This window comes from Cucurbita pepo, chromosome 5 (assembly GCF_057944985.1).
Source record: "Cucurbita pepo subsp. pepo isolate OVF chromosome 5, ASM5794498v1, whole genome shotgun sequence".
NCBI classification, from domain to species: domain Eukaryota; kingdom Viridiplantae; phylum Streptophyta; class Magnoliopsida; order Cucurbitales; family Cucurbitaceae; genus Cucurbita; species Cucurbita pepo.
In genome coordinates this window covers 7,485,378-7,629,556 of record NC_141802.1, presented here as the reverse complement: position 1 = coordinate 7,629,556, position 144,179 = coordinate 7,485,378, and positions in this window count along the sequence as shown.

Below are 144,179 nucleotides of genomic sequence, written 5' to 3'. Positions count from 1 at the left end.
TGATGATATAGAATAGAATTTCAAAAAAAATAAGTGCATAAAACAGTAAAATAATGCTTAAAATCGAGAACCTAATTTTGGAACCCTAATCTCGGACGTTTGAAATTTGTGCTAAAAAAACCAAGTGACGGCCGACGTTTTTCGAAAGTTTTGTGGGGAATGATTAGCCTTGATGATTTAGAATAGAATTTCAAATAAAATAAGTGCATAAAACAGTAAAATAATGCTTAAAATCGAGAGCCTAATTCGGAAACCCTAATCTGGGACGTTTGAAATTCCTTCTAAAAAAACCGAGTCACGGCCGACGTTTTTCGAAACTTTTGTGGGAAATGTTTAGGCTTGATGATTTATAATAGAATTTCGAAGAAATGGAGTGCATAAAACAGTAAAATAGTGCTTAAAATCGAGACCCTAATTCGGAAAGCCTAATCTGGGACGTTTGAAGTACGTAAAAAAAAAAAAACCGTGTCACGGTCGACTTTTTTTTGGAAGTTTTTATGGGAATCATTAGGCCTGAAGATTTAGAATACAATTTCGAAAAAAAGGAGTGCATCAAATAGTAAGAGAGTGCTAAAATCGAACCCTAATTCGTAAATCGAAATCCGTTTGAAGGACGTGCTAAAAAAATCGAGTCACGGCCGACATTTTATTGAAACTTTTGAGGGGAATGATTAGTCTTGATTATTTAGAATAAAATGTCGAAGAAACAGAATGTAAAATACAGCAAAAGAGTGCTTAAAATCGAGACCCCAATTTAGAAACCCTAATCTGGGACGTTTGAAGGACGTGCTGAAAAAACTGAGTCACGACCGACGTTCTTTCGAAACTTTTGTAGGGAATGATTATGCTTGACGATTTAGAATAGAATTTTGAAGAAACGGAGTGCATAAAACAGTAAGAGAGTGCTTAAAATCGAACCCTAATCCGTAAACCCTAATCTGGGATGTTTTCGTACGTGCTAAAAAATCGAACCCTAATTTGTAAACCCTAATGTGGGAAGTTTCAAGTACGATCGAAATAAACTGAGTCACGATCGACATTTTTCGAAACTTTTGTGGGGAATGATTAGGCTTGATGATTTAGAATAGAATTTCAAAGAAAATAAGTGCATAAAACAGTAAAATAATGCTTAAAATCGAGAACCTAATTTGGAAACCCTAATCTCGGACGTTTGAAATTTGTGCTAAAAAAACAAAGTCACGGCCGACGTTTTTCGAAAGTTTTGTGGGGAATGATTAGGCTTGGTGATTTAGAATAGAATTTCAAAGAAAATAAGTGCATAAAACAGTAAAATAATGCTTAAAATCGAGACCCTAATTCGGAAACCCTAATCTAGGACGTTCGAAATTCGTGCTAAAAAAACCGAGTCACGGCCGACATTTTTCGAAACTTTTGTGGGAAATGATTAGGCTTGATGATTTATAATAGAATTTCGAAGAAACGGAGTGCATAAAACAGTAAAATAGTGCTTAAAATCGAGACCCTAATTCGGAAAGCCTAATCTGGGACGTTCGAACTACGTAAAAAAAAAAAACCGTGTCACAGTCGACTTTTTTTTAAAAGTTTCGATGGGAATCATTAGGCCTGAAGATTTAGAATACAATTTCGAAAAATCGGAGTGCATCAAATAGTAAGAGAGTGCTAAAATCGAACCCTAATTCGTAAACCCTAATCTGTGATGTTTTCGTACGTGCTAAAAAATCGAACCCTAATTTGTAAACCCTAATGTGGGAAGTTTCAAGTACGATCGAAATAAACCGAGTCACGATCGACATTTTTCGAAACTTTTGTGGGGAATGATTAGGCTTGATGATTTAGAATAGAATTTCAAAGAAAATAAGTGCATAAAACAGTAAAATAATGCTTAAAATCGAGAACATAATTTGGAAACCCTAATCTCGGACGTTTGAAATTTGTGCTAAAAAAACAAAGTCACGGCCGACGTTTTTCGAAAGTTTTGTGGGGAATGATTAGGCTTGATGATTTAGAATAGAATTTCAAAGAAAATAAGTGCATAAAACAGTAAAATAATGCTTAAAATCGAGACCCTAATTCGGAAACCCTAATCTGGGACGTTTGAAATTCGTGCTAAAAAAACCGAGTCACGTCCGACGTTTTTCGAAACTTTTGTGGGAAATGATTAGGCTTGATGATTTATAATAGAATTTCGAAGAAACGGAGTGCATAAAACAGTAAAATAGTGCTTAAAATCGAGACCCTAATTCGGAAAGCCTAATCTGGGACGTTCGAACTACGTAAAAAAAAAAACCGTGTCACAGTCGACTTTTTTTTTAAAGTTTCGATGGGAATCATTAGGCCTGAAGATTTAGAATACAATTTCGAAAAATCGGAGTGCATCAAATAGTAAGAGAGTGCTAAAATCGAACCCTAATTCGTAAACCCTAATCTGGGATGTTCTACGTACGTGCTAAAAAACGAACCCTAATTTGTAAACCCTAATGTGGGAAGTTTCAAGTACGATCGAAATAAACCGAATCACGATCGACATTTTTCGAAACTTTTGTGGGGAATGATTAGGCTTGATGATATAGAATAGAATTTCAAAAAAAATAAGTGCATAAAACAGTAAAATAATGCTTAAAATCGAGAACCTAATTTGGAAACCCTAATCTGGGACGTTTGGAATTTGTGCTAAAAAAACCAAGTCACGGCCGATGTTTTTCGAAAGTTTTGTAGGGAATGATTAGGCTTGATGATTTAGAATAGAATTTCAAAGAAAATAAGTGCATAAAACAGTAAAATAATAATTAAAATCGAGACCCTAATTCGGAAAGCCTAATTTGGGACGTTCGAACTACGTAAAAAAAAAAAACCGTGTCACAGCCGACTTTTTTTTTAAAGTTTCGATGGGAATCATTAGGCCTGAAGATTTAGAATACAATTTCGAAAAATCGGAGTGCATCAAATAGTAAGAGAGTGCTAAAATCGAACCCTAATTCGTAAACCCTAATCTGGGATGTTTTCGTACGTGCTAAAAAATCGAACCCTAATTTGTAAACCCTAATGTGGGAAGTTTCAAGTACGATCAAAATAAACCGAGTCACGATCGACATTTTTCGAAACTTTTGTGGGGAATATTAGGCTTGATGATATACAATAGAATTTCAAAAAAAAATAAGTGCATAAAACAGTAAAATAATGCTTAAAATCGAGAACCTAATTTGGAAACCCTAATCTGGGACGTTTGGAATTTGTGCTAAAAAAACCAAGTCACGGCCGACGTTTTTCGAAAGTTTTGTAGGGAATGATTAGGCTGGATGATTTAGAATAGAATTTCAAAGAAAATAAGTGCATAAAACAGTAAAATAATGCTTAAAATCGAGACCCTAATTCGGAAACCCTAATCTAGGACGTTCGAAATTCGTGCTAAAAAAACCGAGTCACGGCCGACATTTTTCGAAACTTTTGTGGGAAATGATTAGGCTTGATGATTTATAATAGAATTTCGAAGAAACGGAGGGCATAAAACAGTAAAATAGTGCTTAAAATCGAGACCCTAATTCGGAAAGCCTAATCTGGGACATTCGAACTACGTAAAAAAAAAAACCGTGTCACAGTCGACTTTTTTTTGAAAGTTTCGATGGGAATCATGAGGCCTGAAGATTTAGAATACAATTTCGAAAAATCGGAGTGCATCAAATAGTAAGAGAGTGCTAAAATCGAACCCTAATTCGTAAACCCTAATCTGGGATGTTCTACGTACGTGCTAAAAAACGAACCCTAATTTGTAAACCCTAATGTGGGAAGTTTCAAGTACGATCGAAATAAACCGAGTCACGATCGACATTTTTCGAAACTTTTGTGGGGAATGATTAGGCTTGATGATATAGAATAGAATTTCAAAAAAAATAAGTGCATAAAACAGTAAAATAATGCTTAAAATCGAGAACCTAATTTTGGAACCCTAATCTCGGACGTTTGAAATTTGTGCTAAAAAAACCAAGTGACGGCCGACGTTTTTCGAAAGTTTTGTGGGGAATGATTAGCCTTGATGATTTAGAATAGAATTTCAAAGAAAATAAGTGCATAAAACAGTAAAATAATGCTTAAAATCGAGAGCCTAATTCGGAAACCCTAATCTGGGACGTTTGAAATTCGTTCTAAAAAAACCGAGTCACGGCCGACGTTTTTCGAAACTTTTGTGGGAAATGTTTAGGCTTGATGATTTATAATAGAATTTCGAAGAAACGGAGTGCATAAAACAGTAAAATAGTGCTTAAAATCGAGACCCTAATTCGGAAAGCCTAATCTGGGACGTTCGAACTACGTAAAAAAAAAAACCGTGTCACAGTCGACTTTTTTTTTAAAGTTTCGATGGGAATCATTAGGCCTGAAGATTTAGAATACAATTTCGAAAAATCGGAGTGCATCAAATAGTAAGAGAGTGCTAAAATCGAACCCTAATTCGTAAACCCTAATCTGTGATGTTTTCGTACGTGCTAAAAAATCGAACCCTAATTTGTAAACCCTAATGTGGGAAGTTTCAAGTACGATCGAAATAAACCGAGTCACGATCGACATTTTTCGAAACTTTTGTGGGGAATGATTAGGCTTGATGATATAGAATAGAATTTCAAAAAAAATAAGTGCATAAAACAGTAAAATAATGCTTAAAATCGAGAACCTAATTTTGGAACCCTAATCTCGGACGTTTGAAATTTGTGCTAAAAAAACCAAGTGACGGCCGACGTTTTTCGAAAGTTTTGTGGGGAATGATTAGCCTTGATGATTTAGAATAGAATTTCAAAGAAAATAAGTGCATAAAACAGTAAAATAATGCTTAAAATCGAGAGCCTAATTCGGAAACCCTAATCTGGGACGTTTGAAATTCGTTCTAAAAAAACCGAGTCACGGCCGACGTTTTTCGAAACTTTTGTGGGAAATGTTTAGGCTTGATGATTTATAATAGAATTTCGAAGAAACGGAGTGCATAAAACAGTAAAATAGTGCTTAAAATCGAGACCCTAATTCGGAAAGCCTAATCTGGGACGTTCGAACTACGTAAAAAAAAAAACCGTGTCACAGTCGACTTTTTTTTTAAAGTTTCGATGGGAATCATTAGGCCTGAAGATTTAGAATACAATTTCGAAAAATCGGAGTGCATCAAATAGTAAGAGAGTGCTAAAATCGAACCCTAATTCGTAAACCCTAATCTGTGATGTTTTCGTACGTGCTAAAAAATCGAACCCTAATTTGTAAACCCTAATGTGGGAAGTTTCAAGTACGATCGAAATAAACCGAGTCACGATCGACATTTTTCGAAACTTTTGTGGGGAATGATTAGGCTTGATGATTTAGAATAGAATTTCAAAGAAAATAAGTGCATAAAACAGTAAAATAATGCTTAAAATCGAGAACATAATTTGGAAACCCTAATCTCGGACGTTTGAAATTTGTGCTAAAAAAACAAAGTCACGGCCGACGTTTTTCGAAAGTTTTGTGGGGAATGATTAGGCTTGATGATTTAGAATAGAATTTCAAAGAAAATAAGTGCATAAAACAGTAAAATAATGCTTAAAATCGAGAACCTAATTTTGGAACCCTAATCTCGGACGTTTGAAATTTGTGCTAAAAAAACCAAGTGACGGCCGACGTTTTTCGAAAGTTTTGTGGGGAATGATTAGCCTTGATGATTTAGAATAGAATTTCAAAGAAAATAAGTGCATAAAACAGTAAAATAATGCTTAAAATCGAGAGCCTAATTCGGAAACCCTAATCTGGGACGTTTGAAATTCGTTCTAAAAAAACCGAGTCACGGCCGACGTTTTTCGAAACTTTTGTGGGAAATGTTTAGGCTTGATGATTTATAATAGAATTTCGAAGAAACGGAGTGCATAAAACAGTAAAATAGTGCTTAAAATCGAGACCCTAATTCGGAAAGCCTAATCTGGGACGTTCGAACTACGTAAAAAAAAAAACCGTGTCACAGTCGACTTTTTTTTTAAAGTTTCGATGGGAATCATTAGGCCTGAAGATTTAGAATACAATTTCAAAAAATCGGAGTGCATCAAATAGTAAGAGAGTGCTAAAATCGAACCCTAATTCGTAAACCCTAATCTGTGATGTTTTCGTACGTGCTAAAAAATCGAACCCTAATTTGTAAACCCTAATGTGGGAAGTTTCAAGTACGATCGAAATAAACCGAGTCACGATCGACATTTTTCGAAACTTTTGTGGGGAATGATTAGGCTTGATGATTTAGAATAGAATTTCAAAGAAAATAAGTGCATAAAACAGTAAAATAATGCTTAAAATCGAGAACATAATTTGGAAACCCTAATCTCGGACGTTTGAAATTTGTGCTAAAAAAACAAAGTCACGGCCGACGTTTTTCGAAAGTTTTGTGGGGAATGATTAGGCTTGATGATTTAGAATAGAATTTCAAAGAAAATAAGTGCATAAAACAGTAAAATAATGCTTAAAATCGAGACCCTAATTCGGAAACCCTAATCTGGGACGTTTGAAATTCGTGCTAAAAAAACCGAGTCACGTCCGACGTTTTTCGAAACTTTTGTGGGAAATGATTAGGCTTGATGATTTATAATAGAATTTCGAAGAAACGGAGTGCATAAAACAGTAAAATAGTGCTTAAAATCGAGACCCTAATTCGGAAAGCCTAATTTGGGACGTTCGAACTACGTAAAAAAAAAAACCGTGTCACAGCCGACTTTTTTTTTAAAGTTTCGATGGGAATCATTAGGCCTGAAGATTTAGAATACAATTTCGAAAAATCGGAGTGCATCAAATAGTAAGAGAGTGCTAAAATCGAACCCTAATTCGTAAACCCTAATCTGGGATGTTTTCGTACGTGCTAAAAAATCGAACCCTAATTTGTAAACCCTAATGTGGGAAGTTTCAAGTACGATCAAAATAAACCGAGTCACGATCGACATTTTTCGAAACTTTTGTGGGGAATGATTAGGCTTGATGATTTAGAATAGAATTTCAAAAAAAATAAGTGCATAAAACAGTAAAAGAATGCTTAAAATCGAGAACCTAATTTTGGAACCCTAATCTCGGACGTTTGAAATTTGTGCTAAAAAAACCAAGTCACGGCCGACGTTTTTCGAAAGTTTTGTGGGGAATGATTAGACTTGATGATTTATAATAGAATTTCAAAGAAAATAAGTGCATAAAACAGTAAAATAATGCTTAAAATCGAGAGCATAATTCGGAAACCCTAATCTGGGACGTTTGAAATTCGTTCTAAAAAAACCGAGTCACGGCCGACGTTTTTCGAAACTTTTGTGGGAAATGTTTAGGCTTGATGATTTATAATAGAATTTTGAAGAAATGGAGTGCATAAAACAGTAAAATAGTGCTTAAAATCGAGACCCTAATTCGGAAAGCCTAATCTGGGACGTTTGAAGTACGTAAAAAAAAAAAAACCGTGTCACGGTCGACTTTTTTTTGGAAGTTTTTATGGGAATCATTAGGCCTGAAGATTTAGAATACAATTTCGAAAAAAAGGAGTGCATCAAATAGTAAGAGAGTGCTAAAATCGAACCCTAATTCGTAAATCGAAATCTTTGACGTTTGAAGGACGTGCTAAAAAAATCGAGTCACGGCCGACATTTTATTGAAACTTTTGAGGGGAATGATTAGTCTTGATTATTTAGAATAAAATGTCGAAGAAATAGAATGTAAAATACAGCAAAAGAGTGCTTAAAATCGAGACCCCAATTTAGAAACCCTAATCTGGGACGTTTGAAGGACGTGCTGAAAAAACTGAGTCACGACCGACGTTCTTTCGAAACTTTTGTAGGGAATGATTATGCTTGACGATTTAGAATAGAATTTTGAAGAAACGGAGTGCATAAAACAGTAAGAGAGTGCTTAAAATCGAACCCTAATCCGTAAACCCTAATCTGGGATGTTTTCGTACGTGCTAAAAAATCGAACCCTATTTGTAAACCCTAATGTGGGAAGTTTCAAGTACGATCGAAATAAACTGAGTCACGATCGACATTTTTCGAAACTTTTGTGGGGAATGATTAGGCTTGATGATTTAGAATAGAATTTCAAAGAAAATAAGTGCATAAAACAGTAAAATAATGCTTAAAATCGAGAACCTAATTTGGAAACCATAATCTCGGACGTTTGAAATTTGTGCTAAAAAAACAAAGTCACGGCCGACGTTTTTCGAAAGTTTTGTGGGGAATGATTAGGCTTGGTGATTTAGAATAGAATTTCAAAGAAAATAAGTGCATAAAACAGTAAAATAATGCTTAAAATCGAGACCCTAATTCGGAAACCCTAATCTAGGACGTTCGAAATTCGTGCTAAAAAAACCGAGTCACGGCCGACATTTTTCGAAACTTTTGTGGGAAATGATTAGGCTTGATGATTTATAATAGAATTTCGAAGAAACGGAGTGCATAAAACAGTAAAATAGTGCTTAAAATCGAGACCCTAATTCGGAAAGCCTAATCTGGGACGTTCGAACTACGTAAAAAAAACAAACCGTGTCACAGTCGACTTTTTTTTAAAAGTTTCGATGGGAATCATTAGGCCTGAAGATTTAGAATACAATTTCGAAAAATCGGAGTGCATCAAATAGTAAGAGAGTGCTAAAATCGAACCCTAATTCGTAAACCCTAATCTGTGATGTTTTCGTACGTGCTAAAAACTCGAACCCTAATTTGTAAACCCTAATGTGGGAAGTTTAAAGTACGATCGAAATAAACCGAGTCACGATCGACATTTTTCGAAACTTTTGTGGGGAATGATTAGGCTTGATGATTTAGAATAGAATTTCAAAGAAAATAAGTGCATAAAACAGTAAATTAATGCTTAAAATCGAGAACATAATTTGGAAACCCTAATCTCGGACGTTTGAAATTTGTGCTAAAAAAACAAAGTCACGGCCGACGTCTTTCGAAAGTTTTGTGGGGAATGATTAGGCTTGATGATTTAGAATAGAATTTCAAAGAAAATAAGTGCATAAAACAGTAAAATAATGCTTAAAATCGAGACCCTAATTCGGAAACCCTAATCTAGGACGTTCGAAATTCGTGCTAAAAAAACCGAGTCACGGCCGACATTTTTCGAAACTTTTGTGGGAAATGATTAGACTTGATGATTTATAATAGAATTTCGAAGAAACGGAGTGCATAAAACAGTAAAATAGTGCTTAAAATCGAGACCCTAATTCGGAAAGCCTAATCTGGGACGTTCGAACTACGTAAAAAAAAAAACCGTGTACAGTCGACTTTTTTTTTAAAGTTTCGATGGGAATCATTAGGCCTGAAGATTTAGAATACAATTTCGAAATATCGGAGTGCATCAAATAGTAAGAGAGTGCTAAAATCGAACCCTAATTCGTAAACCCTAATCTGGGATGTTTTACGTACGTGCTAAAAAATCGAACCCTAATTTGTAAACCCTAATGTGGGAAGTTTCAAGTACGATCAAAATAAACCGAGTCACGATCGACATTTATCGAAACTTTTGTGGGGAATGATTAGGCTTGATGATTTAGAATAGAATTTCAAAGAAAATAAGTGCATAAACAAGTAAAATAATGCTTAAAATCGAGAACCTAGTTTGGAAACCCTAATCTGGGACGTTTGAAATTTGTGCTAAAAAAACCAAGTCACGGCCGACGTTTTTCGAAAGTTTTGTGGGGAATGATTAGGCTTGATGATTTAGAATAGAATTTCAAAGAAAATAAGTGCATAAAACAGTAAAATAATGCTTAAAATCGAGACCCTAATTCGGAAACCCTAATCTGGGACGTTTGAAATTCGTGCTAAAAAAACCGAGTCACGGCCGACATTTTTCGAAACTTTTGTGGGAAATGATTAGGCTTGATGATTTATAATAGAATTTCGAAGAAACGGAGTGCATAAAACAGTAAAATAGTGCTTAAAATCGAGACCCTAATTCGGAAAGCCTAATCTGGGACGTTCGAACTACGTAAAAAAAAAAACCGTGTCACAGTCGACTTTTTTTTTAAAGTTTCGATGGGAATCATTAGGCCTGAAGATTTAGAATACAATTTCGAAAAATCGGAGTGCATCAAATAGTAAGAGAGTGCTAAAATCGAACCCTAATTCGTAAACCCTAATCTGGGATGTTCTATGTACGTGCTAAAAAACGAACCCTAATTTGTAAACCCTAATGTGGGAAGTTTCAAGTACGATCGAAATAAACCGAATCACGATCGACATTTTTCGAAACTTTTGTGGGGAATGATTAGGCTTGATGATATAGAATAGAATTTCAAAAAAAATAAGTGCATAAAACAGTAAAATAATGCTTAAAATCGAGAACCTAATTTGGAAACCCTAATCTGGGACGTTTGGAATTTGTGCTAAAAAAACCAAGTCACGGCCGATGTTTTTCGAAAGTTTTGTAGGGAATGATTAGGCTTGATGATTTAGAATAGAATTTCAAAGAAAATAAGTGCATAAAACAGTAAAATAATGCTTAAAATCGAGACCCTAATTCGGAAAGCCTAATTTGGGACGTTCGAACTACGTAAAAAAAAAAACCGTGTCACAGCCGACTTTTTTTTTAAAGTTTCGATGGGAATCATTAGGCCTGAAGATTTAGAATACAATTTCGAAAAATCGGAGTGCATCAAATAGTAAGAGAGTGCTAAAATCGAACCCTAATTCGTAAACCCTAATCTGGGAAGTTTCAAGTACGATCAAAATAAACCGAGTCACGATCGACATTTTTCGAAACTTTTGTGGGGAATATTAGGCTTGATGATATAGAATAGAATTTCAAAAAAAATAAGTGCATAAAACAGTAAAATAATGCTTAAAATCGAGAACCTAATTTGGAAACCCTAATCTGGGACGTTTGGAATTTGTGCTAAAAAAACCAAGTCACGGCCGACGTTTTTCGAAAGTTTTGTAGGGAATGATTAGGCTGGATGATTTAGAATAGAATTTCAAAGAAAATAAGTGCATAAAACAGTAAAATAATGCTTAAAATCGAGACCCTAATTCGGAAACCCTAATCTAGGACGTTCGAAATTCGTGCTAAAAAAACCGAGTCACGGCCGACATTTTTCGAAACTTTTGTGGGAAATGATTAGGCTTGATGATTTATAATAGAATTTCGAAGAAACGGAGGGCATAACACAGTAAAATAGTGCTTAAAATCGAGACCCTAATTCGGAAAGCCTAATCTGGGACATTCGAACTACGTAAAAAAAAAAACCGTGTCACAGTCGACTTTTTTTTGAAAGTTTCGATGGGAATCATGAGGCCTGAAGATTTAGAATACAATTTCGAAAAATCGGAGTGCATCAAATAGTAAGAGAGTGCTAAAATCGAACCCTAATTCGTAAACCCTAATCTGGGATGTTCTACGTATGTGCTAAAAAATCGAACCCTAATTTGTAAACCCTAATGTGGGAAGTTTCAAGTACGATCAAAATAAACCGAGTCACGATCGACATTTTTCGAAACTTTTGTGGGGAATATTAGGCTTGATGATATAGAATAGAATTTCAAAAAAAATAAGTGCATAAAACAGTAAAATAATGCTTAAAATCGAGAACCTAATTTGGAAACCCTAATCTGGGACGTTTGGAATTTGTGCTAAAAAAACCAAGTCACGGCCGACGTTTTTCGAAAGTTTTGTAGGGAATGATTAGGCTGGATGATTTAGAATAGAATTTCAAAGAAAATAAGTGCATAAAACAGTAAAATAATGCTTAAAATCGAGACCCTAATTCGGAAACCCTAATCTAGGACGTTCGAAATTCGTGCTAAAAAAACCGAGTCACGGCCGACATTTTTCGAAACTTTTGTGGGAAATGATTAGGCTTGATGATTTATAATAGAATTTCGAAGAAACGGAGGGCATAAAACAGTAAAATAGTGCTTAAAATCGAGACCCTAATTCGGAAAGCCTAATCTGGGACATTCGAACTACGTAAAAAAAAAAACCGTGTCACAGTCGACTTTTTTTTGAAAGTTTCGATGGGAATCATGAGGCCTGAAGATTTAGAATACAATTTCGAAAAATCGGAGTGCATCAAATAGTAAGAGAGTGCTAAAATCGAACCCTAATTCGTAAACCCTAATCTGGGATGTTCTACGTACGTGCTAAAAAACGAACCCTAATTTGTAAACCCTAATGTGGGAAGTTTCAAGTACGATCGAAATAAACCGAGTCACGATCGAAATTTTTCGAAACTTTTGTGGGGAATGATTAGGCTTGATGATATAGAATAGAATTTCAAAAAAAATAAGTGCATAAAACAGTAAAATAATGCTTAAAATCGAGAACCTAATTTTGGAACCCTAATCTCGGACGTTTGAAATTTGTGCTAAAAAAACCAAGTGACGGCCGACGTTTTTCGAAAGTTTTGTGGGGAATGATTAGCCTTGATGATTTAGAATAGAATTTCAAATAAAATAAGTGCATAAAACAGTAAAATAATGCTTAAAATCGAGAGCCTAATTCGGAAACCCTAATCTGGGACGTTTGAAATTCCTTCTAAAAAAACCGAGTCACGGCCGACGTTTTTCGAAACTTTTGTGGGAAATGTTTAGGCTTGATGATTTATAATAGAATTTCGAAGAAATGGAGTGCATAAAACAGTAAAATAGTGCTTAAAATCGAGACCCTAATTCGGAAAGCCTAATCTGGGACGTTTGAAGTACGTAAAAAAAAAAAAACCGTGTCACGGTCGACTTTTTTTTGGAAGTTTTTATGGGAATCATTAGGCCTGAAGATTTAGAATACAATTTCGAAAAAAAGGAGTGCATCAAATAGTAAGAGAGTGCTAAAATCGAACCCTAATTCGTAAATCGAAATCCGTTTGAAGGACGTGCTAAAAAAATCGAGTCACGGCCGACATTTTATTGAAACTTTTGAGGGGAATGATTAGTCTTGATTATTTAGAATAAAATGTCGAAGAAACAGAATGTAAAATACAGCAAAAGAGTGCTTAAAATCGAGACCCCAATTTAGAAACCCTAATCTGGGACGTTTGAAGGACGTGCTGAAAAAACTGAGTCACGACCGACGTTCTTTCGAAACTTTTGTAGGGAATGATTATGCTTGACGATTTAGAATAGAATTTTGAAGAAACGGAGTGCATAAAACAGTAAGAGAGTGCTTAAAATCGAACCCTAATCCGTAAACCCTAATCTGGGATGTTTTCGTACGTGCTAAAAAATCGAACCCTAATTTGTAAACCCTAATGTGGGAAGTTTCAAGTACGATCGAAATAAACTGAGTCACGATCGACATTTTTCGAAACTTTTGTGGGGAATGATTAGGCTTGATGATTTAGAATAGAATTTCAAAGAAAATAAGTGCATAAAACAGTAAAATAATGCTTAAAATCGAGAACCTAATTTGGAAACCCTAATCTCGGACGTTTGAAATTTGTGCTAAAAAAACAAAGTCACGGCCGACGTTTTTCGAAAGTTTTGTGGGGAATGATTAGGCTTGGTGATTTAGAATAGAATTTCAAAGAAAATAAGTGCATAAAACAGTAAAATAATGCTTAAAATCGAGACCCTAATTCGGAAACCCTAATCTAGGACGTTCGAAATTCGTGCTAAAAAAACCGAGTCACGGCCGACATTTTTCGAAACTTTTGTGGGAAATGATTAGGCTTGATGATTTATAATAGAATTTCGAAGAAACGGAGTGCATAAAACAGTAAAATAGTGCTTAAAATCGAGACCCTAATTCGGAAAGCCTAATCTGGGACGTTCGAACTACGTAAAAAAAAAAAACCGTGTCACAGTCGACTTTTTTTTAAAAGTTTCGATGGGAATCATTAGGCCTGAAGATTTAGAATACAATTTCGAAAAATCGGAGTGCATCAAATAGTAAGAGAGTGCTAAAATCGAACCCTAATTCGTAAACCCTAATCTGTGATGTTTTCGTACGTGCTAAAAAATCGAACCCTAATTTGTAAACCCTAATGTGGGAAGTTTCAAGTACGATCGAAATAAACCGAGTCACGATCGACATTTTTCGAAACTTTTGTGGGGAATGATTAGGCTTGATGATTTAGAATAGAATTTCAAAGAAAATAAGTGCATAAAACAGTAAAATAATGCTTAAAATCGAGAACATAATTTGGAAACCCTAATCTCGGACGTTTGAAATTTGTGCTAAAAAAACAAAGTCACGGCCGACGTTTTTCGAAAGTTTTGTGGGGAATGATTAGGCTTGATGATTTAGAATAGAATTTCAAAGAAAATAAGTGCATAAAACAGTAAAATAATGCTTAAAATCGAGACCCTAATTCGGAAACCCTAATCTGGGACGTTTGAAATTCGTGCTAAAAAAACCGAGTCACGTCCGACGTTTTTCGAAACTTTTGTGGGAAATGATTAGGCTTGATGATTTATAATAGAATTTCGAAGAAACGGAGTGCATAAAACAGTAAAATAGTGCTTAAAATCGAGACCCTAATTCGGAAAGCCTAATCTGGGACGTTCGAACTACGTAAAAAAAAAAACCGTGTCACAGTCGACTTTTTTTTTAAAGTTTCGATGGGAATCATTAGGCCTGAAGATTTAGAATACAATTTCGAAAAATCGGAGTGCATCAAATAGTAAGAGAGTGCTAAAATCGAACCCTAATTCGTAAACCCTAATCTGGGATGTTCTACGTACGTGCTAAAAAACGAACCCTAATTTGTAAACCCTAATGTGGGAAGTTTCAAGTACGATCGAAATAAACCGAATCACGATCGACATTTTTCGAAACTTTTGTGGGGAATGATTAGGCTTGATGATATAGAATAGAATTTCAAAAAAAATAAGTGCATAAAACAGTAAAATAATGCTTAAAATCGAGAACCTAATTTGGAAACCCTAATCTGGGACGTTTGGAATTTGTGCTAAAAAAACCAAGTCACGGCCGATGTTTTTCGAAAGTTTTGTAGGGAATGATTAGGCTTGATGATTTAGAATAGAATTTCAAAGAAAATAAGTGCATAAAACAGTAAAATAATAATTAAAATCGAGACCCTAATTCGGAAAGCCTAATTTGGGACGTTCGAACTACGTAAAAAAAAAAAACCGTGTCACAGCCGACTTTTTTTTTAAAGTTTCGATGGGAATCATTAGGCCTGAAGATTTAGAATACAATTTCGAAAAATCGGAGTGCATCAAATAGTAAGAGAGTGCTAAAATCGAACCCTAATTCGTAAACCCTAATCTGGGATGTTTTCGTACGTGCTAAAAAATCGAACCCTAATTTGTAAACCCTAATGTGGGAAGTTTCAAGTACGATCAAAATAAACCGAGTCACGATCGACATTTTTCGAAACTTTTGTGGGGAATATTAGGCTTGATGATATACAATAGAATTTCAAAAAAAAATAAGTGCATAAAACAGTAAAATAATGCTTAAAATCGAGAACCTAATTTGGAAACCCTAATCTGGGACGTTTGGAATTTGTGCTAAAAAAACCAAGTCACGGCCGACGTTTTTCGAAAGTTTTGTAGGGAATGATTAGGCTGGATGATTTAGAATAGAATTTCAAAGAAAATAAGTGCATAAAACAGTAAAATAATGCTTAAAATCGAGACCCTAATTCGGAAACCCTAATCTAGGACGTTCGAAATTCGTGCTAAAAAAACCGAGTCACGGCCGACATTTTTCGAAACTTTTGTGGGAAATGATTAGGCTTGATGATTTATAATAGAATTTCGAAGAAACGGAGGGCATAAAACAGTAAAATAGTGCTTAAAATCGAGACCCTAATTCGGAAAGCCTAATCTGGGACATTCGAACTACGTAAAAAAAAAAACCGTGTCACAGTCGACTTTTTTTTGAAAGTTTCGATGGGAATCATGAGGCCTGAAGATTTAGAATACAATTTCGAAAAATCGGAGTGCATCAAATAGTAAGAGAGTGCTAAAATCGAACCCTAATTCGTAAACCCTAATCTGGGATGTTCTACGTACGTGCTAAAAAACGAACCCTAATTTGTAAACCCTAATGTGGGAAGTTTCAAGTACGATCGAAATAAACCGAGTCACGATCGACATTTTTCGAAACTTTTGTGGGGAATGATTAGGCTTGATGATATAGAATAGAATTTCAAAAAAAATAAGTGCATAAAACAGTAAAATAATGCTTAAAATCGAGAACCTAATTTTGGAACCCTAATCTCGGACGTTTGAAATTTGTGCTAAAAAAACCAAGTGACGGCCGACGTTTTTCGAAAGTTTTGTGGGGAATGATTAGGCTTGATGATTTAGAATAGAATTTCGAAGAAACGGAGTGCATAAAACAGTAAAATAGTGCTTAAAATCGAGACCCTAATTCGGAAAGCCTAATTTGGGACGTTCGAACTACGTAAAAAAAAAAACCGTGTACAGTCGACTTTTTTTTTAAAGTTTCGATGGGAATCATTAGGCCTGAAGATTTAGAATACAATTTCGAAAAATCGGAGTGCATCAAATAGTAAGAGAGTGCTAAAATCGAACCCTAATTCGTAAACCCTATTCTGTGATGTTTTCGTACGTGCTAAAAAATCGAACCCTAATTTGTAAACCCTAATGTGGGAAGTTTCAAGTACGATCGAAATAAACCGAGTCACGATCGACATTTTTCGAAACTTTTGTGGGGAATGATTAGGCTTGATGATTTAGAATAGAATTTCAAAGAAAATAAGTGCATAAAACAGTAAAATAATGCTTAAAATCGAGAACATAATTTGGAAACCCTAATCTCGGACGTTTGAAATTTGTGCTAAAAAAACAAAGTCACGGCCGACATTTTTCGAAACTTTTGTGGGAAATGATTAGGCTTGATGATTTATAATAGAATTTCGAAGAAACGGAGTGCATAAAACAGTAAAATAGTGCTTAAAATCGAGACCCTAATTCGGAAAGCCTAATCTGGGACGTTCGAACTACGTAAAAAAAAAAACCGTGTCACAGTCGACTTTTTTTTTAAAGTTTCGATGGGAATCATTAGGCCTGAAGATTTAGAATACAATTTCGAAAAATCGGAGTGCATCAAATAGTAAGAGAGTGCTAAAATCGAACCCTAATTCGTAAACCCTAATCTGTGATGTTTTCGTACGTGCTAAAAAATCGAACCCTAATTTGTAAACCCTAATGTGGGAAGTTTCAAGTACGATCGAAATAAACCGAGTCACGATCGACATTTTTCGAAACTTTTGTGGGGAATGATTAGGCTTGATGATTTAGAATAGAATTTCAAAGAAAATAAGTGCATAAAACAGTAAAATAATGCTTAAAATCGAGAACATAATTTGGAAACCCTAATCTCGGACGTTTGAAATTTGTGCTAAAAAAACAAAGTCACGGCCGACGTTTTTCGAAAGTTTTGTGGGGAATGATTAGGCTTGATGATTTAGAATAGAATTTCAAAGAAAATAAGTGCATAAAACAGTAAAATAATGCTTAAAATCGAGACCCTAATTCGGAAACCCTAATCTGGGACGTTTGAAATTCGTGCTAAAAAAACCGAGTCACGTCCGACGTTTTTCGAAACTTTTGTGGGAAATGATTAGGCTTGATGATTTATAATAGAATTTCGAAGAAACGGAGTGCATAAAACAGTAAAATAGTGCTTAAAATCGAGACCCTAATTCGGAAAGCCTAATTTGGGACGTTCGAACTACGTAAAAAAAAAAACCGTGTCACAGCCGACTTTTTTTTTAAAGTTTCGATGGGAATCATTAGGCCTGAAGATTTAGAATACAATTTCGAAAAATCGGAGTGCATCAAATAGTAAGAGAGTGCTAAAATCGAACCCTAATTCGTAAACCCTAATCTGGGATGTTTTCGTACGTGCTAAAAAATCGAACCCTAATTTGTAAACCCTAATGTGGGAAGTTTCAAGTACGATCAAAATAAACCGAGTCACGATCGACATTTTTCGAAACTTTTGTGGGGAATGATTAGGCTTGATGATTTAGAATAGAATTTCAAAAAAAATAAGTGCATAAAACAGTAAAAGAATGCTTAAAATCGAGAACCTAATTTTGGAACCCTAATCTCGGACGTTTGAAATTTGTGCTAAAAAAACCAAGTCACGGCCGACGTTTTTCGAAAGTTTTGTGGGGAATGATTAGACTTGATGATTTATAATAGAATTTCAAAGAAAATAAGTGCATAAAACAGTAAAATAATGCTTAAAATCGAGAGCATAATTCGGAAACCCTAATCTGGGACGTTTGAAATTCGTTCTAAAAAAACCGAGTCACGGCCGACGTTTTTCGAAACTTTTGTGGGAAATGTTTAGGCTTGATGATTTATAATAGAATTTTGAAGAAATGGAGTGCATAAAACAGTAAAATAGTGCTTAAAATCGAGACCCTAATTCGGAAAGCCTAATCTGGGACGTTTGAAGTACGTAAAAAAAAAAAAACCGTGTCACGGTCGACTTTTTTTTGGAAGTTTTTATGGGAATCATTAGGCCTGAAGATTTAGAATACAATTTCGAAAAAAAGGAGTGCATCAAATAGTAAGAGAGTGCTAAAATCGAACCCTAATTCGTAAATCGAAATCTTTGACGTTTGAAGGACGTGCTAAAAAAATCGAGTCACGGCCGACATTTTATTGAAACTTTTGAGGGGAATGATTAGTCTTGATTATTTAGAATAAAATGTCGAAGAAATAAAATGTAAAATACAGCAAAAGAGTGCTTAAAATCGAGACCCCAATTTAGAAACCCTAATCTGGGACGTTTGAAGGACGTGCTGAAAAAACTGAGTCACGACCGACGTTCTTTCGAAACTTTTGTAGGGAATGATTATGCTTGACGATTTAGAATAGAATTTTGAAGAAACGGAGTGCATAAAACAGTAAGAGAGTGCTTAAAATCGAACCCTAATCCGTAAACCCTAATCTGGGATGTTTTCGTACGTGCTAAAAAATCGAACCCTATTTGTAAACCCTAATGTGGGAAGTTTCAAGTACGATCGAAATAAACTGAGTCACGATCGACATTTTTCGAAACTTTTGTGGGGAATGATTAGGCTTGATGATTTAGAATAGAATTTCAAAGAAAATAAGTGCATAAAACAGTAAAATAATGCTTAAAATCGAGAACCTAATTTGGAAACCATAATCTCGGACGTTTGAAATTTGTGCTAAAAAAACAAAGTCACGGCCGACGTTTTTCGAAAGTTTTGTGGGGAATGATTAGGCTTGGTGATTTAGAATAGAATTTCAAAGAAAATAAGTGCATAAAACAGTAAAATAATGCTTAAAATCGAGACCCTAATTCGGAAACCCTAATCTAGGACGTTCGAAATTCGTGCTAAAAAAACCGAGTCACGGCCGACATTTTTCGAAACTTTTGTGGGAAATGATTAGGCTTGATGATTTATAATAGAATTTCGAAGAAACGGAGTGCATAAAACAGTAAAATAGTGCTTAAAATCGAGACCCTAATTCGGAAAGCCTAATCTGGGACGTTCGAACTACGTAAAAAAAACAAACCGTGTCACAGTCGACTTTTTTTTAAAAGTTTCGATGGGAATCATTAGGCCTGAAGATTTAGAATACAATTTCGAAAAATCGGAGTGCATCAAATAGTAAGAGAGTGCTAAAATCGAACCCTAATTCGTAAACCCTAATCTGTGATGTTTTCGTACGTGCTAAAAACTCGAACCCTAATTTGTAAACCCTAATGTGGGAAGTTTAAAGTACGATCGAAATAAACCGAGTCACGATCGACATTTTTCGAAACTTTTGTGGGGAATGATTAGGCTTGATGATTTAGAATAGAATTTCAAAGAAAATAAGTGCATAAAACAGTAAATTAATGCTTAAAATCGAGAACATAATTTGGAAACCCTAATCTCGGACGTTTGAAATTTGTGCTAAAAAAACAAAGTCACGGCCGACGTCTTTCGAAAGTTTTGTGGGGAATGATTAGGCTTGATGATTTAGAATAGAATTTCAAAGAAAATAAGTGCATAAAACAGTAAAATAATGCTTAAAATCGAGACCCTAATTCGGAAACCCTAATCTAAGACGTTCGAAATTCGTGCTAAAAAAACCGAGTCACGGCCGACATTTTTCGAAACTTTTGTGGGAAATGATTAGACTTGATGATTTATAATAGAATTTCGAAGAAACGGAGTGCATAAAACAGTAAAATAGTGCTTAAAATCGAGACCCTAATTCGGAAAGCCTAATCTGGGACGTTCGAACTACGTAAAAAAAAAAACCGTGTACAGTCGACTTTTTTTTTAAAGTTTCGATGGGAATCATTAGGCCTGAAGATTTAGAATACAATTTCGAAAAATCGGAGTGCATCAAATAGTAAGAGAGTGCTAAAATCGAACCCTAATTCGTAAACCCTAATCTGGGATGTTTTACGTACGTGCTAAAAAATCGAACCCTAATTTGTAAACCCTAATGTGGGAAGTTTCAAGTACGATCAAAATAAACCGAGTCACGATCGACATTTATCGAAACTTTTGTGGGGAATGATTAGGCTTGATGATTTAGAATAGAATTTCAAAGAAAATAAGTGCATAAACAAGTAAAATAATGCTTAAAATCGAGAACCTAGTTTGGAAACCCTAATCTGGGACGTTTGAAATTTGTGCTAAAAAAACCAAGTCACGGCCGACGTTTTTCGAAAGTTTTGTGGGGAATGATTAGGCTTGATGATTTAGAATAGAATTTCAAAGAAAATAAGTGCATAAAACAGTAAAATAATGCTTAAAATCGAGACCCTAATTCGGAAACCCTAATCTGCGACGTTTGAAATTCGTGCTAAAAAAACCAAGTCACGTCCGACGTTTTTCGAAACTTTTGTGGGAAATGATTAGGCTTGATGATTTATAATAGAATTTCGAAGAAACGGAGTGCATAAAACAGTAAAATAGTGCTTAAAATCGAGACCCTAATTCGGAAAGCCTAATTTGGGACGTTCGAACTACGTAAAAAAAAAACCGTGTCACAGCCGACTTTTTTTTTAAAGTTTCGATGGGAATCATTAGGCCTGAAGATTTAGAATACAATTTCGAAAAATCGGAGTGCATCAAATAGTAAGAGAGTGCTAAAATCGAACCCTAATTCGTAAACCCTAATCTGGGATGTTTTCGTACGTGCTAAAAAATCGAACCCTAATTTGTAAACCCTAATGTGGGAAGTTTCAAGTACGATCAAAATAAACCGAGTCACGATCGACATTTTTCGAAACTTTTGTGGGGAATTATTAGGCTTGATGATTTAGAATAGAATTTCAAAAAAAATAAGTGCATAAAACAGTAAAATAATGCTTAAAATCGAGAACCTAATTTTGGAACCCTAATCTCGGACGTTTGAAATTTGTGCTAAAAAAACCAAGTCACGGCCGACGTTTTTCGAAAGTTTTGTGGGGAATGATTAGACTTGATGATTTAGAATAGAATTTCAAAGAAAATTAGTGCATAAAACAGTAAAATAATGCTTAAAATCGAGAGCCTAATTCGGAAACCCTAATCTGGGACGTTTGAAATTCGTTCTAAAAAAACCGAGTCACGGCCGACGTTTTTCGAAACTTTTGTGGGAAATGTTTAGGCTTGATGATTTATAATAGAATTTCGAAGAAATGGAGTGCATAAAACAGTAAAATAGTGCTTAAAATCGAGACCCTAATTCGGAAAGCCTAATCTGGGACGTTTGAAGTACGTAAAAAAAAAAAACCGTATCACGGTCGACTTTTTTTTGAAAGTTTTGATGGGAATCATTAGGCCTGAAGATTTAGAATACAATTTCGAAAAAAAGGAGTGCATCAAATAGTAAGAGAGTGCTAAAATCGAACCCTAATTCGTAAATCGAAATCTTTAACGTTTGAAGGACGTGCTAAAAAAATCGAGTCACGGCCGACATTTTATTGAAACTTTTGAGGGGAATGATTAGTCTTGATTATTTAGAATAAAATGTCGAAGAAACAGAATGTAAAATACAGCAAAAGAGTGCTTAAAATCGAGACCCAAATTTAGAAACCCTAATCTGGGACGTTTGAAGGACGTGCTGAAAAAACTGAGTCACGACCGACGTTCTTTCGAAACTTTTGTAGGGAATGATTAGGCTTGACGATTTAGAATAGAATTTTGAAGAAACGGAGTGCATAAAACTGTAAGAGAGTGCTTAAAATCGAACCCTAATTCGTAAACCCTAATCTGGGATGTTTTACGTACGTGCTAAAAAATCGAACCCTAATTTGTAAACCCTAATGTGGGAAGTTTCAAGTACGATCGTAATAAACCGAGTCACAATCGACATTTTTGAAACTTTTGTGGGGAATGATTAGGCTTGATGATTTAGAATAGAATTTCAAAGAAAATAAGTGCATAAAATAGTAAAATAATGCTTAAAATCGAGAACCTAATTTTGGAACCCTAATCTCGGACGTTTGAAATTTGTGCTAAAAAAACAAAGTCACGGCCGACGTTTTTCGAAAGTTTTGTGGGGAATGATTAGGCTTGATGATTTAGAATAGAATTTCAAAGAAAATAAGTGCATAAAACAGTAAAATAATGCTTAAAATCGAGACCCTAATTCGGAAACCCTAATCTGCGACGTTTGAAATTCGTGCTAAAAAAACCGAGTCACGTCCGACGTTTTTCGAAACTTTTGTGGGAAATGATTAGGATTGATGATTTATAATAAAATTTCGAAGAAATGGAGTGCATGAAACAGTAAAATAGTGCTTAAAATCAAGACCCTAATTCGTAAAGCCTAATTTGGGACGTTCGAACTACGTAAAAAAAAAAAACCGTGTCACAGTCGACTTTTTTTTTTAAGTTTCAATGGGAATCATTAGGCCTGAAGATTTAGAATACAATTTCGAAAAATCGGAGTGCATCAAATAGTAAGAGAGTGCTAAAATCGAACCCTAATTTGTCAACCCTAACCTGGGATGTTTTCGTACGTGCTAAAAAATCGAACCCTAATTTGTAAACCCTAATGTGGGAAGTTTCAAGTACGATCGAAATAAACCGAGTCACGATCGACATTTTTCGAAAATTTTGTGGGGAATGATTAGGCTTGATGATTTAGAATAGAATTTCAAAAAAACTAAGTGCATAAAACAGTAAAATAATGCTTAAAATCGAGAACCTAATTTGGAAACCCTAATCTGGCACGTTTGAAATTTGTGCTAAAAAAACCAAGTCACGGCCGACGTTTTTCGAAAGTTTTGTGGGGAATGATTAGGCTTGATTATTTATAATAGAATTTCAAAGAAAATAAGTGCATAAAACAGTAAAATAATGCTTAAAATCGAGACCCTAATTCAGAAACCCTAATCTGGGACGTTTGAAATTCGTGCTAAAAAAACCGAATCACGTCCGACGTTTTTCGAAACTTTTGTGGGAAATGATTAGGCTTGATGATTTATAATAGAATTTCGAAGAAACGGAGTGCATAAAACAGTAAAATAGTGCTTAAAATCGAGACCCTTATTCGAAAAGCCTAATCTGGGACGTTCGAACTACGTAAAAAAAAAAACCGTGTCACAGTCGACTTTTTTTTTAAAGTTTCGATGGGAATCATTAGGCCTGTAGATTTAGAATACAATTTCAAAAAATCGGAGTGCATCAAATAGTAAGAGAGTGCTAAAATCGAACCCTAATTCGTAAACCAAAATCTTTGACGTTTGAAGGACGTGCTAAAAAAATCGAGTCACGGCCGACATTTTATTGAAACTTTTGAGGGGAATGATTAGGCTTGATTGTTTAGAATAAAATGTCGAAGAAACAGAATGTAAAATACAGTAAAAGAGTGCTTAAAATCGAGACCCCAATTTAGAAACCCTAATCTGGGACGTTTGAAGGACGTGCTGAAAAAACTTAGTCACGACCGACGTTCTTTCGAAACTTTTGTAGGGAATGATTAGGCTTGACGATTTAGAATAGAATTTTGAAGAAACGGAGTGCATAAAACAGTAAGAGAGTGCTTAAAATCGAACCCTAATTCGTAAACCCTAATCTGGGATGTTTTACGTACGTGCTAAAAAATCGAACCCTACTTTGTAAACCCTAATGTGGGAAGTTTCAAGTACGATCGAAATAAACCGAGTCACGATCGACATTTTTCGAAACTTTTGTGGGGAATGATTAGGCTTGATGATTTATAATAGAATTTCAATGAAAATAAGTGCATAAAACAGTAAAATAATGCTTAAAATCGAGAACCTAATTTGGAAACCCTAATCTGGGTCGTTTGAAATTTGGGCTAAAAAAACCAAGTCACGATCGACATTTTTCGAAACTTTTGTGGGGAATGATTAGGCTTGATGATTTAGAATAGAATTTCAAAGAAAATAAGTGCATAAAATAGTAAAATAATTCTTAAAATCGAGAACCTAATTTTGGAACCCTAATCTGGGACGTTTGAAATTCGTGCTAAAAAAACCGAGTCACGGCCGACGTTTTTCGAAACTTTTGTGGGAAATGATTAGGCTTGATGATTTATAATAGAATTTCGAAGAAACGGAGTGCATAAAACAGTAAAATAGTGCTTAAAATCGAGACCTTAATTCGGAAAGCCTAATCTGGGACGTTCGAACTACGTAAAAAAAAAAACCGTGTCACAGTCGACTTTTTTTTGAAAGTTTCGATGGGAATCATTAGGCCTGAAGATTTAGAATACAATTTCGAAAAATCGGAGTGCATCAAATAGTAAGAGAGTGCTAAAATCGAACCTTAATTCGTAAACCCTAATCTGGGATGTTTTACGGACGTGCTAAAAAATCGAACCCTAATTTGTAAACCCTAATGTGGGAAGTTTCAAGTACGATCGAAATAAACCGAGTCACGATCGACATTTTTTGAAACTTTTGTTGGGAATGATTAGGCTTGATGATTTAGAATAGAATTTCAAAGAAAATAAGTGCATAAAATAGTAAAATAATGCTTAAAATCGAGAACCTAATTTTGGAACCCTAATCTGGGACGTTTGAAATTTGTGCTAAAAAAACAAAGTCACGGCCGACGTTTTTCGAATGTTTTGTGGGGAATGATTAGGCTTGATGATTTATAATAGAATTTCAAAGAAAATAAGTGCATAAAACAGTAAAATAATGCTTAAAATCGAGAACCTAATTCGGAAACCCTAATCTGGGACGTTTGAAATTCGTGCTAAAAAAACCGAGTCACGGCCGACGTTTTTCGAAACTTTTGTGGTATATGATTAGGCTTGATGATTTATAATAGAATTTCGAAGAAACGGAGTGCATAAAACAGTAAAATAGTGCTTAAAATCGAGACCCTAATTCGGAAAGCCTAATCTGGGACGTTTGAAGTACGTAAAAAAAAAAAACCGTATCACGGTCGACTTTTTTTTGAAAGTTTCGAGGGGAATCATTAGGCCTGAAGATTTAGAATACAATTTCGAAAAAACGGAGTGCATCAAATAGTAAGAGAGTGCTAAAATCGAACCCTAATTCGTAAACCAAAATCTTTGACGTTTGTTGGACGTGCTAAAAAAATCGAGACACGGCCGACATTTTATTGAAACTTTTGAGGGGAATGATTAGGCTTGATTATTTAGAATAAAATGTCGAAGAAACAGAATGTAAAATACAGTAAAAGAGTGCTTAAAATCGAGACCCCAATTTAGAAACCCTAATCTGGGACGTTTGAAAGACGCGCTAAAAAATCGAACCCTAATTTGTAAACCCTAATGTGGGAAGTTTCAAGTACGATCGAAATAAACCGAGTCACGATCGACATTTTTTGAAACTTTTGTTGGGAATGATTAGGCTTGATGATTTAGAATAGAATTTCAAAGAAAATAAGTGGATAAAATAGTAAAATAATGCTTAAAATCGAGAACCTAATTTTGGAACCCTAATCTGGGACGTTTGAAATTTGTGCTAAAAAAACAAAGTCACGGCCGACGTTTTTCGAATGTTTTGTGGGGAATGATTAGGCTTGATGATTTATAATAGAATTTCAAAGAAAATAAGTGCATAAAACAGTAAAATAATGCTTAAAATCGTGAACCTAATTCGGAAACCCTAATCTGGGACGTTTGAAATTCGTGCTAAAAAAACCGAGTCACGGCCGACGTTTTTCGAAACTTTTGTGGTATATGATTAGGCTTGATGATTTATAATAGAATTTCGAAGAAACGGAGTGCATAAAACAGTAAAATAGTGCTTAAAATCGAGACCCTAATTCGGAAAGCCTAATCTGGGACGTTTGAAGTACGTAAAAAAAAAAAACCGTATCACGGTCGACTTTTTTTTGAAAGTTTCGAGGGGAATCATTAGCCCTGAAGATTTAGAATACAATTTCGAAAAAACGGAGTGCATCAAATAGTAAGAGAGTGCTAAAATCGAACCCTAATTTGTAAACCAAAATCTTTGACGTTTGTTGGACGTGCTAAAAAAATCGAGACACGGCCGACATTTTATTGAAACTTTTGAGGGGAATGATTAGGCTTGATTATTTAGAATAAAATGTCGAAGAAACAGAATGTAAAATACAGTAAAAGAGTGCTTAAAATCGAGACCCCAATTTAGAAACCCTAATCTGGGACGTTTGAAAGACGTGCTAAAAAATCGAACCCTAATTTGTAAACCCTAATGTGGGAAGTTTCAAGTACGATCGAAATAAACCGAGTCACGATCGACATTTTTTGAAACTTTTGTTGGGAATGATTAGGCTTGATGATTTAGAATAGAATTTCAAAGAAAATAAGTGCATAAAACAGTAAAATAATGCTTAAAATCGAGAACCTAATTCGGAAACCCTAAACTGGGACGTTTGAAATTCGTGCTAAAAAAACCGAGTCACGGCCGACGTTTTTCGAAACTTTTGTGGGAAATGATTAGGCTTGATGATTTATAATAGAATTTCGAAGAAACGGAGTGCATAAAACAGTAAAATAGTGCTTAAAATCGAGACCTTAATTCGGAAAGCCTAATCTGGGACGTTCGAACTACGTAAAAAAAAAAAACCGTGTCACAGTCGACTTTTTTTTGAAAGTTTCGATGGGAATCATTAGGCCTGAAGATTTAGAATACAATTTCGAAAAATCGGAGTGCATCAAATAGTAAGAGAGTGCTAAAATCGAACCTTAATTCGTAAACCCTAATCTGGGATGTTTTACGGACGTGCTAAAAAATCGAACCCTAATTTGTAAACCCTAATGTGGGAAGTTTCAAGTACGATCGAAATAAACCGAGTCACGATCGACATTTTTTGAAACTTTTGTTGGGAATGATTAGGCTTGATGATTTAGAATAGAATTTCAAAGAAAATAAGTGCATAAAATAGTAAAATAATGCTTAAAATCGAGAACCTAATTTTGGAACCCTAATCTGGGACGTTTGAAATTTGTGCTAAAAAAACAAAGTCACGGCCGACGTTTTTCGAATGTTTTGTGGGGAATGATTAGGCTTGATGATTTATAATAGAATTTCAAAGAAAATAAGTGCATAAAACAGTAAAATAATGCTTAAAATCGAGAACCTAATTCGGAAACCCTAATCTGGGACGTTTGAAATTCGTGCTAAAAAAACCGAGTCACGGCCGACGTTTTTCGAAACTTTTGTGGTATATGATTAGGCTTGATGATTTATAATAGAATTTCGAAGAAACGGAGTGCATAAAACAGTAAAATAGTGCTTAAAATCGAGACCCTAATTCGGAAAGCCTAATCTGGGACGTTTGAAGTACGTAAAAAAAAAAAACCGTATCACGGTCGACTTTTTTTTGAAAGTTTCGAGGGGAATCATTAGGCCTGAAGATTTAGAATACAATTTCGAAAAAACGGAGTGCATCAAATAGTAAGAGAGTGCTAAAATCGAACCCTAATTCGTAAACCAAAATCTTTGACGTTTGTTGGACGTGCTAAAAAAATCGAGACACGGCCGACATTTTATTGAAACTTTTGAGGGGAATGATTAGGCTTGATTATTTAGAATAAAATGTCGAAGAAACAGAATGTAAAATACAGTAAAAGAGTGCTTAAAATCGAGACCCCAATTTAGAAACCCTAATCTGGGACGTTTGAAAGACGCGCTAAAAAATCGAACCCTAATTTGTAAACCCTAATGTGGGAAGTTTCAAGTACGATCGAAATAAACCGAGTCACGATCGACATTTTTTGAAACTTTTGTTGGGAATGATTAGGCTTGATGATTTAGAATAGAATTTCAAAGAAAATAAGTGCATAAAATAGTAAAATAATGCTTAAAATCGAGAACTTAATTTTGGAACCCTAATCTGGGACGTTTGAAATTCGTGCTAAAAAAACCAAGTCACGGCCGACGTTTTTCGAAAGTTTTGTGGGGAATGATTAGGCTTGATGATTTATAATAGAATTTCAAAGAAAATAAGTGCATAAAACTGTAAAATAATGCTTAAAATCGAGAACCTAATTCGGAAACCCTAATCTGGGACGTTTGAAATTCGTGCTAAAAAAACCGAGTCACGGCCGACGTTTTTCGAAACTTTTGTGGTATATGATTAGGCTTGATGATTTATAATAGAATTTCGAAGAAACGGAGTGCATAAAACAGTAAAATAGTGCTTAAAATCGAGACCCTAATTCGGAAAGCCTAATCTGGGACGTTCGAACTACGTAAAAAAAAAAACCGTGTCACAGTCGACTTGTTTTTGAAAGTTTCGATGGGAATCATTAGGCCTGAAGATTTAGAATACAATTTCGAAAAATCGGAGTGCATCAAATAGTAAGAGAGTGCTAAAATCGAACCCTAATTCGTAAACCCTAATCTGGGATGTTTTACGGACGTGCTAAAAAATCGAACCCTAATTTGTAAACCCTAATGTGGGAAGTTTCAAGTACGATCGAAATAAACCGAGTCACGATCGACATTTTTTGAAACTTTTGTTGGGAATGATTAGGCTTGATGATTTAGAATAGAATTTCAAAGAAAATAAGTGCATAAAATAGTAAAATAATGCTTAAAATCGAGAACCTAATTTTGGAACCCTAATCTGGGACGTTTGAAATTTGTGCTAAAAAAACCAAGTCACGGCCGACGTTTTTCGAATGTTTTGTGGGGAATGATTAGGCTTGATGATTTAGAATAGAATTTCAAAGAAAATAAGTGCATAAAACAGTAAAATAACGCTTAAAATCGAGACCCTAATTCGGAAACCCTAATCTGGGACGTTTGAAATTCGTGCTAAAAAAACAGAGTCACGGCCGACGTTTTTCGAAAGTTTTGTGGGGAATGATTAGGCTTGATGATTTGGAATAGAATTTCAAAGAAAATAAGTGCATAAAACAGTAAAATAATGCTTAAAATCGAGACCCTAATTCGGAAAACCTAATCTGCGACGTTTGAAATTCGTGCTAAAAAAACCGAGTCACGTCCGACGTTTTTCGAAACTTTTGTGGGAAATGATTAGGATTGATGATTTATAATAAAATTTCGAAGAAATGGAGTGCATGAAACAGTAAAATAGTGCTTAAAATCAAGACCCTAATTCGTAAAGCCTAATTTGGGACGTTCGAACTACGTAAAAAAAAAAACCGTGTCACAGTCGACTTTTTTTTTAAAGTTTCAATGGGAATCATTAGGCCTGAAGATTTAGAATACAATTTCGAAAAATCGGAGTGCATCAAATAGTAAGAGAGTGCTAAAATCGAACCCTAATTCGTAAACCAAAATCTTTGACGTTTGTTGGACGTGCTAAAAAAATCGAGACACGGCCGACATTTTATTGAAACTTTTGAGGGGAATGATTAGGCTTGATTATTTAGAATAAAATGTCGAAGAAACAGAATGTAAAATACAGTAAAAGAGTGCTTAAAATCGAGACCCCAATTTAGAAACCCTAATCTGGGACGTTTGTAAGACGCGCTAAAAAATCGAACCCTAATTTGTAAACCCTAATGTGGGAAGTTTCAAGTACGATCGAAATAAACCGAGTCACGATCGACATTTTTTGAAACTTTTGTTGGGAATGATTAGGCTTGATGATTTAGAATAGAATTTCAAAGAAAATAAGTGCATAAAATAGTAAAATAATGCTTAAAATCGAGAACCTAATTTTGGAACCCTAATCTGGGACGTTTGAAATTCGTGCTAAAAAAACCGAGTCACGGCCGACGTTTTTCGAAACTTTTGTGGGAAATGATTAGGCTTGATGATTTATAATAGAATTTCGAAGAAACGGAGTGCATAAAACAGTAAAATAGTGCTTAAAATCGAGACCTTAATTCGGAAAGCCTAATCTGGGACATTCGAACTACGTAAAAAAAAAAACCGTCACAGTCGACTTTTTTTTTAAAGTTTCGATGGGAATCATTAGGCCTGAAGATTTAGAATACAATTTCGAAAAATCGGAGTGCATCAAATAGTAAGAGAGTGCTAAAATCGAACCTTAATTCGTAAACCCTAATCTGGGATGTTTTACGGACGTGCTAAAAAATCGAACCCTAATTTGTAAACCTTAATGTGGGAAGTTTCAAGTACGATCGAAATAAACCGAGTCACGATCGACATTTTTTGAAACTTTTGTTGGGAATGATTAGGCTTGATGATTTAGAATAGAATTTCAAAGAAAATAAGTGCATAAAATAGTAAAATAATGCTTAAAATCGAGAACCTAATTTTGGAACCCTAATCTGGGACGTTTGAAATTTGTGCTAAAAAAACAAAGTCACGGCCGACGTTTTTCGAATGTTTTGTGGGGAATGATTAGGCTTGATGATTTAAAATATAATTTCAAAGAAAATAAGTGCATAAAACAGTAAAATAATGCTTAAAATCGAGAACCTAATTCGGAAACCCTAATCTGGGACGTTTGAAATTCGTGCTAAAAAAACCGAGTCACGGCCGACGTTTTTCGAAACTTTTGTGGTATATGATTAGGCTTGATGATTTATAATAGAATTTCGAAGAAACGGAGTGCATAAAATAGGAAAATAGTGCTTAAAATCGAGACCTTAATTCGGAAAGCCTAATCTGGGACGTTTGAAGTACGTAAAAAAAAAAAACCGTATCACGGTCGACTTTTTTTTGAAAGTTTCGAGGGGAATCATTAGGCCTGAAGATTTAGAATACAATTTCGAAAAAACGGAGTGCATCAAATAGTAAGAGAGTGCTAAAATCGAACCCTAATTCGTAAACCAAAATCTTTGACGTTTGTTGGACGTGCTAAAAAAATTGAGACACGGCCGACATTTTATTGAAACTTTTGAGGGGAATGATTAGGCTTGATTATTTAGAATAAAATGTCGAAGAAACAGAATGTAAAATACAGTAAAAGAGTGCTTAAAATCGAGACCCCAATTTAGAAACCCTAATCTGGGACGTTTGAAAGACGCGCTAAAAAATCGAACCCTAATTTGTAAACCCTAATGTGGGAAGTTTCAAGTACGATCGAAATAAACCGAGTCACGATCGACATTTTTTGAAACTTTTGTTGGGAATGATTAGGCTTGATGATTTAGAATAGAATTTCAAAGAAAATAAGTGCATAAAATAGTAAAATAATGCTTAAAATCGAGAACCTAATTTTGGAACCCTAATCTGGGACGTTTGAAATTCGTGCTAAAAAAACCGAGTCACGGCCGACGTTTTTCGAAACTTTTGTGGGAAATGATTAGGCTTGATGATTTATAATAGAATTTCGAAGAAACGGAGTGCATAAAACAGTAAAATAGTGCTTAAAATCGAGACCTTAATTCGGAAAGCCTAATCTGGGACGTTCGAACTATGTAAAAAAAAACCGTGTCACAGTCGACTTTTTTTTGAAAGTTTCGATGGGAATCATTAGGCCTGAAGATTTAGAATACAATTTCGAAAAATCGGAGTGCATCAAATAGTAAGAGAGTGCTAAAATCGAACCTTAATTCGTAAACCCTAATCTGGGATGTTTTACGGACGTGCTAAAAAATCGAACCCTAATTTGTAAACCCTAATGTGGGAAGTTTCAAGTACGATCGAAATAAACCGAGTCACGATCGACATTTTTTGAAACTTTTGTTGGGAATGATTAGGCTTGATGATTTAGAATAGAATTTCAAAGAAAATAAGTGCATAAAATAGTAAAATAATGCTTAAAATCGAGAACCTAATTTTGGAACCCTAATCTGGGACGTTTGAAATTTGTGCTAAAAAAACAAAGTCACGGCCGACGTTTTTCGAATGTTTTGTGGGGAATGATTAGGCTTGATGATTTATAATAGAATTTCAAAGAAAATAAGTGCATAAAACAGTAAAATAATGCTTAAAATCGAGAACCTAATTCGGAAACCCTAATCTGGGACGTTTGAAATTCGTGCTAAAAAAACCGAGTCACGGCCGACGTTTTTCGAAACTTTTGTGGTATATGATTAGGCTTGATGATTTATAATAGAATTTCGAAGAAACGGAGTGCATAAAACAGTAAAATAGTGCTTAAAATCGAGACCCTAATTCGGAAAGCCTAATCTGGGACGTTTGAAGTACGTAAAAAAAAAAAACCGTATCACGGTCGACTTTTTTTTGAAAGTTTCGAGGGGAATCATTAGGCCTGAAGATTTAGAATACAATTTCGAAAAAACGGAGTGCATCAAATAGTAAGAGAGTGCTAAAATCGAACCCTAATTCGTAAACAAAAATCTTTGACGTTTGTTGGACGTGCTAAAAAAATCGAGACACGGCCGACATTTTATTGAAACTTTTGAGGGGAATGATTAGGCTTGATTATTTAGAATAAAATGTCGAAGAAACAGAATGTAAAATACAGTAAAAGAGTGCTTAAAATCGAGACCCCAATTTAGAAACCCTAATCTGGGACGTTTGAAAGACGCGCTAAAAAATCGAACCCTAATTTGTAAACCCTAATGTGGGAAGTTTCAAGTACGATCGAAATAAACCGAGTCACGATCGACATTTTTTGAAACTTTTGTTGGGAATGATTAGGCTTGATGATTTAGAATAGAATTTCAAAGAAAATAAGTGCATAAAATAGTAAAATAATGCTTAAAATCGAGAACCTAATTTTGGAACCCTAATCTGGGACGTTTGAAATTTGTGCTAAAAAAACAAAGTCACGGCCGACGTTTTTCGAATGTTTTGTGGGGAATGATTAGGCTTGATGATTTATAATAGAATTTCAAAGAAAATAAGTGCATAAAACAGTAAAATAATGCTTAAAATCGTGAACCTAATTCGGAAACCCTAATCTGGGACGTTTGAAATTCGTGCTAAAAAAACCGAGTCACGGCCGACGTTTTTCGAAACTTTTGTGGTATATGATTAGGCTTGATGATTTATAATAGAATTTCGAAGAAACGGAGTGCATAAAACAGTAAAATAGTGCTTAAAATCGAGACCCTAATTCGGAAAGCCTAATCTGGGACGTTTGAAGTACGTAAAAAAAAAAAACCGTATCACGGTCGACTTTTTTTTGAAAGTTTCGAGGGGAATCATTAGCCCTGAAGATTTAGAATACAATTTCGAAAAAACGGAGTGCATCAAATAGTAAGAGAGTGCTAAAATCGAACCCTAATTTGTAAACCAAAATCTTTGACGTTTGTTGGACGTGCTAAAAAAATCGAGACACGGCCGACATTTTATTGAAACTTTTGAGGGGAATGATTAGGCTTGATTATTTAGAATAAAATGTCGAAGAAACAGAATGTAAAATACAGTAAAAGAGTGCTTAAAATCGAGACCCCAATTTAGAAACCCTAATCTGGGACGTTTGAAAGACGTGCTAAAAAATCGAACCCTAATTTGTAAACCCTAATGTGGGAAGTTTCAAGTACGATCGAAATAAACCGAGTCACGATCGACATTTTTTGAAACTTTTGTTGGGAATGATTAGGCTTGATGATTTAGAATAGAATTTCAAAGAAAATAAGTGCATAAAACAGTAAAATAATGCTTAAAATCGAGAACCTAATTCGGAAACCCTAAACTGGGACGTTAGAAATTCGTGCTAAAAAAACCGAGTCACGGCCGACGTTTTTCGAAACTTTTGTGGGAAATGATTAGGCTTGATGATTTATAATAGAATTTCGAAGAAACGGAGTGCATAAAACAGTAAAATAGTGCTTAAAATCGAGACCTTAATTCGGAAAGCCTAATCTGGGACGTTCGAACTACGTAAAAAAAAAAACCGTGTCACAGTCGACTTTTTTTTGAAAGTTTCGATGGGAATCATTAGGCCTGAAGATTTAGAATACAATTTCGAAAAATCGGAGTGCATCAAATAGTAAGAGAGTGCTAAAATCGAACCTTAATTCGTAAACCCTAATCTGGGATGTTTTACGGACGTGCTAAAAAATCGAACCCTAATTTGTGAACCCTAATGTGGGAAGTTTCAAGTACGATCGAAATAAACCGAGTCACGATCGACATTTTTTGAAACTTTTGTTGGGAATGATTAGGCTTGATGATTTAGAATAGAATTTCAAAGAAAATAAGTGCATAAAATAGTAAAATAATGCTTAAAATCGAGAACCTAATTTTGGAACCCTAATCTGGGACGTTTGAAATTTGTGCTAAAAAAACAAAGTCACGGCCGACGTTTTTCGAATGTTTTGTGGGGAATGATTAGGCTTGATGATTTATAATAGAATTTCAAAGAAAATAAGTGCATAAAACAGTAAAATAATGCTTAAAATCGAGAACCTAATTCGGAAACCCTAATCTGGGACGTTTGAAATTCGTGCTAAAAAAACCGAGTCACGGCCGACGTTTTTCGAAACTTTTGTGGTATATGATTAGGCTTGATGATTTATAATAGAATTTCGAAGAAACGGAGTGCATAAAACAGTAAAATAGTGCTTAAAATCGAGACCCTAATTCGGAAAGCCTAATCTGGGACGTTTGAAGTACGTAAAAAAAAAAAAACCGTATCACGGTCGACTTTTTTTTGAAAGTTTCGAGGGGAATCATTAGGCCTGAAGATTTAGAATACAATTTCGAAAAAACGGAGTGCATCAAATAGTAAGAGAGTGCTAAAATCGAACCCTAATTCGTAAACAAAAATCTTTGACGTTTGTTGGACGTGCTAAAAAAATCGAGACACGGCCGACATTTTATTGAAACTTTTGAGGGGAATGATTAGGCTTGATTATTTAGAATAAAATGTCGAAGAAACAGAATGTAAAATACAGTAAAAGAGTGCTTAAAATCGAGACCCCAATTTAGAAACCCTAATCTGGGACGTTTGAAAGACGCGCTAAAAAATCGAACCCTAATTTGTAAACCCTAATGTGGGAAGTTTCAAGTACGATCGAAATAAACCGAGTCACGATCGACATTTTTTGAAACTTTTGTTGGGAATGATTAGGCTTGATGATTTAGAATAGAATTTCAAAGAAAATAAGTGCATAAAATAGTAAAATAATGCTTAAAATCGAGAACCTAATTTTGGAACCCTAATCTGGGACGTTTGAAATTTGTGCTAAAAAAACAAAGTCACGGCCGACGTTTTTCGAATGTTTTGTGGGGAATGATTAGGCTTGATGATTTATAATAGAATTTCAAAGAAAATAAGTGCATAAAACAGTAAAATAATGCTTAAAATCGTGAACCTAATTCGGAAACCCTAATCTGGGACGTTTGAAATTCGTGCTAAAAAAACCGAGTCACGGCCGACGTTTTTCGAAACTTTTGTGGTATATGATTAGGCTTGATGATTTATAATAGAATTTCGAAGAAACGGAGTGCATAAAACAGTAAAATAGTGCTTAAAATCGAGACCCTAATTCGGAAAGCCTAATCTGGGACGTTTGAAGTACGTAAAAAAAAAAACCGTATCACGGTCGACTTTTTTTTGAAAGTTTCGAGGGGAATCATTAGCCCTGAAGATTTAGAATACAATTTCGAAAAAACGGAGTGCATCAAATAGTAAGAGAGTGCTAAAATCGAACCCTAATTTGTAAACCAAAATCTTTGACGTTTGTTGGACGTGCTAAAAAAATCGAGACACGGCCGACATTTTATTGAAACTTTTGAGGGGAATGATTAGGCTTGATTATTTAGAATAAAATGTCGAAGAAACAGAATGTAAAATACAGTAAAAGAGTGCTTAAAATCGAGACCCCAATTTAGAAACCCTAATCTGGGACGTTTGAAAGACGTGCTAAAAAATCGAACCCTAATTTGTAAACCCTAATGTGGGAAGTTTCAAGTACGATCGAAATAAACCGAGTCACGATCGACATTTTTTGAAACTTTTGTTGGGAATGATTAGGCTTGATGATTTAGAATAGAATTTCAAAGAAAATAAGTGCATAAAACAGTAAAATAATGCTTAAAATCGAGAACCTAATTCGGAAACCCTAAACTGGGACGTTAGAAATTCGTGCTAAAAAAACCGAGTCACGGCCGACGTTTTTCGAAACTTTTGTGGGAAATGATTAGGCTTGATGATTTATAATAGAATTTCGAAGAAACGGAGTGCATAAAACAGTAAAATAGTGCTTAAAATCGAGACCTTAATTCGGAAAGCCTAATCTGGGACGTTCGAACTACGTAAAAAAAAAAACCGTGTCACAGTCGACTTTTTTTTGAAAGTTTCGATGGGAATCATTAGGCCTGAAGATTTAGAATACAATTTCGAAAAATCGGAGTGCATCAAATAGTAAGAGAGTGCTAAAATCGAACCTTAATTCGTAAACCCTAATCTGGGATGTTTTACGGACGTGCTAAAAAATCGAACCCTAATTTGTGAACCCTAATGTGGGAAGTTTCAAGTACGATCGAAATAAACCGAGTCACGATCGACATTTTTTGAAACTTTTGTTGGGAATGATTAGGCTTGATGATTTAGAATAGAATTTCAAAGAAAATAAGTGCATAAAATAGTAAAATAATGCTTAAAATCGAGAACCTAATTTTGGAACCCTAATCTGGGACGTTTGAAATTTGTGCTAAAAAAACAAAGTCACGGCCGACGTTTTTCGAATGTTTTGTGGGGAATGATTAGGCTTGATGATTTATAATAGAATTTCAAAGAAAATAAGTGCATAAAACAGTAAAATAATGCTTAAAATCGAGAACCTAATTCGGAAACCCTAATCTGGGACGTTTGAAATTCGTGCTAAAAAAACCGAGTCACGGCCGACGTTTTTCGAAACTTTTGTGGTATATGATTAGGCTTGATGATTTATAATAGAATTTCGAAGAAACGGAGTGCATAAAACAGTAAAATAGTGCTTAAAATCGAGACCCTAATTCGGAAAGCCTAATCTGGGACGTTTGAAGTACGTAAAAAAAAAAAAACCGTATCACGGTCGACTTTTTTTTGAAAGTTTCGAGGGGAATCATTAGGCCTGAAGATTTAGAATACAATTTCGAAAAAACGGAGTGCATCAAATAGTAAGAGAGTGCTAAAATCGAACCCTAATTCGTAAACCAAAATCTTTGACGTTTGTTGGACGTGCTAAAAAAATCGAGACACGGCCGACATTTTATTGAAACTTTTGAGGGGAATGATTAGGCTTGATTATTTAGAATAAAATGTCGAAGAAACAGAATGTAAAATACAGTAAAAGAGTGCTTAAAATCGAGACCCCAATTTAGAAACCCTAATCTGGGACGTTTGAAAGACGCGCTAAAAAATCGAACCCTAATTTGTAAACCCTAATGTGGGAAGTTTCAAGTACGATCGAAATAAACCGAGTCACGATCGACATTTTTTGAAACTTTTGTTGGGAATGATTAGGCTTGATGATTTAGAATAGAATTTCAAAGAAAATAAGTGCATAAAATAGTAAAATAATGCTTAAAATCGAGAACCTAATTTTGGAACCCTAATCTGGGACGTTTGAAATTTGTGCTAAAAAAACAAAGTCACGGCCGACGTTTTTCGAATGTTTTGTGGGGAATGATTAGGCTTGATGATTTATAATAGAATTTCAAAGAAAATAAGTGCATAAAACAGTAAAATAATGCTTAAAATCGTGAACCTAATTCGGAAACCCTAATCTGGGACGTTTGAAATTCGTGCTAAAAAAACCGAGTCACGGCCGACGTTTTTCGAAACTTTTGTGGTATATGATTAGGCTTGATGATTTATAATAGAATTTCGAAGAAACGGAGTGCATAAAACAGTAAAATAGTGCTTAAAATCGAGACCCTAATTCGGAAAGCCTAATCTGGGACGTTTGAAGTACGTAAAAAAAAAAAAACCGTATCACGGTCGACTTTTTTTTGAAAGTTTCGAGGGGAATCATTAGCCCTGAAGATTTAGAATACAATTTCGAAAAAACGGAGTGCATCAAATAGTAAGAGAGTGCTAAAATCGAACCCTAATTTGTAAACCAAAATCTTTGACGTTTGTTGGACGTGCTAAAAAAATCGAGACACGGCCGACATTTTATTGAAACTTTTGAGGGGAATGATTAGGCTTGATTATTTAGAATAAAATGTCGAAGAAACAGAATGTAAAATACAGTAAAAGAGTGCTTAAAATCGAGACCCCAATTTAGAAACCCTAATCTGGGACGTTTGAAAGACGTGCTAAAAAATCGAACCCTAATTTGTAAACCCTAATGTGGGAAGTTTCAAGTACGATCGAAATAAACCGAGTCACGATCGACATTTTTTGAAACTTTTGTTGGGAATGATTAGGCTTGATGATTTAGAATAGAATTTCAAAGAAAATAAGTGCATAAAACAGTAAAATAATGCTTAAAATCGAGAACCTAATTCGGAAACCCTAAACTGGGACGTTTGAAATTCGTGCTAAAAAAACCGAGTCACGGCCGACGTTTTTCGAAACTTTTGTGGGAAATGATTAGGCTTGATGATTTATAATAGAATTTCGAAGAAACGGAGTGCATAAAACAGTAAAATAGTGCTTAAAATCGAGACCTTAATTCGGAAAGCCTAATCTGGGACGTTCGAACTACGTAAAAAAAAAAACCGTGTCACAGTCGACTTTTTTTTGAATGTTTCGATGGGAATCATTAGGCCTGAAGATTTAGAATACAATTTCGAAAAATCGGAGTGCATCAAATAGTAAGAGAGTGCTAAAATCGAACCTTAATTCGTAAACCCTAATCTGGGATGTTTTACGGACGTGCTAAAAAATCGAACCCTAATTTGTAAACCCTAATGTGGGAAGTTTCAAGTACGATCGAAATAAACCGAGTCACGATCGACATTTTTTGAAACTTTTGTTGGGAATGATTAGGCTTGATGATTTAGAATAGAATTTCAAAGAAAATAAGTGCATAAAATAGTAAAATAATGCTTAAAATCGAGAACCTAATTTTGGAACCCTAATCTGGGACGTTTGAAATTTGTGCTAAAAAAACAAAGTCACGGCCGACGTTTTTCGAATGTTTTGTGGGGAATGATTAGGCTTGATGATTTATAATAGAATTTCAAAGAAAATAAGTGCATAAAACAGTAAAATAATGCTTAAAATCGAGAACCTAATTCGGAAACCCTAATCTGGGACGTTTGAAATTCGTGCTAAAAAAACCGAGTCACGGCCGACGTTTTTCGAAAATTTTGTGGTATATGATTAGGCTTGATGATTTATAATAGAATTTCGAAGAAACGGAGTGCATAAAACAGTAAAATAGTGCTTAAAATCGAGACCCTAATTCGGAAAGCCTAATCTGGGACGTTTGAAGTACGTAAAAAAAAAAAACCGTATCACGGTCGACTTTTTTTTGAAAGTTTCGAGGGGAATCATTAGGCCTGAAGATTTAGAATACAATTTCGAAAAAACGGAGTGCATCAAATAGTAAGAGAGTGCTAAAATCGAACCCTAATTCGTAAACCAAAATCTTTGACGTTTGTTGGACGTGCTAAAAAAATTGAGACACGGCCGACATTTTATTGAAACTTTTGAGGGGAATGATTAGGCTTGATTATTTAGAATAAAATGTCGAAGAAACAGAATGTAAAATACAGTAAAAGAGTGCTTAAAATCGAGACCCCAATTTAGAAACCCTAATCTGGGACGTTTGAAAGACGCGCTAAAAAATCGAACCCTAATTTGTAAACCATAATGTGGGAAGTTTCAAGTACGATCGAAATAAACCGAGTCACGATCGACATTTTTTGAAACTTTTGTTGGGAATGATTAGGCTTGATGATTTAGAATAGAATTTCAAAGAAAATAAGTGCATAAAATAGTAAAATAATGCTTAAAATCGAGAACCTAATTTTGGAACCCTAATCTGGGACGTTTGAAATTCGTGCTAAAAAAACCAAGTCACGGCCGACGTTTTTCGAAAGTTTTGTGGGGAATGATTAGGCTTGATGATTTATAATAGAATTTCAAAGAAAATAAGTGCATAAAACTGTAAAATAATGCTTAAAATCGTGAACCTAATTCGGAAACCCTAATCTGGGACGTTTGAAATTCGTGCTAAAAAAACCGAGTCACGGCCGACGTTTTTCGAAACTTTTGTGGTATATGATTAGGCTTGATGATTTATAATAGAATTTCGAAGAAACGGAGTGCATAAAACAGTAAAATAGTGCTTAAAATCGAGACCCTAATTCGGAAAGCCTAATCTGGGACGTTCGAACTACGTAAAAAAAAAAACCGTGTCACAGTCGACTTGTTTTTGAAAGTTTCGATGGGAATCATTAGGCCTGAAGATTTAGAATACAATTTCGAAAAATCGGAGTGCATCAAATAGTAAGAGAGTGCTAAAATCGAACCCTAATTCGTAAACCCTAATCTGGGATGTTTTACGGACGTGCTAAAAAATCGAACCCTAATTTGTAAACCCTAATGTGGGAAGTTTCAAGTACGATCGAAATAAACCGAGTCACGATCGACATTTTTTGAAACTTTTGTTGGGAATGATTAGGCTTGATGATTTAGAATAGAATTTCAAAGAAAATAAGTGCATAAAATAGTAAAATAATGCTTAAAATCGAGAACCTAATTTTGGAATCCTAATCTGGGACGTTTGAAATTTGTGCTAAAAAAACCAAGTCACGGCCGACGTTTTTCGAATGTTTTGTGGGGAATGATTAGGCTTGATGATTTAGAATAGAATTTCAAAGAAAATAAGTGCATAAAACAGTAAAATAACGCTTAAAATCGAGACCCTAATTCGGAAACCCTAATCTGGGACGTTTGAAATTCGTTCTAAAAAAACAGAGTCACGGCCGACGTTTTTCGAAAGTTTTGTGGGGAATGATTAGGCTTGATGATTTAGAATAGAATTTCAAAGAAAATAAGTGCATAAAACAGTAAAATAATGCTTAAAATCGAGACTCTAATTCGGAAACCCTAATCTGCGACGTTTGAAATTCGTGCTAAAAAAACCGAGTCACGTCCGACGTTTTTCGAAACTTTTGTGGGAAATGATTAGGATTGATGATTTATAATAAAATTTCGAAGAAATGGAGTGCATGAAACAGTAAAATAGTGCTTAAAATCAAGACCCTAATTCGTAAAGCCTAATTTGGGACGTTCGAACTACGTAAAAAAAAAAACCGTGTCACAGTCGACTTTTTTTTTAAAGTTTCAATGGGAATCATTAGGCCTGAAGATTTAGAATACAATTTCGAAAAATCGGAGTGCATCAAATAGTAAGAGAGTGCTAAAATCGAACCCTAATTCGTAAACCAAAATCTTTGACGTTTGTTGGACGTGCTAAAAAAATCGAGACACGGCCGACATTTTATTGAAACTTTTGAGGGGAATGATTAGGCTTGATTATTTAGAATAAAATGTCGAAGAAACAGAATGTAAAATACAGTAAAAGAGTGCTTAAAATCGAGACCCCAATTTAGAAACCCTAATCTGGGACGTTTGAAAGACGCGCTAAAAAATCGAACCCTAATTTGTAAACCCTAATGTGGGAAGTTTCAAGTACGATCGAAATAAACCGAGTCACGATCGACATTTTTTGAAACTTTTGTTGGGAATGATTAGGCTTGATGATTTAGAATAGAATTTCAAAGAAAATAAGTGCATAAAATAGTAAAATAATGCTTAAAATCGAGAACCTAATTTTGGAACCCTAATCTGGGACGTTTGAAATTCGTGCTAAAAAAACCGAGTCACGGCCGACGTTTTTCGAAACTTTTGTGGGAAATGATTAGGCTTGATGATTTATAATAGAATTTCGAAGAAACGGAGTGCATAAAACAGTAAAATAGTGCTTAAAATCGAGACCTTAATTCGGAAAGCCTAATCTGGGACATTCGAACTACGTAAAAAAAAAAACCGTCACAGTCGACTTTTTTTTGAAAGTTTCGATGGGAATCATTAGGCCTGAAGATTTAGAATACAATTTCGAAAAATCGGAGTGCATCAAATAGTAAGAGAGTGCTAAAATCGAACCTTAATTCGTAAACCCTAATCTGGGATGTTTTACGGACGTGCTAAAAAATCGAACCCTAATTTGTAAACCCTAATGTGGGAAGTTTCAAGTACGATCGAAATAAACCGAGTCACGATCGACATTTTTTGAAACTTTTGTTGGGAATGATTAGGCTTGATGATTTAGAATAGAATTTCAAAGAAAATAAGTGCATAAAATAGTAAAATAATGCTTAAAATCGAGAACCTAATTTTGGAACCCTAATCTGGGACGTTTGAAATTTGTGCTAAAAAAACAAAGTCACGGCCGACGTTTTTCGAATGTTTTGTGGGGAATGATTAGGCTTGATGATTTAAAATATAATTTCAAAGAAAATAAGTGCATAAAACAGTAAAATAATGCTTAAAATCGAGAACCTAATTCGGAAACCCTAATCTGGGACGTTTGAAATTCGTGCTAAAAAAACCGAGTCACGGCCGACGTTTTTCGAAACTTTTGTGGTATATGATTAGGCTTGATGATTTATAATAGAATTTCGAAGAAACGGAGTGCATAAAACAGTAAAATAGTGCTTAAAATCGAGACCTTAATTCGGAAAGCCTAATCTGGGACGTTTGAAGTACGTAAAAAAAAAAAACCGTATCACGGTCGACTTTTTTTTGAAAGTTTCGAGGGGAATCATTAGGCCTGAAGATTTAGAATACAATTTCGAAAAAACGGAGTGCATCAAATAGTAAGAGAGTGCTAAAATCGAACCCTAATTCGTAAACCAAAATCTTTGACGTTTGTTGGACGTGCTAAAAAAATTGAGACACGGCCGACATTTTATTGAAACTTTTGAGGGGAATGATTAGGCTTGATTATTTAGAATAAAATGTCGAAGAAACAGAATGTAAAATACAGTAAAAGAGTGCTTAAAATCGAGACCCCAATTTTTAGAAACCCTAATCTGGGACGTTTGAAAGACGCGCTAAAAAATCGAACCCTAATTTGTAAACCCTAATGTGGGAAGTTTCAAGTACGATCGAAATAAACCGAGTCACGATCGACATTTTTTGAAACTTTTGTTGGGAATGATTAGGCTTGATGATTTAGAATAGAATTTCAAAGAAAATAAGTGCATAAAATAGTAAAATAATGCTTAAAATCGAGAACCTAATTTTGGAACCCTAATCTGGGACGTTTGAAATTCGTGCTAAAAAAACCGAGTCACGGCCGACGTTTTTCGAAACTTTTGTGGGAAATGATTAGGCTTGATGATTTATAATAGAATTTCGAAGAAACGGAGTGCATAAAACAGTAAAATAGTGCTTAAAATCGAGACCTTAATTCGGAAAGCCTAATCTGGGACATTCGAACTACGTAAAAAAAAAAACCGTCACAGTCGACTTTTTTTTGAAAGTTTCGATGGGAATCATTAGGCCTGAAGATTTAGAATACAATTTCGAAAAATCGGAGTGCATCAAATAGTAAGAGAGTGCTAAAATCGAACCTTAATTCGTAAACCCTAATCTGGGATGTTTTACGGACGTGCTAAAAAATCGAACCCTAATTTGTAAACCCTAATGTGGGAAGTTTCAAGTACGATCGAAATAAACCGAGTCACGATCGACATTTTTTGAAACTTTTGTTGGGAATGATTAGGCTTGATGATTTAGAATAGAATTTCAAAGAAAATAAGTGCATAAAATAGTAAAATAATGCTTAAAATCGAGAACCTAATTTTGGAACCCTAATCTGGGACGTTTGAAATTTGTGCTAAAAAAACAAAGTCACGGCCGACGTTTTTCGAATGTTTTGTGGGGAATGATTAGGCTTGATGATTTAAAATATAATTTCAAAGAAAATAAGTGCATAAAACAGTAAAATAATGCTTAAAATCGAGAACCTAATTCGGAAACCCTAATCTGGGACGTTTGAAATTCGTGCTAAAAAAACCGAGTCACGGCCGACGTTTTTCGAAACTTTTGTGGTATATGATTAGGCTTGATGATTTATAATAGAATTTCGAAGAAACGGAGTGCATAAAACAGTAAAATAGTGCTTAAAATCGAGACCTTAATTCGGAAAGCCTAATCTGGGACGTTTGAAGTACGTAAAAAAAAAAAACCGTATCACGGTCGACTTTTTTTTGAAAGTTTCGAGGGGAATCATTAGGCCTGAAGATTTAGAATACAATTTCGAAAAAACGGAGTGCATCAAATAGTAAGAGAGTGCTAAAATCGAACCCTAATTCGTAAACCAAAATCTTTGACGTTTGTTGGACGTGCTAAAAAAATTGAGACACGGCCGACATTTTATTGAAACTTTTGAGGGGAATGATTAGGCTTGATTATTTAGAATAAAATGTCGAAGAAACAGAATGTAAAATACAGTAAAAGAGTGCTTAAAATCGAGACCCCAATTTTTAGAAACCCTAATCTGGGACGTTTGAAAGACGCGCTAAAAAATCGAACCCTAATTTGTAAACCCTAATGTGGGAAGTTTCAAGTACGATCGAAATAAACCGAGTCACGATCGACATTTTTTGAAACTTTTGTTGGGAATGATTAGGCTTGATGATTTAGAATAGAATTTCAAAGAAAATAAGTGCATAAAATAGTAAAATAATGCTTAAAATCGAGAACCTAATTTTGGAACCCTAATCTGGGACGTTTGAAATTCGTGCTAAAAAAACCGAGTCACGGCCGACGTTTTTCGAAACTTTTGTGGTATATGATTAGGCTTGATGATTTATAATAGAATTTCGAAGAAACGGAGTGCATAAAACAGTAAAATAGTGCTTAAAATCGAGACCTTAATTCGGAAAGCCTAATCTGGGACGTTCGAACTACGTAAAAAAAAAAACCGTGTCACAGTCGACTTTTTTTTGAAAGTTTCGATGGGAATCATTAGGCCTGAAGATTTAGAATACAATTTCGAAAAATCGGAGTGCATCAAATAGTAAGAGAGTGCTAAAATCGAACCTTAATTCGTAAACCCTAATCTGGGATGTTTTACGGACGTGCTAAAAAATCGAACCCTAATTTGTAAACCCTAATGTGGGAAGTTTCAAGTACGATCGAAATAAACCGAGTCACGATCGACATTTTTTGAAACTTTTGTTGGGAATGATTAGGCTTGATGATTTAGAATAGAATTTCAAAGAAAATAAGTGCATAAAATAGTAAAATAATGCTTAAAATCGAGAACCTAATTTTGGAACCCTAATCTGGGACGTTTGAAATTTGTGCTAAAAAAACAAAGTCACGGCCGACGTTTTTCGAATGTTTTGTGGGGAATGATTAGGCTTGATGATTTATAATAGAATTTCAAAGAAAATAAGTGCATAAAACAGTAAAATAATGCTTAAAATCGAGAACCTAATTCGAAAACCCTAATCTGGGACGTTTGAAATTCGTGCTAAAAAAACCGAGTCACGGCCGACGTTTTTCGAAACTTTTGTGGTATATGATTAGGCTTGATGATTTATAATAGAATTTCGAAGAAACGGAGTGCATAAAACAGTAAAATAGTGCTTAAAATCGAGACCCTAATTCGGAAAGCCTAATCTGGGACGTTTGAAGTACGTAAAAAAAAAAAACCGTATCACGGTCGACTTTTTTTTGAAAGTTTCGAGGGGAATCATTAGGCCTGAAGATTTAGAATACAATTTCGAAAAAACGGAGTGCATCAAATAGTAAGAGAGTGCTAAAATCGAACCCTAATTCGTAAACCAAAATCTTTGACGTTTGTTGGACGTGCTAAAAAAATCGAGACACGGCCGACATTTTATTGAAACTTTTGAGGGGAATGATTAGGCTTGATTATTTAGAATAAAATGTCGAAGAAACAGAATGTAAAATACAGTAAAAGAGTGCTTAAAATCGAGACCCCAATTTAGAAACCCTAATCTGGGACGTTTGAAAGACGCGCTAAAAAATCGAACCCTAATTTGTAAACCCTAATGTGGGAAGTTTCAAGTACGATCGAAATAAACCGAGTCACGATCGACATTTTTTGAAACTTTTGTTGGGAATGATTAGGCTTGATGATTTAGAATAGAATTTCAAAGAAAATAAGTGCATAAAATAGTAAAATAATGCTTAAAATCGAGAACCTAATTTTGGAACCCTAATCTGGGACGTTTGAAATTTGTGCTAAAAAAACAAAGTCACGGCCGACGTTTTTCGAATGTTTTGTGGGGAATGATTAGGCTTGATGATTTATAATAGAATTTCAAAGAAAATAAGTGCATAAAACAGTAAAATAATGCTTAAAATCGTGAACCTAATTCGGAAACCCTAATCTGGGACGTTTGAAATTCGTGCTAAAAAAACCGAGTCACGGCCGACGTTTTTCGAAACTTTTGTGGTATATGATTAGGCTTGATGATTTATAATAGAATTTCGAAGAAACGGAGTGCATAAAACAGTAAAATAGTGCTTAAAATCGAGACCCTAATTCGGAAAGCCTAATCTGGGACGTTTGAAGTACGTAAAAAAAAAAAACCGTATCACGGTCGACTTTTTTTTGAAAGTTTCGAGGGGAATCATTAGCCCTGAAGATTTAGAATACAATTTCGAAAAAACGGAGTGCATCAAATAGTAATAGAGTGCTAAAATCGAACCCTAATTCGTAAACCAAAATCTTTGACGTTTGTTGGACGTGCTAAAAAAATCGAGACACGGCCGACATTTTATTGAAACTTTTGAGGGGAATGATTAGGCTTGATTATTTAGAATAAAATGTCGAAGAAACAGAATGTAAAATACAGTAAAAGAGTGCTTAAAATCGTGACCCCAATTTAGAAACCCTAATCTGGGACGTTTGAAAGACGTGCTAAAAAATCGAACCCTAATTTGTAAACCCTAATGTGGGAAGTTTCAAGTACGATCCAAATAAACCGAGTCACGATCGACATTTTTTTAAACTTTTGTTGGGAATGATTAGGCTTGATGATTTAGAATAGAATTTCAAAGAAAATAAGTGCATAAAATAGTAAAATAATACTTAAAATCGAGAACCTAATTTTGGAACCCTAATCTGGGACGTTTGAAATTTGTGCTAAAAAAACCAAGTCACGGCCGACGTTTTTCGAATGTTTTGTGGGGAATGATTAGGCTTGATGATTTAGAATAGAATTTCAAAGAAAATAAGTGCATAAAACAGTAAAATAATGCTTAAAATCGAGAACCTAATTCGGAAACCCTAATCTGGGACGTTTGAAATTCGTGCTAAAAAAACCGAGTCACGGCCGACGTTTTTCGAAACTTTTGTGGTATATGATTAGGCTTGATGATTTATAATAGAATTTCGAAGAAACGGAGTGCATAAAACAGTAAAATAGTGCTTAAAATCGAGACCCTAATTCGGAAAGCGTAATCTGGGACGTTTGAAGTACGTAAAAAAAAAAAAAACCGTATCACGGTCGACTTTTTTTTGAAAGTTTCGAGGGGAATCATTAGCCCTGAAGATTTAGAATACAATTTCGAAAAAACGGAGTGCATCAAATAGTAAGAGAGTGCTAAAATCGAACCCTAATTTGTAAACCAAAATCTTTGACGTTTGTTGGACGTGCTAAAAAAATCGAGACACGGCCGACATTTTATTGAAACTTTTGAGGGGAATGATTAGGCTTGATTATTTAGAATAAAATGTCGAAGAAACAGAATGTAAAATACAGTAAAAGAGTGCTTAAAATCGAGACCCCAATTTAGAAACCCTAATCTGGGACGTTTGAAAGACGTGCTAAAAAATCGAACCCTAATTTGTAAACCCTAATGTGGGAAGTTTCAAGTACGATCGAAATAAACCGAGTCACGATCGACATTTTTTGAAACTTTTGTTGGGAATGATTAGGCTTGATGATTTAGAATAGAATTTCAAAGAAAATAAGTGCATAAAATAGTAAAATAATGCTTAAAATCGAGAACCTAATTTTGGAACCCTAATCTGGGACGTTTGAAATTTGTGCTAAAAAAACCAAGTCACGGCCGACGTTTTTCGAATGTTTTGTGGGGAATGATTAGGCTTGATGATTTATAATAGAATTTCAAAGAAAATAAGTGCATAAAACAGTAAAATAATGCTTAAAATCGAGAACCTAATTCGGAAACCCTAATCTGGGACGTTTGAAATTCGTGCTAAAAAAACCGAGTCACGGCCGACGTTTTTCGAAACTTTTGTGGTATATGATTAGGCTTGATGATTTATATTAGAATTTCGAAGAAACGGAGTGCATAAAACAGTAAAATAGTGCTTAAAATCGAGACCCTAATTCGGAAAGCCTAATCTGGGACGTTTGAAGTACGTAAAAAAAAAAAACCGTATCACGGTCGACTTTTTTTTGAAAGTTTCGAGGGGAATCATTAGGCCTGAAGATTTAGAATACAATTTCGAAAAAACGGAGTTTATCAAATAGTAAGAGAGTGCTAAAATCGAACCCTAATTCGTAAACCAAAATCTTTGACGTTTGTTGGACGTGCTAAAAAAATCGAGACACGGCCGACATTTTATTGAAACTTTTGAGGGGAATGATTAGGCTTGATTATTTAGAATAAAATGTCGAAGAAACAGAATGTAAAATACAGTAAAAGAGTGCTTAAAATCGAGACCCCAATTTAGAAACCCTAATCTGGGACGTTTGAAAGACGCGCTAAAAAATCGAACCCTAATTTGTAAACCCTAATGTGGGAAGTTTCAAGTACGATCGAAATAAACCGAGTCACGATCGACATTTTTTGAAACTTTTGTTGGGAATGATTAGGCTTGATGATTTAGAATAGAATTTCAAAGAAAATAAGTGCATAAAATAGTAAAATAATGCTTAAAATCGAGAACCTAATTTTGGAACCCTAATCTGGGACGTTTGAAATTTGTGCTAAAAAAACAAAGTCACGGCCGACGTTTTTCGAATGTTTTGTGGGGAATGATTAGGCTTGATGATTTATAATAGAATTTCAAAGAAAATAAGTGCATAAAACAGTAAAATAATGCTTAAAATCGTGAACCTAATTCGGAAACCCTAATCTGGGACGTTTGAAATTCGTGCTAAAAAAACCGAGTCACGGCCGACGTTTTTCGAAACTTTTGTGGTATATGATTAGGCTTGATGATTTATAATAGAATTTCGAAGAAACGGAGTGCATAAAACAGTAAAATAGTGCTTAAAATCGAGACCCTAATTCGGAAAGCCTAATCTGGGACGTTTGAAGTACGTAAAAAAAAAAAACCGTATCACGGTCGACTTTTTTTTGAAAGTTTCGAGGGGAATCATTAGCCCTGAAGATTTAGAATACAATTTCGAAAAAACGGAGTGCATCAAATAGTAAGAGAGTGCTAAAATCGAACCCTAATTTGTAAACCAAAATCTTTGACGTTTGTTGGACGTGCTAAAAAAATCGAGACACGGCCGACATTTTATTGAAACTTTTGAGGGGAATGATTAGGCTTGATTATTTAGAATAAAATGTCGAAGAAACAGAATGTAAAATACAGTAAAAGAGTGCTTAAAATCGTGACCCCAATTTAGAAACCCTAATCTGGGACGTTTGAAAGACGTGCTAAAAAATCGAACCCTAATTTGTAAACCCTAATGTGGGAAGTTTCAAGTACGATCGAAATAAACCGAGTCACGATCGACATTTTTTGAAACTTTTGTTGGGAATGATTAGGCTTGATGATTTAGAATAGAATTTCAAAGAAAATAAGTGCATAAAATAGTAAAATAATACTTCAAATCGAGAACCTAATTTTGGAACCCTAATCTGGGACGTTTGAAATTTGTGCTAAAAAAACCAAGTCACGGCCGACGTTTTTCGAATGTTTTGTGGGGAATGATTAGGCTTGATGATTTAGAATAGAATTTCAAAGAAAATAAGTGCATAAAACAGTAAAATAATGCTTAAAATCGAGAACCTAATTCGGAAACCCTAATCTGGGACGTTTGAAATTCGTGCTAAAAAAACCGAGTCACGGCCGACGTTTTTCGAAACTTTTGTGGTATATGATTAGGCTTGATGATTTATAATAGAATTTCGAAGAAACGGAGTGCATAAAACAGTAAAATAGTGCTTAAAATCGAGACCCTAATTCGGAAAGCCTAATCTGGGACGTTTGAAGTACGTAAAAAAAAAAAACCGTATCACGGTCGACTTTTTTTTGAAAGTTTCGAGGGGAATCATTAGCCCTGAAGATTTAGAATACAATTTCGAAAAAACGGAGTGCATCAAATAGTAAGAGAGTGCTAAAATCGAACCCTAATTTGTAAACCAAAATCTTTGACGTTTGTTGGACGTGCTAAAAAAATCGAGACACGGCCGACATTTTATTGAAACTTTTGAGGGGAATGATTAGGCTTGATTATTTAGAATAAAATGTCAAAGAAACAGAATGTAAAATACAGTAAAAGAGTGCTTAAAATCGAGACCCCAATTTAGAAACCCTAATCTGGGACGTTTGAAAGACGTGCTAAAAAATCGAACCCTAATTTGTAAACCCTAATGTGGGAAGTTTCAAGTACGATCGAAATAAACCGAGTCACGATCGACATTTTTTGAAACTTTTGTTGGGAATGATTAGGCTTGATGATTTAGAATAGAATTTCAAAGAAAATAAGTGCATAAAACAGTAAAATAATGCTTAAAATCGAGAACCTAATTCGGAAACCCTAAACTGGGACGTTTGAAATTCGTGCTAAAAAAACCGAGTCACGGCCGACGTTTTTCGAAACTTTTGTGGTATATGATTAGGCTTGATGATTTATAATAGAATTTCGAAGAAACGGAGTGCATAAAACAGTAAAATAGTGCTTAAAATCGAGACCCTAATTCGGAAAGCCTAATCTGGGACGTTTGAAGTACGTAAAAAGAAAAACCGTGTCACGGTCGACTTTTTTTTGAAAGTTTCGAGGGGAATCCTTAGGCGTGAAGATTTAGAATACAATTTCGAAAAAACGGAGTGCATCAAATAGTAAGAGAGTGCTAAAATCAAACCCTAATTCGTAAACCAAAATCTTTGACGTTTGAAGGACGTGCTAAAAAAATCGAGTCACGGCCGACATTTTATTGAAACTTTTGAGGGGAATGATTAGGCTTGATTATTTAGAATAAAATGTCGAAGAAACAGAATGTAAAATACAGTAAAAGAGTGCTTAAAATCGAGACCCCAATTTAGAAACCCTAATCTGGGACGTTTGAAAGACGTGCTGAAAAAACTGAGTCACGACCGACGTTCTTTCGAAACTTTTGTAGGGAATGATTAGGCTTGACGATTTAGAATAGAATTTTGAAGAAACGGAGTGCATAAAACAGTAAGAGAGTGCTTAAAATCGAACCCTAATTCGTAAACCCTAATCTGGGATGTTTTCGTACGTGCTAAAAAATCGAACCCTAATTTGTAAACCCTAATGTGGGAAGTTTCAAGCACGATCGAAATAAACCGAGTCACGATCGACATTTTTTGAAACTTTTGTGGGGAATGATTAGGCTTGATGATTTAGAATAAAATTTCAAGGAAAATAAGTGCATAAAACAGTAAAATAATGCTTAAAATCGAGAACCTAATTTGGAAACCCTAATCTTGGACGTTTGAAATTTGTGCTAAAAAAACCAAGTCACGGCCGACGTTTTTCGAAAGTTTTGTGGGGAATGATTAGGCTTGATGATTTAGAATAGAATTTGAAAGAAAATAAGTGCATAAAACAGTAAAATAATGCTTAAAATCGAGACCCTAATTCGGAAACCCTAATCTGGGACGTTTGAAATTCGTGCTAAAAAAACCGAGTCACGGCCGACGTTTTTCGAAACTTTTGTGGGAAATGATTAGGCTTGATGATTTATAATAGAATTTCGAAGAAACGGAGTGCATAAAACAGTAAAATAGTGCTTAAAATCGAGACCCTAATTCGGAATGCCTAATCTGGGACGTTTGAAGTACGTAAAAAGAAAAACCGTGTCACGGTCGACTTTTTTTTGAAAGTTTCGAGGGGAATCCTTAGGCGTGAAGATTTAGAATACAATTTCGAAAAAACGGAGTGCATCAAATAGTAAGAGAGTGCTAAAATCGAACCCTAATTCGTAAACCAAAATCTTTGACGTTTGAAGGACGTGCTAAAAAAATCGAGTCACGGCCGACATTTTATTGAAACTTTTGAGGGGAATGATTAGGCTTGATTATTTAGAATAAAATGTCGAAGAAACAGAATGTAAAATACAGTAAAAGAGTGCTTAAAATCGAGACCCCAATTTAGAAACCCTAATCTGGGACGTTTGAAAGACGTGCTGAAAAAACTGAGTCACGACCGACGTTCTTTCGAAACTTTTGTAGGGAATGATTAGGCTTGACGATTTAGAATAGAATTTTGAAGAAACGGAGTGCATAAAACAGTAAGAGAGTGCTTAAAATCGAACCCTAATTCGTAAACCCTAATCTGTGATGTTTTCGTACGTGCTAAAAAATCGAACCCTAATTTGTAAACCCTAATGTGGGAAGTTTCAAGTACGATCGAAATAAACCGAGTCACGATCGACATTTTTCGAAACTTTTGTGGGGAATGATTAGGCTTGATGATTTATAATAGAATTTCAATGAAAATAAGTGCATAAAACAGTAAAATAATGCTTAAAATCGAGAACCTAATTTGGAAACCCTAATCTGGGTCGTTTGAAATTTGGGCTAAAAAAACCAAGTCACGATCGACATTTTTTGAAACTTTTGTGGGGAATGATTAGGCTTGATGATTTAGAATAAAATTTCAAGGAAAATAAGTGCATAAAACAGTAAAATAATGCTTAAAATCGAGAACCTAATTTGGAAACCCTAATCTTGGACGTTTGAAATTTGTGCTAAAAAAACCAAGTCACGGCCGACGTTTTTCGAAAGTTTTGTGGGGAATGATTAGGCTTGATGATTTAGAATAGAATTTGAAAGAAAATAAGTGCATAAAACAGTAAAATAATGCTTAAAATCGAGACCCTAATTCGGAAACCCTAATCTGGGACGTTTGAAATTCGTGCTAAAAAAACCGAGTCACGGCCGACGTTTTTCGAAACTTTTGTGGGAAATGATTAGGCTTGATGATTTATAATAGAATTTCGAAGAAACGGAGTGCATAAAACAGTAAAATAGTGCTTAAAATCGAGACCCTAATTCGGAAAGCCTAATCTGGGACGTTTGAAGTACGTAAAAAGAAAAACCGTGTCACGGTCGACTTTTTTTTGAAAGTTTCGAGGGGAATGCTTAGGCGTGAAGATTTAGAATACAATTTCGAAAAAACGGAGTGCATCAAATAGTAAGAGAGTGCTAAAATCGAACCCTAATTCGTAAACCAAAATCTTTGACGTTTGAAGGACGTGCTAAAAAAATCGAGTCACGGCCGACATTTTATTGAAACTTTTGAGGGGAATGATTAGGCTTGATTATTTAGAATAAAATGTCGAAGAAACAGAATGTAAAATACAGTAAAAGAGTGCTTAAAATCGAGACCCCAATTTAGAAACCCTAATCTGGGACGTTTGAAAGACGTGCTGAAAAAACTGAGTCACGACCGACGTTCTTTCGAAACTTTTGTAGGGAATGATTAGGCTTGACGATTTAGAATAGAATTTTGAAGAAACGGAGTGCATAAAACAGTAAGAGAGTGCTTAAAATCGAACCCTAATTCGTAAACCCTAATCTGGGATGTTTTCGTACGTGCTAAAAAATCGAACCCTAATTTGTAAACCCCAATGTGGGAAGTTTCAAGCACGATCGAAATAAACCGAGTCACGATCGACATTTTTCGAAACTTTTGTGGGGAATGATTAGGCTTGATGATTTAGAATAAAATTTCAAGGAAAATAAGTGCATAAAACAGTAAAATAATGCTTAAAATCGAGAACCTAATTTGGAAACCCTAATCTTGGACGTTTGAAATTTGTGCTAAAAAAACCATCTTTAGTCACGGCCGACGTTTTTCGAAAGTTTTGTGGGGAATGATTAGGCTTGATGATTTAGAATAGAATTTGAAAGAAAATAAGTGCATAAAACAGTAAAATAATGCTTAAAATCGAGACCCTAATTCGGAAACCCTAATCTGGGACGTTTGAAATTCGTGCTAAAAAAACCGAGTCACGGCCGACGTTTTTCGAAACTTTTGTGGGAAATGATTAGGCTTGATGATTTATAATAGAATTTCGAAGAAACGGAGTGCATAAAACAGTAAAATAGTGCTTAAAATAGAGACCCTAATTCGGAAAGCCTAATCTGGGACGTTTGAAGTAAGTAAAAAGAAAAACCGTGTCACGGTCGACTTTTTTTTGAAAGTTTCGAGGGGAATGCTTAGGCGTGAAGATTTAGAATACAATTTCGAAAAAACGGAGTGCATCAAATAGTAAGAGAGTGCTAAAATCGAACCCTAATTCGTAAACCAAAATCTTTGACGTTTGAAGGACGTGCTAAAAAAATCGAGTCACGGCCGACATTTTATTGAAACTTTTGAGGGGAATGATTAGGCTTGATTATTTAGAATAAAATGTCGAAGAAACAGAATGTAAAATACAGTAAAAGAGTGCTTAAAATCGAGACCCCAATTTAGAAACCCTAATCTGGGACGTTTGAAAGACGTGCTGAAAAAACTGAGTCACGACCGACGTTCTTTCGAAACTTTTGTAGGGAATGATTAGGCTTGACGATTTAGAATAGAATTTTGAAGAAACGGAGTGCATAAAACAGTAAGAGAGTGCTTAAAATCGAACCCTAATTCGTAAACCCTAATCTGGGATGTTTTCGTACGTGCTAAAAAATCGAACCCTAATTTGTAAACCCCAATGTGGGAAGTTTCAAGCACGATCGAAATAAACCGAGTCACGATCGACATTTTTCGAAACTTTTGTGGGGAATGATTAGGCTTGATGATTTAGAATAAAATTTCAAGGAAAATAAGTGCATAAAACAGTAAAATAATGCTTAAAATCGAGAACCTAATTTGGAAACCCTAATCTTGGACGTTTGAAATTTGTGCTAAAAAAACCATCTTTAGTCACGGCCGACGTTTTTCGAAAGTTTTGTGGGGAATGATTAGGCTTGATGATTTAGAATAGAATTTGAAAGAAAATAAGTGCATACAACAGTAAAATAATGCTTAAAATCGAGACCCTAATTCGGAAACCCTAATCTGGGACGTTTGAAATTCGTGCTAAAAAAACCGAGTCACGGCCGACGTTTTTCGAAACTTTTGTGGGAAATGATTAGGCTTGATGATTTATAATAGAATTTCGAAGAAACGGAGTGCATAAAACAGTAAAATAGTGCTTAAAATCGAGACCCTAATTCGGAAAGCCTAATCTGGGACGTTTGAAGTAAGTAAAAAGAAAAACCGTGTCACGGTCGACTTTTTTTTGAAAGTTTCGAGGGGAATCCTTAGGCGTGAAGATTTAGAATACAATTTCGAAAAAACGGAGTGCATCAAATAGTAAGAGAGTGCTAAAATCGAACCCTAATTCGTAAACCAAAATCTTTGACGTTTGAAGGACGTGCTAAAAAAATCGAGTCACGGCCGACATTTTATTGAAACTTTTGAGGGGAATGATTAGGCTTGATTATTTAGAATAAAATGTCGAAGAAACAGAATGTAAAATACAGTAAAAGAGTGCTTAAAATCGAGACCCCAATTTAGAAACCCTAATCTGGGACGTTTGAAAGACGTGCTGAAAAAACTGAGTCACGACCGACGTTCTTTCGAAACTTTTGTAGGGAATGATTAGGCTTGACGATTTAGAATAGAATTTTGAAGAAACGGAGTGCATAAAACAGTAAGAGAGTGCTTAAAATCGAACCCTAATTCGTAAACCCTAATCTGGGATGTTTTCGTACGTGCTAAAAAATCGAACCCTAATTTGTAAACCCCAATGTGGGAAGTTTCAAGCACGATCGAAATAAACCGAGTCACGATCGACATTTTTCGAAACTTTTGTGGGGAATGATTAGGCTTGATGATTTAGAATAAAATTTCAAGGAAAATAAGTGCATAAAACAGTAAAATAATGCTTAAAATCGAGAACCTAATTTGGAAACCCTAATCTTGGACGTTTGAAATTTGTGCTAAAAAAACCATCTTTAGTCACGGCCGACGTTTTTCGAAAGTTTTGTGGGGAATGATTAGGCTTGATGATTTAGAATAGAATTTGAAAGAAAATAAGTGCATAAAACAGTAAAATAATGCTTAAAATCGAGACCCTAATTCGGAAACCCTAATCTGGGACGTTTGAAATTCGTGCTAAAAAAACCGAGTCACGGCCGACGTTTTTCGAAACTTTTGTGGGAAATGATTAGGCTTGATGATTTATAATAGAATTTCGAAGAAACGGAGTGCATAAAACAGTAAAATAGTGCTTAAAATCGAGACCCTAATTCGGAAAGCCTAATCTGGGACGTTTGAAGTAAGTAAAAAGAAAAACCGTGTCACGGTCGACTTTTTTTTGAAAGTTTCGAGGGGAATCCTTAGGCGTGAAGATTTAGAATACAATTTCGAAAAAACGGAGTGCATCAAATAGTAAGAGAGTGCTAAAATCGAACCCTAATTCGTAAACCAAAATCTTTGACGTTTGAAGGACGTGCTAAAAAAATCGAGTCACGGCCGACATTTTATTGAAACTTTTGAGGGGAATGATTAGGCTTGATTATTTAGAATAAAATGTCGAAGAAACAGAATGTAAAATACAGTAAAAGAGTGCTTAAAATCGAGACCCCAATTTAGAAACCCTAATCTGGGACGTTTGAAAGACGTGCTGAAAAAACTGAGTCACGACCGACGTTCTTTCGAAACTTTTGTAGGGAATGATTAGGCTTGACGATTTAGAATAGAATTTTGAAGAAACGGAGTGCATAAAACAGTAAGAGAGTGCTTAAAATCGAACCCTAATTCGTAAACCCTAATCTGGGATGTTTTCGTACGTGCTAAAAAATCGAACCCTAATTTGTAAACCCCAATGTGGGAAGTTTCAAGCACGATCGAAATAAACCGAGTCACGATCGACATTTTTCGAAACTTTTGTGGGGAATGATTAGGCTTGATGATTTAGAATAAAATTTCAAGGAAAATAAGTGCATAAAACAGTAAAATAATGCTTAAAATCGAGAACCTAATTTGGAAACCCTAATCTTGGACGTTTGAAATTTGTGCTAAAAAAACCATCTTTAGTCACGGCCGACGTTTTTCGAAAGTTTTGTGGGGAATGATTAGGCTTGATGATTTAGAATAGAATTTGAAAGAAAATAAGTGCATAAAACAGTAAAATAATGCTTAAAATCGAGACCCTAATTCGGAAACCCTAATCTGGGACGTTTGAAATTCGTGCTAAAAAAACCGAGTCACGGCCGACGTTTTTCGAAACTTTTGTGGGAAATGATTAGGCTTGATGATTTATAATAGAATTTCGAAGAAACGGAGTGCATAAAACAGTAAAATAGTGCTTAAAATCGAGACCCTAATTCGGAAAGCCTAATCTGGGACGTTTGAAGTACGTAAAAAGAAAAACCGTGTCACGAACGACTTTTTTTTGAAAGTTTCGAGGGGAATCCTTAGGCGTGAAGATTTACAATACAATTTCGAAAAAACGGAGTGCATAAAATAGTAAGAGAGTGCTAAAATCGAACCCTAATTCGTAAACCAAAATCTTTGACGTTTGAAGGACGTGCTAAAAAAATCGAGTCACGGCCGACATTTTATTGAAACTTTTGAGGGGAATGATTAGGCTTGATTATTTAGAATAAAATGTCGAAGAAACAGAATGTAAAATACAGTAAAAGAGTGCTTAAAATCGAGACCCCAATTTAGAAACCCTAATCTGGGACGTTTGAAAGACGTGCTGAAAAAACTGAGTCACGACCGACGTTCTTTCGAAACTTTTGTAGGGAATGATTAGGCTTGACGATTTAGAATAGAATTTTGAAGAAACGGAGTGCATAAAACAGTAAGAGAGTGCTTAAAATCGAACCCTAATTCGTAAACCCTAATCTGGGATGTTTTCGTACGTGCTAAAAAATCGAACCCTAATTTGTAAACCCCAATGTGGGAAGTTTCAAGCACGATCGAAATAAACCGAGTCACGATCGACATTTTTCGAAACTTTTGTGGGGAATGATTAGGCTTGATGATTTAGAATAAAATTTCAAGGAAAATAAGTGCATAAAACAGTAAAATAATGCTTAAAATCGAGAACCTAATTTGGAAACCCTAATCTTGGACGTTTGAAATTTGTGCTAAAAAAACCAAGTCACGGCCGACGTTTTTCGAAAGTTTTGTGGGGAATGATTAGGCTTGATGATTTAGAATAGAATTTGAAAGAAAATAAGTGCATAAAACAGTAAAATAATGCTTAAAATCGAGACCCTAATTCGGAAACCCTAATCTGGGACGTTTGAAATTCGTGCTAAAAAAACCGAGTCACGGCCGACGTTTTTCGAAACTTTTGTGGGAAATGATTAGGCTTGATGATTTATAATAGAATTTCGAAGAAACGGAGTGCATAAAACAGTAAAATAGTGCTTAAAATCGAGACCCTAATTCGGAAAGCCTAATCTGGGACGTTTGAAGTACGTAAAAAGAAAAACCGTGTCACGAACGACTTTTTTTTGAAAGTTTCGAGGGGAATCCTTAGGCGTGAAGATTTAGAATACAATTTCGAAAAAACGGAGTGCATAAAATAGTAAGAGAGTGCTAAAATCGAACCCTAATTCGTAAACCAAAATCTTTGACGTTTGAAGGACGTGCTAAAAAAATCGAGTCACGGCCGACATTTTATTGAAACTTTTGAGGGGAATGATTAGGCTTGATTATTTAGAATAAAATGTCGAAGAAACAGAATGTAAAATACAGTAAAAGAGTGCTTAAAATCGAGACCCCAATTTAGAAACCCTAATCTGGGACGTTTGAAAGACGTGCTGAAAAAACTGAGTCACGACCGACGTTCTTTCGAAACTTTTGTAGGGAATGATTAGGCTTGACGATTTAGAATAGAATTTTGAAGAAACGGAGTGCATAAAACAGTAAGAGAGTGCTTAAAATCGAACCCTAATTCGTAAACCCTAATCTGGGATGTTTTCGTACGTGCTAAAAAATCGAACCCTAATTTGTAAACCCCAATGTGGGAAGTTTCAAGCACGATCGAAATAAAACGAGTCACGATCGACATTTTTCGAAACTTTTGTGGGGAATGATTAGGCTTGATGATTTAGAATAAAATTTCAAGGAAAATAAGTGCATAAAACAGTAAAATAATGCTTAAAATCGAGAACCTAATTTGGAAACCCTAATCTTGGACGTTTGAAATTTGTGCTAAAAAAACCAAGTCACGGCCGACGTTTTTCGAAAGTTTTGTGGGGAATGATTAGGCTTGATGATTTAGAATAGAATTTGAAAGAAAATAAGTGCATAAAACAGTAAAATAATGCTTAAAATCGAGACCCTAATTCGGAAACCCTAATCTGGGACGTTTGAAATTCGTGCTAAAAAAACCGAGTCACGGCCGACGTTTTTCGAAACTTTTGTGGGAAATGATTAGGCTTGATGATTTATAATAGAATTTCGAAGAAACGGAGTGCATAAAACAGTAAAATAGTGCTTAAAATCGAGACCCTAATTCGGAAAGCCTAATCTGGGACGTTTGAAGTACGTAAAAAGAAAAACCGTGTCACGAACGACTTTTTTTTGAAAGTTTCGAGGGGAATCCTTAGGCGTGAAGATTTAGAATACAATTTCGAAAAAACGGAGTGCATAAAATAGTAAGAGAGTGCTAAAATCGAACCCTAATTCGTAAACCAAAATCTTTGACGTTTGAAGGACGTGCTAAAAAAATCGAGTCACGGCCGACATTTTATTGAAACTTTTGAGGGGAATGATTAGGCTTGATTATTTAGAATAAAATGTCGAAGAAACAGAATGTAAAATACAGTAAAAGAGTGCTTAAAATCGAGACCCCAATTTAGAAACCCTAATCTGGGACGTTTGAAAGACGTGCTGAAAAAACTGAGTCACGACCGACGTTCTTTCGAAACTTTTGTAGGGAATGATTAGGCTTGACGATTTAGAATAGAATTTTGAAGAAACGGAGTGCATAAAACAGTAAGAGAGTGCTTAAAATCGAACCCTAATTCGTAAACCCTAATCTGGGATGTTTTCGTACGTGCTAAAAAATCGAACCCTAATTTGTAAACCCCAATGTGGGAAGTTTCAAGCACGATCGAAATAAACCGAGTCACGATCGACATTTTTCGAAACTTTTGTGGGGAATGATTAGGCTTGATGATTTAGAATAAAATTTCAAGGAAAATAAGTGCATAAAACAGTAAAATAATGCTTAAAATTGAGAACCTAATTTGGAAACCCTAATCTTGGACGTTTGAAATTTGTGCTAAAAAAACCAAGTCACGGCCGACGTTTTTCGAAAGTTTTGTGGGGAATGATTAGGCTTGATGATTTAGAATAGAATTTGAAAGAAAATAAGTGCATAAAACAGTAAAATAATGCTTAAAATCGAGACCCTAATTCGGAAACCCTAATCTGGGACGTTTGAAATTCGTGCTAAAAAAACCGAGTCACGGCCGACGTTTTTCGAAACTTTTGTGGGAAATGATTAGGCTTGATGATTTATAATAGAATTTCGAAGAAACGGAGTGCATAAAACAGTAAAATAGTGCTTAAAATCGATACCCTAATTCGGAAAGCCTAATCTGGGACGTTTGAAGTACGTAAAAAGAAAAACCGTGTCACGAACGACTTTTTTTTTGAAAGTTTCGAGGGGAATCCTTAGGCGTGAAGATTTAGAATACAATTTCGAAAAAACGGAGTGCATAAAATAGTAAGAGAGTGCTAAAATCGAACCCTAATTCGTAAACCAAAATCTTTGACGTTTGAAGGACGTGCTAAAAAAATCGAGTCACGGCCGACATTTTATTGAAACTTTTGAGGGGAATGATTAGGCTTGATTATTTAGAATAAAATGTCGAAGAAACAGAATGTAAAATACAGTAAAAGAGTGCTTAAAATCGAGACCCCAATTTAGAAACCCTAATCTGGGACGTTTGAAAGACGTGCTGAAAAAACTGAGTCACGACCGACGTTCTTTCGAAACTTTTGTAGGGAATGATTAGGCTTGACGATTTAGAATAGAATTTTGAAGAAACGGAGTGCATAAAACAGTAAGAGAGTGCTTAAAATCGAACCCTAATTCGTAAACCCTAATCTGGGATGTTTTCGTACGTGCTAAAAAATCGAACCCTAATTTGTAAACCCCAATGTGGGAAGTTTCAAGCACGATCGAAATAAACCGAGTCACGATCGACATTTTTCGAAACTTTTGTGGGGAATGATTAGGCTTGATGATTTAGAATAAAATTTCAAGGAAAATAAGTGCATAAAACAGTAAAATAATGCTTAAAATCGAGAACCTAATTTGGAAACCCTAATCTTGGACGTTTGAAATTTGTGCTAAAAAAACCAAGTCACGGCCGACGTTTTTCGAAAGTTTTGTGGGGAATGATTAGGCTTGATGATTTAGAATAGAATTTGAAAGAAAATAAGTGCATAAAACAGTAAAATAATGCTTAAAATCGAGACCCTAATTCGGAAACCCTAATCTGGGACGTTTGAAATTCGTGCTAAAAAAACCGAGTCACGGCCGACGTTTTTCGAAACTTTTGTGGGAAATGATTAGGCTTGATGATTTATAATAGAATTTCGAAGAAACGGAGTGCATAAAACAGTAAAATAGTGCTTAAAATCGATACCCTAATTCGGAAAGCCTAATCTGGGACGTTTGAAGTACGTAAAAAGAAAAACCGTGTCACGAACGACTTTTTTTTGAAAGTTTCGAGGGGAATCCTTAGGCGTGAAGATTTAGAATACAATTTCGAAAAAACGGAGTGCATAAAATAGTAAGAGAGTGCTAAAATCGAACCCTAATTCGTAAACCAAAATCTTTGACGTTTGAAGGACGTGCTAAAAAAATCGAGTCACGGCCGACATTTTATTGAAACTTTTGAGGGGAATGATTAGGCTTGATTATTTAGAATAAAATGTCGAAGAAACAGAATGTAAAATACAGTAAAAGAGTGCTTAAAATCGAGACCCCAATTTAGAAACCCTAATCTGGGACGTTTGAAAGACGTGCTGAAAAAACTGAGTCACGACCGACGTTCTTTCGAAACTTTTGTAGGGAATGATTAGGCTTGACGATTTAGAATAGAATTTTGAAGAAACGGAGTGCATAAAACAGTAAGAGAGTGCTTAAAATCGAACCCTAATTCGTAAACCCTAATCTGGGATGTTTTCGTACGTGCTAAAAAATCGAACCCTAATTTGTAAACCCCAATGTGGGAAGTTTCAAGCACGATCGAAATAAACCGAGTCACGATCGACATTTTTCGAAACTTTTGTGGGGAATGATTAGGCTTGATGATTTAGAATAAAATTTCAAGGAAAATAAGTGCATAAAACAGTAAAATAATGCTTAAAATCGAGAACCTAATTTGGAAACCCTAATCTTGGACGTTTGAAATTTGTGCTAAAAAAACCAAGTCACGGCCGACGTTTTTCGAAAGTTTTGTGGGGAATGATTAGGCTTGATGATTTAGAATAGAATTTGAAAGAAAATAAGTGCATAAAACAGTAAAATAATGCTTAAAATCGAGACCCTAATTCGGAAACCCTAATCTGAACGTTTGAAATTCGTGCTAAAAAAACCGAGTCACGGCCGACGTTTTTCGAAACTTTTGTGGGAAATGATTAGGCTTGATGATTTATAATAGAATTTCGAAGAAACGGAGTGCATAAAACAGTAAAATAGTGCTTAAAATCGATACCCTAATTCGGAAAGCCTAATCTGGGACGTTTGAAGTACGTAAAAAGAAAAACCGTGTCACGAACGACTTTTTTTTGAAAGTTTCGAGGGGAATCCTTAGGCGTGAAGATTTAGAATACAATTTCGAAAAAACGGAGTGCATAAAATAGTAAGAGAGTGCTAAAATCGAACCCTAATTCGTAAACCAAAATCTTTGACGTTTGAAGGACGTGCTAAAAAAATCGAGTCACGGCCGACATTTTATTGAAACTTTTGAGGGGAATGATTAGGCTTGATTATTTAGAATAAAATGTCGAAGAAACAGAATGTAAAATACAGTAAAAGAGTGCTTAAAATCGAGACCCCAATTTAGAAACCCTAATCTGGGACGTTTGAAAGACGTGCTGAAAAAACTGAGTCACGACCGACGTTCTTTCGAAACTTTTGTAGGGAATGATTAGGCTTGACGATTTAGAATAGAATTTTGAAGAAACGGAGTGCATAAAACAGTAAGAGAGTGCTTAAAATCGAACCCTAATTCGTAAACCCTAATCTGGGATGTTTTCGTACGTGCTAAAAAATCGAACCCTAATTTGTAAACCCCAATGTGGGAAGTTTCAAGCACGATCGAAATAAACCGAGTCACGATCGACATTTTTCGAAACTTTTGTGGGGAATGATTAGGCTTGATGATTTAGAATAAAATTTCAAGGAAAATAAGTGCATAAAACAGTAAAATAATGCTTAAAATCGAGAACCTAATTTGGAAACCCTAATCTTGGACGTTTGAAATTTGTGCTAAAAAAACCATCTTTAGTCACGGCCGACGTTTTTCGAAAGTTTTGTGGGGAATGATTAGGCTTGATGATTTAGAATAGAATTTGAAAGAAAATAAGTGCATAAAACAGTAAAATAATGCTTAAAATCGAGACCCTAATTCGGAAACCCTAATCTGGGACGTTTGAAATTCGTGCTAAAAAAACCGAGTCACGGCCGACGTTTTTCGAAACTTTTGTGGGAAATGATTAGGCTTGATGATTTATAATAGAATTTCGAAGAAACGGAGTGCATAAAACAGTAAAATAGTGCTTAAAATCGAGACCCTAATTCGGAAAGCCTAATCTGGGACGTTTGAAGTAAGTAAAAAGAAAAACCGTGTCACGGTCGACTTTTTTTTGAAAGTTTCGAGGGGAATCCTTAGGCGTGAAGATTTAGAATACAATTTCGAAAAAACGGAGTGCATCAAATAGTAAGAGAGTGCTAAAATCGAACCCTAATTCGTAAACCAAAATCTTTGACGTTTGAAGGACGTGCTAAAAAAATCGAGTCACGGCCGACATTTTATTGAAACTTTTGAGGGGAATGATTAGGCTTGATTATTTAGAATAAAATGTCGAAGAAACAGAATGTAAAATACAGTAAAAGAGTGCTTAAAATCGAGACCCCAATTTAGAAACCCTAATCTGGGACGTTTGAAAGACGTGCTGAAAAAACTGAGTCACGACCGACGTTCTTTCGAAACTTTTGTAGGGAATGATTAGGCTTGACGATTTAGAATAGAATTTTGAAGAAACGGAGTGCATAAAACAGTAAGAGAGTGCTTAAAATCGAACCCTAATTCGTAAACCCTAATCTGGGATGTTTTCGTACGTGCTAAAAAATCGAACCCTAATTTGTAAACCCCAATGTGGGAAGTTTCAAGCACGATCGAAATAAACCGAGTCACGATCGACATTTTTCGAAACTTTTGTGGGGAATGATTAGGCTTGATGATTTAGAATAAAATTTCAAGGAAAATAAGTGCATAAAACAGTAAAATAATGCTTAAAATCGAGAACCTAATTTGGAAACCCTAATCTTGGACGTTTGAAATTTGTGCTAAAAAAACCAAGTCACGGCCGACGTTTTTCGAAAGTTTTGTGGGGAATGATTAGGCTTGATGATTTAGAATAGAATTTGAAAGAAAATAAGTGCATAAAACAGTAAAATAATGCTTAAAATCGAGACCCTAATTCGGAAACCCTAATCTGAACGTTTGAAATTCGTGCTAAAAAAACCGAGTCACGGCCGACGTTTTTCGAAACTTTTGTGGGAAATGATTAGGCTTGATGATTTATAATAGAATTTCGAAGAAACGGAGTGCATAAAACAGTAAAATAGTGCTTAAAATCGATACCCTAATTCGGAAAGCCTAATCTGGGACGTTTGAAGTACGTAAAAAGAAAAACCGTGTCACGAACGACTTTTTTTTGAAAGTTTCGAGGGGAATCCTTAGGCGTGAAGATTTAGAATACAATTTCGAAAAAACGGAGTGCATAAAATAGTAAGAGAGTGCTAAAATCGAACCCTAATTCGTAAACCAAAATCTTTGACGTTTGAAGGACGTGCTAAAAAAATCGAGTCACGGCCGACATTTTATTGAAACTTTTGAGGGGAATGATTAGGCTTGATTATTTAGAATAAAATGTCGAAGAAACAGAATGTAAAATACAGTAAAAGAGTGCTTAAAATCGAGACCCCAATTTAGAAACCCTAATCTGGGACGTTTGAAAGACGTGCTGAAAAAACTGAGTCACGACCGACGTTCTTTCGAAACTTTTGTAGGGAATGATTAGGCTTGACGATTTAGAATAGAATTTTGAAGAAACGGAGTGCATAAAACAGTAAGAGAGTGCTTAAAATCGAACCCTAATTCGTAAACCCTAATCTGGGATGTTTTCGTACGTGCTAAAAAATCGAACCCTAATTTGTAAACCCCAATGTGGGAAGTTTCAAGCACGATCGAAATAAACCGAGTCACGATCGACATTTTTCGAAACTTTTGTGGGGAATGATTAGGCTTGATGATTTAGAATAAAATTTCAAGGAAAATAAGTGCATAAAACAGTAAAATAATGCTTAAAATCGAGAACCTAATTTGGAAACCCTAATCTTGGACGTTTGAAATTTGTGCTAAAAAAACCATCTTTAGTCACGGCCGACGTTTTTCGAAAGTTTTGTGGGGAATGATTAGGCTTGATGATTTAGAATAGAATTTGAAAGAAAATAAGTGCATAAAACAGTAAAATAATGCTTAAAATCGAGACCCTAATTCGGAAACCCTAATCTGGGACGTTTGAAATTCGTGCTAAAAAAACCGAGTCACGGCCGACGTTTTTCGAAACTTTTGTGGGAAATGATTAGGCTTGATGATTTATAATAGAATTTCGAAGAAACGGAGTGCATAAAACAGTAAAATAGTGCTTAAAATCGAGACCCTAATTCGGAAAGCCTAATCTGGGACGTTTGAAGTACGTAAAAAGAAAAACCGTGTCACGAACGACTTTTTTTTGAAAGTTTCGAGGGGAATCCTTAGGCGTGAAGATTTAGAATACAATTTCGAAAAAACGGAGTGCATAAAATAGTAAGAGAGTGCTAAAATCGAACCCTAATTCGTAAACCAAAATCTTTGACGTTTGAAGGACGTGCTAAAAAAATCGAGTCACGGCCGACATTTTATTGAAACTTTTGAGGGGAATGATTAGGCTTGATTATTTAGAATAAAATGTCGAAGAAACAGAATGTAAAATACAGTAAAAGAGTGCTTAAAATCGAGACCCCAATTTAGAAACCCTAATCTGGGACGTTTGAAAGACGTGCTGAAAAAACTGAGTCACGACCGACGTTCTTTCGAAACTTTTGTAGGGAATGATTAGGCTTGACGATTTAGAATAGAATTTTGAAGAAACGGAGTGCATAAAACAGTAAGAGAGTGCTTAAAATCGAACCCTAATTCGTAAACCCTAATCTGGGATGTTTTCGTACGTGCTAAAAAATCGAACCCTAATTTGTAAACCCCAATGTGGGAAGTTTCAAGCACGATCGAAATAAACCGAGTCACGATCGACATTTTTCGAAACTTTTGTGGGGAATGATTAGGCTTGATGATTTAGAATAAAATTTCAAGGAAAATAAGTGCATAAAACAGTAAAATAATGCTTAAAATCGAGAACCTAATTTGGAAACCCTAATCTTGGACGTTTGAAATTTGTGCTAAAAAAACCAAGTCACGGCCGACGTTTTTCGAAAGTTTTGTGGGGAATGATTAGGCTTGATGATTTAGAATAGAATTTGAAAGAAAATAAGTGCATAAAACAGTAAAATAATGCTTAAAATCGAGACCCTAATTCGGAAACCCTAATCTGGGACGTTTGAAATTCGTGCTAAAAAAACCGAGTCACGGCCGACGTTTTTCGAAACTTTTGTGGGAAATGATTAGGCTTGATGATTTATAATAGAATTTCGAAGAAACGGAGTGCATAAAACAGTAAAATAGTGCTTAAAATCGAGACCCTAATTCGGAAAGCCTAATCTGGGACGTTTGAAGTACGTAAAAAGAAAAACCGTGTCACGAACGACTTTTTTTTGAAAGTTTCGAGGGGAATCCTTAGGCGTGAAGATTTACAATACAATTTCGAAAAAACGGAGTGCATAAAATAGTAAGAGAGTGCTAAAATCGAACCCTAATTCGTAAACCAAAATCTTTGACGTTTGAAGGACGTGCTAAAAAAATCGAGTCACGGCCGACATTTTATTGAAACTTTTGAGGGGAATGATTAGGCTTGATTATTTAGAATAAAATGTCGAAGAAACAGAATGTAAAATACAGTAAAAGAGTGCTTAAAATCGAGACCCCAATTTAGAAACCCTAATCTGGGACGTTTGAAAGACGTGCTGAAAAAACTGAGTCACGACCGACGTTCTTTCGAAACTTTTGTAGGGAATGATTAGGCTTGACGATTTAGAATAGAATTTTGAAGAAACGGAGTGCATAAAACAGTAAGAGAGTGCTTAAAATCGAACCCTAATTCGTAAACCCTAATCTGGGATGTTTTCGTACGTGCTAAAAAATCGAACCCTAATTTGTAAACCCCAATGTGGGAAGTTTCAAGCACGATCGAAATAAACCGAGTCACGATCGACATTTTTCGAAACTTTTGTGGGGAATGATTAGGCTTGATGATTTAGAATAAAATTTCAAGGAAAATAAGTGCATAAAACAGTAAAATAATGCTTAAAATCGAGAACCTAATTTGGAAACCCTAATCTTGGACGTTTGAAATTTGTGCTAAAAAAACCAAGTCACGGCCGACGTTTTTCGAAAGTTTTGTGGGGAATGATTAGGCTTGATGATTTAGAATAGAATTTGAAAGAAAATAAGTGCATAAAACAGTAAAATAATGCTTAAAATCGAGACCCTAATTCGGAAACCCTAATCTGGGACGTTTGAAATTCGTGCTAAAAAAACCGAGTCACGGCCGACGTTTTTCGAAACTTTTGTGGGAAATGATTAGGCTTGATGATTTATAATAGAATTTCGAAGAAACGGAGTGCATAAAACAGTAAAATAGTGCTTAAAATCGAGACCCTAATTCGGAAAGCCTAATCTGGGACGTTTGAAGTACGTAAAAAGAAAAACCGTGTCACGAACGACTTTTTTTTGAAAGTTTCGAGGGGAATCCTTAGGCGTGAAGATTTACAATACAATTTCGAAAAAACGGAGTGCATAAAATAGTAAGAGAGTGCTAAAATCGAACCCTAATTCGTAAACCAAAATCTTTGACGTTTGAAGGACGTGCTAAAAAAATCGAGTCACGGCCGACATTTTATTGAAACTTTTGAGGGGAATGATTAGGCTTGATTATTTAGAATAAAATGTCGAAGAAACAGAATGTAAAATACAGTAAAAGAGTGCTTAAAATCGAGACCCCAATTTAGAAACCCTAATCTGGGACGTTTGAAAGACGTGCTGAAAAAACTGAGTCACGACCGACGTTCTTTCGAAACTTTTGTAGGGAATGATTAGGCTTGACGATTTAGAATAGAATTTTGAAGAAACGGAGTGCATAAAACAGTAAGAGAGTGCTTAAAATCGAACCCTAATTCGTAAACCCTAATCTGGGATGTTTTCGTACGTGCTAAAAAATCGAACCCTAATTTGTAAACCCCAATGTGGGAAGTTTCAAGCACGATCGAAATAAACCGAGTCACGATCGACATTTTTCGAAACTTTTGTGGGGAATGATTAGGCTTGATGATTTAGAATAAAATTTCAAGGAAAATAAGTGCATAAAACAGTAAAATAATGCTTAAAATCGAGAACCTAATTTGGAAACCCTAATCTTGGACGTTTGAAATTTGTGCTAAAAAAACCAAGTCACGGCCGACGTTTTTCGAAAGTTTTGTGGGGAATGATTAGGCTTGATGATTTAGAATAGAATTTGAAAGAAAATAAGTGCATAAAACAGTAAAATAATGCTTAAAATCGAGACCCTAATTCGGAAACCCTAATCTGGGACGTTTGAAATTCGTGCTAAAAAAACCGAGTCACGGCCGACGTTTTTCGAAACTTTTGTGGGAAATGATTAGGCTTGATGATTTATAATAGAATTTCGAAGAAACGGAGTGCATAAAACAGTAAAATAGTGCTTAAAATCGATACCCTAATTCGGAAAGCCTAATCTGGGACGTTTGAAGTACGTAAAAAGAAAAACCGTGTCACGAACGACTTTTTTTTGAAAGTTTCGAGGGGAATCCTTAGGCGTGAAGATTTAGAATACAATTTCGAAAAAACGGAGTGCATAAAATAGTAAGAGAGTGCTAAAATCGAACCCTAATTCGTAAACCAAAATCTTTGACGTTTGAAGGACGTGCTAAAAAAATCGAGTCACGGCCGACATTTTATTGAAACTTTTGAGGGGAATGATTAGGCTTGATTATTTAGAATAAAATGTCGAAGAAACAGAATGTAAAATACAGTAAAAGAGTGCTTAAAATCGAGACCCCAATTTAGAAACCCTAATCTGGGACGTTTGAAAGACGTGCTGAAAAAACTGAGTCACGACCGACGTTCTTTCGAAACTTTTGTAGGGAATGATTAGGCTTGACGATTTAGAATAGAATTTTGAAGAAACGGAGTGCATAAAACAGTAAGAGAGTGCTTAAAATCGAACCCTAATTCGTAAACCCTAATCTGGGATGTTTTCGTACGTGCTAAAAAATCGAACCCTAATTTGTAAACCCCAATGTGGGAAGTTTCAAGCACGATCGAAATAAACCGAGTCACGATCGACATTTTTCGAAACTTTTGTGGGGAATGATTAGGCTTGATGATTTAGAATAAAATTTCAAGGAAAATAAGTGCATAAAACAGTAAAATAATGCTTAAAATCGAGAACCTAATTTGGAAACCCTAATCTTGGACGTTTGAAATTTGTGCTAAAAAAACCAAGTCACGGCCGACGTTTTTCGAAAGTTTTGTGGGGAATGATTAGGCTTGATGATTTAGAATAGAATTTGAAAGAAAATAAGTGCATAAAACAGTAAAATAATGCTTAAAATCGAGACCCTAATTCGGAAACCCTAATCTGGGACGTTTGAAATTCGTGCTAAAAAAACCGAGTCACGGCCGACGTTTTTCGAAACTTTTGTGGGAAATGATTAGGCTTGATGATTTATAATAGAATTTCGAAGAAACGGAGTGCATAAAACAGTAAAATAGTGCTTAAAATCGAGACCCTAATTCGGAAAGCCTAATCTGGGACGTTTGAAGTACGTAAAAAGAAAAACCGTGTCACGAACGACTTTTTTTTGAAAGTTTCGAGGGGAATCCTTAGGCGTGAAGATTTAGAATACAATTTCGAAAAAACGGAGTGCATAAAATAGTAAGAGAGTGCTAAAATCGAACCCTAATTCGTAAACCAAAATCTTTGACGTTTGAAGGACGTGCTAAAAAAATCGAGTCACGGCCGACATTTTATTGAAACTTTTGAGGGGAATGATTAGGCTTGATTATTTAGAATAAAATGTCGAAGAAACAGAATGTAAAATACAGTAAAAGAGTGCTTAAAATCGAGACCCCAATTTAGAAACCCTAATCTGGGACGTTTGAAAGACGTGCTGAAAAAACTGAGTCACGACCGACGTTCTTTCGAAACTTTTGTAGGGAATGATTAGGCTTGACGATTTAGAATAGAATTTTGAAGAAACGGAGTGCATAAAACAGTAAGAGAGTGCTTAAAATCGAACCCTAATTCGTAAACCCTAATCTGGGATGTTTTCGTACGTGCTAAAAAATCGAACCCTAATTTGTAAACCCCAATGTGGGAAGTTTCAAGCACGATCGAAATAAACCGAGTCACGATCGACATTTTTCGAAACTTTTGTGGGGAATGATTAGGCTTGATGATTTAGAATAAAATTTCAAGGAAAATAAGTGCATAAAACAGTAAAATAATGCTTAAAATCGAGAACCTAATTTGGAAACCCTAATCTTGGACGTTTGAAATTTGTGCTAAAAAAACCAAGTCACGGCCGACGTTTTTCGAAAGTTTTGTGGGGAATGATTAGGCTTGATGATTTAGAATAGAATTTGAAAGAAAATAAGTGCATAAAACAGTAAAATAATGCTTAAAATCGAGACCCTAATTCGGAAACCCTAATCTGGGACGTTTGAAATTCGTGCTAAAAAAACCGAGTCACGGCCGACGTTTTTCGAAACTTTTGTGGGAAATGATTAGGCTTGATGATTTATAATAGAATTTCGAAGAAACGGAGTGCATAAAACAGTAAAATAGTGCTTAAAATCGAGACCCTAATTCGGAAAGCCTAATCTGGGACGTTTGAAGTACGTAAAAAGAAAAACCGTGTCACGAACGACTTTTTTTTGAAAGTTTCGAGGGGAATCCTTAGGCGTGAAGATTTACAATACAATTTCGAAAAAACGGAGTGCATAAAATAGTAAGAGAGTGCTAAAATCGAACCCTAATTCGTAAACCAAAATCTTTGACGTTTGAAGGACGTGCTAAAAAAATCGAGTCACGGCCGACATTTTATTGAAACTTTTGAGGGGAATGATTAGGCTTGATTATTTAGAATAAAATGTCGAAGAAACAGAATGTAAAATACAGTAAAAGAGTGCTTAAAATCGAGACCCCAATTTAGAAACCCTAATCTGGGACGTTTGAAAGACGTGCTGAAAAAACTGAGTCACGACCGACGTTCTTTCGAAACTTTTGTAGGGAATGATTAGGCTTGACGATTTAGAATAGAATTTTGAAGAAACGGAGTGCATAAAACAGTAAGAGAGTGCTTAAAATCGAACCCTAATTCGTAAACCCTAATCTGGGATGTTTTCGTACGTGCTAAAAAATCGAACCCTAATTTGTAAACCCCAATGTGGGAAGTTTCAAGCACGATCGAAATAAACCGAGTCACGATCGACATTTTTCGAAACTTTTGTGGGGAATGATTAGGCTTGATGATTTAGAATAAAATTTCAAGGAAAATAAGTGCATAAAACAGTAAAATAATGCTTAAAATCGAGAACCTAATTTGGAAACCCTAATCTTGGACGTTTGAAATTTGTGCTAAAAAAACCAAGTCACGGCCGACGTTTTTCGAAAGTTTTGTGGGGAATGATTAGGCTTGATGATTTAGAATAGAATTTGAAAGAAAATAAGTGCATAAAACAGTAAAATAATGCTTAAAATCGAGACCCTAATTCGGAAACCCTAATCTGGGACGTTTGAAATTCGTGCTAAAAAAACCGAGTCACGGCCGACGTTTTTCGAAACTTTTGTGGGAAATGATTAGGCTTGATGATTTATAATAGAATTTCGAAGAAACGGAGTGCATAAAACAGTAAAATAGTGCTTAAAATCGATACCCTAATTCGGAAAGCCTAATCTGGGACGTTTGAAGTACGTAAAAAGAAAAACCGTGTCACGAACGACTTTTTTTTGAAAGTTTCGAGGGGAATCCTTAGGCGTGAAGATTTAGAATACAATTTCGAAAAAACGGAGTGCATAAAATAGTAAGAGAGTGCTAAAATCGAACCCTAATTCGTAAACCAAAATCTTTGACGTTTGAAGGACGTGCTAAAAAAATCGAGTCACGGCCGACATTTTATTGAAACTTTTGAGGGGAATGATTAGGCTTGATTATTTAGAATAAAATGTCGAAGAAACAGAATGTAAAATACAGTAAAAGAGTGCTTAAAATCGAGACCCCAATTTAGAAACCCTAATCTGGGACGTTTGAAAGACGTGCTGAAAAAACTGAGTCACGACCGACGTTCTTTCGAAACTTTTGTAGGGAATGATTAGGCTTGACGATTTAGAATAGAATTTTGAAGAAACGGAGTGCATAAAACAGTAAGAGAGTGCTTAAAATCGAACCCTAATTCGTAAACCCTAATCTGGGATGTTTTCGTACGTGCTAAAAAATCGAACCCTAATTTGTAAACCCCAATGTGGGAAGTTTCAAGCACGATCGAAATAAACCGAGTCACGATCGACATTTTTCGAAACTTTTGTGGGGAATGATTAGGCTTGATGATTTAGAATAAAATTTCAAGGAAAATAAGTGCATAAAACAGTAAAATAATGCTTAAAATCGAGAACCTAATTTGGAAACCCTAATCTTGGACGTTTGAAATTTGTGCTAAAAAAACCAAGTCACGGCCGACGTTTTTCGAAAGTTTTGTGGGGAATGATTAGGCTTGATGATTTAGAATAGAATTTGAAAGAAAATAAGTGCATAAAACAGTAAAATAATGCTTAAAATCGAGACCCTAATTCGGAAACCCTAATCTGAACGTTTGAAATTCGTGCTAAAAAAACCGAGTCACGGCCGACGTTTTTCGAAACTTTTGTGGGAAATGATTAGGCTTGATGATTTATAATAGAATTTCGAAGAAACGGAGTGCATAAAACAGTAAAATAGTGCTTAAAATCGATACCCTAATTCGGAAAGCCTAATCTGGGACGTTTGAAGTACGTAAAAAGAAAAACCGTGTCACGAACGACTTTTTTTTGAAAGTTTCGAGGGGAATCCTTAGGCGTGAAGATTTAGAATACAATTTCGAAAAAACGGAGTGCATAAAATAGTAAGAGAGTGCTAAAATCGAACCCTAATTCGTAAACCAAAATCTTTGACGTTTGAAGGACGTGCTAAAAAAATCGAGTCACGGCCGACATTTTATTGAAACTTTTGAGGGGAATGATTAGGCTTGATTATTTAGAATAAAATGTCGAAGAAACAGAATGTAAAATACAGTAAAAGAGTGCTTAAAATCGAGACCCCAATTTAGAAACCCTAATCTGGGACGTTTGAAAGACGTGCTGAAAAAACTGAGTCACGACCGACGTTCTTTCGAAACTTTTGTAGGGAATGATTAGGCTTGACGATTTAGAATAGAATTTTGAAGAAACGGAGTGAATAAAACAGTAAGAGAGTGCTTAAAATCGAACCCTAATTCGTAAACCCTAATCTGGGATGTTTTCGTACGTGCTAAAAAATCGAACCCTAATTTGTAAACCCCAATGTGGGAAGTTTCAAGCACGATCGAAATAAACCGAGTCACGATCGACATTTTTCGAAACTTTTGTGGGGAATGATTAGGCTTGATGATTTAGAATAAAATTTCAAGGAAAATAAGTGCATAAAACAGTAAAATAATGCTTAAAATCGAGAACCTAATTTGGAAACCCTAATCTTGGACGTTTGAAATTTGTGCTAAAAAAACCAAGTCACGGCCGACGTTTTTCGAAAGTTTTGTGGGGAATGATTAGGCTTGATGATTTAGAATAGAATTTGAAAGAAAATAAGTGCATAAAACAGTAAAATAATGCTTAAAATCGAGACCCTAATTCGGAAACCCTAATCTGGGACGTTTGAAATTCGTGCTAAAAAAACCGAGTCACGGCCGACGTTTTTCGAAACTTTTGTGGGAAATGATTAGGCTTGATGATTTATAATAGAATTTCGAAGAAACGGAGTGCATAAAACAGTAAAATAGTGCTTAAAATCGATACCCTAATTCGGAAAGCCTAATCTGGGACGTTTGAAGTACGTAAAAAGAAAAACCGTGTCACGAACGACTTTTTTTTGAAAGTTTCGAGGGGAATCCTTAGGCGTGAAGATTTAGAATACAATTTCGAAAAAACGGAGTGCATAAAATAGTAAGAGAGTGCTAAAATCGAACCCTAATTCGTAAACCAAAATCTTTGACGTTTGAAGGACGTGCTAAAAAAATCGAGTCACGGCCGACATTTTATTGAAACTTTTGAGGGGAATGATTAGGCTTGATTATTTAGAATAAAATGTCGAAGAAACAGAATGTAAAATACAGTAAAAGAGTGCTTAAAATCGAGACCCCAATTTAGAAACCCTAATCTGGGACGTTTGAAAGACGTGCTGAAAAAACTGAGTCACGACCGACGTTCTTTCGAAACTTTTGTAGGGAATGATTAGGCTTGACGATTTAGAATAGAATTTTGAAGAAACGGAGTGCATAAAACAGTAAGAGAGTGCTTAAAATCGAACCCTAATTCGTAAACCCTAATCTGGGATGTTTTCGTACGTGCTAAAAAATCGAACCCTAATTTGTAAACCCCAATGTGGGAAGTTTCAAGCACGATCGAAATAAACCGAGTCACGATCGACATTTTTCGAAACTTTTGTGGGGAATGATTAGGCTTGATGATTTAGAATAAAATTTCAAGGAAAATAAGTGCATAAAACAGTAAAATAATGCTTAAAATCGAGAACCTAATTTGGAAACCCTAATCTTGGACGTTTGAAATTTGTGCTAAAAAAACCATCTTTAGTCACGGCCGACGTTTTTCGAAAGTTTTGTGGGGAATGATTAGGCTTGATGATTTAGAATAGAATTTGAAAGAAAATAAGTGCATAAAACAGTAAAATAATGCTTAAAATCGAGACCCTAATTCGGAAACCCTAATCTGGGACGTTTGAAATTCGTGCTAAAAAAACCGAGTCACGGCCGACGTTTTTCGAAACTTTTGTGGGAAATGATTAGGCTTGATGATTTATAATAGAATTTCGAAGAAACGGAGTGCATAAAACAGTAAAATAGTGCTTAAAATTGAGACCCTAATTCGGAAAGCCTAATCTGGGACGTTTGAAGTAAGTAAAAAGAAAAACCGTGTCACGGTCGACTTTTTTTTGAAAGTTTCGAGGGGAATCCTTAGGCGTGAAGATTTAGAATACAATTTCGAAAAAACGGAGTGCATCAAATAGTAAGAGAGTGCTAAAATCGAACCCTAATTCGTAAACCAAAATCTTTGACGTTTGAAGGACGTGCTAAAAAAATCGAGTCACGGCCGACATTTTATTGAAACTTTTGAGGGGAATGATTAGGCTTGATTATTTAGAATAAAATGTCGAAGAAACAGAATGTAAAATACAGTAAAAGAGTGCTTAAAATCGAGACCCCAATTTAGAAACCCTAATCTGGGACGTTTGAAAGACGTGCTGAAAAAACTGAGTCACGACCGACGTTCTTTCGAAACTTTTGTAGGGAATGATTAGGCTTGACGATTTAGAATAGAATTTTGAAGAAACGGAGTGCATAAAACAGTAAGAGAGTGCTTAAAATCGAACCCTAATTCGTAAACCCTAATCTGGGATGTTTTCGTACGTGCTAAAAAATCGAACCCTAATTTGTAAACCCCAATGTGGGAAGTTTCAAGCACGATCGAAATAAACCGAGTCACGATCGACATTTTTCGAAACTTTTGTGGGGAATGATTAGGCTTGATGATTTAGAATAAAATTTCAAGGAAAATAAGTGCATAAAACAGTAAAATAATGCTTAAAATCGAGAACCTAATTTGGAAACCCTAATCTTGGACGTTTGAAATTTGTGCTAAAAAAACCAAGTCACGGCCGACGTTTTTCGAAAGTTTTGTGGGGAATGATTAGGCTTGATGATTTAGAATAGAATTTGAAAGAAAATAAGTGCATAAAACAGTAAAATAATGCTTAAAATCGAGACCCTAATTCGGAAACCCTAATCTGGGACGTTTGAAATTCGTGCTAAAAAAACCGAGTCACGGCCGACGTTTTTCGAAACTTTTGTGGGAAATGATTAGGCTTGATGATTTATAATAGAATTTCGAAGAAACGGAGTGCATAAAACAGTAAAATAGTGCTTAAAATCGATACCCTAATTCGGAAAGCCTAATCTGGGACGTTTGAAGTACGTAAAAAGAAAAACCGTGTCACGAACGACTTTTTTTTGAAAGTTTCGAGGGGAATCCTTAGGCGTGAAGATTTAGAATACAATTTCGAAAAAACGGAGTGCATAAAATAGTAAGAGAGTGCTAAAATCGAACCCTAATTCGTAAACCAAAATCTTTGACGTTTGAAGGACGTGCTAAAAAAATCGAGTCACGGCCGACATTTTATTGAAACTTTTGAGGGGAATGATTAGGCTTGATTATTTAGAATAAAATGTCGAAGAAACAGAATGTAAAATACAGTAAAAGAGTGCTTAAAATCGAGACCCCAATTTAGAAACCCTAATCTGGGACGTTTGAAAGACGTGCTGAAAAAACTGAGTCACGACCGACGTTCTTTCGAAACTTTTGTAGGGAATGATTAGGCTTGACGATTTAGAATAGAATTTTGAAGAAACGGAGTGCATAAAACAGTAAGAGAGTGCTTAAAATCGAACCCTAATTCGTAAACCCTAATCTGGGATGTTTTCGTACGTGCTAAAAAATCGAACCCTAATTTGTAAACCCCAATGTGGGAAGTTTCAAGCACGATCGAAATAAACCGAGTCACGATCGACATTTTTCGAAACTTTTGTGGGGAATGATTAGGCTTGATGATTTAGAATAAAATTTCAAGGAAAATAAGTGCATAAAACAGTAAAATAATGCTTAAAATCGAGAACCTAATTTGGAAACCCTAATCTTGGACGTTTGAAATTTGTGCTAAAAAAACCATCTTTAGTCACGGCCGACGTTTTTCGAAAGTTTTGTGGGGAATGATTAGGCTTGATGATTTAGAATAGAATTTGAAAGAAAATAAGTGCATAAAACAGTAAAATAATGCTTAAAATCGAGACCCTAATTCGGAAACCCTAATCTGGGACGTTTGAAATTCGTGCTAAAAAAACCGAGTCACGGCCGACGTTTTTCGAAACTTTTGTGGGAAATGATTAGGCTTGATGATTTATAATAGAATTTCGAAGAAACGGAGTGCATAAAACAGTAAAATAGTGCTTAAAATCGAGACCCTAATTCGGAAAGCCTAATCTGGGACGTTTGAAGTACGTAAAAAGAAAAACCGTGTCACGAACGACTTTTTTTTGAAAGTTTCGAGGGGAATCCTTAGGCGTGAAGATTTAGAATACAATTTCGAAAAAACGGAGTGCATAAAATAGTAAGAGAGTGCTAAAATCGAACCCTAATTCGTAAACCAAAATCTTTGACGTTTGAAGGACGTGCTAAAAAAATCGAGTCACGGCCGACATTTTATTGAAACTTTTGAGGGGAATGATTAGGCTTGATTATTTAGAATAAAATGTCGAAGAAACAGAATGTAAAATACAGTAAAAGAGTGCTTAAAATCGAGACCCCAATTTAGAAACCCTAATCTGGGACGTTTGAAAGACGTGCTGAAAAAACTGAGTCACGACCGACGTTCTTTCGAAACTTTTGTAGGGAATGATTAGGCTTGACGATTTAGAATAGAATTTTGAAGAAACGGAGTGCATAAAACAGTAAGAGAGTGCTTAAAATCGAACCCTAATTCGTAAACCCTAATCTGGGATGTTTTCGTACGTGCTAAAAAATCGAACCCTAATTTGTAAACCCCAATGTGGGAAGTTTCAAGCACGATCGAAATAAACCGAGTCACGATCGACATTTTTCGAAACTTTTGTGGGGAATGATTAGGCTTGATGATTTAGAATAAAATTTCAAGGAAAATAAGTGCATAAAACAGTAAAATAATGCTTAAAATCGAGAACCTAATTTGGAAACCCTAATCTTGGACGTTTGAAATTTGTGCTAAAAAAACCAAGTCACGGCCGACGTTTTTCGAAAGTTTTGTGGGGAATGATTAGGCTTGATGATTTAGAATAGAATTTGAAAGAAAATAAGTGCATAAAACAGTAAAATAATGCTTAAAATCGAGACCCTAATTCGGAAACCCTAATCTGGGACGTTTGAAATTCGTGCTAAAAAAACCGAGTCACGGCCGACGTTTTTCGAAACTTTTGTGGGAAATGATTAGGCTTGATGATTTATAATAGAATTTCGAAGAAACGGAGTGCATAAAACAGTAAAATAGTGCTTAAAATCGAGACCCTAATTCGGAAAGCCTAATCTGGGACGTTTGAAGTACGTAAAAAGAAAAACCGTGTCACGAACGACTTTTTTTTGAAAGTTTCGAGGGGAATCCTTAGGCGTGAAGATTTAGAATACAATTTCGAAAAAACGGAGTGCATAAAATAGTAAGAGAGTGCTAAAATCGAACCCTAATTCGTAAACCAAAATCTTTGACGTTTGAAGGACGTGCTAAAAAAATCGAGTCACGGCCGACATTTTATTGAAACTTTTGAGGGGAATGATTAGGCTTGATTATTTAGAATAAAATGTCGAAGAAACAGAATGTAAAATACAGTAAAAGAGTGCTTAAAATCGAGACCCCAATTTAGAAACCCTAATCTGGGACGTTTGAAAGACGTGCTGAAAAAACTGAGTCACGACCGACGTTCTTTCGAAACTTTTGTAGGGAATGATTAGGCTTGACGATTTAGAATAGAATTTTGAAGAAACGGAGTGCATAAAACAGTAAGAGAGTGCTTAAAATCGAACCCTAATTCGTAAACCCTAATCTGGGATGTTTTCGTACGTGCTAAAAAATCGAACCCTAATTTGTAAACCCCAATGTGGGAAGTTTCAAGCACGATCGAAATAAACCGAGTCACGATCGACATTTTTCGAAACTTTTGTGGGGAATGATTAGGCTTGATGATTCATAATAGAATTTCGAAAAAACGGAGTGCATAAAATAGTAAGAGAGTGCTAAAATCGAACCCTAATTCGTAAACCAAAATCTTTGACGTTTGAAGGACGTGCTAAAAAAATCGAGTCACGGCCGACATTTTATTGAAACTTTTGAGGGGAATGATTAGGCTTGATTATTTAGAATAAAATGTCGAAGAAACAGAATGTAAAATACAGTAAAAGAGTGCTTAAAATCGAGACCCCAATTTAGAAACCCTAATCTGGGACGTTTGAAAGACGTGCTGAAAAAACTGAGTCACGACCGACGTTCTTTCGAAACTTTTGTAGGGAATGATTAGGCTTGACGATTTAGAATAGAATTTTGAAGAAACGGAGTGCATAAAACAGTAAGAGAGTGCTTAAAATCGAACCCTAATTCGTAAACCCTAATCTGGGATGTTTTCGTACGTGCTAAAAAATCGAACCCTAATTTGTAAACCCCAATGTGGGAAGTTTCAAGCACGATCGAAATAAACCGAGTCACGATCGACATTTTTCGAAACTTTTGTGGGGAATGATTAGGCTTGATGATTTAGAATAAAATTTCAAGGAAAATAAGTGCATAAAACAGTAAAATAATGCTTAAAATCGAGAACCTAATTTGGAAACCCTAATCTTGGACGTTTGAAATTTGTGCTAAAAAAACCAAGTCACGGCCGACGTTTTTCGAAAGTTTTGTGGGGAATGATTAGGCTTGATGATTTAGAATAGAATTTGAAAGAAAATAAGTGCATAAAACAGTAAAATAATGCTTAAAATCGAGACCCTAATTCGGAAACCCTAATCTGGGACGTTTGAAATTCGTGCTAAAAAAACCGAGTCACGGCCGACGTTTTTCGAAACTTTTGTGGGAAATGATTAGGCTTGATGATTTATAATAGAATTTCGAAGAAACGGAGTGCATAAAACAGTAAAATAGTGCTTAAAATCGATACCCTAATTCGGAAAGCCTAATCTGGGACGTTTGAAGTACGTAAAAAGAAAAACCGTGTCACGAACGACTTTTTTTTGAAAGTTTCGAGGGGAATCCTTAGGCGTGAAGATTTAGAATACAATTTCGAAAAAACGGAGTGCATAAAATAGTAAGAGAGTGCTAAAATCGAACCCTAATTCGTAAACCAAAATCTTTGACGTTTGAAGGACGTGCTAAAAAAATCGAGTCACGGCCGACATTTTATTGAAACTTTTGAGGGGAATGATTAGGCTTGATTATTTAGAATAAAATGTCGAAGAAACAGAATGTAAAATACAGTAAAAGAGTGCTTAAAATCGAGACCCCAATTTAGAAACCCTAATCTGGGACGTTTGAAAGACGTGCTGAAAAAACTGAGTCACGACCGACGTTCTTTCGAAACTTTTGTAGGGAATGATTAGGCTTGACGATTTAGAATAGAATTTTGAAGAAACGGAGTGCATAAAACAGTAAGAGAGTGCTTAAAATCGAACCCTAATTCGTAAACCCTAATCTGGGATGTTTTCGTACGTGCTAAAAAATCGAACCCTAATTTGTAAACCCCAATGTGGGAAGTTTCAAGCACGATCGAAATAAACCGAGTCACGATCGACATTTTTCGAAACTTTTGTGGGGAATGATTAGGCTTGATGATTCATAATAGAATTTCGAAAAAACGGAGTGCATAAAATAGTAAGAGAGTGCTAAAATCGAACCCTAATTCGTAAACCAAAATCTTTGACGTTTGAAGGACGTGCTAAAAAAATCGAGTCACGGCCGACATTTTATTGAAACTTTTGAGGGGAATGATTAGGCTTGATTATTTAGAATAAAATGTCGAAGAAACAGAATGTAAAATACAGTAAAAGAGTGCTTAAAATCGAGACCCCAATTTAGAAACCCTAATCTGGGACGTTTGAAAGACGTGCTGAAAAAACTGAGTCACGACCGACGTTCTTTCGAAACTTTTGTAGGGAATGATTAGGCTTGACGATTTAGAATAGAATTTTGAAGAAACGGAGTGCATAAAACAGTAAGAGAGTGCTTAAAATCGAACCCTAATTCGTAAACCCTAATCTGGGATGTTTTCGTACGTGCTAAAAAATCGAACCCTAATTTGTAAACCCCAATGTGGGAAGTTTCAAGCACGATCGAAATAAACCGAGTCACGATCGACATTTTTCGAAACTTTTGTGGGGAATGATTAGGCTTGATGATTTAGAATAAAATTTCAAGGAAAATAAGTGCATAAAACAGTAAAATAATGCTTAAAATCGAGAACCTAATTTGGAAACCCTAATCTTGGACGTTTGAAATTTGTGCTAAAAAAACCAAGTCACGGCCGACGTTTTTCGAAAGTTTTGTGGGGAATGATTAGGCTTGATGATTTAGAATAGAATTTGAAAGAAAATAAGTGCATAAAACAGTAAAATAATGCTTAAAATCGAGACCCTAATTCGGAAACCCTAATCTGGGACGTTTGAAATTCGTGCTAAAAAAACCGAGTCACGGCCGACGTTTTTCGAAACTTTTGTGGGAAATGATTAGGCTTGATGATTTATAATAGAATTTCGAAGAAACGGAGTGCATAAAACAGTAAAATAGTGCTTAAAATCGATACCCTAATTCGGAAAGCCTAATCTGGGACGTTTGAAGTACGTAAAAAGAAAAACCGTGTCACGAACGACTTTTTTTTGAAAGTTTCGAGGGGAATCCTTAGGCGTGAAGATTTAGAATACAATTTCGAAAAAACGGAGTGCATAAAATAGTAAGAGAGTGCTAAAATCGAACCCTAATTCGTAAACCAAAATCTTTGACGTTTGAAGGACGTGCTAAAAAAATCGAGTCACGGCCGACATTTTATTGAAACTTTTGAGGGGAATGATTAGGCTTGATTATTTAGAATAAAATGTCGAAGAAACAGAATGTAAAATACAGTAAAAGAGTGCTTAAAATCGAGACCCCAATTTAGAAACCCTAATCTGGGACGTTTGAAAGACGTGCTGAAAAAACTGAGTCACGACCGACGTTCTTTCGAAACTTTTGTAGGGAATGATTAGGCTTGACGATTTAGAATAGAATTTTGAAGAAACGGAGTGCATAAAACAGTAAGAGAGTGCTTAAAATCGAACCCTAATTCGTAAACCCTAATCTGGGATGTTTTCGTACGTGCTAAAAAATCGAACCCTAATTTGTAAACCCCAATGTGGGAAGTTTCAAGCACGATCGAAATAAACCGAGTCACGATCGACATTTTTCGAAACTTTTGTGGGGAATGATTAGGCTTGATGATTTAGAATAAAATTTCAAGGAAAATAAGTGCATAAAACAGTAAAATAATGCTTAAAATCGAGAACCTAATTTGGAAACCCTAATCTTGGACGTTTGAAATTTGTGCTAAAAAAACCATCTTTAGTCACGGCCGACGTTTTTCGAAAGTTTTGTGGGGAATGATTAGGCTTGATGATTTAGAATAGAATTTGAAAGAAAATAAGTGCATAAAACAGTAAAATAATGCTTAAAATCGAGACCCTAATTCGGAAACCCTAATCTGGGACGTTTGAAATTCGTGCTAAAAAAACCGAGTCACGGCCGACGTTTTTCGAAACTTTTGTGGGAAATGATTAGGCTTGATGATTTATAATAGAATTTCGAAGAAACGGAGTGCATAAAACAGTAAAATAGTGCTTAAAATCGATACCCTAATTCGGAAAGCCTAATCTGGGACGTTTGAAGTACGTAAAAAGAAAAACCGTGTCACGAACGACTTTTTTTTGAAAGTTTCGAGGGGAATCCTTAGGCGTGAAGATTTAGAATACAATTTCGAAAAAACGGAGTGCATAAAATAGTAAGAGAGTGCTAAAATCGAACCCTAATTCGTAAACCAAAATCTTTGACGTTTGAAGGACGTGCTAAAAAAATCGAGTCACGGCCGACATTTTATTGAAACTTTTGAGGGGAATGATTAGGCTTGATTATTTAGAATAAAATGTCGAAGAAACAGAATGTAAAATACAGTAAAAGAGTGCTTAAAATCGAGACCCCAATTTAGAAACCCTAATCTGGGACGTTTGAAAGACGTGCTGAAAAAACTGAGTCACGACCGACGTTCTTTCGAAACTTTTGTAGGGAATGATTAGGCTTGACGATTTAGAATAGAATTTTGAAGAAACGGAGTGCATAAAACAGTAAGAGAGTGCTTAAAATCGAACCCTAATTCGTAAACCCTAATCTGGGATGTTTTCGTACGTGCTAAAAAATCGAACCCTAATTTGTAAACCCCAATGTGGGAAGTTTCAAGCACGATCGAAATAAACCGAGTCACGATCGACATTTTTCGAAACTTTTGTGGGGAATGATTAGGCTTGATGATTTAGAATAAAATTTCAAGGAAAATAAGTGCATAAAACAGTAAAATAATGCTTAAAATCGAGAACCTAATTTGGAAACCCTAATCTTGGACGTTTGAAATTTGTGCTAAAAAAACCAAGTCACGGCCGACGTTTTTCGAAAGTTTTGTGGGGAATGATTAGGCTTGATGATTTAGAATAGAATTTGAAAGAAAATAAGTGCATAAAACAGTAAAATAATGCTTAAAATCGAGACCCTAATTCGGAAACCCTAATCTGGGACGTTTGAAATTCGTGCTAAAAAAACCGAGTCACGGCCGACGTTTTTCGAAACTTTTGTGGGAAATGATTAGGCTTGATGATTTATAATAGAATTTCGAAGAAACGGAGTGCATAAAACAGTAAAATAGTGCTTAAAATCGAGACCCTAATTCGGAAAGCCTAATCTGGGACGTTTGAAGTACGTAAAAAGAAAAACCGTGTCACGAACGACTTTTTTTTGAAAGTTTCGAGGGGAATCCTTAGGCGTGAAGATTTAGAATACAATTTCGAAAAAACGGAGTGCATAAAATAGTAAGAGAGTGCTAAAATCGAACCCTAATTCGTAAACCAAAATCTTTGACGTTTGAAGGACGTGCTAAAAAAATCGAGTCACGGCCGACATTTTATTGAAACTTTTGAGGGGAATGATTAGGCTTGATTATTTAGAATAAAATGTCGAAGAAACAGAATGTAAAATACAGTAAAAGAGTGCTTAAAATCGAGACCCCAATTTAGAAACCCTAATCTGGGACGTTTGAAAGACGTGCTGAAAAAACTGAGTCACGACCGACGTTCTTTCGAAACTTTTGTAGGGAATGATTAGGCTTGACGATTTAGAATAGAATTTTGAAGAAACGGAGTGCATAAAACAGTAAGAGAGTGCTTAAAATCGAACCCTAATTCGTAAACCCTAATCTGGGATGTTTTCGTACGTGCTAAAAAATCGAACCCTAATTTGTAAACCCCAATGTGGGAAGTTTCAAGCACGATCGAAATAAACCGAGTCACGATCGACATTTTTCGAAACTTTTGTGGGGAATGATTAGGCTTGATGATTTAGAATAAAATTTCAAGGAAAATAAGTGCATAAAACAGTAAAATAATGCTTAAAATCGAGAACCTAATTTGGAAACCCTAATCTTGGACGTTTGAAATTTGTGCTAAAAAAACCAAGTCACGGCCGACGTTTTTCGAAAGTTTTGTGGGGAATGATTAGGCTTGATGATTTAGAATAGAATTTGAAAGAAAATAAGTGCATAAAACAGTAAAATAATGCTTAAAATCGAGACCCTAATTCGGAAACCCTAATCTGGGACGTTTGAAATTCGTGCTAAAAAAACCGAGTCACGGCCGACGTTTTTCGAAACTTTTGTGGGAAATGATTAGGCTTGATGATTTATAATAGAATTTCGAAGAAACGGAGTGCATAAAACAGTAAAATAGTGCTTAAAATCGAGACCCTAATTCGGAAAGCCTAATCTGGGACGTTTGAAGTACGTAAAAAGAAAAACCGTGTCACGAACGACTTTTTTTTGAAAGTTTCGAGGGGAATCCTTAGGCGTGAAGATTTAGAATACAATTTCGAAAAAACGGAGTGCATAAAATAGTAAGAGAGTGCTAAAATCGAACCCTAATTCGTAAACCAAAATCTTTGACGTTTGAAGGACGTGCTAAAAAAATCGAGTCACGGCCGACATTTTATTGAAACTTTTGAGGGGAATGATTAGGCTTGATTATTTAGAATAAAATGTCGAAGAAACAGAATGTAAAATACAGTAAAAGAGTGCTTAAAATCGAGACCCCAATTTAGAAACCCTAATCTGGGACGTTTGAAAGACGTGCTGAAAAAACTGAGTCACGACCGACGTTCTTTCGAAACTTTTGTAGGGAATGATTAGGCTTGACGATTTAGAATAGAATTTTGAAGAAACGGAGTGCATAAAACAGTAAGAGAGTGCTTAAAATCGAACCCTAATTCGTAAACCCTAATCTGGGATGTTTTCGTACGTGCTAAAAAATCGAACCCTAATTTGTAAACCCCAATGTGGGAAGTTTCAAGCACGATCGAAATAAACCGAGTCACGATCGACATTTTTCGAAACTTTTGTGGGGAATGATTAGGCTTGATGATTTAGAATAAAATTTCAAGGAAAATAAGTGCATAAAACAGTAAAATAATGCTTAAAATCGAGAACCTAATTTGGAAACCCTAATCTTGGACGTTTGAAATTTGTGCTAAAAAAACCATCTTTAGTCACGGCCGACGTTTTTCGAAAGTTTTGTGGGGAATGATTAGGCTTGATGATTTAGAATAGAATTTGAAAGAAAATAAGTGCATAAAACAGTAAAATAATGCTTAAAATCGAGACCCTAATTCGGAAACCCTAATCTGGGACGTTTGAAATTCGTGCTAAAAAAACCGAGTCACGGCCGACGTTTTTCGAAACTTTTGTGGGAAATGATTAGGCTTGATGATTTATAATAGAATTTCGAAGAAACGGAGTGCATAAAACAGTAAAATAGTGCTTAAAATCGAGACCCTAATTCGGAAAGCCTAATCTGGGACGTTTGAAGTACGTAAAAAGAAAAACCGTGTCACGAACGACTTTTTTTTGAAAGTTTCGAGGGGAATCCTTAGGCGTGAAGATTTAGAATACAATTTCGAAAAAACGGAGTGCATAAAATAGTAAGAGAGTGCTAAAATCGAACCCTAATTCGTAAACCAAAATCTTTGACGTTTGAAGGACGTGCTAAAAAAATCGAGTCACGGCCGACATTTTATTGAAACTTTTGAGGGGAATGATTAGGCTTGATTATTTAGAATAAAATGTCGAAGAAACAGAATGTAAAATACAGTAAAAGAGTGCTTAAAATCGAGACCCCAATTTAGAAACCCTAATCTGGGACGTTTGAAAGACGTGCTGAAAAAACTGAGTCACGACCGACGTTCTTTCGAAACTTTTGTAGGGAATGATTAGGCTTGACGATTTAGAATAGAATTTTGAAGAAACGGAGTGCATAAAACAGTAAGAGAGTGCTTAAAATCGAACCCTAATTCGTAAACCCTAATCTGGGATGTTTTCGTACGTGCTAAAAAATCGAACCCTAATTTGTAAACCCCAATGTGGGAAGTTTCAAGCACGATCGAAATAAACCGAGTCACGATCGACATTTTTCGAAACTTTTGTGGGGAATGATTAGGCTTGATGATTTAGAATAAAATTTCAAGGAAAATAAGTGCATAAAACAGTAAAATAATGCTTAAAATCGAGAACCTAATTTGGAAACCCTAATCTTGGACGTTTGAAATTTGTGCTAAAAAAACCAAGTCACGGCCGACGTTTTTCGAAAGTTTTGTGGGGAATGATTAGGCTTGATGATTTAGAATAGAATTTGAAAGAAAATAAGTGCATAAAACAGTAAAATAATGCTTAAAATCGAGACCCTAATTCGGAAACCCTAATCTGGGACGTTTGAAATTCGTGCTAAAAAAACCGAGTCACGGCCGACGTTTTTCGAAACTTTTGTGGGAAATGATTAGGCTTGATGATTTATAATAGAATTTCGAAGAAACGGAGTGCATAAAACAGTAAAATAGTGCTTAAAATCGAGACCCTAATTCGGAAAGCCTAATCTGGGACGTTTGAAGTACGTAAAAAGAAAAACCGTGTCACGAACGACTTTTTTTTGAAAGTTTCGAGGGGAATCCTTAGGCGTGAAGATTTAGAATACAATTTCGAAAAAACGGAGTGCATAAAATAGTAAGAGAGTGCTAAAATCGAACCCTAATTCGTAAACCAAAATCTTTGACGTTTGAAGGACGTGCTAAAAAAATCGAGTCACGGCCGACATTTTATTGAAACTTTTGAGGGGAATGATTAGGCTTGATTATTTAGAATAAAATGTCGAAGAAACAGAATGTAAAATACAGTAAAAGAGTGCTTAAAATCGAGACCCCAATTTAGAAACCCTAATCTGGGACGTTTGAAAGACGTGCTGAAAAAACTGAGTCACGACCGACGTTCTTTCGAAACTTTTGTAGGGAATGATTAGGCTTGACGATTTAGAATAGAATTTTGAAGAAACGGAGTGCATAAAACAGTAAGAGAGTGCTTAAAATCGAACCCTAATTCGTAAACCCTAATCTGGGATGTTTTCGTACGTGCTAAAAAATCGAACCCTAATTTGTAAACCCCAATGTGGGAAGTTTCAAGCACGATCGAAATAAACCGAGTCACGATCGACATTTTTCGAAACTTTTGTGGGGAATGATTAGGCTTGATGATTTAGAATAAAATTTCAAGGAAAATAAGTGCATAAAACAGTAAAATAATGCTTAAAATCGAGAACCTAATTTGGAAACCCTAATCTTGGACGTTTGAAATTTGTGCTAAAAAAACCAAGTCACGGCCGACGTTTTTCGAAAGTTTTGTGGGGAATGATTAGGCTTGATGATTTAGAATAGAATTTGAAAGAAAATAAGTGCATAAAACAGTAAAATAATGCTTAAAATCGAGACCCTAATTCGGAAACCCTAATCTGGGACGTTTGAAATTCGTGCTAAAAAAACCGAGTCACGGCCGACGTTTTTCGAAACTTTTGTGGGAAATGATTAGGCTTGATGATTTATAATAGAATTTCGAAGAAACGGAGTGCATAAAACAGTAAAATAGTGCTTAAAATCGAGACCCTAATTCGGAAAGCCTAATCTGGGACGTTTGAAGTACGTAAAAAGAAAAACCGTGTCACGAACGACTTTTTTTTGAAAGTTTCGAGGGGAATCCTTAGGCGTGAAGATTTAGAATACAATTTCGAAAAAACGGAGTGCATAAAATAGTAAGAGAGTGCTAAAATCGAACCCTAATTCGTAAACCAAAATCTTTGACGTTTGAAGGACGTGCTAAAAAAATCGAGTCACGGCCGACATTTTATTGAAACTTTTGAGGGGAATGATTAGGCTTGATTATTTAGAATAAAATGTCGAAGAAACAGAATGTAAAATACAGTAAAAGAGTGCTTAAAATCGAGACCCCAATTTAGAAACCCTAATCTGGGACGTTTGAAAGACGTGCTGAAAAAACTGAGTCACGACCGACGTTCTTTCGAAACTTTTGTAGGGAATGATTAGGCTTGACGATTTAGAATAGAATTTTGAAGAAACGGAGTGCATAAAACAGTAAGAGAGTGCTTAAAATCGAACCCTAATTCGTAAACCCTAATCTGGGATGTTTTCGTACGTGCTAAAAAATCGAACCCTAATTTGTAAACCCCAATGTGGGAAGTTTCAAGCACGATCGAAATAAACCGAGTCACGATCGACATTTTTCGAAACTTTTGTGGGGAATGATTAGGCTTGATGATTTAGAATAAAATTTCAAGGAAAATAAGTGCATAAAACAGTAAAATAATGCTTAAAATCGAGAACCTAAAATGGAAACCCTAATCTTGGACGTTTGAAATTTGTGCTAAAAAAACCATCTTTAGTCACGGCCGACGTTTTTCGAAAGTTTTGTGGGGAATGATTAGGCTTGATGATTTAGAATAGAATTTGAAAGAAAATAAGTGCATAAAACAGTAAAATAATGCTTAAAATCGAGACCCTAATTCGGAAACCCTAATCTGGGACGTTTGAAATTCGTGCTAAAAAAACCGAGTCACGGCCGACGTTTTTCGAAACTTTTGTGGGAAATGATTAGGCTTGATGATTTATAATAGAATTTCGAAGAAACGGAGTGCATAAAACAGTAAAATAGTGCTTAAAATCGAGACCCTAATTCGGAAAGCCTAATCTGGGACGTTTGAAGTACGTAAAAAGAAAAACCGTGTCACGAACGACTTTTTTTTGAAAGTTTCGAGGGGAATCCTTAGGCGTGAAGATTTAGAATACAATTTCGAAAAAACGGAGTGCATAAAATAGTAAGAGAGTGCTAAAATCGAACCCTAATTCGTAAACCAAAATCTTTGACGTTTGAAGGACGTGCTAAAAAAATCGAGTCACGGCCGACATTTTATTGAAACTTTTGAGGGGAATGATTAGGCTTGATTATTTAGAATAAAATGTCGAAGAAACAGAATGTAAAATACAGTAAAAGAGTGCTTAAAATCGAGACCCCAATTTAGAAACCCTAATCTGGGACGTTTGAAAGACGTGCTGAAAAAACTGAGTCACGACCGACGTTCTTTCGAAACTTTTGTAGGGAATGATTAGGCTTGACGATTTAGAATAGAATTTTGAAGAAACGGAGTGCATAAAACAGTAAGAGAGTGCTTAAAATCGAACCCTAATTCGTAAACCCTAATCTGGGATGTTTTCGTACGTGCTAAAAAATCGAACCCTAATTTGTAAACCCCAATGTGGGAAGTTTCAAGCACGATCGAAATAAACCGAGTCACGATCGACATTTTTCGAAACTTTTGTGGGGAATGATTAGGCTTGATGATTTAGAATAAAATTTCAAGGAAAATAAGTGCATAAAACAGTAAAATAATGCTTAAAATCGAGAACCTAATTTGGAAACCCTAATCTTGGACGTTTGAAATTTGTGCTAAAAAAACCAAGTCACGGCCGACGTTTTTCGAAAGTTTTGTGGGGAATGATTAGGCTTGATGATTTAGAATAGAATTTGAAAGAAAATAAGTGCATAAAACAGTAAAATAATGCTTAAAATCGAGACCCTAATTCGGAAACCCTAATCTGGGACGTTTGAAATTCGTGCTAAAAAAACCGAGTCACGGCCGACGTTTTTCGAAACTTTTGTGGGAAATGATTAGGCTTGATGATTTATAATAGAATTTCGAAGAAACGGAGTGCATAAAACAGTAAAATAGTGCTTAAAATCGAGACCCTAATTCGGAAAGCCTAATCTGGGACGTTTGAAGTACGTAAAAAGAAAAACCGTGTCACGAACGACTTTTTTTTGAAAGTTTCGAGGGGAATCCTTAGGCGTGAAGATTTAGAATACAATTTCGAAAAAACGGAGTGCATAAAATAGTAAGAGAGTGCTAAAATCGAACCCTAATTCGTAAACCAAAATCTTTGACGTTTGAAGGACGTGCTAAAAAAATCGAGTCACGGCCGACATTTTATTGAAACTTTTGAGGGGAATGATTAGGCTTGATTATTTAGAATAAAATGTCGAAGAAACAGAATGTAAAATACAGTAAAAGAGTGCTTAAAATCGAGACCCCAATTTAGAAACCCTAATCTGGGACGTTTGAAAGACGTGCTGAAAAAACTGAGTCACGACCGACGTTCTTTCGAAACTTTTGTAGGGAATGATTAGGCTTGACGATTTAGAATAGAATTTTGAAGAAACGGAGTGCATAAAACAGTAAGAGAGTGCTTAAAATCGAACCCTAATTCGTAAACCCTAATCTGGGATGTTTTCGTACGTGCTAAAAAATCGAACCCTAATTTGTAAACCCCAATGTGGGAAGTTTCAAGCACGATCGAAATAAACCGAGTCACGATCGACATTTTTCGAAACTTTTGTGGGGAATGATTAGGCTTGATGATTTAGAATAAAATTTCAAGGAAAATAAGTGCATAAAACAGTAAAATAATGCTTAAAATCGAGAACCTAAAATGGAAACCCTAATCTTGGACGTTTGAAATTTGTGCTAAAAAAACCATCTTTAGTCACGGCCGACGTTTTTCGAAAGTTTTGTGGGGAATGATTAGGCTTGATGATTTAGAATAGAATTTGAAAGAAAATAAGTGCATAAAACAGTAAAATAATGCTTAAAATCGAGACCCTAATTCGGAAACCCTAATCTGGGACGTTTGAAATTCGTGCTAAAAAAACCGAGTCACGGCCGACGTTTTTCGAAACTTTTGTGGGAAATGATTAGGCTTGATGATTTATAATAGAATTTCGAAGAAACGGAGTGCATAAAACAGTAAAATAGTGCTTAAAATCGAGACCCTAATTCGGAAAGCCTAATCTGGGACGTTTGAAGTACGTAAAAAGAAAAACCGTGTCACGAACGACTTTTTTTTGAAAGTTTCGAGGGGAATCCTTAGGCGTGAAGATTTAGAATACAATTTCGAAAAAACGGAGTGCATAAAATAGTAAGAGAGTGCTAAAATCGAACCCTAATTCGTAAACCAAAATCTTTGACGTTTGAAGGACGTGCTAAAAAAATCGAGTCACGGCCGACATTTTATTGAAACTTTTGAGGGGAATGATTAGGCTTGATTATTTAGAATAAAATGTCGAAGAAACAGAATGTAAAATACAGTAAAAGAGTGCTTAAAATCGAGACCCCAATTTAGAAACCCTAATCTGGGACGTTTGAAAGACGTGCTGAAAAAACTGAGTCACGACCGACGTTCTTTCGAAACTTTTGTAGGGAATGATTAGGCTTGACGATTTAGAATAGAATTTTGAAGAAACGGAGTGCATAAAACAGTAAGAGAGTGCTTAAAATCGAACCCTAATTCGTAAACCCTAATCTGGGATGTTTTCGTACGTGCTAAAAAATCGAACCCTAATTTGTAAACCCCAATGTGGGAAGTTTCAAGCACGATCGAAATAAACCGAGTCACGATCGACATTTTTCGAAACTTTTGTGGGGAATGATTAGGCTTGATGATTTAGAATAAAATTTCAAGGAAAATAAGTGCATAAAACAGTAAAATAATGCTTAAAATCGAGAACCTAATTTGGAAACCCTAATCTTGGACGTTTGAAATTTGTGCTAAAAAAACCAAGTCACGGCCGACGTTTTTCGAAAGTTTTGTGGGGAATGATTAGGCTTGATGATTTAGAATAGAATTTGAAAGAAAATAAGTGCATAAAACAGTAAAATAATGCTTAAAATCGAGACCCTAATTCGGAAACCCTAATCTGGGACGTTTGAAATTCGTGCTAAAAAAACCGAGTCACGGCCGACGTTTTTCGAAACTTTTGTGGGAAATGATTAGGCTTGATGATTTATAATAGAATTTCGAAGAAACGGAGTGCATAAAACAGTAAAATAGTGCTTAAAATCGAGACCCTAATTCGGAAAGCCTAATCTGGGACGTTTGAAGTACGTAAAAAGAAAAACCGTGTCACGAACGACTTTTTTTTGAAAGTTTCGAGGGGAATCCTTAGGCGTGAAGATTTAGAATACAATTTCGAAAAAACGGAGTGCATAAAATAGTAAGAGAGTGCTAAAATCGAACCCTAATTCGTAAACCAAAATCTTTGACGTTTGAAGGACGTGCTAAAAAAATCGAGTCACGGCCGACATTTTATTGAAACTTTTGAGGGGAATGATTAGGCTTGATTATTTAGAATAAAATGTCGAAGAAACAGAATGTAAAATACAGTAAAAGAGTGCTTAAAATCGAGACCCCAATTTAGAAACCCTAATCTGGGACGTTTGAAAGACGTGCTGAAAAAACTGAGTCACGACCGACGTTCTTTCGAAACTTTTGTAGGGAATGATTAGGCTTGACGATTTAGAATAGAATTTTGAAGAAACGGAGTGCATAAAACAGTAAGAGAGTGCTTAAAATCGAACCCTAATTCGTAAACCCTAATCTGGGATGTTTTCGTACGTGCTAAAAAATCGAACCCTAATTTGTAAACCCCAATGTGGGAAGTTTCAAGCACGATCGAAATAAACCGAGTCACGATCGACATTTTTCGAAACTTTTGTGGGGAATGATTAGGCTTGATGATTCATAATAGAATTTCGAAAAAACGGAGTGCATAAAATAGTAAGAGAGTGCTAAAATCGAACCCTAATTCGTAAACCAAAATCTTTGACGTTTGAAGGACGTGCTAAAAAAATCGAGTCACGGCCGACATTTTATTGAAACTTTTGAGGGGAATGATTAGGCTTGATTATTTAGAATAAAATGTCGAAGAAACAGAATGTAAAATACAGTAAAAGAGTGCTTAAAATCGAGACCCCAATTTAGAAACCCTAATCTGGGACGTTTGAAAGACGTGCTGAAAAAACTGAGTCACGACCGACGTTCTTTCGAAACTTTTGTAGGGAATGATTAGGCTTGACGATTTAGAATAGAATTTTGAAGAAACGGAGTGCATAAAACAGTAAGAGAGTGCTTAAAATCGAACCCTAATTCGTAAACCCTAATCTGGGATGTTTTCGTACGTGCTAAAAAATCGAACCCTAATTTGTAAACCCCAATGTGGGAAGTTTCAAGCACGATCGAAATAAACCGAGTCACGATCGACATTTTTCGAAACTTTTGTGGGGAATGATTAGGCTTGATGATTTAGAATAAAATTTCAAGGAAAATAAGTGCATAAAACAGTAAAATAATGCTTAAAATCGAGAACCTAATTTGGAAACCCTAATCTTGGACGTTTGAAATTTGTGCTAAAAAAACCAAGTCACGGCCGACGTTTTTCGAAAGTTTTGTGGGGAATGATTAGGCTTGATGATTTAGAATAGAATTTGAAAGAAAATAAGTGCATAAAACAGTAAAATAATGCTTAAAATCGAGACCCTAATTCGGAAACCCTAATCTGGGACGTTTGAAATTCGTGCTAAAAAAACCGAGTCACGGCCGACGTTTTTCGAAACTTTTGTGGGAAATGATTAGGCTTGATGATTTATAATAGAATTTCGAAGAAACGGAGTGCATAAAACAGTAAAATAGTGCTTAAAATCGAGACCCTAATTCGGAAAGCCTAATCTGGGACGTTTGAAGTACGTAAAAAGAAAAACCGTGTCACGAACGACTTTTTTTTGAAAGTTTCGAGGGGAATCCTTAGGCGTGAAGATTTAGAATACAATTTCGAAAAAACGGAGTGCATAAAATAGTAAGAGAGTGCTAAAATCGAACCCTAATTCGTAAACCAAAATCTTTGACGTTTGAAGGACGTGCTAAAAAAATCGAGTCACGGCCGACATTTTATTGAAACTTTTGAGGGGAATGATTAGGCTTGATTATTTAGAATAAAATGTCGAAGAAACAGAATGTAAAATACAGTAAAAGAGTGCTTAAAATCGAGACCCCAATTTAGAAACCCTAATCTGGGACGTTTGAAAGACGTGCTGAAAAAACTGAGTCACGACCGACGTTCTTTCGAAACTTTTGTAGGGAATGATTAGGCTTGACGATTTAGAATAGAATTTTGAAGAAACGGAGTGCATAAAACAGTAAGAGAGTGCTTAAAATCGAACCCTAATTCGTAAACCCTAATCTGGGATGTTTTCGTACGTGCTAAAAAATCGAACCCTAATTTGTAAACCCCAATGTGGGAAGTTTCAAGCACGATCGAAATAAACCGAGTCACGATCGACATTTTTCGAAACTTTTGTGGGGAATGATTAGGCTTGATGATTCATAATAGAATTTCGAAAAAACGGAGTGCATAAAATAGTAAGAGAGTGCTAAAATCGAACCCTAATTCGTAAACCAAAATCTTTGACGTTTGAAGGACGTGCTAAAAAAATCGAGTCACGGCCGACATTTTATTGAAACTTTTGAGGGGAATGATTAGGCTTGATTATTTAGAATAAAATGTCGAAGAAACAGAATGTAAAATACAGTAAAAGAGTGCTTAAAATCGAGACCCCAATTTAGAAACCCTAATCTGGGACGTTTGAAAGACGTGCTGAAAAAACTGAGTCACGACCGACGTTCTTTCGAAACTTTTGTAGGGAATGATTAGGCTTGACGATTTAGAATAGAATTTTGAAGAAACGGAGTGCATAAAACAGTAAGAGAGTGCTTAAAATCGAACCCTAATTCGTAAACCCTAATCTGGGATGTTTTCGTACGTGCTAAAAAATCGAACCCTAATTTGTAAACCCCAATGTGGGAAGTTTCAAGCACGATCGAAATAAACCGAGTCACGATCGACATTTTTCGAAACTTTTGTGGGGAATGATTAGGCTTGATGATTTAGAATAAAATTTCAAGGAAAATAAGTGCATAAAACAGTAAAATAATGCTTAAAATCGAGAACCTAATTTGGAAACCCTAATCTTGGACGTTTGAAATTTGTGCTAAAAAAACCAAGTCACGGCCGACGTTTTTCGAAAGTTTTGTGGGGAATGATTAGGCTTGATGATTTAGAATAGAATTTGAAAGAAAATAAGTGCATAAAACAGTAAAATAATGCTTAAAATCGAGACCCTAATTCGGAAACCCTAATCTGGGACGTTTGAAATTCGTGCTAAAAAAACCGAGTCACGGCCGACGTTTTTCGAAACTTTTGTGGGAAATGATTAGGCTTGATGATTTATAATAGAATTTCGAAGAAACGGAGTGCATAAAACAGTAAAATAGTGCTTAAAATCGAGACCCTAATTCGGAAAGCCTAATCTGGGACGTTTGAAGTACGTAAAAAGAAAAACCGTGTCACGAACGACTTTTTTTTGAAAGTTTCGAGGGGAATCCTTAGGCGTGAAGATTTAGAATACAATTTCGAAAAAACGGAGTGCATAAAATAGTAAGAGAGTGCTAAAATCGAACCCTAATTCGTAAACCAAAATCTTTGACGTTTGAAGGACGTGCTAAAAAAATCGAGTCACGGCCGACATTTTATTGAAACTTTTGAGGGGAATGATTAGGCTTGATTATTTAGAATAAAATGTCGAAGAAACAGAATGTAAAATACAGTAAAAGAGTGCTTAAAATCGAGACCCCAATTTAGAAACCCTAATCTGGGACGTTTGAAAGACGTGCTGAAAAAACTGAGTCACGACCGACGTTCTTTCGAAACTTTTGTAGGGAATGATTAGGCTTGACGATTTAGAATAGAATTTTGAAGAAACGGAGTGCATAAAACAGTAAGAGAGTGCTTAAAATCGAACCCTAATTCGTAAACCCTAATCTGGGATGTTTTCGTACGTGCTAAAAAATCGAACCCTAATTTGTAAACCCCAATGTGGGAAGTTTCAAGCACGATCGAAATAAACCGAGTCACGATCGACATTTTTCGAAACTTTTGTGGGGAATGATTAGGCTTGATGATTCATAATAGAATTTCGAAAAAACGGAGTGCATAAAATAGTAAGAGAGTGCTAAAATCGAACCCTAATTCGTAAACCAAAATCTTTGACGTTTGAAGGACGTGCTAAAAAAATCGAGTCACGGCCGACATTTTATTGAAACTTTTGAGGGGAATGATTAGGCTTGATTATTTAGAATAAAATGTCGAAGAAACAGAATGTAAAATACAGTAAAAGAGTGCTTAAAATCGAGACCCCAATTTAGAAACCCTAATCTGGGACGTTTGAAAGACGTGCTGAAAAAACTGAGTCACGACCGACGTTCTTTCGAAACTTTTGTAGGGAATGATTAGGCTTGACGATTTAGAATAGAATTTTGAAGAAACGGAGTGCATAAAACAGTAAGAGAGTGCTTAAAATCGAACCCTAATTCGTAAACCCTAATCTGGGATGTTTTCGTACGTGCTAAAAAATCGAACCCTAATTTGTAAACCCCAATGTGGGAAGTTTCAAGCACGATCGAAATAAACCGAGTCACGATCGACATTTTTCGAAACTTTTGTGGGGAATGATTAGGCTTGATGATTTAGAATAAAATTTCAAGGAAAATAAGTGCATAAAACAGTAAAATAATGCTTAAAATCGAGAACCTAATTTGGAAACCCTAATCTTGGACGTTTGAAATTTGTGCTAAAAAAACCAAGTCACGGCCGACGTTTTTCGAAAGTTTTGTGGGGAATGATTAGGCTTGATGATTTAGAATAGAATTTGAAAGAAAATAAGTGCATAAAACAGTAAAATAATGCTTAAAATCGAGACCCTAATTCGGAAACCCTAATCTGGGACGTTTGAAATTCGTGCTAAAAAAACCGAGTCACGGCCGACGTTTTTCGAAACTTTTGTGGGAAATGATTAGGCTTGATGATTTATAATAGAATTTCGAAGAAACGGAGTGCATAAAACAGTAAAATAGTGCTTAAAATCGATACCCTAATTCGGAAAGCCTAATCTGGGACGTTTGAAGTACGTAAAAAGAAAAACCGTGTCACGAACGACTTTTTTTTGAAAGTTTCGAGGGGAATCCTTAGGCGTGAAGATTTAGAATACAATTTCGAAAAAACGGAGTGCATAAAATAGTAAGAGAGTGCTAAAATCGAACCCTAATTCGTAAACCAAAATCTTTGACGTTTGAAGGACGTGCTTAAAAAATCGAGTCACGGCCGACATTTTATTGAAACTTTTGAGGGGAATGATTAGGCTTGATTATTTAGAATAAAATGTCGAAGAAACAGAATGTAAAATACAGTAAAAGAGTGCTTAAAATCGAGACCCCAATTTAGAAACCCTAATCTGGGACGTTTGAAAGACGTGCTGAAAAAACTGAGTCACGACCGACGTTCTTTCGAAACTTTTGTAGGGAATGATTAGGCTTGACGATTTAGAATAGAATTTTGAAGAAACGGAGTGCATAAAACAGTAAGAGAGTGCTTAAAATCGAACCCTAATTCGTAAACCCTAATCTGGGATGTTTTCGTACGTGCTAAAAAATCGAACCCTAATTTGTAAACCCCAATGTGGGAAGTTTCAAGCACGATCGAAATAAACCGAGTCACGATCGACATTTTTCGAAACTTTTGTGGGGAATGATTAGGCTTGATGATTTAGAATAAAATTTCAAGGAAAATAAGTGCATAAAACAGTAAAATAATGCTTAAAATCGAGAACCTAATTTGGAAACCCTAATCTTGGACGTTTGAAATTTGTGCTAAAAAAACCAAGTCACGGCCGACGTTTTTCGAAAGTTTTGTGGGGAATGATTAGGCTTGATGATTTAGAATAGAATTTGAAAGAAAATAAGTGCATAAAACAGTAAAATAATGCTTAAAATCAAGACCCTAATTCGGAAACCCTAATCTGGGACGTTTGAAATTCGTGCTAAAAAAACCGAGTCACGGCCGACGTTTTTCGAAACTTTTGTGGGAAATGATTAGGCTTGATGATTTATAATAGAATTTCGAAGAAACGGAGTGCATAAAACAGTAAAATAGTGCTTAAAATCGATACCCTAATTCGGAAAGCCTAATCTGGGACGTTTGAAGTACGTAAAAAGAAAAACCGTGTCACGAACGACTTTTTTTTGAAAGTTTCGAGGGGAATCCTTAGGTGTGAAGATTTAGAATACAATTTCGAAAAAACGGAGTGCATAAAATAGTAAGAGAGTGCTAAAATCGAACCCTAATTCGTAAACCAAAATCTTTGACGTTTGAAGGACGTGCTAAAAAAATCGAGTCACGGCCGACATTTTATTGAAACTTTTGAGGGGAATGATTAGGCTTGATTATTTAGAATAAAATGTCGAAGAAACAGAATGTAAAATACAGTAAAAGAGTGCTTAAAATCGAGACCCCAATTTAGAAACCCTAATCTGGGACGTTTGAAAGACGTGCTGAAAAAACTGAGTCACGACCGACGTTCTTTCGAAACTTTTGTAGGGAATGATTAGGCTTGACGATTTAGAATAGAATTTTGAAGAAACGGAGTGCATAAAACAGTAAGAGAGTGCTTAAAATCGAACCCTAATTCGTAAACCCTAATCTGGGATGTTTTCGTACGTGCTAAAAAATCGAACCCTAATTTGTAAACCCCAATGTGGGAAGTTTCAAGCACGATCGAAATAAACCGAGTCACGATCGACATTTTTCGAAACTTTTGTGGGGAATGATTAGGCTTGATGATTTAGAATAAAATTTCAAGGAAAATAAGTGCATAAAACAGTAAAATAATGCTTAAAATCGAGAACCTAATTTGGAAACCCTAATCTTGGACGTTTGAAATTTGTGCTAAAAAAACCAAGTCACGGCCGACGTTTTTCGAAAGTTTTGTGGGGAATGATTAGGCTTGATGATTTAGAATAGAATTTGAAAGAAAATAAGTGCATAAAACAGTAAAATAATGCTTAAAATCGAGACCCTAATTCGGAAACCCTAATCTGGGACGTTTGAAATTCGTGCTAAAAAAACCGAGTCACGGCCGACGTTTTTCGAAACTTTTGTGGGAAATGATTAGGCTTGATGATTTATAATAGAATTTCGAAGAAACGGAGTGCATAAAACAGTAAAATAGTGCTTAAAATCGAGACCCTAATTCGGAAAGCCTAATCTGGGACGTTTGAAGTACGTAAAAAGAAAAACCGTGTCACGAACGACTTTTTTTTGAAAGTTTCGAGGGGAATCCTTAGGCGTGAAGATTTAGAATACAATTTCGAAAAAACGGAGTGCATCAAATAGTAAGAGAGTGCTAAAATCGAACCCTAATTCGTAAACCAAAATCTTTGACGTTTGAAGGACGTGCTAAAAAAATCGAGTCACGGCCGACATTTTATTGAAAATTTTGAGGGGAATGATTAGGCTTGATTATTTAGAATAAAATGTCGAAGAAACAGAATGTAAAATACAGTAAAAGAGTGCTTAAAATCGAGACCCCAATTTAGAAACCCTAATCTGGGACGTTTGAAAGACGTGCTGAAAAAACTGAGTCACGACCGACGTTCTTTCGAAACTTTTGTAGGGAATGATTAGGCTTGACGATTTAGAATAGAATTTTGAAGAAACGGAGTGCATAAAACAGTAAGAGAGTGCTAAAAATCGAACCCTAATTCGTAAACCCTAATCTGGGATGTTTTCGTACGTGCTAAAAAATCGAACCCTAATTTGTAAACCCCAATGTGGGAAGTTTCAAGCACGATCGAAATAAACCGAGTCACGATCGACATTTTTCGAAACTTTTGTGGGGAATGATTAGGCTTGATGATTTAGAATAAAATTTCAACGAAAATAAGTGCATAAAACAGTAAAATAATGCTTAAAATCGAGAACCTAATTTGGAAACACTAATCTTGGACGTTTGAAATTTGTGCTAAAAAAACCAAGTCACGGCCGACGTTTTTCGAAAGTTTTGTGGGGAATGATTAGGCTTGATGATTTAGAATAGAATTTGAAAGAAAATAAGTGCATAAAACAGTAAAATAATGCTTAAAATCGAGACCCTAATTCGGAAACCCTAATCTGGGACGTTTGAAATTCGTGCTAAAAAAACCGAGTCACGGCCGACGTTTTTCGAAACTTTTGTGGGAAATGATTAGGCTTGATGATTTATAATAGAATTTCGAAGAAACGGAGTTCATAAAACAGTAAAATAGTGCTTAAAATCGAGACCCTAATTCGGAAAGCCTAATCTGGGACGTTTGAAGTACGTAAAAAGAAAAACCGTGTCACGAACGACTTTTTTTTGAAAGTTTCGAGGGGAATCCTTAGGCGTGAAGATTTAGAATACAATTTCGAAAAAACGGAGTGCATCAAATAGTAAGAGAGTGCTAAAATCGAACCCTAATTCGTAAACCAAAATCTTTGACGTTTGAAGGACGTGCTAAAAAAATCGAGTCACGGCCGACATTTTATTGAAAATTTTGAGGGGAATGATTAGGCTTGATTATTTAGAATAAAATGTCGAAGAAACAGAATGTAAAATACAGTAAAAGAGTGCTTAAAATCGAGACCCCAATTTAGAAACCCTAATCTGGGACGTTTGAAAGACGTGCTGAAAAAACTGAGTCACGACCGACGTTCTTTCGAAACTTTTGTAGGGAATGATTAGGCTTGACGATTTAGAATAGAATTTTGAAGAAACGGAGTGCATAAAACAGTAAGAGAGTGCTTAAAATCGAACCCTAATTCGTAAACCCTAATCTGGGATGTTTTCGTACGTGCTAAAAAATCGAACCCTAATTTGTAAACCCCAATGTGGGAAGTTTCAAGCACGATCGAAATAAACCGAGTCACGATCGACATTTTTCGAAACTTTTGTGGGGAATGATTAGGCTTGATGATTTAGAATAAAATTTCAACGAAAATAAGTGCATAAAACAGTAAAATAATGCTTAAAATCGAGAACCTAATTTGGAAACCCTAATCTTGGACGTTTGAAATTTGTGCTAAAAAAACCAAGTCACGGCCGACGTTTTTCGAAAGTTTTGTGGGGAATGATTAGGCTTGATGATTTAGAATAGAATTTGAAAGAAAATAAGTGCATAAAACAGTAAAATAATGCTTAAAATCGAGACCCTAATTCGGAAACCCTAATCTGGGACGTTTGAAATTCGTGCTAAAAAAACCGAGTCACGGCCGACGTTTTTCGAAACTTTTGTGGGAAATGATTAGGCTTGATGATTTATAATAGAATTTCGAAGAAACGGAGTTCATAAAACAGTAAAATAGTGCTTAAAATCGAGACCCTAATTCGGAAAGCCTAATCTGGGACGTTTGAAGTACGTAAAAAGAAAAACCGTGTCACGAACGACTTTTTTTTGAAAGTTTCGAGGGGAATCCTTAGGCGTGAAGATTTAGAATACAATTTCGAAAAAACGGAGTGCATCAAATAGTAAGAGAGTGCTAAAATCGAACCCTAATTCGTAAACCAAAATCTTTGACGTTTGAAGGACGTGCTAAAAAAATCGAGTCACGGCCGACATTTTATTGAAAATTTTGAGGGGAATGATTAGGCTTGATTATTTAGAATAAAATGTCGAAGAAACAGAATGTAAAATACAGTAAAAGAGTGCTTAAAATCGAGACCCCAATTTAGAAACCCTAATCTGGGACGTTTGAAAGACGTGCTGAAAAAACTGAGTCACGACCGACGTTCTTTCGAAACTTTTGTAGGGAATGATTAGGCTTGACGATTTAGAATAGAATTTTGAAGAAACGGAGTGCATAAAACAGTAAGAGAGTGCTTAAAATCGAACCCTAATTCGTAAACCCTAATCTGGGATGTTTTCGTACGTGCTAAAAAATCGAACCCTAATTTGTAAACCCCAATGTGGGAAGTTTCAAGCACGATCGAAATAAACCGAGTCACGATCGACATTTTTCGAAACTTTTGTGGGGAATGATTAGGCTTGATGATTCATAATAGAATTTCGAAAAAACGGAGTGCATAAAATAGTAAGAGAGTGCTAAAATCGAACCCTAATTCGTAAACCAAAATCTTTGACGTTTGAAGGACGTGCTAAAAAAATCGAGTCACGGCCGACATTTTATTGAAACTTTTGAGGGGAATGATTAGGCTTGATTATTTAGAATAAAATGTCGAAGAAACAGAATGTAAAATACAGTAAAAGAGTGCTTAAAATCGAGACCCCAATTTAGAAACCCTAATCTGGGACGTTTGAAAGACGTGCTGAAAAAACTGAGTCACGACCGACGTTCTTTCGAAACTTTTGTAGGGAATGATTAGGCTTGACGATTTAGAATAGAATTTTGAAGAAACGGAGTGCATAAAACAGTAAGAGAGTGCTTAAAATCGAACCCTAATTCGTAAACCCTAATCTGGGATGTTTTCGTACGTGCTAAAAAATCGAACCCTAATTTGTAAACCCCAATGTGGGAAGTTTCAAGCACGATCGAAATAAACCGAGTCACGATCGACATTTTTCGAAACTTTTGTGGGGAATGATTAGGCTTGATGATTTAGAATAAAATTTCAAGGAAAATAAGTGCATAAAACAGTAAAATAATGCTTAAAATCGAGAACCTAATTTGGAAACCCTAATCTTGGACGTTTGAAATTTGTGCTAAAAAAACCAAGTCACGGCCGACGTTTTTCGAAAGTTTTGTGGGGAATGATTAGGCTTGATGATTTAGAATAGAATTTGAAAGAAAATAAGTGCATAAAACAGTAAAATAATGCTTAAAATCGAGACCCTAATTCGGAAACCCTAATCTGGGACGTTTGAAATTCGTGCTAAAAAAACCGAGTCACGGCCGACGTTTTTCGAAACTTTTGTGGGAAATGATTAGGCTTGATGATTTATAATAGAATTTCGAAGAAACGGAGTGCATAAAACAGTAAAATAGTGCTTAAAATCGATACCCTAATTCGGAAAGCCTAATCTGGGACGTTTGAAGTACGTAAAAAGAAAAACCGTGTCACGAACGACTTTTTTTTGAAAGTTTCGAGGGGAATCCTTAGGCGTGAAGATTTAGAATACAATTTCGAAAAAACGGAGTGCATAAAATAGTAAGAGAGTGCTAAAATCGAACCCTAATTCGTAAACCAAAATCTTTGACGTTTGAAGGACGTGCTTAAAAAATCGAGTCACGGCCGACATTTTATTGAAACTTTTGAGGGGAATGATTAGGCTTGATTATTTAGAATAAAATGTCGAAGAAACAGAATGTAAAATACAGTAAAAGAGAGTGCTAAAATCGAACCCTAATTCGTAAACCAAAATCTTTGACGTTTGAAGGACGTGCTTAAAAAATCGAGTCACGGCCGACATTTTATTGAAACTTTTGAGGGGAATGATTAGGCTTGATTATTTAGAATAAAATGTCGAAGAAACAGAATGTAAAATACAGTAAAAGAGTGCTTAAAATCGAGACCCCAATTTAGAAACCCTAATCTGGGACGTTTGAAAGACGTGCTGAAAAAACTGAGTCACGACCGACGTTCTTTCGAAACTTTTGTAGGGAATGATTAGGCTTGACGATTTAGAATAGAATTTTGAAGAAACGGAGTGCATAAAACAGTAAGAGAGTGCTTAAAATCGAACCCTAATTCGTAAACCCTAATCTGGGATGTTTTCGTACGTGCTAAAAAATCGAACCCTAATTTGTAAACCCCAATGTGGGAAGTTTCAAGCACGATCGAAATAAACCGAGTCACGATCGACATTTTTCGAAACTTTTGTGGGGAATGATTAGGCTTGATGATTTAGAATAAAATTTCAAGGAAAATAAGTGCATAAAACAGTAAAATAATGCTTAAAATCGAGAACCTAATTTGGAAACCCTAATCTTGGACGTTTGAAATTTGTGCTAAAAAAACCAAGTCACGGCCGACGTTTTTCGAAAGTTTTGTGGGGAATGATTAGGCTTGATGATTTAGAATAGAATTTGAAAGAAAATAAGTGCATAAAACAGTAAAATAATGCTTAAAATCGAGACCCTAATTCGGAAACCCTAATCTGGGACGTTTGAAATTCGTGCTAAAAAAACCGAGTCACGGCCGACGTTTTTCGAAACTTTTGTGGGAAATGATTAGGCTTGATGATTTATAATAGAATTTCGAAGAAACGGAGTGCATAAAACAGTAAAATAGTGCTTAAAATCGAGACCCTAATTCGGAAAGCCTAATCTGGGACGTTTGAAGTACGTAAAAAGAAAAACCGTGTCACGAACGACTTTTTTTTGAAAGTTTCGAGGGGAATCCTTAGGCGTGAAGATTTAGAATACAATTTCGAAAAAACGGAGTGCATAAAATAGTAAGAGAGTGCTAAAATCGAACCCTAATTCGTAAACCAAAATCTTTGACGTTTGAAGGACGTGCTAAAAAAATCGAGTCACGGCCGACATTTTATTGAAACTTTTGAGGGGAATGATTAGGCTTGATTATTTAGAATAAAATGTCGAAGAAACAGAATGTAAAATACAGTAAAAGAGTGCTTAAAATCGAGACCCCAATTTAGAAACCCTAATCTGGGACGTTTGAAAGACGTGCTGAAAAAACTGAGTCACGACCGACGTTCTTTCGAAACTTTTGTAGGGAATGATTAGGCTTGACGATTTAGAATAGAATTTTGAAGAAACGGAGTGCATAAAACAGTAAGAGAGTGCTTAAAATCGAACCCTAATTCGTAAACCCTAATCTGGGATGTTTTCGTACGTGCTAAAAAATCGAACCCTAATTTGTAAACCCCAATGTGGGAAGTTTCAAGCACGATCGAAATAAACCGAGTCACGATCGACATTTTTCGAAACTTTTGTGGGGAATGATTAGGCTTGATGATTTAGAATAAAATTTCAAGGAAAATAAGTGCATAAAACAGTAAAATAATGCTTAAAATCGAGAACCTAATTTGGAAACCCTAATCTTGGACGTTTGAAATTTGTGCTAAAAAAACCATCTTTAGTCACGGCCGACGTTTTTCGAAAGTTTTGTGGGGAATGATTAGGCTTGATGATTTAGAATAGAATTTGAAAGAAAATAAGTGCATAAAACAGTAAAATAATGCTTAAAATCGAGACCCTAATTCGGAAACCCTAATCTGGGACGTTTGAAATTCGTGCTAAAAAAACCGAGTCACGGCCGACGTTTTTCGAAACTTTTGTGGGAAATGATTAGGCTTGATGATTTATAATAGAATTTCGAAGAAACGGAGTGCATAAAACAGTAAAATAGTGCTTAAAATCGAGACCCTAATTCGGAAAGCCTAATCTGGGACGTTTGAAGTACGTAATAAGAAAAACCGTGTCACGAACGACTTTTTTTTGAAAGTTTCGAGGGGAATCCTTAGGCGTGAAGATTTAGAATACAATTTCGAAAAAACGGAGTGCATAAAATAGTAAGAGAGTGCTAAAATCGAACCCTAATTCGTAAACCAAAATCTTTGACGTTTGAAGGACGTGCTAAAAAAATCGAGTCACGGCCGACATTTTATTGAAACTTTTGAGGGGAATGATTAGGCTTGATTATTTAGAATAAAATGTCGAAGAAACAGAATGTAAAATACAGTAAAAGAGTGCTTAAAATCGAGACCCCAATTTAGAAACCCTAATCTGGGACGTTTGAAAGACGTGCTGAAAAAACTGAGTCACGACCGACGTTCTTTCGAAACTTTTGTAGGGAATGATTAGGCTTGACGATTTAGAATAGAATTTTGAAGAAACGGAGTGCATAAAACAGTAAGAGAGTGCTTAAAATCGAACCCTAATTCGTAAACCCTAATCTGGGATGTTTTCGTACGTGCTAAAAAATCGAACCCTAATTTGTAAACCCCAATGTGGGAAGTTTCAAGCACGATCGAAATAAACCGAGTCACGATCGACATTTTTCGAAACTTTTGTGGGGAATGATTAGGCTTGATGATTTAGAATAAAATTTCAAGGAAAATAAGTGCATAAAACAGTAAAATAATGCTTAAAATCGAGAACCTAATTTGGAAACCCTAATCTTGGACGTTTGAAATTTGTGCTAAAAAAACCAAGTCACGGCCGACGTTTTTCGAAAGTTTTGTGGGGAATGATTAGGCTTGATGATTTAGAATAGAATTTGAAAGAAAATAAGTGCATAAAACAGTAAAATAATGCTTAAAATCGAGACCCTAATTCGGAAACCCTAATCTGGGACGTTTGAAATTCGTGCTAAAAAAACCGAGTCACGGCCGACGTTTTTCGAAACTTTTGTGGGAAATGATTAGGCTTGATGATTTATAATAGAATTTCGAAGAAACGGAGTGCATAAAACAGTAAAATAGTGCTTAAAATCGAGACCCTAATTCGGAAAGCCTAATCTGGGACGTTTGAAGTACGTAAAAAGAAAAACCGTGTCACGAACGACTTTTTTTTGAAAGTTTCGAGGGGAATCCTTAGGCGTGAAGATTTAGAATACAATTTCGAAAAAACGGAGTGCATAAAATAGTAAGAGAGTGCTAAAATCGAACCCTAATTCGTAAACCAAAATCTTTGACGTTTGAAGGACGTGCTAAAAAAATCGAGTCACGGCCGACATTTTATTGAAACTTTTGAGGGGAATGATTAGGCTTGATTATTTAGAATAAAATGTCGAAGAAACAGAATGTAAAATACAGTAAAAGAGTGCTTAAAATCGAGACCCCAATTTAGAAACCCTAATCTGGGACGTTTGAAAGACGTGCTGAAAAAACTGAGTCACGACCGACGTTCTTTCGAAACTTTTGTAGGGAATGATTAGGCTTGACGATTTAGAATAGAATTTTGAAGAAACGGAGTGCATAAAACAGTAAGAGAGTGCTTAAAATCGAACCCTAATTCGTAAACCCTAATCTGGGATGTTTTCGTACGTGCTAAAAAATCGAACCCTAATTTGTAAACCCCAATGTGGGAAGTTTCAAGCACGATCGAAATAAACCGAGTCACGATCGACATTTTTCGAAACTTTTGTGGGGAATGATTAGGCTTGATGATTTAGAATAAAATTTCAAGGAAAATAAGTGCATAAAACAGTAAAATAATGCTTAAAATCGAGAACCTAATTTGGAAACCCTAATCTTGGACGTTTGAAATTTGTGCTAAAAAAACCAAGTCACGGCCGACGTTTTTCGAAAGTTTTGTGGGGAATGATTAGGCTTGATGATTTAGAATAGAATTTGAAAGAAAATAAGTGCATAAAACAGTAAAATAATGCTTAAAATCGAGACCCTAATTCGGAAACCCTAATCTGGGACGTTTGAAATTCGTGCTAAAAAAACCGAGTCACGGCCGACGTTTTTCGAAACTTTTGTGGGAAATGATTAGGCTTGATGATTTATAATAGAATTTCGAAGAAACGGAGTGCATAAAACAGTAAAATAGTGCTTAAAATCGAGACCCTAATTCGGAAAGCCTAATCTGGGACGTTTGAAGTACGTAAAAAGAAAAACCGTGTCACGAACGACTTTTTTTTGAAAGTTTCGAGGGGAATCCTTAGGCGTGAAGATTTAGAATACAATTTCGAAAAAACGGAGTGCATAAAATAGTAAGAGAGTGCTAAAATCGAACCCTAATTCGTAAACCAAAATCTTTGACGTTTGAAGGACGTGCTAAAAAAATCGAGTCACGGCCGACATTTTATTGAAACTTTTGAGGGGAATGATTAGGCTTGATTATTTAGAATAAAATGTCGAAGAAACAGAATGTAAAATACAGTAAAAGAGTGCTTAAAATCGAGACCCCAATTTAGAAACCCTAATCTGGGACGTTTGAAAGACGTGCTGAAAAAACTGAGTCACGACCGACGTTCTTTCGAAACTTTTGTAGGGAATGATTAGGCTTGACGATTTAGAATAGAATTTTGAAGAAACGGAGTGCATAAAACAGTAAGAGAGTGCTTAAAATCGAACCCTAATTCGTAAACCCTAATCTGGGATGTTTTCGTACGTGCTAAAAAATCGAACCCTAATTTGTAAACCCCAATGTGGGAAGTTTCAAGCACGATCGAAATAAACCGAGTCACGATCGACATTTTTCGAAACTTTTGTGGGGAATGATTAGGCTTGATGATTTAGAATAAAATTTCAAGGAAAATAAGTGCATAAAACAGTAAAATAATGCTTAAAATCGAGAACCTAATTTGGAAACCCTAATCTTGGACGTTTGAAATTTGTGCTAAAAAAACCATCTTTAGTCACGGCCGACGTTTTTCGAAAGTTTTGTGGGGAATGATTAGGCTTGATGATTTAGAATAGAATTTGAAAGAAAATAAGTGCATAAAACAGTAAAATAATGCTTAAAATCGAGACCCTAATTCGGAAACCCTAATCTGGGACGTTTGAAATTCGTGCTAAAAAAACCGAGTCACGGCCGACGTTTTTCGAAACTTTTGTGGGAAATGATTAGGCTTGATGATTTATAATAGAATTTCGAAGAAACGGAGTGCATAAAACAGTAAAATAGTGCTTAAAATCGAGACCCTAATTCGGAAAGCCTAATCTGGGACGTTTGAAGTACGTAAAAAGAAAAACCGTGTCACGAACGACTTTTTTTTGAAAGTTTCGAGGGGAATCCTTAGGCGTGAAGATTTAGAATACAATTTCGAAAAAACGGAGTGCATAAAATAGTAAGAGAGTGCTAAAATCGAACCCTAATTCGTAAACCAAAATCTTTGACGTTTGAAGGACGTGCTAAAAAAATCGAGTCACGGCCGACATTTTATTGAAACTTTTGAGGGGAATGATTAGGCTTGATTATTTAGAATAAAATGTCGAAGAAACAGAATGTAAAATACAGTAAAAGAGTGCTTAAAATCGAGACCCCAATTTAGAAACCCTAATCTGGGACGTTTGAAAGACGTGCTGAAAAAACTGAGTCACGACCGACGTTCTTTCGAAACTTTTGTAGGGAATGATTAGGCTTGACGATTTAGAATAGAATTTTGAAGAAACGGAGTGCATAAAACAGTAAGAGAGTGCTTAAAATCGAACCCTAATTCGTAAACCCTAATCTGGGATGTTTTCGTACGTGCTAAAAAATCGAACCCTAATTTGTAAACCCCAATGTGGGAAGTTTCAAGCACGATCGAAATAAACCGAGTCACGATCGACATTTTTCGAAACTTTTGTGGGGAATGATTAGGCTTGATGATTTAGAATAAAATTTCAAGGAAAATAAGTGCATAAAACAGTAAAATAATGCTTAAAATCGAGAACCTAATTTGGAAACCCTAATCTTGGACGTTTGAAATTTGTGCTAAAAAAACCAAGTCACGGCCGACGTTTTTCGAAAGTTTTGTGGGGAATGATTAGGCTTGATGATTTAGAATAGAATTTGAAAGAAAATAAGTGCATAAAACAGTAAAATAATGCTTAAAATCGAGACCCTAATTCGGAAACCCTAATCTGGGACGTTTGAAATTCGTGCTAAAAAAACCGAGTCACGGCCGACGTTTTTCGAAACTTTTGTGGGAAATGATTAGGCTTGATGATTTATAATAGAATTTTGAAGAAACGGAGTGCATAAAACAGTAAAATAGTGCTTAAAATCGAGACCCTAATTCGGAAAGCCTAATCTGGGACGTTTGAAGTACGTAAAAAGAAAAACCGTGTCACGAACGACTTTTTTTTGAAAGTTTCGAGGGGAATCCTTAGGCGTGAAGATTTAGAATACAATTTCGAAAAAACGGAGTGCATAAAATAGTAAGAGAGTGCTAAAATCGAACCCTAATTCGTAAACCAAAATCTTTGACGTTTGAAGGACGTGCTAAAAAAATCGAGTCACGGCCGACATTTTATTGAAACTTTTGAGGGGAATGATTAGGCTTGATTATTTAGAATAAAATGTCGAAGAAACAGAATGTAAAATACAGTAAAAGAGTGCTTAAAATCGAGACCCCAATTTAGAAACCCTAATCTGGGACGTTTGAAAGACGTGCTGAAAAAACTGAGTCACGACCGACGTTCTTTCGAAACTTTTGTAGGGAATGATTAGGCTTGACGATTTAGAATAGAATTTTGAAGAAACGGAGTGCATAAAACAGTAAGAGAGTGCTTAAAATCGAACCCTAATTCGTAAACCCTAATCTGGGATGTTTTCGTACGTGCTAAAAAATCGAACCCTAATTTGTAAACCCCAATGTGGGAAGTTTCAAGCACGATCGAAATAAACCGAGTCACGATCGACATTTTTCGAAACTTTTGTGGGGAATGATTAGGCTTGATGATTCATAATAGAATTTCGAAAAAACGGAGTGCATAAAATAGTAAGAGAGTGCTAAAATCGAACCCTAATTCGTAAACCAAAATCTTTGACGTTTGAAGGACGTGCTAAAAAAATCGAGTCACGGCCGACATTTTATTGAAACTTTTGAGGGGAATGATTAGGCTTGATTATTTAGAATAAAATGTCGAAGAAACAGAATGTAAAATACAGTAAAAGAGTGCTTAAAATCGAGACCCCAATTTAGAAACCCTAATCTGGGACGTTTGAAAGACGTGCTGAAAAAACTGAGTCACGACCGACGTTCTTTCGAAACTTTTGTAGGGAATGATTAGGCTTGACGATTTAGAATAGAATTTTGAAGAAACGGAGTGCATAAAACAGTAAGAGAGTGCTTAAAATCGAACCCTAATTCGTAAACCCTAATCTGGGATGTTTTCGTACGTGCTAAAAAATCGAACCCTAATTTGTAAACCCCAATGTGGGAAGTTTCAAGCACGATCGAAATAAACCGAGTCACGATCGACATTTTTCGAAACTTTTGTGGGGAATGATTAGGCTTGATGATTCATAATAGAATTTCGAAAAAACGGAGTGCATAAAATAGTAAGAGAGTGCTAAAATCGAACCCTAATTCGTAAACCAAAATCTTTGACGTTTGAAGGACGTGCTAAAAAAATCGAGTCACGGCCGACATTTTATTGAAACTTTTGAGGGGAATGATTAGGCTTGATTATTTAGAATAAAATGTCGAAGAAACAGAATGTAAAATACAGTAAAAGAGTGCTTAAAATCGAGACCCCAATTTAGAAACCCTAATCTGGGACGTTTGAAAGACGTGCTGAAAAAACTGAGTCACGACCGACGTTCTTTCGAAACTTTTGTAGGGAATGATTAGGCTTGACGATTTAGAATAGAATTTTGAAGAAACGGAGTGCATAAAACAGTAAGAGAGTGCTTAAAATCGAACCCTAATTCGTAAACCCTAATCTGGGATGTTTTCGTACGTGCTAAAAAATCGAACCCTAATTTGTAAACCCCAATGTGGGAAGTTTCAAGCACGATCGAAATAAACCGAGTCACGATCGACATTTTTCGAAACTTTTGTGGGGAATGATTAGGCTTGATGATTTAGAATAAAATTTCAAGGAAAATAAGTGCATAAAACAGTAAAATAATGCTTAAAATCGAGAACCTAATTTGGAAACCCTAATCTTGGACGTTTGAAATTTGTGCTAAAAAAACCAAGTCACGGCCGACGTTTTTCGAAAGTTTTGTGGGGAATGATTAGGCTTGATGATTTAGAATAGAATTTGAAAGAAAATAAGTGCATAAAACAGTAAAATAATGCTTAAAATCGAGACCCTAATTCGGAAACCCTAATCTGGGACGTTTGAAATTCGTGCTAAAAAAACCGAGTCACGGCCGACGTTTTTCGAAACTTTTGTGGGAAATGATTAGGCTTGATGATTTATAATAGAATTTCGAAGAAACGGAGTGCATAAAATAGTAAAATAGTGCTTAAAATCGAGACCCTAATTCGGAAAGCCTAATCTGGGACGTTTGAAGTACGTAAAAAGAAAAACCGTGTCACGAACGACTTTTTTTTGAAAGTTTCGAGGGGAATCCTTAGGCGTGAAGATTTAGAATACAATTTCGAAAAAACGGAGTGCATCAAATAGTAAGAGAGTGCTAAAATCGAACCCTAATTCGTAAACCAAAATCTTTGACGTTTGAAGGACGTGCTAAAAAAATCGAGTCACGGCCGACATTTTATTGAAACTTTTGAGGGGAATGATTAGGCTTGATTATTTAGAATAAAATGTCGAAGAAACAGAATGTAAAATACAGTAAAAGAGTGCTTAAAATCGAGACCCCAATTTAGAAACCCTAATCTGGGACGTTTGAAAGACGTGCTGAAAAAACTGAGTCACGACCGACGTTCTTTCGAAACTTTTGTAGGGAATGATTAGGCTTGACGATTTAGAATAGAATTTTGAAGAAACGGAGTGCATAAAACAGTAAGAGAGTGCTTAAAATCGAACCCTAATTCGTAAACCCTAATCTGGGATGTTTTCGTACGTGCTAAAAAATCGAACCCTAATTTGTAAACCCCAATGTGGGAAGTTTCAAGCACGATCGAAATAAACCGAGTCACGATCGACATTTTTCGAAACTTTTGTGGGGAATGATTAGGCTTGATGATTTAGAATAAAATTTCAAGGAAAATAAGTGCATAAAACAGTAAAATAATGCTTAAAATCGAGAACCTAATTTGGAAACCCTAATCTTGGACGTTTGAAATTTGTGCTAAAAAAACCAAGTCACGGCCGACGTTTTTCGAAAGTTTTGTGGGGAATGATTAGGCTTGATGATTTAGAATAGAATTTGAAAGAAAATAAGTGCATAAAACAGTAAAATAATGCTTAAAATCGAGACCCTAATTCGGAAACCCTAATCTGGGACGTTTGAAATTCGTGCTAAAAAAACCGAGTCACGGCCGACGTTTTTCGAAACTTTTGTGGGAAATGATTAGGCTTGATGATTTATAATAGAATTTCGAAGAAACGGAGTGCATAAAATAGTAAAATAGTGCTTAAAATCGAGACCCTAATTCGGAAAGCCTAATCTGGGACGTTTGAAGTACGTAAAAAGAAAAACCGTGTCACGAACGACTTTTTTTTGAAAGTTTCGAGGGGAATCCTTAGGCGTGAAGATTTAGAATACAATTTCGAAAAAACGGAGTGCATCAAATAGTAAGAGAGTGCTAAAATCGAACCCTAATTCGTAAACCAAAATCTTTGACGTTTGAAGGACGTGCTAAAAAAATCGAGTCACGGCCGACATTTTATTGAAACTTTTGAGGGGAATGATTAGGCTTGATTATTTAGAATAAAATGTCGAAGAAACAGAATGTAAAATACAGTAAAAGAGTGCTTAAAATCGAGACCCCAATTTAGAAACCCTAATCTGGGACGTTTGAAAGACGTGCTGAAAAAACTGAGTCACGACCGACGTTCTTTCGAAACTTTTGTAGGGAATGATTAGGCTTGACGATTTAGAATAGAATTTTGAAGAAACGGAGTGCATAAAACAGTAAGAGAGTGCTTAAAATCGAACCCTAATTCGTAAACCCTAATCTGGGATGTTTTCGTACGTGCTAAAAAATCGAACCCTAATTTGTAAACCCCAATGTGGGAAGTTTCAAGCACGATCGAAATAAACCGAGTCACGATCGACATTTTTCGAAACTTTTGTGGGGAATGATTAGGCTTGATGATTCATAATAGAATTTCGAAAAAACGGAGTGCATAAAATAGTAAGAGAGTGCTAAAATCGAACCCTAATTCGTAAACCAAAATCTTTGACGTTTGAAGGACGTGCTAAAAAAATCGAGTCACGGCCGACATTTTATTGAAACTTTTGAGGGGAATGATTAGGCTTGATTATTTAGAATAAAATGTCGAAGAAACAGAATGTAAAATACAGTAAAAGAGTGCTTAAAATCGAGACCCCAATTTAGAAACCCTAATCTGGGACGTTTGAAAGACGTGCTGAAAAAACTGAGTCACGACCGACGTTCTTTCGAAACTTTTGTAGGGAATGATTAGGCTTGACGATTTAGAATAGAATTTTGAAGAAACGGAGTGCATAAAACAGTAAGAGAGTGCTTAAAATCGAACCCTAATTCGTAAACCCTAATCTGGGATGTTTTCGTACGTGCTAAAAAATCGAACCCTAATTTGTAAACCCCAATGTGGGAAGTTTCAAGCACGATCGAAATAAACCGAGTCACGATCGACATTTTTCGAAACTTTTGTGGGGAATGATTAGGCTTGATGATTTAGAATAAAATTTCAAGGAAAATAAGTGCATAAAACAGTAAAATAATGCTTAAAATCGAGAACCTAATTTGGAAACCCTAATCTTGGACGTTTGAAATTTGTGCTAAAAAAACCAAGTCACGGCCGACGTTTTTCGAAAGTTTTGTGGGGAATGATTAGGCTTGATGATTTAGAATAGAATTTGAAAGAAAATAAGTGCATAAAACAGTAAAATAATGCTTAAAATCGAGACCCTAATTCGGAAACCCTAATCTGGGACGTTTGAAATTCGTGCTAAAAAAACCGAGTCACGGCCGACGTTTTTCGAAACTTTTGTGGGAAATGATTAGGCTTGATGATTTATAATAGAATTTCGAAGAAACGGAGTGCATAAAACAGTAAAATAGTGCTTAAAATCGAGACCCTAATTCGGAAAGCCTAATCTGGGACGTTTGAAGTACGTAAAAAGAAAAACCGTGTCACGAACGACTTTTTTTTGAAAGTTTCGAGGGGAATCCTTAGGCGTGAAGATTTAGAATACAATTTCGAAAAAACGGAGTGCATAAAATAGTAAGAGAGTGCTAAAATCGAACCCTAATTCGTAAACCAAAATCTTTGACGTTTGAAGGACGTGCTAAAAAAATCGAGTCACGGCCGACATTTTATTGAAACTTTTGAGGGGAATGATTAGGCTTGATTATTTAGAATAAAATGTCGAAGAAACAGAATGTAAAATACAGTAAAAGAGTGCTTAAAATCGAGACCCCAATTTAGAAACCCTAATCTGGGACGTTTGAAAGACGTGCTGAAAAAACTGAGTCACGACCGACGTTCTTTCGAAACTTTTGTAGGGAATGATTAGGCTTGACGATTTAGAATAGAATTTTGAAGAAACGGAGTGCATAAAACAGTAAGAGAGTGCTTAAAATCGAACCCTAATTCGTAAACCCTAATCTGGGATGTTTTCGTACGTGCTAAAAAATCGAACCCTAATTTGTAAACCCCAATGTGGGAAGTTTCAAGCACGATCGAAATAAACCGAGTCACGATCGACATTTTTCGAAACTTTTGTGGGGAATGATTAGGCTTGATGATTTAGAATAAAATTTCAAGGAAAATAAGTGCATAAAACAGTAAAATAATGCTTAAAATCGAGAACCTAATTTGGAAACCCTAATCTTGGACGTTTGAAATTTTTGCTAAAAAAACCAAGTCACGGCCGACGTTTTTCGAAAGTTTTGTGGGGAATGATTAGGCTTGATGATTTAGAATAGAATTTGAAAGAAAATAAGTGCATAAAACAGTAAAATAATGCTTAAAATCGAGACCCTAATTCGGAAACCCTAATCTGGGACGTTTGAAATTCGTGCTAAAAAAACCGAGTCACGGCCGACGTTTTTCGAAACTTTTGTGGGAAATGATTAGGCTTGATGATTTATAATAGAATTTCGAAGAAACGGAGTGCATAAAACAGTAAAATAGTGCTTAAAATCGAGACCCTAATTCGGAAAGCCTAATCTGGGACGTTTGAAGTACGTAAAAAGAAAAACCGTGTCACGAACGACTTTTTTTTGAAAGTTTCGAGGGGAATCCTTAGGCGTGAAGATTTAGAATACAATTTCGAAAAAACGGAGTGCATAAAATAGTAAGAGAGTGCTAAAATCGAACCCTAATTCGTAAACCAAAATCTTTGACGTTTGAAGGACGTGCTAAAAAAATCGAGTCACGGCCGACATTTTATTGAAACTTTTGAGGGGAATGATTAGGCTTGATTATTTAGAATAAAATGTCGAAGAAACAGAATGTAAAATACAGTAAAAGAGTGCTTAAAATCGAGACCCCAATTTAGAAACCCTAATCTGGGACGTTTGAAAGACGTGCTGAAAAAACTGAGTCACGACCGACGTTCTTTCGAAACTTTTGTAGGGAATGATTAGGCTTGACGATTTAGAATAGAATTTTGAAGAAACGGAGTGCATAAAACAGTAAGAGAGTGCTTAAAATCGAACCCTAATTCGTAAACCCTAATCTGGGATGTTTTCGTACGTGCTAAAAAATCGAACCCTAATTTGTAAACCCCAATGTGGGAAGTTTCAAGCACGATCGAAATAAACCGAGTCACGATCGACATTTTTCGAAACTTTTGTGGGGAATGATTAGGCTTGATGATTTAGAATAAAATTTCAAGGAAAATAAGTGCATAAAACAGTAAAATAATGCTTAAAATCGAGAACCTAATTTGGAAACCCTAATCTTGGACGTTTGAAATTTGTGCTAAAAAAACCAAGTCACGGCCGACGTTTTTCGAAAGTTTTGTGGGGAATGATTAGGCTTGATGATTTAGAATAGAATTTGAAAGAAAATAAGTGCATAAAACAGTAAAATAATGCTTAAAATCGAGACCCTAATTCGGAAACCCTAATCTGGGACGTTTGAAATTCGTGCTAAAAAAACCGAGTCACGGCCGACGTTTTTCGAAACTTTTGTGGGAAATGATTAGGCTTGATGATTTATAATAGAATTTCGAAGAAACGGAGTGCATAAAACAGTAAAATAGTGCTTAAAATCGAGACCCTAATTCGGAAAGCCTAATCTGGGACGTTTGAAGTACGTAAAAAGAAAAACCGTGTCACGAACGACTTTTTTTTGAAAGTTTCGAGGGGAATCCTTAGGCGTGAAGATTTAGAATACAATTTCGAAAAAACGGAGTGCATAAAATAGTAAGAGAGTGCTAAAATCGAACCCTAATTCGTAAACCAAAATCTTTGACGTTTGAAGGACGTGCTAAAAAAATCGAGTCACGGCCGACATTTTATTGAAACTTTTGAGGGGAATGATTAGGCTTGATTATTTAGAATAAAATGTCGAAGAAACAGAATGTAAAATACAGTAAAAGAGTGCTTAAAATCGAGACCCCAATTTAGAAACCCTAATCTGGGACGTTTGAAAGACGTGCTGAAAAAACTGAGTCACGACCGACGTTCTTTCGAAACTTTTGTAGGGAATGATTAGGCTTGACGATTTAGAATAGAATTTTGAAGAAACGGAGTGCATAAAACAGTAAGAGAGTGCTTAAAATCGAACCCTAATTCGTAAACCCTAATCTGGGATGTTTTCGTACGTGCTAAAAAATCGAACCCTAATTTGTAAACCCCAATGTGGGAAGTTTCAAGCACGATCGAAATAAACCGAGTCACGATCGACATTTTTCGAAACTTTTGTGGGGAATGATTAGGCTTGATGATTTAGAATAAAATTTCAAGGAAAATAAGTGCATAAAACAGTAAAATAATGCTTAAAATCGAGAACCTAATTTGGAAACCCTAATCTTGGACGTTTGAAATTTGTGCTAAAAAAACCAAGTCACGGCCGACGTTTTTCGAAAGTTTTGTGGGGAATGATTAGGCTTGATGATTTAGAATAGAATTTGAAAGAAAATAAGTGCATAAAACAGTAAAATAATGCTTAAAATCGAGACCCTAATTCGGAAACCCTAATCTGGGACGTTTGAAATTCGTGCTAAAAAAACCGAGTCACGGCCGACGTTTTTCGAAACTTTTGTGGGAAATGATTAGGCTTGATGATTTATAATAGAATTTCGAAGAAACGGAGTGCATAAAACAGTAAAATAGTGCTTAAAATCGAGACCCTAATTCGGAAAGCCTAATCTGGGACGTTTGAAGTACGTAAAAAGAAAAACCGTGTCACGAACGACTTTTTTTTGAAAGTTTCGAGGGGAATCCTTAGGCGTGAAGATTTAGAATACAATTTCGAAAAAACGGAGTGCATAAAATAGTAAGAGAGTGCTAAAATCGAACCCTAATTCGTAAACCAAAATCTTTGACGTTTGAAGGACGTGCTAAAAAAATCGAGTCACGGCCGACATTTTATTGAAACTTTTGAGGGGAATGATTAGGCTTGATTATTTAGAATAAAATGTCGAAGAAACAGAATGTAAAATACAGTAAAAGAGTGCTTAAAATCGAGACCCCAATTTAGAAACCCTAATCTGGGACGTTTGAAAGACGTGCTGAAAAAACTGAGTCACGACCGACGTTCTTTCGAAACTTTTGTAGGGAATGATTAGGCTTGACGATTTAGAATAGAATTTTGAAGAAACGGAGTGCATAAAACAGTAAGAGAGTGCTTAAAATCGAACCCTAATTCGTAAACCCTAATCTGGGATGTTTTCGTACGTGCTAAAAAATCGAACCCTAATTTGTAAACCCCAATGTGGGAAGTTTCAAGCACGATCGAAATAAACCGAGTCACGATCGACATTTTTCGAAACTTTTGTGGGGAATGATTAGGCTTGATGATTTAGAATAAAATTTCAAGGAAAATAAGTGCATAAAACAGTAAAATAATGCTTAAAATCGAGAACCTAATTTGGAAACCCTAATCTTGGACGTTTGAAATTTGTGCTAAAAAAACCATCTTTAGTCACGGCCGACGTTTTTCGAAAGTTTTGTGGGGAATGATTAGGCTTGATGATTTAGAATAGAATTTGAAAGAAAATAAGTGCATAAAACAGTAAAATAATGCTTAAAATCGAGACCCTAATTCGGAAACCCTAATCTGGGACGTTTGAAATTCGTGCTAAAAAAACCGAGTCACGGCCGACGTTTTTCGAAACTTTTGTGGGAAATGATTAGGCTTGATGATTTATAATAGAATTTCGAAGAAACGGAGTGCATAAAACAGTAAAATAGTGCTTAAAATCGATACCCTAATTCGGAAAGCCTAATCTGGGACGTTTGAAGTACGTAAAAAGAAAAACCGTGTCACGAACGACTTTTTTTTGAAAGTTTCGAGGGGAATCCTTAGGCGTGAAGATTTAGAATACAATTTCGAAAAAACGGAGTGCATCAAATAGTAAGAGAGTGCTAAAATCGAACCCTAATTCGTAAACCAAAATCTTTGACGTTTGAAGGACGTGCTAAAAAAATCGAGTCACGGCCGACATTTTATTGAAACTTTTGAGGGGAATGATTAGGCTTGATTATTTAGAATAAAATGTCGAAGAAACAGAATGTAAAATACAGTAAAAGAGTGCTTAAAATCGAGACCCCAATTTAGAAACCCTAATCTGGGACGTTTGAAAGACGTGCTGAAAAAACTGAGTCACGACCGACGTTCTTTCGAAACTTTTGTAGGGAATGATTAGGCTTGACGATTTAGAATAGAATTTTGAAGAAACGGAGTGCATAAAACAGTAAGAGAGTGCTTAAAATCGAACCCTAATTCGTAAACCCTAATCTGGGATGTTTTCGTACGTGCTAAAAAATCGAACCCTAATTTGTAAACCCCAATGTGGGAAGTTTCAAGCACGATCGAAATAAACCGAGTCACGATCGACATTTTTCGAAACTTTTGTGGGGAATGATTAGGCTTGATGATTTAGAATAAAATTTCAAGGAAAATAAGTGCATAAAACAGTAAAATAATGCTTAAAATCGAGAACCTAATTTGGAAACCCTAATCTTGGACGTTTGAAATTTGTGCTAAAAAAACCAAGTCACGGCCGACGTTTTTCGAAAGTTTTGTGGGGAATGATTAGGCTTGATGATTTAGAATAGAATTTGAAAGAAAATAAGTGCATAAAACAGTAAAATAATGCTTAAAATCGAGACCCTAATTCGGAAACCCTAATCTGGGACGTTTGAAATTCGTGCTAAAAAAACCGAGTCACGGCCGACGTTTTTCGAAACTTTTGTGGGAAATGATTAGGCTTGATGATTTATAATAGAATTTCGAAGAAACGGAGTGCATAAAACAGTAAAATAGTGCTTAAAATCGAGACCCTAATTCGGAAAGCCTAATCTGGGACGTTTGAAGTACGTAAAAAGAAAAACCGTGTCACGAACGACTTTTTTTTGAAAGTTTCGAGGGGAATCCTTAGGCGTGAAGATTTAGAATACAATTTCGAAAAAACGGAGTGCATAAAATAGTAAGAGAGTGCTAAAATCGAACCCTAATTCGTAAACCAAAATCTTTGACGTTTGAAGGACGTGCTAAAAAAATCGAGTCACGGCCGACATTTTATTGAAACTTTTGAGGGGAATGATTAGGCTTGATTATTTAGAATAAAATGTCGAAGAAACAGAATGTAAAATACAGTAAAAGAGTGCTTAAAATCGAGACCCCAATTTAGAAACCCTAATCTGGGACGTTTGAAAGACGTGCTGAAAAAACTGAGTCACGACCGACGTTCTTTCGAAACTTTTGTAGGGAATGATTAGGCTTGACGATTTAGAATAGAATTTTGAAGAAACGGAGTGCATAAAACAGTAAGAGAGTGCTTAAAATCGAACCCTAATTCGTAAACCCTAATCTGGGATGTTTTCGTACGTGCTAAAAAATCGAACCCTAATTTGTAAACCCCAATGTGGGAAGTTTCAAGCACGATCGAAATAAACCGAGTCACGATCGACATTTTTCGAAACTTTTGTGGGGAATGATTAGGCTTGATGATTTAGAATAAAATTTCAAGGAAAATAAGTGCATAAAACAGTAAAATAATGCTTAAAATCGAGAACCTAATTTGGAAACCCTAATCTTGGACGTTTGAAATTTGTGCTAAAAAAACCATCTTTAGTCACGGCCGACGTTTTTCGAAAGTTTTGTGGGGAATGATTAGGCTTGATGATTTAGAATAGAATTTGAAAGAAAATAAGTGCATAAAACAGTAAAATAATGCTTAAAATCGAGACCCTAATTCGGAAACCCTAATCTGGGACGTTTGAAATTCGTGCTAAAAAAACCGAGTCACGGCCGACGTTTTTCGAAACTTTTGTGGGAAATGATTAGGCTTGATGATTTATAATAGAATTTCGAAGAAACGGAGTGCATAAAACAGTAAAATAGTGCTTAAAATCGAGACCCTAATTCGGAAAGCCTAATCTGGGACGTTTGAAGTACGTAAAAAGAAAAACCGTGTCACGAACGACTTTTTTTTGAAAGTTTCGAGGGGAATCCTTAGGCGTGAAGATTTAGAATACAATTTCGAAAAAACGGAGTGCATCAAATAGTAAGAGAGTGCTAAAATCGAACCCTAATTCGTAAACCAAAATCTTTGACGTTTGAAGGACGTGCTAAAAAAATCGAGTCACGGCCGACATTTTATTGAAACTTTTGAGGGGAATGATTAGGCTTGATTATTTAGAATAAAATGTCGAAGAAACAGAATGTAAAATACAGTAAAAGAGTGCTTAAAATCGAGACCCCAATTTAGAAACCCTAATCTGGGACGTTTGAAAGACGTGCTGAAAAAACTGAGTCACGACCGACGTTCTTTCGAAACTTTTGTAGGGAATGATTAGGCTTGACGATTTAGAATAGAATTTTGAAGAAACGGAGTGCATAAAACAGTAAGAGAGTGCTTAAAATCGAACCCTAATTCGTAAACCCTAATCTGGGATGTTTTCGTACGTGCTAAAAAATCGAACCCTAATTTGTAAACCCCAATGTGGGAAGTTTCAAGCACGATCGAAATAAACCGAGTCACGATCGACATTTTTCGAAACTTTTGTGGGGAATGATTAGGCTTGATGATTTAGAATAAAATTTCAAGGAAAATAAGTGCATAAAACAGTAAAATAATGCTTAAAATCGAGAACCTAATTTGGAAACCCTAATCTTGGACGTTTGAAATTTGTGCTAAAAAAACCAAGTCACGGCCGACGTTTTTCGAAAGTTTTGTGGGGAATGATTAGGCTTGATGATTTAGAATAGAATTTGAAAGAAAATAAGTGCATAAAACAGTAAAATAATGCTTAAAATCGAGACCCTAATTCGGAAACCCTAATCTGGGACGTTTGAAATTCGTGCTAAAAAAACCGAGTCACGGCCGACGTTTTTCGAAACTTTTGTGGGAAATGATTAGGCTTGATGATTTATAATAGAATTTCGAAGAAACGGAGTGCATAAAACAGTAAAATAGTGCTTAAAATCGAGACCCTAATTCGGAAAGCCTAATCTGGGACGTTTGAAGTACGTAAAAAGAAAAACCGTGTCACGAACGACTTTTTTTTGAAAGTTTCGAGGGGAATCCTTAGGCGTGAAGATTTAGAATACAATTTCGAAAAAACGGAGTGCATCAAATAGTAAGAGAGTGCTAAAATCGAACCCTAATTCGTAAACCAAAATCTTTGACGTTTGAAGGACGTGCTAAAAAAATCGAGTCACGGCCGACATTTTATTGAAACTTTTGAGGGGAATGATTAGGCTTGATTATTTAGAATAAAATGTCGAAGAAACAGAATGTAAAATACAGTAAAAGAGTGCTTAAAATCGAGACCCCAATTTAGAAACCCTAATCTGGGACGTTTGAAAGACGTGCTGAAAAAACTGAGTCACGACCGACGTTCTTTCGAAACTTTTGTAGGGAATGATTAGGCTTGACGATTTAGAATAGAATTTTGAAGAAACGGAGTGCATAAAACAGTAAGAGAGTGCTTAAAATCGAACCCTAATTCGTAAACCCTAATCTGGGATGTTTTCGTACGTGCTAAAAAATCGAACCCTAATTTGTAAACCCCAATGTGGGAAGTTTCAAGCACGATCGAAATAAACCGAGTCACGATCGACATTTTTCGAAACTTTTGTGGGGAATGATTAGGCTTGATGATTTAGAATAAAATTTCAAGGAAAATAAGTGCATAAAACAGTAAAATAATGCTTAAAATCGAGAACCTAATTTGGAAACCCTAATCTTGGACGTTTGAAATTTGTGCTAAAAAAACCAAGTCACGGCCGACGTTTTTCGAAAGTTTTGTGGGGAATGATTAGGCTTGATGATTTAGAATAGAATTTGAAAGAAAATAAGTGCATAAAACAGTAAAATAATGCTTAAAATCGAGACCCTAATTCGGAAACCCTAATCTGGGACGTTTGAAATTCGTGCTAAAAAAACCGAGTCACGGCCGACGTTTTTCGAAACTTTTGTGGGAAATGATTAGGCTTGATGATTTATAATAGAATTTCGAAGAAACGGAGTGCATAAAACAGTAAAATAGTGCTTAAAATCGAGACCCTAATTCGGAAAGCCTAATCTGGGACGTTTGAAGTACGTAAAAAGAAAAACCGTGTCACGAACGACTTTTTTTTGAAAGTTTCGAGGGGAATCCTTAGGCGTGAAGATTTAGAATACAATTTCGAAAAAACGGAGTGCATCAAATAGTAAGAGAGTGCTAAAATCGAACCCTAATTCGTAAACCAAAATCTTTGACGTTTGAAGGACGTGCTAAAAAAATCGAGTCACGGCCGACATTTTATTGAAACTTTTGAGGGGAATGATTAGGCTTGATTATTTAGAATAAAATGTCGAAGAAACAGAATGTAAAATACAGTAAAAGAGTGCTTAAAATCGAGACCCCAATTTAGAAACCCTAATCTGGGACGTTTGAAAGACGTGCTGAAAAAACTGAGTCACGACCGACGTTCTTTCGAAACTTTTGTAGGGAATGATTAGGCTTGACGATTTAGAATAGAATTTTGAAGAAACGGAGTGCATAAAACAGTAAGAGAGTGCTTAAAATCGAACCCTAATTCGTAAACCCTAATCTGGGATGTTTTCGTACGTGCTAAAAAATCGAACCCTAATTTGTAAACCCCAATGTGGGAAGTTTCAAGCACGATCGAAATAAACCGAGTCACGATCGACATTTTTCGAAACTTTTGTGGGGAATGATTAGGCTTGATGATTTAGAATAAAATTTCAAGGAAAATAAGTGCATAAAACAGTAAAATAATGCTTAAAATCGAGAACCTAATTTGGAAACCCTAATCTTGGACGTTTGAAATTTGTGCTAAAAAAACCAAGTCACGGCCGACGTTTTTCGAAAGTTTTGTGGGGAATGATTAGGCTTGATGATTTAGAATAGAATTTGAAAGAAAATAAGTGCATAAAACAGTAAAATAATGCTTAAAATCGAGACCCTAATTCGGAAACCCTAATCTGGGACGTTTGAAATTCGTGCTAAAAAAACCGAGTCACGGCCGACGTTTTTCGAAACTTTTGTGGGAAATGATTAGGCTTGATGATTTATAATAGAATTTCGAAGAAACGGAGTGCATAAAACAGTAAAATAGTGCTTAAAATCGAGACCCTAATTCGGAAAGCCTAATCTGGGACGTTTGAAGTACGTAAAAAGAAAAACCGTGTCACGAACGACTTTTTTTTGAAAGTTTCGAGGGGAATCCTTAGGCGTGAAGATTTAGAATACAATTTCGAAAAAACGGAGTGCATCAAATAGTAAGAGAGTGCTAAAATCGAACCCTAATTCGTAAACCAAAATCTTTGACGTTTGAAGGACGTGCTAAAAAAATCGAGTCACGGCCGACATTTTATTGAAACTTTTGAGGGGAATGATTAGGCTTGATTATTTAGAATAAAATGTCGAAGAAACAGAATGTAAAATACAGTAAAAGAGTGCTTAAAATCGAGACCCCAATTTAGAAACCCTAATCTGGGACGTTTGAAAGACGTGCTGAAAAAACTGAGTCACGACCGACGTTCTTTCGAAACTTTTGTAGGGAATGATTAGGCTTGACGATTTAGAATAGAATTTTGAAGAAACGGAGTGCATAAAACAGTAAGAGAGTGCTTAAAATCGAACCCTAATTCGTAAACCCTAATCTGGGATGTTTTCGTACGTGCTAAAAAATCGAACCCTAATTTGTAAACCCCAATGTGGGAAGTTTCAAGCACGATCGAAATAAACCGAGTCACGATCGACATTTTTCGAAACTTTTGTGGGGAATGATTAGGCTTGATGATTTAGAATAAAATTTCAAGGAAAATAAGTGCATAAAACAGTAAAATAATGCTTAAAATCGAGAACCTAATTTGGAAACCCTAATCTTGGACGTTTGAAATTTGTGCTAAAAAAACCAAGTCACGGCCGACGTTTTTCGAAAGTTTTGTGGGGAATGATTAGGCTTGATGATTTAGAATAGAATTTGAAAGAAAATAAGTGCATAAAACAGTAAAATAATGCTTAAAATCGAGACCCTAATTCGGAAACCCTAATCTGGGACGTTTGAAATTCGTGCTAAAAAAACCGAGTCACGGCCGACGTTTTTCGAAACTTTTGTGGGAAATGATTAGGCTTGATGATTTATAATAGAATTTCGAAGAAACGGAGTGCATAAAACAGTAAAATAGTGCTTAAAATCGAGACCCTAATTCGGAAAGCCTAATCTGGGACGTTTGAAGTACGTAAAAAGAAAAACCGTGTCACGAACGACTTTTTTTTGAAAGTTTCGAGGGGAATCCTTAGGCGTGAAGATTTAGAATACAATTTCGAAAAAACGGAGTGCATAAAATAGTAAGAGAGTGCTAAAATCGAACCCTAATTCGTAAACCAAAATCTTTGACGTTTGAAGGACGTGCTAAAAAAATCGAGTCACGGCCGACATTTTATTGAAACTTTTGAGGGGAATGATTAGGCTTGATTATTTAGAATAAAATGTCGAAGAAACAGAATGTAAAATACAGTAAAAGAGTGCTTAAAATCGAGACCCCAATTTAGAAACCCTAATCTGGGACGTTTGAAAGACGTGCTGAAAAAACTGAGTCACGACCGACGTTCTTTCGAAACTTTTGTAGGGAATGATTAGGCTTGACGATTTAGAATAGAATTTTGAAGAAACGGAGTGCATAAAACAGTAAGAGAGTGCTTAAAATCGAACCCTAATTCGTAAACCCTAATCTGGGATGTTTTCGTACGTGCTAAAAAATCGAACCCTAATTTGTAAACACCAATGTGGGAAGTTTCAAGCACGATCGAAATAAACCGAGTCACGATCGACATTTTTCGAAACTTTTGTGGGGAATGATTAGGCTTGATGATTTAGAATAAAATTTCAAGGAAAATAAGTGCATAAAACAGTAAAATAATGCTTAAAATCGAGAACCTAATTTGGAAACCCTAATCTTGGACGTTTGAAATTTGTGCTAAAAAAACCAAGTCACGGCCGACGTTTTTCGAAAGTTTTGTGGGGAATGATTAGGCTTGATGATTTAGAATAGAATTTGAAAGAAAATAAGTGCATAAAACAGTAAAATAATGCTTAAAATCGAGACCCTAATTCGGAAACCCTAATCTGGGACGTTTGAAATTCGTGCTAAAAAAACCGAGTCACGGCCGACGTTTTTCGAAACTTTTGTGGGAAATGATTAGGCTTGATGATTTATAATAGAATTTCGAAGAAACGGAGTGCATAAAACAGTAAAATAGTGCTTAAAATCGATACCCTAATTCGGAAAGCCTAATCTGGGACGTTTGAAGTACGTAAAAAGAAAAACCGTGTCACGAACGACTTTTTTTTGAAAGTTTCGAGGGGAATCCTTAGGCGTGAAGATTTAGAATACAATTTCGAAAAAACGGAGTGCATAAAATAGTAAGAGAGTGCTAAAATCGAACCCTAATTCGTAAACCAAAATCTTTGACGTTTGAAGGACGTGCTTAAAAAATCGAGTCACGGCCGACATTTTATTGAAACTTTTGAGGGGAATGATTAGGCTTGATTATTTAGAATAAAATGTCGAAGAAACAGAATGTAAAATACAGTAAAAGAGTGCTTAAAATCGAGACCCCAATTTAGAAACCCTAATCTGGGACGTTTGAAAGACGTGCTGAAAAAACTGAGTCACGACCGACGTTCTTTCGAAACTTTTGTAGGGAATGATTAGGCTTGACGATTTAGAATAGAATTTTGAAGAAACGGAGTGCATAAAACAGTAAGAGAGTGCTTAAAATCGAACCCTAATTCGTAAACCCTAATCTGGGATGTTTTCGTACGTGCTAAAAAATCGAACCCTAATTTGTAAACCCCAATGTGGGAAGTTTCAAGCACGATCGAAATAAACCGAGTCACGATCGACATTTTTCGAAACTTTTGTGGGGAATGATTAGGCTTGATGATTTAGAATAAAATTTCAAGGAAAATAAGTGCATAAAACAGTAAAATAATGCTTAAAATCGAGAACCTAATTTGGAAACCCTAATCTTGGACGTTTGAAATTTGTGCTAAAAAAACCAAGTCACGGCCGACGTTTTTCGAAAGTTTTGTGGGGAATGATTAGGCTTGATGATTTAGAATAGAATTTGAAAGAAAATAAGTGCATAAAACAGTAAAATAATGCTTAAAATCGAGACCCTAATTCGGAAACCCTAATCTGGGACGTTTGAAATTCGTGCTAAAAAAACCGAGTCACGGCCGACGTTTTTCGAAACTTTTGTGGGAAATGATTAGGCTTGATGATTTATAATAGAATTTCGAAGAAACGGAGTGCATAAAACAGTAAAATAGTGCTTAAAATCGAGACCCTAATTCGGAAAGCCTAATCTGGGACGTTTGAAGTACGTAAAAAGAAAAACCGTGTCACGAACGACTTTTTTTTGAAAGTTTCGAGGGGAATCCTTAGGCGTGAAGATTTAGAATACAATTTCGAAAAAACGGAGTGCATAAAATAGTAAGAGAGTGCTAAAATCGAACCCTAATTCGTAAACCAAAATCTTTGACGTTTGAAGGACGTGCTAAAAAAATCGAGTCACGGCCGACATTTTATTGAAACTTTTGAGGGGAATGATTAGGCTTGATTATTTAGAATAAAATGTCGAAGAAACAGAATGTAAAATACAGTAAAAGAGTGCTTAAAATCGAGACCCCAATTTAGAAACCCTAATCTGGGACGTTTGAAAGACGTGCTGAAAAAACTGAGTCACGACCGACGTTCTTTCGAAACTTTTGTAGGGAATGATTAGGCTTGACGATTTAGAATAGAATTTTGAAGAAACGGAGTGCATAAAACAGTAAGAGAGTGCTTAAAATCGAACCCTAATTCGTAAACCCTAATCTGGGATGTTTTCGTACGTGCTAAAAAATCGAACCCTAATTTGTAAACCCCAATGTGGGAAGTTTCAAGCACGATCGAAATAAACCGAGTCACGATCGACATTTTTCGAAACTTTTGTGGGGAATGATTAGGCTTGATGATTTAGAATAAAATTTCAAGGAAAATAAGTGCATAAAACAGTAAAATAATGCTTAAAATCGAGAACCTAATTTGGAAACCCTAATCTTGGACGTTTGAAATTTGTGCTAAAAAAACCAAGTCACGGCCGACGTTTTTCGAAAGTTTTGTGGGGAATGATTAGGCTTGATGATTTAGAATAGAATTTGAAAGAAAATAAGTGCATAAAACAGTAAAATAATGCTTAAAATCGAGACCCTAATTCGGAAACCCTAATCTGGGACGTTTGAAATTCGTGCTAAAAAAACCGAGTCACGGCCGACGTTTTTCGAAACTTTTGTGGGAAATGATTAGGCTTGATGATTTATAATAGAATTTCGAAGAAACGGAGTGCATAAAATAGTAAAATAGTGCTTAAAATCGAGACCCTAATTCGGAAAGCCTAATCTGGGACGTTTGAAGTACGTAAAAAGAAAAACCGTGTCACGAACGACTTTTTTTTGAAAGTTTCGAGGGGAATCCTTAGGCGTGAAGATTTAGAATACAATTTCGAAAAAACGGAGTGCATCAAATAGTAAGAGAGTGCTAAAATCGAACCCTAATTCGTAAACCAAAATCTTTGACGTTTGAAGGACGTGCTAAAAAAATCGAGTCACGGCCGACATTTTATTGAAACTTTTGAGGGGAATGATTAGGCTTGATTATTTAGAATAAAATGTCGAAGAAACAGAATGTAAAATACAGTAAAAGAGTGCTTAAAATCGAGACCCCAATTTAGAAACCCTAATCTGGGACGTTTGAAAGACGTGCTGAAAAAACTGAGTCACGACCGACGTTCTTTCGAAACTTTTGTAGGGAATGATTAGGCTTGACGATTTAGAATAGAATTTTGAAGAAACGGAGTGCATAAAACAGTAAGAGAGTGCTTAAAATCGAACCCTAATTCGTAAACCCTAATCTGGGATGTTTTCGTACGTGCTAAAAAATCGAACCCTAATTTGTAAACCCCAATGTGGGAAGTTTCAAGCACGATCGAAATAAACCGAGTCACGATCGACATTTTTCGAAACTTTTGTGGGGAATGATTAGGCTTGATGATTTAGAATAAAATTTCAAGGAAAATAAGTGCATAAAACAGTAAAATAATGCTTAAAATCGAGAACCTAATTTGGAAACCCTAATCTTGGACGTTTGAAATTTGTGCTAAAAAAACCAAGTCACGGCCGACGTTTTTCGAAAGTTTTGTGGGGAATGATTAGGCTTGATGATTTAGAATAGAATTTGAAAGAAAATAAGTGCATAAAACAGTAAAATAATGCTTAAAATCGAGACCCTAATTCGGAAACCCTAATCTGGGACGTTTGAAATTCGTGCTAAAAAAACCGAGTCACGGCCGACGTTTTTCGAAACTTTTGTGGGAAATGATTAGGCTTGATGATTTATAATAGAATTTCGAAGAAACGGAGTGCATAAAACAGTAAAATAGTGCTTAAAATCGAGACCCTAATTCGGAAAGCCTAATCTGGGACGTTTGAAGTACGTAAAAAGAAAAACCGTGTCACGAACGACTTTTTTTTGAAAGTTTCGAGGGGAATCCTTAGGCGTGAAGATTTAGAATACAATTTCGAAAAAACGGAGTGCATAAAATAGTAAGAGAGTGCTAAAATCGAACCCTAATTCGTAAACCAAAATCTTTGACGTTTGAAGGACGTGCTAAAAAAATCGAGTCACGGCCGACATTTTATTGAAACTTTTGAGGGGAATGATTAGGCTTGATTATTTAGAATAAAATGTCGAAGAAACAGAATGTAAAATACAGTAAAAGAGTGCTTAAAATCGAGACCCCAATTTAGAAACCCTAATCTGGGACGTTTGAAAGACGTGCTGAAAAAACTGAGTCACGACCGACGTTCTTTCGAAACTTTTGTAGGGAATGATTAGGCTTGACGATTTAGAATAGAATTTTGAAGAAACGGAGTGCATAAAACAGTAAGAGAGTGCTTAAAATCGAACCCTAATTCGTAAACCCTAATCTGGGATGTTTTCGTACGTGCTAAAAAATCGAACCCTAATTTGTAAACACCAATGTGGGAAGTTTCAAGCACGATCGAAATAAACCGAGTCACGATCGACATTTTTCGAAACTTTTGTGGGGAATGATTAGGCTTGATGATTTAGAATAAAATTTCAAGGAAAATAAGTGCATAAAACAGTAAAATAATGCTTAAAATCGAGAACCTAATTTGGAAACCCTAATCTTGGACGTTTGAAATTTGTGCTAAAAAAACCAAGTCACGGCCGACGTTTTTCGAAAGTTTTGTGGGGAATGATTAGGCTTGATGATTTAGAATAGAATTTGAAAGAAAATAAGTGCATAAAACAGTAAAATAATGCTTAAAATCGAGACCCTAATTCGGAAACCCTAATCTGGGACGTTTGAAATTCGTGCTAAAAAAACCGAGTCACGGCCGACGTTTTTCGAAACTTTTGTGGGAAATGATTAGGCTTGATGATTTATAATAGAATTTCGAAGAAACGGAGTGCATAAAACAGTAAAATAGTGCTTAAAATCGATACCCTAATTCGGAAAGCCTAATCTGGGACGTTTGAAGTACGTAAAAAGAAAAACCGTGTCACGAACGACTTTTTTTTGAAAGTTTCGAGGGGAATCCTTAGGCGTGAAGATTTAGAATACAATTTCGAAAAAACGGAGTGCATAAAATAGTAAGAGAGTGCTAAAATCGAACCCTAATTCGTAAACCAAAATCTTTGACGTTTGAAGGACGTGCTTAAAAAATCGAGTCACGGCCGACATTTTATTGAAACTTTTGAGGGGAATGATTAGGCTTGATTATTTAGAATAAAATGTCGAAGAAACAGAATGTAAAATACAGTAAAAGAGTGCTTAAAATCGAGACCCCAATTTAGAAACCCTAATCTGGGACGTTTGAAAGACGTGCTGAAAAAACTGAGTCACGACCGACGTTCTTTCGAAACTTTTGTAGGGAATGATTAGGCTTGACGATTTAGAATAGAATTTTGAAGAAACGGAGTGCATAAAACAGTAAGAGAGTGCTTAAAATCGAACCCTAATTCGTAAACCCTAATCTGGGATGTTTTCGTACGTGCTAAAAAATCGAACCCTAATTTGTAAACCCCAATGTGGGAAGTTTCAAGCACGATCGAAATAAACCGAGTCACGATCGACATTTTTCGAAACTTTTGTGGGGAATGATTAGGCTTGATGATTTAGAATAAAATTTCAAGGAAAATAAGTGCATAAAACAGTAAAATAATGCTTAAAATCGAGAACCTAATTTGGAAACCCTAATCTTGGACGTTTGAAATTTGTGCTAAAAAAACCAAGTCACGGCCGACGTTTTTCGAAAGTTTTGTGGGGAATGATTAGGCTTGATGATTTAGAATAGAATTTGAAAGAAAATAAGTGCATAAAACAGTAAAATAATGCTTAAAATCGAGACCCTAATTCGGAAACCCTAATCTGGGACGTTTGAAATTCGTGCTAAAAAAACCGAGTCACGGCCGACGTTTTTCGAAACTTTTGTGGGAAATGATTAGGCTTGATGATTTATAATAGAATTTCGAAGAAACGGAGTGCATAAAACAGTAAAATAGTGCTTAAAATCGAGACCCTAATTCGGAAAGCCTAATCTGGGACGTTTGAAGTACGTAAAAAGAAAAACCGTGTCACGAACGACTTTTTTTTGAAAGTTTCGAGGGGAATCCTTAGGCGTGAAGATTTAGAATACAATTTCGAAAAAACGGAGTGCATAAAATAGTAAGAGAGTGCTAAAATCGAACCCTAATTCGTAAACCAAAATCTTTGACGTTTGAAGGACGTGCTAAAAAAATCGAGTCACGGCCGACATTTTATTGAAACTTTTGAGGGGAATGATTAGGCTTGATTATTTAGAATAAAATGTCGAAGAAACAGAATGTAAAATACAGTAAAAGAGTGCTTAAAATCGAGACCCCAATTTAGAAACCCTAATCTGGGACGTTTGAAAGACGTGCTGAAAAAACTGAGTCACGACCGACGTTCTTTCGAAACTTTTGTAGGGAATGATTAGGCTTGACGATTTAGAATAGAATTTTGAAGAAACGGAGTGCATAAAACAGTAAGAGAGTGCTTAAAATCGAACCCTAATTCGTAAACCCTAATCTGGGATGTTTTCGTACGTGCTAAAAAATCGAACCCTAATTTGTAAACCCCAATGTGGGAAGTTTCAAGCACGATCGAAATAAACCGAGTCACGATCGACATTTTTCGAAACTTTTGTGGGGAATGATTAGGCTTGATGATTTAGAATAAAATTTCAAGGAAAATAAGTGCATAAAACAGTAAAATAATGCTTAAAATCGAGAACCTAATTTGGAAACCCTAATCTTGGACGTTTGAAATTTGTGCTAAAAAAACCAAGTCACGGCCGACGTTTTTCGAAAGTTTTGTGGGGAATGATTAGGCTTGATGATTTAGAATAGAATTTGAAAGAAAATAAGTGCATAAAACAGTAAAATAATGCTTAAAATCGAGACCCTAATTCGGAAACCCTAATCTGGGACGTTTGAAATTCGTGCTAAAAAAACCGAGTCACGGCCGACGTTTTTCGAAACTTTTGTGGGAAATGATTAGGCTTGATGATTTATAATAGAATTTCGAAGAAACGGAGTGCATAAAACAGTAAAATAGTGCTTTAAATCGAGACCCTAATTCGGAAAGCCTAATCTGGGACGTTTGAAGTACGTAAAAAGAAAAACCGTGTCACGAACGACTTTTTTTTGAAAGTTTCGAGGGGAATCCTTAGGCGTGAAGATTTAGAATACAATTTCGAAAAAACGGAGTGCATAAAATAGTAAGAGAGTGCTAAAATCGAACCCTAATTCGTAAACCAAAATCTTTGACGTTTGAAGGACGTGCTAAAAAAATCGAGTCACGGCCGACATTTTATTGAAACTTTTGAGGGGAATGATTAGGCTTGATTATTTAGAATAAAATGTCGAAGAAACAGAATGTAAAATACATTAAAAGAGTGCTTAAAATCGAGACCCCAATTTAGAAACCCTAATCTGGGACGTTTGAAAGACGTGCTGAAAAAACTGAGTCACGACCGACGTTCTTTCGAAACTTTTGTAGGGAATGATTAGGCTTGACGATTTAGAATAGAATTTTGAAGAAACGGAGTGCATAAAACAGTAAGAGAGTGCTTAAAATCGAACCCTAATTCGTAAACCCTAATCTGGGATGTTTTCGTACGTGCTAAAAAATCGAACCCTAATTTGTAAACCCCAATGTGGGAAGTTTCAAGCACGATCGAAATAAACCGAGTCACGATCGACATTTTTCGAAACTTTTGTGGGGAATGATTAGGCTTGATGATTTAGAATAAAATTTCAAGGAAAATAAGTGCATAAAACAGTAAAATAATGCTTAAAATCGAGAACCTAATTTGGAAACCCTAATCTTGGACGTTTGAAATTTGTGCTAAAAAAACCAAGTCACGGCCGACGTTTTTCGAAAGTTTTGTGGGGAATGATTAGGCTTGATGATTTAGAATAGAATTTGAAAGAAAATAAGTGCATAAAACAGTAAAATAATGCTTAAAATCGAGACCCTAATTCGGAAACCCTAATCTGGGACGTTTGAAATTCGTGCTAAAAAAACCGAGTCACGGCCGACGTTTTTCGAAACTTTTGTGGGAAATGATTAGGCTTGATGATTTATAATAGAATTTCGAAGAAACGGAGTGCATAAAACAGTAAAATAGTGCTTAAAATCGAGACCCTAATTCGGAAAGCCTAATCTGGGACGTTTGAAGTACGTAAAAAGAAAAACCGTGTCACGAACGACTTTTTTTTGAAAGTTTCGAGGGGAATCCTTAGGCGTGAAGATTTAGAATACAATTTCGAAAAAACGGAGTGCATAAAATAGTAAGAGAGTGCTAAAATCGAACCCTAATTCGTAAACCAAAATCTTTGACGTTTGAAGGACGTGCTAAAAAAATCGAGTCACGGCCGACATTTTATTGAAACTTTTGAGGGGAATGATTAGGCTTGATTATTTAGAATAAAATGTCGAAGAAACAGAATGTAAAATACAGTAAAAGAGTGCTTAAAATCGAGACCCCAATTTAGAAACCCTAATCTGGGACGTTTGAAAGACGTGCTGAAAAAACTGAGTCACGACCGACGTTCTTTCGAAACTTTTGTAGGGAATGATTAGGCTTGACGATTTAGAATAGAATTTTGAAGAAACGGAGTGCATAAAACAGTAAGAGAGTGCTTAAAATCGAACCCTAATTCGTAAACCCTAATCTGGGATGTTTTCGTACGTGCTAAAAAATCGAACCCTAATTTGTAAACCCCAATGTGGGAAGTTTCAAGCACGATCGAAATAAACCGAGTCACGATCGACATTTTTCGAAACTTTTGTGGGGAATGATTAGGCTTGATGATTTAGAATAAAATTTCAAGGAAAATAAGTGCATAAAACAGTAAAATAATGCTTAAAATCGAGAACCTAATTTGGAAACCCTAATCTTGGACGTTTGAAATTTGTGCTAAAAAAACCAAGTCACGGCCGACGTTTTTCGAAAGTTTTGTGGGGAATGATTAGGCTTGATGATTTAGAATAGAATTTGAAAGAAAATAAGTGCATAAAACAGTAAAATAATGCTTAAAATCGAGACCCTAATTCGGAAACCCTAATCTGGGACGTTTGAAATTCGTGCTAAAAAAACCGAGTCACGGCCGACGTTTTTCGAAACTTTTGTGGGAAATGATTAGGCTTGATGATTTATAATAGAATTTCGAAGAAACGGAGTGCATAAAACAGTAAAATAGTGCTTAAAATCGAGACCCTAATTCGGAAAGCCTAATCTGGGACGTTTGAAGTACGTAAAAAGAAAAACCGTGTCACGAACGACTTTTTTTTGAAAGTTTCGAGGGGAATCCTTAGGCGTGAAAATTTAGAATACAATTTCGAAAAAACGGAGTGCATAAAATAGTAAGAGAGTGCTAAAATCGAACCCTAATTCGTAAACCAAAATCTTTGACGTTTGAAGGACGTGCTAAAAAAATCGAGTCACGGCCGACATTTTATTGAAACTTTTGAGGGGAATGATTAGGCTTGATTATTTAGAATAAAATGTCGAAGAAACAGAATGTAAAATACAGTAAAAGAGTGCTTAAAATCGAGACCCCAATTTAGAAACCCTAATCTGGGACGTTTGAAAGACGTGCTGAAAAAACTGAGTCACGACCGACGTTCTTTCGAAACTTTTGTAGGGAATGATTAGGCTTGACGATTTAGAATAGAATTTTGAAGAAACGGAGTGCATAAAACAGTAAGAGAGTGCTTAAAATCGAACCCTAATTCGTAAACCCTAATCTGGGATGTTTTCGTACGTGCTAAAAAATCGAACCCTAATTTGTAAACCCCAATGTGGGAAGTTTCAAGCACGATCGAAATAAACCGAGTCACGATCGACATTTTTCGAAACTTTTGTGGGGAATGATTAGGCTTGATGATTCATAATAGAATTTCGAAAAAACGGAGTGCATAAAATAGTAAGAGAGTGCTAAAATCGAACCCTAATTCGTAAACCAAAATCTTTGACGTTTGAAGGACGTGCTAAAAAAATCGAGTCACGGCCGACATTTTATTGAAACTTTTGAGGGGAATGATTAGGCTTGATTATTTAGAATAAAATGTCGAAGAAACAGAATGTAAAATACAGTAAAAGAGTGCTTAAAATCGAGACCCCAATTTAGAAACCCTAATCTGGGACGTTTGAAAGACGTGCTGAAAAAACTGAGTCACGACCGACGTTCTTTCGAAACTTTTGTAGGGAATGATTAGGCTTGACGATTTAGAATAGAATTTTGAAGAAACGGAGTGCATAAAACAGTAAGAGAGTGCTTAAAATCGAACCCTAATTCGTAAACCCTAATCTGGGATGTTTTCGTACGTGCTAAAAAATCGAACCCTAATTTGTAAACCCCAATGTGGGAAGTTTCAAGCACGATCGAAATAAACCGAGTCACGATCGACATTTTTCGAAACTTTTGTGGGGAATGATTAGGCTTGATGATTTAGAATAAAATTTCAAGGAAAATAAGTGCATAAAACAGTAAAATAATGCTTAAAATCGAGAACCTAATTTGGAAACCCTAATCTTGGACGTTTGAAATTTGTGCTAAAAAAACCAAGTCACGGCCGACGTTTTTCGAAAGTTTTGTGGGGAATGATTAGGCTTGATGATTTAGAATAGAATTTGAAAGAAAATAAGTGCATAAAACAGTAAAATAATGCTTAAAATCGAGACCCTAATTCGGAAACCCTAATCTGGGACGTTTGAAATTCGTGCTAAAAAAACCGAGTCACGGCCGACGTTTTTCGAAACTTTTGTGGGAAATGATTAGGCTTGATGATTTATAATAGAATTTCGAAGAAACGGAGTGCATAAAACAGTAAAATAGTGCTTAAAATCGAGACCCTAATTCGGAAAGCCTAATCTGGGACGTTTGAAGTACGTAAAAAGAAAAACCGTGTCACGAACGACTTTTTTTTGAAAGTTTCGAGGGGAATCCTTAGGCGTGAAGATTTAGAATACAATTTCGAAAAAACGGAGTGCATAAAATAGTAAGAGAGTGCTAAAATCGAACCCTAATTCGTAAACCAAAATCTTTGACGTTTGAAGGACGTGCTAAAAAAATCGAGTCACGGCCGACATTTTATTGAAACTTTTGAGGGGAATGATTAGGCTTGATTATTTAGAATAAAATGTCGAAGAAACAGAATGTAAAATACAGTAAAAGAGTGCTTAAAATCGAGACCCCAATTTAGAAACCCTAATCTGGGACGTTTGAAAGACGTGCTGAAAAAACTGAGTCACGACCGACGTTCTTTCGAAACTTTTGTAGGGAATGATTAGGCTTGACGATTTAGAATAGAATTTTGAAGAAACGGAGTGCATAAAACAGTAAGAGAGTGCTTAAAATCGAACCCTAATTCGTAAACCCTAATCTGGGATGTTTTCGTACGTGCTAAAAAATCGAACCCTAATTTGTAAACCCCAATGTGGGAAGTTTCAAGCACGATCGAAATAAACCGAGTCACGATCGACATTTTTCGAAACTTTTGTGGGGAATGATTAGGCTTGATGATTTAGAATAAAATTTCAAGGAAAATAAGTGCATAAAACAGTAAAATAATGCTTAAAATCGAGAACCTAATTTGGAAACCCTAATCTTGGACGTTTGAAATTTGTGCTAAAAAAACCAAGTCACGGCCGACGTTTTTCGAAAGTTTTGTGGGGAATGATTAGGCTTGATGATTTAGAATAGAATTTGAAAGAAAATAAGTGCATAAAACAGTAAAATAATGCTTAAAATCGAGACCCTAATTCGGAAACCCTAATCTGGGACGTTTGAAATTCGTGCTAAAAAAACCGAGTCACGGCCGACGTTTTTCGAAACTTTTGTGGGAAATGATTAGGCTTGATGATTTATAATAGAATTTCGAAGAAACGGAGTGCATAAAACAGTAAAATAGTGCTTAAAATCGAGACCCTAATTCGGAAAGCCTAATCTGGGACGTTTGAAGTACGTAAAAAGAAAAACCGTGTCACGAACGACTTTTTTTTGAAAGTTTCGAGGGGAATCCTTAGGCGTGAAGATTTAGAATACAATTTCGAAAAAACGGAGTGCATAAAATAGTAAGAGAGTGCTAAAATCGAACCCTAATTCGTAAACCAAAATCTTTGACGTTTGAAGGACGTGCTAAAAAAATCGAGTCACGGCCGACATTTTATTGAAACTTTTGAGGGGAATGATTAGGCTTGATTATTTAGAATAAAATGTCGAAGAAACAGAATGTAAAATACAGTAAAAGAGTGCTTAAAATCGAGACCCCAATTTAGAAACCCTAATCTGGGACGTTTGAAAGACGTGCTGAAAAAACTGAGTCACGACCGACGTTCTTTCGAAACTTTTGTAGGGAATGATTAGGCTTGACGATTTAGAATAGAATTTTGAAGAAACGGAGTGCATAAAACAGTAAGAGAGTGCTTAAAATCGAACCCTAATTCGTAAACCCTAATCTGGGATGTTTTCGTACGTGCTAAAAAATCGAACCCTAATTTGTAAACCCCAATGTGGGAAGTTTCAAGCACGATCGAAATAAACCGAGTCACGATCGACATTTTTCGAAACTTTTGTGGGGAATGATTAGGCTTGATGATTCATAATAGAATTTCGAAAAAACGGAGTGCATAAAATAGTAAGAGAGTGCTAAAATCGAACCCTAATTCGTAAACCAAAATCTTTGACGTTTGAAGGACGTGCTAAAAAAATCGAGTCACGGCCGACATTTTATTGAAACTTTTGAGGGGAATGATTAGGCTTGATTATTTAGAATAAAATGTCGAAGAAACAGAATGTAAAATACAGTAAAAGAGTGCTTAAAATCGAGACCCCAATTTAGAAACCCTAATCTGGGACGTTTGAAAGACGTGCTGAAAAAACTGAGTCACGACCGACGTTCTTTCGAAACTTTTGTAGGGAATGATTAGAATTGACGATTTAGAATAGAATTTTGAAGAAACGGAGTGCATAAAACAGTAAGAGAGTGCTTAAAATCGAACCCTAATTCGTAAACCCTAATCTGGGATGTTTTCGTACGTGCTAAAAAATCGAACCCAAATTTGTAAACCCCAATGTGGGAAGTTTCAAGCACGATCGAAATAAACCGAGTCACGATCGACATTTTTCGAAACTTTTGTGGGGAATGATTAGGCTTGATGATTCATAATAGAATTTCGAAAAAACGGAGTGCATAAAATAGTAAGAGAGTGCTAAAATCGAACCCTAATTCGTAAACCAAAATCTTTGACGTTTGAAGGACGTGCTAAAAAAATCGAGTCACGGCCGACATTTTATTGAAACTTTTGAGGGGAATGATTAGGCTTGATTATTTAGAATAAAATGTCGAAGAAACAGAATGTAAAATACAGTAAAAGAGTGCTTAAAATCGAGACCCCAATTTAGAAACCCTAATCTGGGACGTTTGAAAGACGTGCTGAAAAAACTGAGTCACGACCGACGTTCTTTCGAAACTTTTGTAGGGAATGATTAGGCTTGACGATTTAGAATAGAATTTTGAAGAAACGGAGTGCATAAAACAGTAAGAGAGTGCTTAAAATCGAACCCTAATTCGTAAACCCTAATCTGGGATGTTTTCGTACGTGCTAAAAAATCGAACCCTAATTTGTAAACCCCAATGTGGGAAGTTTCAAGCACGATCGAAATAAACCGAGTCACGATCGACATTTTTCGAAACTTTTGTGGGGAATGATTAGGCTTGATGATTTAGAATAAAATTTCAAGGAAAATAAGTGCATAAAACAGTAAAATAATGCTTAAAATCGAGAACCTAATTTGGAAACCCTAATCTTGGACGTTTGAAATTTGTGCTAAAAAAACCAAGTCACGGCCGACGTTTTTCGAAAGTTTTGTGGGGAATGATTAGGCTTGATGATTTAGAATAGAATTTGAAAGAAAATAAGTGCATAAAACAGTAAAATAATGCTTAAAATCGAGACCCTAATTCGGAAACCCTAATCTGGGACGTTTGAAATTCGTGCTAAAAAAACCGAGTCACGGCCGACGTTTTTCGAAACTTTTGTGGGAAATGATTAGGCTTGATGATTTATAATAGAATTTCGAAGAAACGGAGTGCATAAAACAGTAAAATAGTGCTTAAAATCGAGACCCTAATTCGGAAAGCCTAATCTGGGACGTTTGAAGTACGTAAAAAGAAAAACCGTGTCACGAACGACTTTTTTTTGAAAGTTTCGAGGGGAATCCTTAGGCGTGAAGATTTAGAATACAATTTCGAAAAAACGGAGTGCATAAAATAGTAAGAGAGTGCTAAAATCGAACCCTAATTCGTAAACCAAAATCTTTGACGTTTGAAGGACGTGCTAAAAAAATCGAGTCACGGCCGACATTTTATTGAAACTTTTGAGGGGAATGATTAGGCTTGATTATTTAGAATAAAATGTCGAAGAAACAGAATGTAAAATACAGTAAAAGAGTGCTTAAAATCGAGACCCCAATTTAGAAACCCTAATCTGGGACGTTTGAAAGACGTGCTGAAAAAACTGAGTCACGACCGACGTTCTTTCGAAACTTTTGTAGGGAATGATTAGGCTTGACGATTTAGAATAGAATTTTGAAGAAACGGAGTGCATAAAACAGTAAGAGAGTGCTTAAAATCGAACCCTAATTCGTAAACCCTAATCTGGGATGTTTTCGTACGTGCTAAAAAATCGAACCCTAATTTGTAAACCCCAATGTGGGAAGTTTCAAGCACGATCGAAATAAACCGAGTCACGATCGACATTTTTCGAAACTTTTGTGGGGAATGATTAGGCTTGATGATTTAGAATAAAATTTCAAGGAAAATAAGTGCATAAAACAGTAAAATAATGCTTAAAATCGAGAACCTAATTTGGAAACCCTAATCTTGGACGTTTGAAATTTGTGCTAAAAAAACCAAGTCACGGCCGACGTTTTTCGAAAGTTTTGTGGGGAATGATTAGGCTTGATGATTTAGAATAGAATTTGAAAGAAAATAAGTGCATAAAACAGTAAAATAATGCTTAAAATCGAGACCCTAATTCGGAAACCCTAATCTGGGACGTTTGAAATTCGTGCTAAAAAAACCGAGTCACGGCCGACGTTTTTCGAAACTTTTGTGGGAAATGATTAGGCTTGATGATTTATAATAGAATTTCGAAGAAACGGAGTGCATAAAACAGTAAAATAGTGCTTAAAATCGAGACCCTAATTCGGAAAGCCTAATCTGGGACGTTTGAAGTACGTAAAAAGAAAAACCGTGTCACGAACGACTTTTTTTTGAAAGTTTCGAGGGGAATCCTTAGGCGTGAAGATTTAGAATACAATTTCGAAAAAACGGAGTGCATAAAATAGTAAGAGAGTGCTAAAATCGAACCCTAATTCGTAAACCAAAATCTTTGACGTTTGAAGGACGTGCTAAAAAAATCGAGTCACGGCCGACATTTTATTGAAACTTTTGAGGGGAATGATTAGGCTTGATTATTTAGAATAAAATGTCGAAGAAACAGAATGTAAAATACAGTAAAAGAGTGCTTAAAATCGAGACCCCAATTTAGAAACCCTAATCTGGGACGTTTGAAAGACGTGCTGAAAAAACTGAGTCACGACCGACGTTCTTTCGAAACTTTTGTAGGGAATGATTAGAATTGACGATTTAGAATAGAATTTTGAAGAAACGGAGTGCATAAAACAGTAAGAGAGTGCTTAAAATCGAACCCTAATTCGTAAACCCTAATCTGGGATGTTTTCGTACGTGCTAAAAAATCGAACCCAAATTTGTAAACCCCAATGTGGGAAGTTTCAAGCACGATCGAAATAAACCGAGTCACGATCGACATTTTTCGAAACTTTTGTGGGGAATGATTAGGCTTGATGATTCATAATAGAATTTCGAAAAAACGGAGTGCATAAAATAGTAAGAGAGTGCTAAAATCGAACCCTAATTCGTAAACCAAAATCTTTGACGTTTGAAGGACGTGCTAAAAAAATCGAGTCACGGCCGACATTTTATTGAAACTTTTGAGGGGAATGATTAGGCTTGATTATTTAGAATAAAATGTCGAAGAAACAGAATGTAAAATACAGTAAAAGAGTGCTTAAAATCGAGACCCCAATTTAGAAACCCTAATCTGGGACGTTTGAAAGACGTGCTGAAAAAACTGAGTCACGACCGACGTTCTTTCGAAACTTTTGTAGGGAATGATTAGGCTTGACGATTTAGAATAGAATTTTGAAGAAACGGAGTGCATAAAACAGTAAGAGAGTGCTTAAAATCGAACCCTAATTCGTAAACCCTAATCTGGGATGTTTTCGTACGTGCTAAAAAATCGAACCCTAATTTGTAAACCCCAATGTGGGAAGTTTCAAGCACGATCGAAATAAACCGAGTCACGATCGACATTTTTCGAAACTTTTGTGGGGAATGATTAGGCTTGATGATTTAGAATAAAATTTCAAGGAAAATAAGTGCATAAAACAGTAAAATAATGCTTAAAATCGAGAACCTAATTTGGAAACCCTAATCTTGGACGTTTGAAATTTGTGCTAAAAAAACCATCTTTAGTCACGGCCGACGTTTTTCGAAAGTTTTGTGGGGAATGATTAGGCTTGATGATTTAGAATAGAATTTGAAAGAAAATAAGTGCATAAAACAGTAAAATAATGCTTAAAATCGAGACCCTAATTCGGAAACCCTAATCTGGGACGTTTGAAATTCGTGCTAAAAAAACCGAGTCACGGCCGACGTTTTTCGAAACTTTTGTGGGAAATGATTAGGCTTGATGATTTATAATAGAATTTCGAAGAAACGGAGTGCATAAAACAGTAAAATAGTGCTTAAAATCGAGACCCTAATTCGGAAAGCCTAATCTGGGACGTTTGAAGTACGTAAAAAGAAAAACCGTGTCACGAACGACTTTTTTTTGAAAGTTTCGAGGGGAATCCTTAGGCGTGAAGATTTAGAATACAATTTCGAAAAAACGGAGTGCATAAAATAGTAAGAGAGTGCTAAAATCGAACCCTAATTCGTAAACCAAAATCTTTGACGTTTGAAGGACGTGCTAAAAAAATCGAGTCACGGCCGACATTTTATTGAAACTTTTGAGGGGAATGATTAGGCTTGATTATTTAGAATAAAATGTCGAAGAAACAGAATGTAAAATACAGTAAAAGAGTGCTTAAAATCGAGACCCCAATTTAGAAACCCTAATCTGGGACGTTTGAAAGACGTGCTGAAAAAACTGAGTCACGACCGACGTTCTTTCGAAACTTTTGTAGGGAATGATTAGGCTTGACGATTTAGAATAGAATTTTGAAGAAACGGAGTGCATAAAACAGTAAGAGAGTGCTTAAAATCGAACCCTAATTCGTAAACCC